This window comes from Mytilus californianus, unplaced genomic scaffold (assembly GCF_021869535.1).
Source record: "Mytilus californianus isolate M0D057914Y unplaced genomic scaffold, xbMytCali1.0.p SCAF_1, whole genome shotgun sequence".
In the NCBI taxonomy this organism is placed as follows: Eukaryota; Metazoa; Mollusca; class Bivalvia; order Mytilida; family Mytilidae; genus Mytilus; species Mytilus californianus.
In genome coordinates this window covers 52686174-52830352 of record NW_026262581.1, presented here as the reverse complement: position 1 = coordinate 52830352, position 144179 = coordinate 52686174, and the positions used below count along the sequence as shown (strand labels likewise).

The window sequence follows — 144179 nt, the reverse complement described above, 5'->3', positions numbered from 1 at the left end:
CGTTTTAAGTTAAACGGTTGTTTTCTCAAGCGGATAGAAAACACTTATATATTACTATATCAATCAGTATATTCCATTCGACTCTAATTCTTTTTTTTTGTAATATAGAATAAACGTAATCGAATGCTATATATTTCAGAATCGAAACAATTTCCTTTTAAATCTTAAGTGATTTCCATACAGTGTACATTAATCGATGACTGATTTGACACTCTATCAGAGACAATTTTCTCTTTATCTCCAAACCCAGCTTACACATCAATTAAAAAGTTACAACAAGAAATAACAATAAGACACAAGAATCTTCCACTATACGTTGCGTAAGGTTTTCTTGCAAGAGAATGTTCTGTGCTGGTGATTTGGTACTGACCGGTGCCGATGGGTTCTGATTCTGTCCTAGTGGGTTTGTTTACATTATATCAGAACGGCAATAAAACAACAGTTTTGTTGGTAAATGTTTCACTCATACGTCATAATACAATGAGAGGTCTATCACAACGATTTTTTAGTGCAAAAGTCGTAAAAATTCGCCAAACGAAGTTTTTCTGTTGATGGATGATTAGAAAATCGGTCCTGATTCTATGCCTTTATATTTCAGTAAAAAGTGGCAATTGTCCAAGATCATGAGGCAGAAAGAATGTGTAATTGATAGAAAATTTACCTAGCATATAATTGGTGTATGAAATATTTCATATGAGCAAAGTAAAGTCTATTTTGTTCATTTTAATATTTAGATTAGAAAATATGCATATTATTTGCATGATTTTAATCCCTTTCAAAGACTATCAAAACACGGTGCAAATCATCCATTACCTATATAAAAAAGAAAATGTGACATGATTGCCAACGGGACAACTATCCATCGGAAACCAAATGACGTTGGTGATTTTTCAAAATATATTTCAAGAATAAAATGATTAATATGTTTAAATTTTAATTTAAAATAAGTAAAAAATGAGAGAACGGGAAAAAAAAGAAATACCCTTTTAGTTAAACATTTGTAGTAGCGAAGCTTTTACGTTTTTGTAATCTCTATAGCTATGACTCATTACAAAGGTATTTCTTATTGATCCATTTATTTCATTTTTGAATTACTGTTAGTTCATTTACAACTACTAAATCGATGCTCCTGCTGTTGGGGGGTTTCCTCCCCGAGGGTATCAACAGCCCAGTAGTCAACACTTCTGTGACATGATTTATCATTAATATGGTCATACTTATACATTTACTGATTACAAAACTTAGAATTTTTGGAAATTCTAAAGATTTAAAACCCAGATATAGATTACCTTAGCTGTATATTGCAAAACTGATTGAAATATTGAGTACTCAATGCTCTTCAACGTAGTTCTTTATTTTGACTACAATTATGTTTTTATTCGAGCGTCACTGAATAGTCTTAAGTTTGTTTTAAGCCTGGTATCTATAATGAGTTTAATTATAAAAAAATTAAAAAAATTATAAAACAAATACCGAACTCCAAGTAAACTCAAAAAGGAGATCCAGTAGCCAAAACTGTAAAAATGCATAACATAAATACAATACAACTGACTAAACATTCAATCAAACTTACAAAGAAATCTAACAAAAAAGCCAACATAAAAGGTGTTGTAGTTGATATCAAATTTGACAAAGACGCCAACAAAAAATGTTTTTGTCAACACGTATCCTTAATATGTAAAAAAAAAATTATCAAATCTGAACTGAGATATATCAAATATTTTTGTATTGAACGTTTTCTGGACAATTCAGTCAACTCAAACACACATGCACTAAATAGGTCTACTCGCTTGTCTCTTTGTGATAAGATAATTTGCCATTTAAAAAAAAATTAAAACTGACCATCGAAATAAGCTCTTCATATAAGTTCAAATGACCGAAATTAAAAATAGACTCCTTATTAGAGTAGCTATTCTTGAATGGTGATTGTTAACCCTTTTCATATGATTTATTCGAAACTATAATAGCAGAAAGAGAGAAATTGTAAAAAACAGAATGGTCAGCAAATTATGACCCACAATCAAAATGGCAGACTCGTTAGCTGACTCCTTATTGGAGTTATTGTTCTTGAACATAAAAAAGGATATGAGGTATAATTGCTAATGAGAAAACTATTTTTTTACCCTTTTGTATTCTGGCTATAATCTTGAAAAGTATGATAGTTAGAGAGATACTTTGAACTTGCAGCAAAAACTATCATTCAGTCAAAGATCTACAAATACTAGTAAGTCAATATAGCCAAAAGTATCAGTCTACTCCTCATAGGTGTCAATGATCTTGATTTTTTTAACAGAAAATATAGTATTTGGTAAGAACAGAGCTGCAAATATCAAAATGGTTGACATAGTTTTATTTTTACATTTTTGTGAAAGCGTCAGTCGACTCATTATAGCGTCATTGTCCATAAATGACATAAAACATATCCCCAACTAGGAACTTTCAATTTCTATTTAGAAACATTCCAGCAGCACCTGCTCATGGAGTATATATCTTCCAGTTGATACGATTTCCTATCATGATTTCCTTGATAAAGGGTTGCTGCTCACAAAAAAGCTGTTAAACCAAGAGTTCCAAGTGGTGAAAAAGGTATAACAAAAATACCGAACTACTAGGAAAATTCAAAATGGGGAATTCCATAAAAACTGACAAAATCAAACGCTATCGATTAAGTGAAATACAACTGCCATATTCCTTCCGAAGAAAATTGTTGGTGAATAGATAAAGGCAACAGTAGTATACCGCTGTTCAAAAGTCATAAATCGATTAAGAAACAAATCCGGGTTACAAACTAGAACCGAGGGAAACATATCAACTATAAGAGGAAAACAACGGAACAACAGAAACACTGAACTGCAACAAAAACAAACGCAAACATACATATAAACGGACTATTTGATAACAACTGCCATAATGACTTGGTACAGGACATTTTAAGAAAAAATGGTGGGTTGACCATGGTTTTATGGCTAGCCAAACCTCCCGCTTATATGGTAATGTTAAAAAATATATCGCTAAAATGACAACACTACGTGACAGGGATACAGTACGAAAACACGCAAGAACACTCAGCACAGAAAAATGCATAAATAAATAATATGATAGTACATTACAACATGTAAACCGCAGAATAACAACGGACATCTCCCATTAACGACAGCACAGGACAACACAAACAGTGACGTATTTTTGTAACGTATGTATACCTGGTTTTATAGCTAGCTATTGGCATTAAACCTGCTACTTGTATGACAGTTGTTTATAGTTCCGTTATATTGACAAAATTGGGAAAGCAACCCAAACAGACAAAACATATGCAAATAGTGAAATTAACTATTTTAGGAGTGAAAAAATTCTTTGGATATTCAAGATAAATTACGTGCTTTTGATTTGCCCTTTTGTTTCGGTTGACAGTTTTAATTTTGTCCACCCTTTATACTACACTTCTACACAATCTTATAAAAAAAAATTTTCCTATTTAATTTAAAAATGGTCGTTTGATAAACTTGATTGCAAAATTATTTGCTGTAACTCATATTAAGCCTTTTTCTGTAATGAGAAAGTTAATATGCTAGATAACTGTCCTTTCCTAGATTGAAATATTTCAGTTTTACAGGAGGATCTCTACACAAAAATTTACGACAAAAGGGACAATTTTTCTTTCCCTATTGTTAATTTTCCTTTTTTGGACGGTGATGTTCCTTTGACGCCGTCTTAAGAGTGTTTATATATCATAACTCGTTCACTATGCCCGTGTCTGTAGTGACGTTTTTTATTTCAATGATCGTAATATATGCATCACTGGCAAATTATTAAGTAAAAGATTTCGTTACCACAAATTCCTCAAAATACTTACGAAATTCTCCATGGATACAAAGATTTGGTTTGCGATTTTGGCTGTACATGTACCTTTAGAACTTATTTCAAATGGAATAGCACATCCTAATTTTTAGGGTGATGTTGTTTACCGAGCCCGGAAATTCAGATACGATCCGGGCAAAATTATCAATCCTTTAAATACACTTATTCTAAAAGGTTACAAATTCGACACTTAATTAAATTTTTGAATATTTTTTTTTATTGGTATAAATATTGATTTTGTTATCAGTAAAATAAAACCGTACTAAATATTATTGTCATACACATATGCACTTTCACGGTACTACAACCTGACGATACCAATACTTTGGCATTGCACAATGTTATGTTTTTCAATGACTGTTAATGACGTCTTACATTAAATCTATTGGATGTTGGATGTGTATTGATTGATATTTTAGTCTTAGATACATAATTCATTTAAGTTATTATTGGCTTTGAACTAGCTGTCAGTAACTGCGAGTACTCCAAGATCTGTACTTTGTGTCTTTCTTTGTTGTTAGGGATTTATAAATACTCTGCCACGTCTGGTCTGTGTTTTTGTGAGATGTTTTTCTGCTTTTTATCGATCTGATGAGTTAGGCCCTTTTCAACCGATTTTTATTGTGTATTCTTATGTTGTGCTTTAATACCACTGTCCCAAGTTAGGGGAGGGTTGAGCGCTCATAAAAATGTTTAACCCTGACATATTCTCTATTTACCTGTCCCAAGTCAGGAGCCTGTAGTTCAGTGGTTGTCGTTGGTTCATATCTGCCATGTTTGTTTTTCGTAAATTGTTTTGATATAAATTAGGCCGTTAGTTTTCTCAATTGAATTGTTTCATAATTTTCATGTTGGTGCCTTTTGTAGCCGACTATACGGTATGGTTTTTTTTCATTGTCGAAGGCCGTAAGGTTGCCTATAATTGCTTACATCCACTTCATTTGAACTTTTTTGGATAGTTGTCTCATTGGCATTCATACCACATCTTCTTATTTCATGATAATAGGTTAATGTGACAATGATTGGTATCCAGCAGTCAAAACTATGTAAAAATACATCACAGACATACAACACAACTGACTAAAAAATTCAAACAAACGTACAAATTAATCGTAAGTTTAAATCATCCCATCGAAAACTTTACGGACGCCATCACAAGTTGTTGACCGTTATTGAATATCTGTTCTACAGAAATTGAAAGTATTATGAACTTTTTTCATTTAAACTGTTCGACTCGTTGGTAAGGACCGTTACTAGGATAATAATCCTGTCAAGCATGAATTGTATAAAAGGTTTCAGAAAACAAGATGCCGTCAGGTAAAGATGGAAGCTAAAAAGTGGCTCAAAGTCCACAAAAAACTGATTTTAAACCTTTTAATTTCAAAGAGATTTTGTTGAGGATTTTATCGCTTACTGCAACAGGAAAACTTGAAGACATTTAATGCCAAGACAGTTTAAAGTCTTCCGCCAAAAAATGTATTAAATTTCTTCTATCTATGAATGCTTGCATGCAAGCATCCCTTTATGATACTAGTAAATAATACGACTGAGTATATTCCATGTGACTTTATAATATCTGATCTATACATATGTATGACAATGACTGTTGTGATCACAAGATTCCCTACTCAATTTAAAAAGTTCTGCTAAAAAAAATTGTTAACTTAAGTTTCAAGGTAGTGCGCAATTTATTGGATGTGTACCGATTAATCTTTTAGTTAAAATGCGGCTTTGAAATAGCTTTCAGTAGCTTCGAGTACTTCAAGTTCAATAATTTGCGTCTTTTTGTGATTTTTAGTACCGATGTGTCGAGTAGGCCTTATTCAACTGCCTGGTTTTTTCAGTTTGTTCTAATGTTGTGTTGTTACACCACTGTACCAAATTAAAGGGAAAAAGGAGAGGCGTTTAGGTTAGAGAGTTTTGTTGAGCGCAAATAAACATGTTAAGCCAAATTAAACAAATGCCCGAAACCAGTGGATATCGCGGGTTGCTATCTGTCATATTTGTTTTTCATTCATTTTTGATTTTTAATCAGGTCAAACGAAGGTTATACAGTGATATGAAATTGAACACATCTTGTTCCATTCTAGTTAGTTTTTATCAGTCGTGTATAAAAATTAAGTCTAGGTCGTTTTTGATCTTGTCGAAATGGATTGGAACAATGTATATATTAAGGAAGAAATTAGAGACAAGAAAAGTTAGATTATCTAACTTTGTATATTTAAAAGAAATGGATCAGTCAAACGTTTATAGTCGTGAAACATGTCGCTAGACCTTATGCGCCTTTAAAAACTGTTTTAGTAAGTGTATTATGATGAGAATTAGCCCTTAAATTATCTTGAATAAATCCATTCTAATTATATATACTTTCATTTAATATCGAACTGAAGATGTTGCCCTTTTAATTAAGAAAAGTTACGATTATTTGAAAACGCTTATTAAACAGACAAATGGATGTCCAAAAGTAAAAATAGTAGTCACAAATCCGATTGAATACAATTTGCCCAATTTTATTGATTCTGTATTATTTGCTTTAAATAGGACCAGCCTCTTACAAAAAATCACCAGCACCGTATCAGGACCCACAAGCACAGAATTAGAATTAGAGAGGAAGGTCTGGCTTGCATTCATAGACGCTACGATGGCCGTTCGTACGTTTGTGAAATGGCTGTTCTGACTCGCCAACATACTGTTTACCACATTTACACTGTAGAAGATACACAGCATTTGTAGTCTTGTAATTAACATTGCAAAATATGATGTATTCCGTACCAGTGGATTGACTGTTAAAAGTCTGGGTATTCAGTATTTGCTTGCAAGTCAGACAGCGTTTGTTTCCGCATCCCTTTCAAGAGCCCACAGACGAAGAGCCTGATCTAGAGGATAAATCAGCTCTCACCAGGAAGTCTTTTAGGCGTTTGGCCCTACGGAAAGTCAGTACAGGTGACTCGGGAAAGATCTTGGATAGTTTAGGATGTTTTTCGATTTCTTTCCAATTTCCGCGGATACCGTGTGATAACTTGTCAAATGGTAAGTCAGCACAAACGGCACTCTTTTGTTGACCTTTTTGTCTTTATATTGTTAATGTTCATCTCGTTTGATGTTGTTAGCACGAGAGAGACCTTTATCAATGTCTTTTCTTCTGTAGCCCCGATTTTTAAGGGTGACCGCGGAGTTCTTGTAGTCGCCTTTTTGCAGTATCATTGGTGAAGCAAGCCCGTTTTATTCGTATGGCCGGGCTGTAAGGAATGCTCTTGGTGCAATGTTTAGGATGATAACTCAAACGAGAAAGATATTGATGTTTGCCTGTAAATATGATTCCATCCTTCACTTGCGTAGCAGTGTCGAGAAATGTGATCGGTCAGTGCTATTCATTGGGCGTGTATTTCTACGCAGTCTTTGTTGTAATAACTCAACTTGCGTCACCTGTGTAATTTTAGAAATGTACCAGTTCATATCGCACATTACTATTTTTGTTAGAAGCATATCTATGCAGTCTCTGTTGTAAATACCTAACCTAAGTCATTTTTGAAATTTTAGAATTGTACACGCGTTGTTCGGTTTGAATTGTATAAATTTAAAGATTGTTATAGTTAAACCAGAATAGATTGATATGATTCATTTTACATCATAATCATACTGATGAAGGATATTTGTTATCCGAAATATTTATAGATACCTACATTTAATGTTTCCTTTTTTGAATTTTGGTGTTGTTTTGTACACTTTTTAGGCGTTTATATAATTTATTTATTGTGTACAAGTATCGTTACTCGTAACGATCCAGTGCCCTCGTAAGAAAGATCGTTGACTAGTCTAATATCTAGACGTTTTATATATATAAATATATATCTTATAAAATATAATATTGTCATGTGAAAGTCCCGTATCAAACCTTCTTTGAATGTTAATCTCTGAAATGTAACGTAAATGCCATTATATATATCTTGTTCACACAATGGAACACGTACTGTCAAATTAAGGCATCTTACATTTCGGATCAAACTTGTTAGCTAATGGATATGAGAAAAACTAAATCACATAATGAATGTGTCAAGATTCTCTGGCTTAGGTCTACCTGATTAATTATAGAACCTTAATTGAGCAAGCTCAATTCTTCACCTCCCCTATATGAAGGCTAAAAGCTAATTTACATAGTTTTTTTCTGTTTTAATACTTTAAGATAGAATTTTTTTCTGTTACAATTCAAATCAATGTTTAAGCATTTATTTTTTAGTAACTATGGTCTTTACCTTAGACCTAGTGACCTCAAAATCAATAGGGATCTTCCTCTTTATATTAAATGTGAACATATATCCAAGTATCTGGCAAAGTCATATGTAGTATTTGCTTTAGCATCCAGAAATAACTTCTCTGTCTATTTTAAAAGCTTTGACCTTAACCTTTGATGTAGTGACCTCATAATGAATACATATCTTATAATGAGAGACTAAATGTCTAAGTGAAGTTGCAATACCATGTAACACATGTGAAGTATTTGATTTAGCATTCAGGAATCACTTTTCTGCCTAATTGTCAGTCTATTATTTTAATTTACTATGACCTTGACCTTGAATGTAGTGACCTCAAAACTAAAAGAAATCGTCCTCTTATCTCATGTAAACATATATGCAAACTTATATGTTGTATTTGACTAATTAAGCATATATATGGAAATCACTTTTCTGCACAAATTTCAATATTAAAATAAGGGGATGAGGTATGATTGCCAATGAGACAACTATCCACCAAAGTTTGGATAAAGTGGATGTAAGCAATTATAGGCAACCGTACGGCCTTCAACAATGAGAAAACCCCATACCGTATAGTCAGCTATAAAGGGCCCCGACACGAAAATTATGAAACAATTCAATTGAGAAAACTAACGGCCTAACTTATAACAAAACAATTAACGAAGAACAAATATGACAGACATGAACCAACGACAACCACTGAACTACAGGCTCCTGACTTGGGACAGGAACATAAAGAATGTGGCAGGGTTAAACATGTTTGTGAGCACTTAATCCTCTTCCTAACCTGGGACAGTAGTGTTACAGCACAACATACCGGTAAGAACAAACTATAAAAATCAGTTGAAAATGGCTTAACTCATCAGATCGATACAAACCAGAAAAACATTTAACAAAAACACAGACTTGAATGCCGTACCTTGACCTATAATGGTTTACTTTTATAAATTGTAACTTGGATGGAGAGTTGTCTCATTGGCACTCATACCACATCTTCCTATATCTATTGACATGGAAGGGTATTAATACATCCCTAACAACAAAAGACACAAATTACAGATCTGAGAGTACTTGCAGTTACTGACAGCTAGTTCAAATCGAATTACAACTAATAAAAGAAATCATGTATTTAAGACTAGTATATCAATCAGTGTAAATATAAATCCTACTTTTTACTAGACCCACACACACTGAGCTGTATTTTCAACATGCTAGTTCAGAAGGTAACAGTTGAGTCTACAGGAAGACATATCACCCTACCCAGAAACATTCTCTGACTATGAGTTGACCAGTCTTTGCTCTTATTCCTTAATGCTGTATGGCTAGTGAGGAAGCAGCAAATACGAATTTTGAAGTCTTTGATATGACCTGCTGCAGCCTCACGACCTCTCACACTCGAGGGTACTGTTAACATGTTCGATGGGCAAGTAAAAAATAAAAATAAAATAACTTTGAAATAAAAGAAGAATGTGTCTGAGGACACAAATGCCCCTTCTCAAGCTTTGCAATTTTCAAAGTTAAAAAAGGACACAACTCTAGAAGAGTAAATGACTTACAACCCAAATTCAAACTCTGTCTGCGTGTGGTGGTTCTTAGAATTGTGTACGAGTTTAATTAAATTTGTATTAGAAAACTGAAGTTAGTAAGGAAACGAAAAAAAGTGCAATTTTCCAAGTTTTAAAGGGGCATAACTCTAGAACGGTAAGTTACTTACTGCTCAAATCCAGACTGTCTGCCAGTTTTAGTTTTTTGCATAGTGTATGAGTTTCATAAAATGTTGAAGAAGAAAAATTGAGTAAGAGTGCCAAAACAAAAATGGAATGGGCAAAGGACGAAAAGACAGACGGACGGAAGGACGGTCAAGAGTAACACTTAATGCTCTGGTTTCAGTTACCTATTTACGTGACAACTTGTACAGGGATAAAAAGAAAGACGAATTAAAAAGAAAAGGGCAAATGAGGAAAAAGAGAAATAGAGGCGAAATTTTGACACCATACTTCTTTTTGTCTCCCATTCGACACAAAGTAAACTTCTTAACCGTGAATTTTGTTGTCATTGACGTTGCTTCAATTGAAAAAAAAAACTTATGGCAGTCAATGGGCCCCCCCTTATAAAAAGTATTGAATCCGCCACTGGTACCACTGTGTGTGCATGTTTTTTTTCATTTAATTTTTTTTTTTTGGTGGGGGGTCTATTTGAGCAGTGCTCACATAATTCTAGTTGATCATATAAATTCATTTATAGCATAAAGACGAACTAAAAGGGCGACAGGCGTATCATGCTCTCATGGCGCAGCTCTGTATTCATTTATTTTTTCATGACAATTTGACAAACGACGCCTCGCCCTGATGACGTTACATTGGAGACCTATTGAAGAAAAATACTACACCACAGTCGTTTAAATTCTAGTGATAAAAATATGAAGAGACTGATTACACTATATAATCTTCGGTGTTTTATTTGAAAGAGATGCGGTAATGAACAAGTGCTTATAAATAAAATAAATGTATGGGCACATGTGTCCATCCAGCAGCAAGAGGGATAACATGTCCGACATACAGCGATCGTTCCCCTTCCGTATACACAGTACAGTACACTACACTAATAGGATACTACAACATATTCTGTGTAAGTACGGAGCGGATGTGAGCTCTGCGCCGGAGATTGGTCCGACATTGGCGTCTGCTGAAATTTCAAGTAAACTGGACCCCTGCTGTTGTTTAGCTCTGGCGGAGCGTCAATCAGCGGAAGGCCAGTTAAAATTTTCAAGCGGATAACAAGGGAGGAGTTGTGAAAACAGTCTCGAGATGTTCCAAAAGGGGTGCGATACAGGTTTAGCGATGCGATACAGGGTAGAAGATACAGCCTGATCCTCAGCACAATCCTAAACACCGTCTTCAATTTTAACATGTTATGAAATTTAACACGTATAAAAAGTGCGCAAACAATATTTTTTGGAATTGTGTTTAGGATAGAACACCAAAAATGTGCACTAGTTCAGTGAAAATGGACGTCACACTAAACTTCAAAACATATAAATGAACTAAAATAAAAAAAACATACAAGACTAACAAAGGCTCCTGACTTGGGACAGGCGCAAAAATGCGGCGGGGTTAAACATATATATTTTGTCTAATATCAAAATGTTTGAAGAACAATTAAAAATTTCGAAAGATGTCTCAAAAGTTTATTTTGACATTAAGCAGTTGGCTAAACACTGCTAACTTATGTAACATGTAACGTATAGTAACAATAAAAACATACTGCAACTATATTAAAAAAATATCGCTTTTACAAGAAAATAAATAGCATTTAATTATTTATTTACAAAGGAAAAACGTAGCAATACAATTTTTATGAGGACGTAATCTTTTGCTATTACTTTGACATTCTGCATATTCCAAGACTAAATTTTCGTTTATATTCAAATGATCGATTAACAGTTGATATGTCCATAAAGTAATCTTAGCTTGTTGCTCGTTTAACAATTCCTTAAAAACGACCATGAAAGACTGGTTATAATCGATTTCACACTTTATTGACGAATGGTAATACATCAAACTCTTGTTTTTCGCGTGAATTATTTCCGGACTGAAAGTATATATCGCAAAAAAAAACTTTTTCCTCGTGGAGTGTCTGCATATTTACAATTTCATATTAGAAAATATTGCGACTCCGCAGAAGAAACGTTTTTCTCGATTCGCACTTTTAATAGCCTGAGGGCTGATATGCATAAAACCACTAAAGTTAAGATATCCAATCGTAGTACTAATTTATCGTAGGACATGTAGAAAAATCCGTCCGTTCAGAACAAATCTGAACTTCAGTAGCTCTATTCATACGGGCCCTGATCTTCTACAGTTTTCATTGATTTCTATCTATATAACAAATGGCAGTAAAGTGAAATTAACTACGTACTGAATAGTCTCTACAAAAGCAAAATACAATATGAATAAAATACTATCATAAGCAAGCTGTTGTTGTCAAATCATATCATTCTATGAATGTTGATAGCTTTAATCTGATTTTAAGAAAAAGTGAAAATAATTATAATCTAGAGGAAAAAGAATAAATTGTAGCTCTATTGACAAGCTTTGTATTATCAAGGCATTGAACAAAAGTATGGATACTCATATTTCAAAAGTTTGGCAGGAAAATGTTGCACAACTTAATCATGCTGTACCATCAAAACAAAATATGTAAAACTATTCAACCAGCCAGAAAAAAGACGTCCCATGGTTAAGCGACAAAGACTTGAAACAGATAAAAAGGACTTTGAAAACGTCGCCTATAGTTGTAACAAAATACAAATTGATATTCTTTTGGAACGAAAAATCTGGATGCCCATATTGGAAAAAACTCCTTCAAGTTATGCAAGGACTGAAAAATAAGAAAGTACATCATCCTGATTTTAATGGTCTTAGTAAACTGATCAATTTATAAGATAATGAAATAACAGAGATGATGTTTGATGACTCCTTGACAAAAGCGGTATTTGTGAGAGAACCGAAAGAAAGAAATATTGTCAAGTTATCTAGAGAAAGGATTAGACAATTCTCATATGATGCTTAGTTGTAATCGCATCAAGAAGTCATGTAAAGGGTTTTTAAATATAGGAAAGACCTGCGAAGAGCCCCATTGGGCGTCGCAGGTAAGGGTTCCGAGGTATTTCTATAAGAATATGATGATTGGTAAAATGCCTGATATTTTAACCTTTATTGAAAAACTTCAAGTAAAAATTAGAGAATGGAATGAAAGTGTTAAAGCTTGGATATATTCAAGAAACCGTAAAAAGAAAACAAGGTACCATGCGAAAAAAGCTATAGATAAATTGTCTCAATATTACAATGATACCAAAATTCAAGATATATTTTTTGAAAAGTATGCAGATGATTATGAGGTGTTTAACTTTGAAAAGAAATACTTTAGATTTAACGAAAATCTTCAGAAACATTAAAACACTATCGAACATATGATGGACAATTATTTTTTTATTCTGTTGAAAAAATAAGTTGCATTTTTTCATGTAATTGAATTTCGTTTCTTATAGCCTTTTTGTTTTATCATGAAACGGACTGTCATAGATTCTCTTCTCAAGAAATTTTGCATAGATATATAAATAATAATATTAACAGTACGAATGGTACTGCCAGATGTCCATTTCGACAATTAATGTCTCTTCGGTGATGCCCGAGGCCGAAATATTTGATAATCCAAAACCTAATTCGAAAGAGAGACAAAAGATAACAAAGGGATATTAAAACTCAAAAGTCGAAGACAAACTTAGCTTTGGAAAAAAAACTCAGAAAAACGTCTAAAAGACAAATGAATTTTCCCGCGTTTCGGCTAGTAATAGCGGGAAAATATCTGTATTAACCGTTTGTAAAAAGGTATTGTCCAATCAGGATTTGTTTGTAATCAAAATTTATAACAGGTAAAAGGTATACATGTAAAGGTATCTCACTTTCTAGCCGCCCTTTGAAGCGTTCACCTCAAAATTACATTTTTGATAATAGATTTAATATCACAAAGCTGTAGGCGTAGAATATTTTTTTATTTCTGAATTTTTTAAAATGTTATACAGATTATAAGTGTATATTTTGATTGGGAATGAAAGTGCATTATCAACGCAAATTCTCGTGTTATCCCTATGAGACGGTCTGTCGAAAGGTATTTTTGCTAGAGAACACAGGTTTCCAGAGCTTTTATGACCATTACATATTATATGGTTTTATCTCTGGTTTTTCCTGAGCGTGCCTTGGCCGTTGGTACGGGGAGGAACTTGATTAGTTGTTTGTAAATGATCAGCGATTAATAAATGTATGGAAGTTTACTCAAATGACGTATGAAATATTTATTATATGTTGTATATTTAGAATAAATTACGGCGTCCAGCGTACTTGACGGGCTAGTCGGCAAATTTAATTTTGTATTTAATTTGTATATTAATTATTGAAAGCGTACATGGTGTACATGTTCGAAGGGTGTAGATCTGTCAGTCGTTAATAGAGTAAATACACAAAAAAAGTCTACAAAAACACAACATAGAAAACTAAATACCAAGGCGGGTAAGGTTGTCCTGCGAAAGAATGTTCTGTGCCGGTGTATTGGTCATGATATGTGATGGTGCATTGGTCCTGATATGTGCTAGCGATCATCGAAAATATGTAAACAAAGACTAAAATGATGATGTTTGACGTTTTGTTGAATAACATATGAAAAAAAAAAACAGTTGAGACGTTTGAATTTTTTTTTCATTGGTTCAAAGGGACGCAACTAAAACAACTGGCACTCTTGTGCTGCTTTAGTATGCGTGAACCAAAATTGCTAACGTTTAGAAATTATTGGACGAAAAAATAACAAAAAAAACTCCCGGAGTCCGCTTTCTATTCACAAATCCACACGACAAAACACTTCTGTGAAAAAAAGCAACAAATTGTGCATTAATACCGTTTAGACATGTCATGATAATGTGCTGGTAATTCCTGGCTTTCCGAAGGTGGGTTCCGATACGGTGTTGGTACTTTTTTTTATAAGAAATTAATTCTTATGAAGAATTCTTTTCGATCGGACTTGTGACACCTATTTTAACTGTGGACATTCATTTGACTGTATAATAAGTGTTTCAAATAATCGTAACTACTAGTGCATATTATAAAAAAGGGCAACATTTTCAGTTCAATATCAGATGAAAACATGCTTACTAAGAATTTCGGGTCCTCAGTGCTCTCCATCTTTGTACTATATTTGGCCTTTTTAACTTTTTTGATTCGAGCGTCACTGATAAGTCTTTTGTAGAGGAAACGCGAGTCTGGTGTATAAAATCTCAGTCTTGGTATCTATGATGAGTTTATTTATCAAAGCTATTTAAAACCCTTCAAATAGTTATTTTCGTCAACAAGGAGTGCTTAATAAAATATGCTTAAAAAAGATATCAAAGATCATAAGGTTAAGAGACATTTTAAACAACAATGTACTTTTGCTCTTCTTGCTTATAATCTGGGACTCATCTCACCGGAGACAGGTGCCCTTATCATTGGATTTTAACTTGCCATGTGTAACACGGTTGATGCCACTAGTGGAGTAGGGACTACAAACCCTTCTTCTGCATCTTTCTTCCACTGATTATTAGTGGGGATCGTGTTGCTTAGTCAATAGGTTTTTGTTTCTGTGTAGTGTTTTGTGGACTGTAACAGTTGTTTTTAATTTCGTATTTTTCCCTTTTTGGTCATGGTACTATCTGGTTTTCTTCGACAAAGGGTTCTTGTTCTTTCTTCATATCTTATTACCTTTTTATCAAAAACACTTTTAGAACGATAAAGTTTATCGAAATCATTTTATTCAGATGTTTGATTTTTATCACTACATATGTGTTTCAATTGGTGGACGCATTTTCAACAGTCGGTCAACATTCCTGTTGGAACCAACTGTGCTCCTCTCTCTCTAACTTTTTTCTTTATCTGTATACGGTAAAATCATCATGTGACAGTAGTTTACAAAAAACACTTCAAAACTAGCTGGTTAGCATTATCATTCAATTCATGTTCCGCAATATGGAAGATGTCTTTCAATGAGTAATTCAAATTCAAAGCATGATGGATTCGTCACAAGTGATCGCATTTATCTCATCGAAATAGAAATAAAGAATATTACAAATCGAAACAGTTAGTATAAAGTAAGGAAATGTGGTATTGATTACAAATAAGATAACTATATAGAAGAGACCAAAGGACGAGGAGGCGATAATAAGCAAATCCAATACCGTATAGTAATCCATAGAAAGCCACAGCATGTGAATTGTGAAACTATTCAAAAGAGAAAGCCGACGGCCTTATTTATGCTAAAACAACAAACGAAAATCAAATACGGGAGAGCATACAGAATGTAACGGGGTAGGGTTGTAAACATGTTTGTGAGACATCAGCCCTCTACTAACATGGGAGAGTGGTGTAACAGCACAACATAAGAACAATTATAAAAATCAGTTAGAAAAGGTTTTACTCATCAAATCGGCACGAAGCACACACACAAAAAATCAACAAAGGTGTCTGTTTCATACCTTGATATCGATGTACGGTCTAAATGGGGACATTAAATCTGATGGTCATTGTAAGATGAGTGCTACGCTCTTTGCACGTAAAAGAATACTATCTTGCAACAAAATTTTGTTAGTGGCCTGCTGCGAGGCAGAATATCTGCCACTATGAAACATAACCTCATTTTCAAGGGGCTGTCCAACATGAAATGTTCCGCTTGTGTTTTTTGTCTGATTTTTTTAAAGGGTTGCTGTTTACAACAAGGATACTAAGGTAATGTTTAAAGCAATCCTTTGTGGACGCCGCCATTACTTAGTTGTTGTTCCTAAATAATGATAATATCTATTCAAGATAAAAGGCATGAAATTGACAGACACGATAAAGTATAATGACATACAAATATAGCACATAAATAGGATTTAAGAGCTACAGACACTAAAATTATTGACAGTTATGAACACTAAAAATTATAATTTAAAAGATAAAATATTTTAATATTTGACTAGACTGTAATATAATTACATGGACTGGATTTTCACTGCAGTCTAATACATTAGGATGTCCCATAAAAGTTAATGAAGCTTATTTCCAGTGGGGTCCTTTTTAGAAGAGACTGCCAGTTCACACCAACAAATATCATATAAAATTATCACAGATAAAGGTTCAAAGCCTTATAAAATTAATTATTCATTATTTCTTGTACTTTAATATTATATTTGTTTGATCAAGTTTTAACTCTTTCTGGTAGCGAGTTCCAATCTTTTATTCCCACTATAGAAAAAAGTGGTACAGTCACACCCTTTAATTCCTGGTACATAAAAATTCATGTTACTAGATCTTGTGTTAAAAGATGTTTCATTTCTAATAAAATTAATATGCTTTGAGCAGTTTTCATGAAACTTTGATGGCTTTTTTTTTATATCTTTTGAAATACGTTCCCTTATGTTTTTTTAATATAAATTTCTGGTATGACATTGCAGATTTATTGAACTTTATTTGTTGAAAAATTTACTAAGTAAAATTAAAACACAGTTAAAAACAATATTTAGAAAAAATGGAATTCATCCCCAAAATTCCTGTGGCAAGCCTTTCTTAAATAATAGTTTTTAGTTTTGATACGCCTGTTTACCCGACGTATTATGGTTTACCGTTCTCCGTCCATCCGTCCGGCCGTCTATCCGTCCGTCGTCAACACTTCGAACAGTAACACAAAAAGGCGTTCACCAATTTTCATGAAACTTTGGTGAATTGTATAAATCTATTGACGTAAGCTTCCGTTCGATTTTTATAAATTTTAGAGTACACGTTTCCGAGGATTTAAACATAAAAATGGGCGATTTTCCAGTTTTCTGACTATAATTCAAAAATGCTTTGTACAATTTTTATTAAACTTTGAAAAATTGCTTATATATATTGACAGAAATTCCCTTTCGAATTTTTAATAATTTCTAATTTTACGTTTTTGAGTATTAGATTTATTCATACATTTTTTTTTCAAAATCGAGGCCTCAAACTAAGTTAAACTTGAGGTAGCCTTAATATTGTTTTGTGTCAATGGGTACCACTTTGTGTGCATGTTTTTTATTTATTTTTTTTGGGGAGGAGGAGGTCTATTTCAGCAGTGTTCACGTATTTTCTAGTTGATCATATAAATTCATTTATAGCATAAAGACGAGCTAAAAGGGCGACGGGCGTATCATGCGCCCATGGCGCAGCTATTTATTCGTTTATTTTTTCATGAAATTTTGATGCACCTTGGACTAACATGACTTTTACAATTTATATATTGGTTCCAAGTAGTCTGCTTCTTCGTTTCTTTTTTTTTATATATATATATCAAAGAAAACTAGCTAATTTATCTTTAAAAGATGCATGGAATTTATAAATAACATGTAGCGATATGCGTTTATTATGAAAAAAATTTCCAATGCGATATTTTTCTAACAGAAATGCGATACTTTTTTCATATGAAAAAAATATATATGATAATATGGCACAATACATCCTAACAAAGTAGAAACATCGACAGTTATTCATGACAGGTTCGATGGTACAGACAAAATATCACTGAAATTTCGTATAGATGATGTATGTACATAATAAACCGATTATACGACTATAAAGAAGTAGACACGATGTTCAATATCCCCTGCACCTCGATCAATTTTGGGTTTTCCAATCAATATTGCACAGTATTTACCACCTTCCAACTTCCTCTGAAAAAAAAATATATCTCGCTAGCGTCAGTGTAGAATAATAAAGTGTTGACACAGATATGTGAATCATCTGTAATGTCTATATGTAATTTTAATAGTTAAATTCAATTGTTGAAATTAAAATGACAATACTTTATCATGAAGACTATAAATATATACGCAAAATATTCGAAATCAATGAAACATGACTGAAGTTGCAGGGCAAAATAATTTCCCTGTAATTGAGATATGATAATGCAGTTACAACTGCATAGCGAATAACAGTGACCTATTGTTAATGATTCTCCTTAAACTGACCTAATCACAAACTCTAACTGTAAGCGATGCAAAACTTTCACAGTCAATGAACCATCGTTCAGAGGACGAGACCGTATAATCTCCATAAAAATTTACTAATACTAATACAAATAAAATTGAGAATGGAAACGGGGAATGTGTCAAAGAGACAACAACTCGGCCCAAAGAACAGCTCAAGGCCACCGATGAGTCTTCAACACAGAGAAAAAATCACGCACCCAGAGGCTGGCTTTAGCTGGCCCCTAAACAAAAATGTACAGAGAAAATGGACGTCACACTAAACTCCGAAACATATAAATGAACCAAAATTTAAAACAAATACAAAACTAACAAAGGCAAGAGGTTCCAGACTTGGGACAGGCGCAAAAATGCGGCGGGGTTAAACATGTTTTATGAGACCTCAACCCTCCACCTATACCTCTAGCTAATGTAAAATAAACAAACACACAGCAATACGCACAGTAAAACTCAGTTTAAAAGAAGTCCGAGTCCGATGTCAGAAAAATTTACAGAAGAAACTAAGCAAAATGACAATGATCAACATACATTAACAAAGAACTACTAGCAGTTACTGACATGCCAGCTCCAGACCTCAATTAAACTGATTGAAAGATTATGTCTTCATCATATGAAAATCAAGCACAATCCCTCCCGTTAGGGGTTTAGTATCATACCATCATAAAATATACGAGAAGAACATAACCCGTAAAATGTAACATGCATACCAAATACCCATTGACTTATCGTTAGGGGTCCCTCTTTTAAAGAACTTACCTTATCACAAATTAAACCAAAAATGATGACGCCGCAGACGCCACCGGAAACAGCACGCTTCCATTACTTCGTGGAGGCGAGACAAAAAAATATTTATACTCACCTTTTTTCGCCCTCTTTTATCTGGAAATTTAAATCTATATTTAATGCAATGTTATTGTAATTTTATCGAACTATGCAAGAAGATTTTAAAAGGCCAAGAACTGTATTCGAAAGGTTAAAAAGTGGAAAGAACATAATTTTGTAGCTGTCAACTAGGAATCGGGTTTTTTCCCATTACTTTAAGTAAGTTTTATTTTCCAGCGATCATCTATTTAACAATGTTGACTGCTGTACCCCTATTTTTGACATTTTTACCTATTAAGTCTGTTGTTTTGTTCACACATTGTTGTCAATATGGAATTGTATGCGAATGTCAATTGAATATCGAGATTACCGAAAATTTAATGAGTCAACAAATTGTCTCCCTTGAAAGCATGCGGTTTAATGTATCCCTTCAAAATTTTACCTGTAAGTATAAGTAAGGTACACCGATAAGGTTATATAACACAATTTATGTATGTTTATATTTTTCACCGAACTATGGTTTTTGTGAAGCTGAACGTGCACTGTGGGTACAATAAGAACGTACCCTGTGTACGCTGGGTACCTTTTATGTAAGAAAAAGTACCTATGATAAAATTATAGCTGCTAAAGGTATCCAGGTTAAGTTTACCTCAATCTTAAAAGCGCAGAGATGCAGATAATTTTTTTTCCTGCCAGACATTGGGTCCTCCATGTAAGACAGTTTTGCCAGTCCTATCAACTATTTCTAGACTACATTTTTTTAAAAATAATAGCTAGTTCCCAGTTGGATTAAGATACGCCTTAAAACCTTGACTAGAACGACCAGGTTAAATAAGGATACAACCATATAGTGGTTTAATGACTGAAACCACAGTCAATTAAAATTACCCTGCAACATCAAATAAATAAATGAGAATGTTGTACTACATTTGCCAATAAGACAGCTATCCATTAACTTTATGGATAGTTGTCTTATTAATTGGAATAAGAACAATTAGATCAAAAACAAAGACAGTATCAAGCTACATTTACGTCAAAACGAATTTGTGTGTTCACCCATTCACTAAAATGAAAAAAATACTTTTTAGAAAACTAAAATAATACTTGTATGTCAATAAAGAAATCTTAACTTGTTGCTCGTTTAACTTGTAGACTTGATTTTTTTCCTTTAAAAAGACCCTGAAAGACTGTTAATAATCGATTTCACACTCTATTGATTAATTGTGATACATAAAACTCTTCTGTTCGCCGCGTGAATTAATTCCGGACTGAACGTATTTATATATTTTAATATTAAACACTTTTTTATTGCAAAAAAACATCTTTTTCCATGGAGTGTCTGCATATTTACAATTTCATATTAGAAAATATCGCGACTCCACATAAGAAACGTTTTTCTCCATTCGCACTTTCCATAGGCTGATCTTCTACAGTGAAAGAATGTCAATTTCATTGATTTCTAGCTATATAGCAAAGGACAGTAAAGTGAAATTAACTACGTACTGAATAGTCTCTAGAAAAGCAAAATATGATATGAATAATATACTATCATAAGCAAGCTGTTGGTGTCAAATTCATTTTATTTATATATTACTGAATATTATCAATATGGGGAGACATATGAAAAATATAATCTGCATACTTGCTTCGTTCTTTGCCATCATACTTTGGCTCAAATCATATTATTCTGTGAATGTTGATTATTTTAATCTGACTTTGAGAAAAAGTGAGAATAAATCTGGAGGAAAAAGAATAAATTGTAGCTCTATTGACAAGCTTTGTATTATCAAGGCATCGAACAAAAGTATGGATAATCATATTTTAGAAGTTTGGAAGGAAAGTGTTGCACAACTAACTCATGATGTACCATCAAATTCAAATACGAAAAACGATTCAACAAGGCAGAAAAAAGACATCCCACGGTTAAGCGACAAAGACTTGAAACAGATAAAAAGGAGTTCGTATACGTCGCCAATAGTTGTAACAAAATACAAATTGATATTCTTTTGGAACGAAAAGTCTGGATGCACTTACTGGAAAAAACTCCTTCAGGTTATACAAGGACTGAAAAATAAGGAAGTACATCATCCTGATTTTAATGGTCTTACTTATCTTATCAATTTCAAAGATAATGAAATAACAGAGATGATGTTTGATGACTCCTGGACAAAAGCGGTTTTTGTTAGAGAACCGAGAGAGCGAATATTGTCAAGTTATCTAGAGAAAGGCCTAAACACTTTTCATATGATGAATAATTGTAAACGCACCGTGAAATCATTTATTGAGTTTTTAAATCTAGGAAAGACCTGCAAAGATCCCCATTGGGCGTCGCAGGTAAGGGTCCCCAAGTATTTCTATAAGAATATGATGATTGGTAAAATGCCTGATATTTTAACCTTTACTGAAAAACTTCTAGTAAAAATTGGAGCATGGAATGAAAGTGTTAAATTTTGGATATATTCAAAAGACCGTAAAAAGAAAACAAGGTATCATGCGAAAAAAGCTATAGATAAATTGTCTCAATATTACAATGATACCAAAATTCAAGATATAATTTTTGAAAGGTATGCAGATGATTATGAGGTGTTTACCTTTGAAAAGAAATACTTTAAATTTGACGAAAATCTTCAGAAACATTAAATCTCTATCGAAGATTAACATTTGATGGACAATTATTTTTTATTCGGTTAAAAAAATAAGTTGTATATTTCTTATGTAATTGAATTGAAATTATTATTGCATTTTTTTATCATGAAACGGACTGTCACAGATTCTCTTCTCAAGAAATTTTGCATCAATATATAAACAATAACATTAACCGTACGAATGGTACTGCGCCAGATGTCCATTTCAACAATTAATGAATCTTCGATGATGCCCGAGGCCAAAATATTTGAAAAGTCAAAACTTTTTCGAAAGAAAGTCATAAGATACAAAAGGGATATTAAAAGTCGAAGAAATAAATAAAGGCAACAGTAGTATACCGCTGTTCGAAACTCATAAATCGATAGAGATAAAAACAAATCCGGGTAACAAACTAAAACTGAGGGAAACGCATCAAATATAAGAGAACAACGACACAACAAAAACACAACATTAAAATGTTACACACACAGAAACGAACTATAATAAAAAAATTGCCATTTTCCTGACTTGGTACAGGACATTTTAAGAAAAAAAATGGTGGGTTGAACCTGGTTTTGTGGCATGCCAAACCTCCCGCTTTTATGGCAACGTCAAACACAACACCAAAACGACAACATCACATGACAGGACCACAATACAAATAAATGGGAGAACAAAGAAACACACGAATAATAGCTAACAAAAGGTACTAGGCTTAAAATTCAATACGCCAGACGTGCGTCTCATCCACACAAGACCAACCAGTGACGCTCAGATGAAAAAAAGTTTGAAAGCCAAAACAAGTACAAAGCTGAAGAGCACCGAGGACCAAAACTTCCAAAAAGTTGCGCCTAACACGGCCAGGGTTTTCTGCCTGGGACAAGAACATCCTTATTATTTAGAAAAATTTATAATTTTGCAAACAGTAAAATTTTATAAAATGACTATATAATAGATATACATGATAAAACCGAAGTGGGGACTAACTACATAATAAAAACGGATACATTACATAAAACAACTTAATCCAACACATACAAATACACAGCCGAGTTAGCCAAAGCCTCAACGCACAAAGTGACGTCACATTTGAAATTCTAAAAAAACACACAAAGTGACGTCACATTTGAATTTGTAAAAATATTTCCCAAAAATAAGATAGGATTAGGATTGATTCAAGATTAGATTTGTAATACTGACATTACATTTATTAATAACAATGAAAATTACAATACTTATTAATATCAAATTGTGGTAGTAATTAGATAATTAATTGTATTATCTAGCTATGTCGGTGTTTCTTCTGAATCAAACTGTAAACCAAATATATCGTATAAATTTCGTTGAACCAAACTAAAATCTAATAAATGAAGGGGGTGATTATTTATCTTTACCATAACACACGAATATAACAGAAAAGACGTTAAGACATTTGACAAAATCCGACGAGAATAATAAATAAAACATCAAAATCAAATACATGAATTTGGGATAGTAAGGTACCGTGACACGTCTTATAGCAATGCGGTTTCACACTCAGCAAAACAGTCACAATCGGGAATAAGTCACGTTGGGTAATTAAAAGATCAGACGACGTAATGACAAACCACAATCTAACACGTGGTAAAAATGTCCTTAGTTAGTTTGGACAAAGACAGATCGTATGGATTAACCAATTCGTGATGGTGTCCGTAAAATTTACGGAGTGTCATTTTTAATCTGTCCTCCTCATAACTTGTCGGAGCAGTTTCTGCGTAAGGAGCACACTCCTGTATATGAAGTCCGTATAGTGTGAACAAGCACGAGAATAACGTATCAATTGAGATATGTAAACACCATACGAAGGGGCAGAGGGTATGTTACTGCTGAGAAATGGGAAATTAATAATTGGGAAGTTGAAATCGTCCCGTTTATCATATATTTTCGTGTGAAGTCGTCCATCTGTGTCAATATTGAGGAAAAGATCAAAGTATGAAGCAGTCCTTCTAGTATCAGTAGTATCCTTAATTTCAAGTTCGCTGGGATATATGAGATGTAAGTATTGGCTGAAATATGGGTTATTCAATGATAGAACATCATCAATATATCGGAAAGTAAAATTAAAGAATTTCGCAAGGTGCTTTTTCTTTTTGTCTTTTAGAAGGTTCTGAAAGAATTCTGCTTCATACGAGTACAAAAACAAATCGGCCAGTAGGGTGCACAATTAGTTCTCATTGGAATACCGACTGTCTGTTGAAATTTAAATCCTCCAAACTCAACAAATATATTGTCGTTCAAAAAGTCCAGCATTTTGATAATATCATCTTCAGTATATTCAGTGTGGTATTCACAAAATATGAATTATTGTAACTCAAAACAAGAAATTTGTATCTACGATTCCCATTTTTATAGAAAAAGCTCTGTTTAATGAGATGGTGAAGTCGATCTTTCAACTGAGCATGGGGAATAATAGTGTAAAGCGTAGAAAAATCAAAAGTCTTTATGTTGCTGCAAAATTGCAAAGATTGTGATCGAAGATTAAGCAGTAGATCTTTCGAATTTTTGAGAATTCACATCTGGTTAACACCACTGGTAGAATATATCTCATCACAATATTTTTGAAGCCCATCTTTAACTGTAGAAAGAATAGTAGTCAGTACTTTAGAAAGATGTTTAGTCGAACATTTTGATGACCCAGCTATGTATCGTTCTTTATATGGAGTTTTGTGTAGTTTTGGTATCCAGTATAATGATGGTAAATTTTCTTCGTTTTCTTTGATGTTGATACCAAAAGAAAGAAGGATAGATTTGTGATTTTGTAAAATTTCGTCCTTGGTAAATGATGTTAAGGAATATGTAGGGTTACCAGTAGTTCTATTTATTCCAAGCTCTGTTGTGAGACATTGCAAATAATGGTTTTTACATATGAAGACAATATTATTGGAGGCTTTATCTGCTGGAACAACGACATATTTGTCATGCAAAGAGGATAAAGCATCCACAACATCCTGATTTTTGAAAGGGTTAGTAACTCTTGTGCTCATATTGCATCGTAGTTTTTGAATGCGCTTCTGAATGCATGATCGAATAGCTTTGATCCATTCAGACAAAGTGTCCAGTTCTGGTTCGTCTGGTTTGCGCTTTACCCATTTTCTTGCATAGTCCTCAACTGCATCCATCAGTAACTTGAAATTCTTGGCGAGGAAAAAAAACCTCTGAAAATGTCAAAAAGACAAAAAAAGTTTACAAAACCCAACAAAAAAAACTAAATACTGAGCAACACCAAGTTGGTTAAGGTTGTCCTGCGAAAGAATGTTCTTTGCCGATGTGTTGGTCATGATATGTGATGGTGCATTGGCCCTGATATGTGCTAGCGATCGTCGAAAATATGTAAACAAAGACTAAAATGATGATGTTTGACGTTTTGTAGAATAAATATGAAAAACAACAGTAGAGATGTTTAATTTTTTATTTCATTATTCACGCAGCTAAAACAATTGGCCCTCTGTGCTGCTTCAGTATGCATGAACTAAAGACACACCCACGTTTGTTTTGATCTATAAAGAGGTTAAACTCCTAACTATCCTACTGTCTGTCGATACATTTATTTTTGGCATTGCACTAGTCATGTCTTCTTTGACTGTCCATGACGTTAAAATACTAAATCCCTGGGATGTGTTTTAGTTGATTTTAGTCTCTGATGCATGATTTTTTATTATTAATTGTTTTGGCTTTTAACTAGCTGTCAGTAACTGCGAGTACTCTCAAATCGTACTTTCTTGTTTATTTGATCTTTTGATACTAATTGTATTGCTTTTTTGTTATTTAATGTTATTCAGGGTTATATCTGGTCTATATACCAGCTTTGATAAGTGTTTGGTATAACTATAAATTTTCACTTCGTACTATGAACATCAAAATTATTTATTTTGTAAAAATATTTCCTTTCTCTATTGGTAGTGTACACGTATACCTAACAACAAAATTATTTTCATTTACCTGTGTTAAAGTTATTGCAAATGGCTTATATTTTTGTTCGAGCATATTGTTTTTCTTTAATTGTTTAACATTTCTTACCGATATAACAAGTTACTTTTATTATTCTTCCCTTAGTTTATTTATTTTGTATTTACATTGTGTCATAGGTCAAATTTATTTGTTCAGTGTATGTTCAATGGTGTTAATATGTCCTTCGATTGAGTTAAGCTATTTCAGTTGATATTTTATAGTGTGTTTTTCTATGTTGTGATGTTACACTATTGTTTCAGAAAAAGGGTGAAGGTTTGGTACCATTAAAACGTTTAAACCCGCTGCATTTGTTTGCACCTGTCCTAAGTCAGGAATCTGATGTTCAGTAGTTATCGTTTGTTGATGTGGTTCATAAGTGTTCTCCTTTCTCGTTTTTTATATAGATTAGACCGTTGGTTTTCCGGTTTGAATGGTTTTACACTAGTAATTTTTGGGGCCCTTTATAGCTTACTGTTCGGTGTGAGCCAAGGCTCCGTGTTGAAGACCGTACTGTGGCCTATAATGGTTTACTTTTATAAATTTTGACTTGGATGGAGAGTTGTCTCATTGGCACTCATACAACATCTTCTTATATCTAATTTAAAAAAAATTTGGAACGAAAATTAAGCAAAAAAGCTCCTGGAGTCCGCTATTCTATACACAAATCCACACGACAAAACACTTCTGTGAAAAACAGCAACAAATTGTGAATTAATACCGTTTAGACATGTCATGATTATGTGCTGGTGAGTCCTGGCTTTTTATGTGGGTCCCGATACGGTGCTGGTAATTTTTGATAAGAAGTTAATTTTATTGAATAAACGTTGAAGAAACATAAATAATTGGTCACCGAATTCTTTTTTCAATCGAACTTGTGACACCTATTTTAACTTTGGACATCCATTTGACTGTATAATTAGTGTTTTAAATAATCGTAACTTCTAGTACATATTATTTAAAATGGCAACATTTTCAGTTTAATATCAGATGAAAACATGATTACTTAGAATTTTGGGTCCTCAATGTTCTCCAACTTCGTACTTTATTTGACCTTTTTAACGTTTTTGATTCGATTGTCACTGATGAGTCATTTGTAGACGAAACGCGCGTCTGGCGTATTAAATGTCAATCCTGGTATCTATAATGTGTTTTTTATATCAAAGCTATTCAAAACCCTTCAAGTAGTTATTTTCATCAACAAGGTTTTTTTCTGTTGTATAAATGTTATTTGAGTAAAGATATCAAGATTCATGATTCAATTATGATTTCTATAATTTACAAATGAAGTATCCTAACAATATTTTAAACAAACAAAACTTTAAGCAAATTCAATTTCGTTTTTTTAACAAAACAAAATGTGTTTAACTGTATAAAAGATAATATATAAAAAGATTTCAAAACTTAGAAAAAAACGAAATCTCACCTAATAAAGACTATAACAACAAACGAAAACTTTAAGAGAGTTCTATAAAATGTATTAGTTTTACAAAAAAAAAAACACTTTTAAAGATATGCATGACTTAGAGATATTTGGCTATTTCGTCTAGGTCCTTTTTGGTCATAATTATATAGTTACTAACATTTCTATTTATTTAGACATTCATGTCTTTCAAATGTTTAGCGCTTCGAATACACAAAATGTATATGTTTATTTGAAATGTTAAGATGAGAACATTTATTTATCTCAACATACAATTTTCAAGCTAAGAATTTTTATTCATTTCAAAATTATGATTATTTTTTTATGAAAAGATCAGCAATTATGTTGTATCTATTGAAAATATTAGTGCGAAACATCAAAAGAAGACAATAAAATGGCTACAAATTATATAGTGGAGATTTGAAAAGAGCCAGATCCATATCCCTCAAATATAGATTTTATGACCTGATTCATAAAGATGACAGTTATCGAAAACACTAGATAAGGTCGTCCAGCAATTTGATGGAGGCACGGGCCAAGATAACGCAAAGATTAACAAACTGTACTAGCTGCTAAGAAGAAAGATTTACTTTTTACTTAGGGTTTTATTCCAAGACAGTACCTTAGCTTTTACAGAGGATTACTATCTGACAACAAAACACCAGACTTACTGCCTGATCCAGATTTTGTGGATGATGAAATTGACCCCGAAAAAGTAAAATGATTAAGGCAGAACACTGCATCAGTTGACATTGAAAAACAAAATCTAATTATGTTCATGCATATGAGGATTATCAGATATAATAAAACCTTAAGTTAATATGAGAAAGGCTCTTTTTATAGCATATACCGAAATACTGCATTATATCTATTTGTATTTTATTATCCTTTTTGGGGAAATTGAAAAATTTTCTGCAACGGTATATTTAGTGCGATGTGATAAATAGTGCAGTATATAAGTCTTTTCTAATTGCTAATCACATAAAAGGATAATGATCAAGAGAAATTGGTTAATTTTTGGGGAAAAGAAACATTCTAAAAGGCAAACTAAATCAGTCATTTTTCTTACAGGCGAACAAAATGATATTAATTAAACAAAAAACAAACACTAAACATGCTAGATTATGATTTAAATCTTATTTTGGATTACTGTATTTCCTTTTGTGAAACACGGCATCAACACACAATTTTTTTTGGGACATTTTTTATTGACATTGTTTTGTCTTTAAGATTCAATCAATATTACTTCACACAATAAATTCATCAACCAAGGTCTTTGTGTGATAGTCGGATTCAGTCACATCAAAGAAATGTGTTATTCAGGTCAAACAAGTATTATAAATTCAGACAATGAAAGATCTTGCATTTCTAAAATAGTGTAAACATTTCTTGAGGAAATTGTGAATTGAATAATAATTTTTTTCAGTGTGACAAAAAATAAATTATAAGAGTTTTCAAATGTGTGTATGTATTTCTGTATTCTAAATTCATAATTCCTTTATGTACTGTATTGCTTTACATCATATTTATTTCACTAAACAATGTTTTATTACATTATGTCTATGTTTATAGTTGTTAAATTAATTAATCATTCAAAGTAAATAAAATGCATTCAGTTATATCTGGGACATAGTCCAAGGTGATATTTATTCTTTTTTTCAAATTCCACAATCTGTTATCGCTTGCAAATGATGCTTATCAAACAAAATTAAATGTTGCTTATCAAACAAAATTAAAAGATGTGATATACCTCAGAGCGTAAAGATACGACCTTATGGCAAAAACATCTGCATTACATTTAACCTTTATGGAATGCCTTTAATTAAAGAATCAAGTTTAATTAATCAAAGCATAAAAAACAAATAATCTATGTGGAAAATAGCGGCCACAGTCCACTTCGAATGACGAGGTCTGACATGATAGCAGAATGCCGACGTAATTGATTTGATTGACAAGTCTGTGCACCATTGGTGACAATGGATACTCAAACTCAAGTTTGTCAAGGTTAAATACTAAAGAGAACGAGGGCCATGATCCCCAAATACGTCGGCTCATATTTGCATCAACCCCTGGTTGCCAGGGGAGTAAGATTAACAATTTCTAGATCATAAAACAGTTAAGCTTGAACTGGTTCCAATTCAGAACCGGCCACTCATGGTAGACACTAGATGGTATCAACAGAACTTCCTGCGGTAACGCAGGAAAGTAAACACCTAATTTGATCCGACGTACAATACAGGAAAGGATCATAACCCCTTAATCTTGCCAGATCCCGCCAAACAGTTTTGACTGTGACAAATCATTTATTACAATATAACGAACAAATTAACTCCAAGATAAATGCTGATCGTTAACAAAGAAAAACTAAAGTTTAATGCATTCCTGATGGACAATCTAATAACGCATATTGATAGTTCCATTTTCACTTTGCTGGTATCTGAATATTCTGGTAAAAATACAAGCCACTCAATAAAATTAGCAATACCCTATAGTCTTCGAAAGTGTGATTCAGCAAGCCAATCCATTGTCTCAGTTTGTCCTTTCTATCTAGTCCAATAACATTATGAATCCGGCTTTTCTCTGGTCAGCCTGAAAAATAAATAAAACAGCAGCAGACAAACGAAATTGTTGATAGATTGCAAGGGGAGGTGGGAGGGTTTTTGAAACTTTCACTTATCTAAATGAGTGGCTAGTTCAATGTAAGGCTGAAGAGTCACGTGGTGTTGATTAGCGGGAAACAAAATATAATCCGAATGATGCAATAGTTCTTTTACGAAAAATAAAGAATTTAATTAAATCTCTTTTATTAAATTGGTTTATCTTATGAATGAGATAAAACGTACTAATTAAAGAATCAAGTTAAATCAAAGCATAACAAACAAATAATCTATGTGGAAAATAGCGGCCACAGTCCACTTCGAATGACAAGGTCTGACATGATAGCATAATGCCCACGTAATTTTGATTGACAAGTCTGTGCACCATTGGTGACAATGGATGCTCCAGTTCCCCAAGGTTAAATACTAAAGAGAACGAGGGCTATGATCCTTAAAAACGTCGGCTTATACTCGCATCACCTCCTGGTATCCAGGAGAGTGAAGATTAACAATTTCTAGATCACAAAACAGTTAAGCTCGAACAGGTACCAATTCAGAACCGGCCACTCATGGTACACACGAGATGGTCTTAACAGAACTTCCTGCGATAACGCAGGAAAGTAAAAACCTAATATGATCCGACGTTTAAGTAGGTCCTTTTATTTTTTTTGTGTCTTTTGTATGCTATAATTGGAGGTTTTGGAAACATAGTTTTTGTTGTTTCATTTGTTCAATTAGGTGCCAATGTTTTTTTTATAGCTTTATATACTAGTAGTCCATTAAATGAAGGATTAAATTTGGTGGCTAACACTAATGGAGGTATTGCTCTTTGTTTTATCATAGACACACTTTTCTTTTCTAATGTATTGCCTTTGTTATAATGGGGTTAATATCCTTTTCAGAATATCCCCTCTGAAAAAAGTTTTGTTTTGAAGGTTTCAACTTCTTTTGTAGTATCATCCTTGTTATTTGATAACCACATTAAACGCAATATTTCAGCAGTAATGAATCCATTGAACACCGATGGTGGGTGAGCTGATATTTGTTCAAGATACTGGAAATTATCAGTAGGTTTGCGGTATAGTTTTACATGTAATATATTTTGGTTTAGAAATCTGTTTCCACTAAAAATTGTGACGTCAAGGAACTGAATGCTAGTGTGTGATATTTCAAGTATGAATTTTTTTAACGGGTAAAATTGAGAATGGAAATGGAGAATATGTCAAAGAGACAACAACCCGACCAAAGAGCAGACAACAGCCGAAGGCCACCAATGGGTCTTCAATGCAGCGAGAAAATTCCGCACCCGGAGGTGGTCCTCAGTTGGCCCCTAACTAAAATTGTGTGCTAGTTCAGTGAAAATGGACGTCACATTAAACTCCAAAACATATAAATGAACTAAAATTAAAAAAACATACTAGACTAACAAAGGCCAGAGGCTCCTGACTTGGGACAGGCGCAAAAATGCGGCGGGGTTAAACATGTTTTGTGAGATCTCAACCCTCCCCCTATACCTCTAGCCAATGTAGAATAAAGAAACACATAGCAATACGTACAGTAAAACTCAGTTTAAAAGAAGTCCAAGTCCGATGTCAGAATAGGTAACAAAAGAAACTAAGCAAAATGATACATAAATGAACAAAGGACTACTAGCAGTTACTGACATGCCAGATCCAGACCTCAATTAAACTGATTGAAAGATTATGTCTTCATCATATGAAAATCAAATACAATCTCTCCCGTTAGGGGTTTAGTATCATACCATCATAAAATATATGAGAAGAACATAATCCGGGTGTATATTATTTGCAATATTGAACAATTATTAAGATTATCCATCATCTCTGTATATAGATAATAGTTCTAAATGTTCCTTAAAATGAAATAAATAAAGAATATTTGTTATTATTTCAAACATTCTTAAATCAACCAGAGATGGGCTCATTGGGGCTCCCATTGGGATTCCACATGTTTGTCTGAATATTAAGTTATTCAATTCAAATTGATTATTGGACAGAATGTATTGAAGGATTCCAAAGAAGTCCTTTTTGGTGGTAGAGGTTTTTCATATGTATTACGGCATATTTGGTACCATGCTCTATCTTCTGCTTCCAGTATATCTTCTCGAGTTAAGGAATTGTACATACTAGTAATATCAAAAGTGCACATAATTATGTCGTCCGGTGCCCTTATTTGTTCTATTTTGTTTATAAATGAAGTTGTGACCTGTGAATAAGTCCAGAATTGGCTAAATACAGGTTTAAGGAAGTAGTCTATAAATTGAGGAATATCTATATTTTAAAGGAAATCTTTGTTAGTTCTGATTTTTTCTCTTGCTTCATGATTGATTTTGTGAATTTTTGGCAACATATAGAGTCGTCAAACTCGTACAATGGCATTATTGGTTAGGTATTTGTATGTTATGTCGTCGATAAATTCTTTCTTGTGTAGTTGTTTTATCATTTCTTGAATAGTGTCTGATATTTTGTTCGTATTAAAGTCATGAATTTGTTCATAGCATTTGCTGTTGTTCATGAAGTTAAGTGTTTGTTTGATATATATACTTTTATTCAGAACAACGGTAAATGAATTTTTGTCAGCTTTCTTAATAATTATATTATTATTTGAACGTTACGGTAAGGTTTTGAGTGCTGTTCTTTCATGTTTAGAAAGATTATTTTTAACTTTGTTTATTTTCAGTCTGCATTTTTCCATCTTTGTGGCAAAAAGATAAATTTTCTATTGGTGTTGTTTGCTCCAGCGAGTTTGAATCCCGATTTAATTCTGAAAGTATGATTGCTATTAACATTAAATTTATCAATAAAGTGATATTTGCATCGCATTTTTCTACTAAGTTCGCCACAGTCTGGTATGAGTTTGTGTTTAATGTATTTTACACCAGGATTGGGAATAAGTTTTAATCCCTTTGCAAGAACTAGTATTTCATAGTTTGTGAGATTTTCCTGTGAAAATACTTCTATGTAGTTCAAAGCTTTATTCACATTTTCATGAAAGTGTTTGGTGCGCTTAAGATGGCCTTTGTTATTATTATATATACGGAGATTACTTTTGTAGTAATCGTTTTTTCATTCCTTTTCCTTATGGATCTTTTTCTCTCATCCATACGGTAATATATCAGGTAAAGTCTCTTTTGTAGAGATGGTCAACTTTGTTTTGCTTATATAATTATATCAACTCTATTTGAGAGACGAAATTTATGTATAAAATTCAACTCTATTCGAGAGATGAAATGTATGTTATTAATTCTACTCTTTTTGAGTGATAAATTGACTTGTATTTAATTCAATTATATTCCAAAATTAAAATGTATACGCAAACTCTGTTGAAGTGTTGCTTTTAATTTTACTTTTGATAATTCAAAGTGTACTGGAAATATATAAGAATTATCAGTGGTACAAAGAATTGGCACGTGTATACATACGTGTAAGCCCTTGATTCTGATTGGAGATTCTAATGCCACAAAGTCATCCGCAACAAAATTCGTCATTCGTATTCTCAATTTGATAGAATATTCCGTGAATTAGTGTATTTCATTTACTACTTCATCCAAACCATCTAACTTTTTTTTTATGTTAGTATTTTATTAAATAGTAATTTATAGTTTAATTGTTGGTAACCTAGCAAGATAAATTTACTGCTATTACTAAATAATTAGAGGTAATTGTGTGATAGATATAATCTATTTAAGCAGATAAGGGTTGTTGATGAAATTTGCACATGCGTATTATGTATAATCTTCTGATAACAATCGCGCTACGTGTGTATTACGAGAATTTGGAATATGTTGTAGAAGATAAATATACTAGAACGACCTATAATTTATAGAATACTTGTACATAAATAGACAATGATAATGCCCATTGCTAAAGCCATAGTAAATTAAATGAGCGATATTATATAAATAATTGTTTTACTATCTTTTTCATGAGATTTATTATGAGCTGTCAATTGATGAATACCAATTTTTGAAATATGCTTATATACAAATCGAAATAGCTCATCATATTGAACCCAGCCTCCAGATTAACCCATTGAGGCTGCCATTTTGACTGTTTTCTTGTATTTGAAACCCTCGAGACCTTTGATAGTTTGTTTTTCTAACCCGACACTTCCATAAATCATGAAGCCCGAGGTCCATACAGGACTTCTCTTTTGATTATTCATGGACAAAGCACACCTTTTATTGCTAGTCCACCCTCTAAATTTTGCTTGTTTACAAGGACCCGAGTAGATTTTAAAAGTATATTCAGGTCAATGAACCCACCGTTACATATTTTTTCTATAATTTTGACCGGAATGCAAGATGAGATAGGATCGAAAACACTTGAAATATATAAAAGGGATTGGTCCATGCACTTGTAAACTAGTATCAAAGGAACTAGAAAAAGCTCCCGATCCTTGTGAATCAAATGATTGATTAGATACATTCAACATACCAAGATTATTGTTTGACGAAATCTGCTAGCCGCTAGGACCAGATTGAAAGTCATTGGATCAGAAATTCCCTATGAACTGTCAGGGATGTTTTCCTCGTTGCGTCATTGGCTTTCTTGTGGTGTCTCTTGTTGGATCCTGAATGGAATGAATGAGGGCCCTGATGATTTGAGTCTGCCATGATGTTGATCACCGGTCCATGAGCCACTGACAAATTTGAAACTGTCGCTGTCCTTGAAACTGGTGCATTGTGTACAGTTCTTGGCGAAGATACTTGAATTGCATTGTTCTGTGATCTTCGCACATCCATGTCTGGTGAAGCTGGAAGTGCTCCTCGTGTTGATGGCACAGGATCGAGTGGTTTCTGTTTGCTTTTTTTGTTGGTTTCTTGGCTGGTCCTGGCTGATGCAAATCCTTTCTTGGAGGGTTACGATTAAATATTAGAATATGAAATGCGGATGTCGTAGATTGTTTGACGATTGTCTTTTTGAAACTTTCACTTATCTACAAGAGTGGTTAGTTTAATGTAAGGCTGAAGAGTCACGTGATGTTGATTAGCGGGAAACAAGATACGGATCCGAATGATGCAATAGTTCTTTTACGAAAAATAAAGAATTTAATCAAATATCTTTCATTAAATTGCTTTATCTTATAAATGAGAAACCGTAATATCTGTTAAACATTTTCAAGTGCAAGTAATAGCTTTTCTAAAAAGCTAGCCGTCTCGTAGCTGATAAAATTTGAAAATGTTTTTCCATGCAGAATATCATTGTATAGTGAATTACAAAAAAAAAAAACGGCAAATTCTAATTTTGAGATTTTTCTATTTCTTTTTGTGGGGAATCACAGGCACTTGTCTCTGATTTTTTCTATATATACATTAAAGGGGCATAAGCTGTCAAATTCATTTTCATCGATTTGACTCAAATTCTCATATTTGATTTATAACATACTAAAACGTTTATCCAAATTATAAAAAGTCTAAAATAAACAATTTACAAGGCATAGGCCCGATAATATGTATCAGCATTTCGTGTGTATTTTAGTCTAGACGCCATCTAATTAACCATCGAACTGACCTCCGAAGACTACCGACGGTCATATAACCCGATATAAACATAAATATAGATATAAATAGATAGCGAATTCGTGCAATTAGATTTTTCTAGGTCCGTTTGATTTCATATTATAGGTTTAAAATATATTTTAATCGTCGTTTTTACCTGTATAAGAATGAGTTTTTATGGATCTAATCAGTCAATCAAATGGTTTACCCTTGTTTTAATTTCAATGTTGACATTCTTTTCCTTTTAATAACTGAACACGCATAATTCATGCGTAACCAATCTCTAGCTAAGGGGTTAAATTGAAGGTCATATGAATACGGATTCAATGAGGTCGAATTATTCACTTTGAAGTGAATAATTCATCAGCGATGTTTCTTAGCATATTTTGACAAAATTGAACCAAACTGGCTGCTAAAACCATTTGTTATTTCAATATTTCACTTTCATTAATGATTGAAGAAAACAAATCATATTGTATTATTATTTTATTTTTTTTCTCGTAGCTAATGTCCATTTAATATAACTTTAAGGTATGCATGACATTTTTTCAGAGACAAATGGCTGTGGGGGAATGTATAAACACCGAAAAAGGGGGTAACTTACTGCGTTTGTATCTGCTTATCGATTAGTTTTTTTTCAAAAAGATATGTTTTTCATTTACTTCTTCCCAGATCAGAGGTTAATTTCATTGTGTTAGAAAAGTATGGCCACTTCCGCCTGTATCTGTAGCATTCATAGTAGGTCACGAAAAGTGTATAAAGTGTGAAACGTAGTAAAATTTAAATATTAAAGAACACAAAAATGAATTTCAAAAGATTTCTCACATCTTTTAAAAATGATCCTTAAGATTTATATTAAAGAATCTTTTATCTGCCTTTCGTCATTCAAAAATAATTAAAACCAGAATTATTGAGTTCTAGAAAAACCTAGCTTAAGAATTGACCTAATAAAGTTAATTAATGTACTGGTCCCTGGTCACGATAGTCTCGATAAATCAACTCATAGGAAGAGGAGTAAGTTAGACAAGGCCAAAATATTACTAGTATATCAAGCTTAAAATTCAACAATTCAAATGAAACATTTTAAAAACAATAATTAGACTAGATATCATTCTTTGGCGACACAGTTAGCATCATTTTCTATTTCCCAACAAACACAAAGAAAGCAGGTCGCGAATTTCCATTCGTTTTCAGAACCGGAAACAGCGTTAGTGCACACGTCGATAAAATGATCTTGCAGCATAATGCTTATAAAACATGTTATAATGAATAAAATATTCTGACTAAAATAGTTACTTTGTCGAATACAGCGCTTTATAACATCCATGCCTAATCTTCGTTGAAATCCATAAGATTTGGATTCATCAAAATCTGTTTTGATGCCTTTTTCGGGTATACATTCCAACGTTACTTTCAAAGCGTTCGACAAAATTCGTTCTATTTAACTTTGTCGTATGATCGACTTGATATTGAGAGAAAAATAAGGCCTTTATCGTACTTACCCTTCAAAGCTAAACATAAATATTTTCGTCTTGTAGATGTATAGCATGTTTAGTATAAATAGTCAATCAATCTCAAAAAACAGTATAAGACGTTTGATTCTGACTCTGTTCATTGTTTTTAGTTATATATATTAATTCATTTTTGCCTTGATTTTTTTTTATTATTAATTCACATTTATTCTATATCTAGCTAGACTTCGGAGGATTAAAAGCTACAAAAAAATATTGTATGACATATTTGTCCATTGTAGAAGACTTTATAACTTGTAAGAGGCATGCGCTGCCGGTTGAACTTCAGAAGTAAGGAGTTTTGTGTGTCCATTAACTGGGTTGCCTGTCTTAATTATTTTTGTATACTTCACATCTACTTTAAATCATATTTAGAAATTAAAATATGTCTACATGCATAAATAATTGCTTTTATAGTCTGGGAGTAGTTCTTTATTCTTAGTCTTATGTTCTTCACATTCTCCTATCTTGAATGAAGATAGCTAGGCATTGTCTAGCCCAGCGCAAACCCTCTAAATTATTTCCATATTAATCAATATTAACCGAAAATATATCCGTTTTTCAATTAGATTGTTACCTTTGAATTATATTACTAAGTATCAACAGAGACATATTAGGTGTAATACCACCATTGATTTTCCCCTATTAGTCTTTGTTAAATTTGCACTTTTCAAAAAATTGTGCAGAATTTATCTTTGTTTCAAATAAAGAAATACTTGGCATGAGTAAAGTTTTATCCTGTTCAGTACTATAGAAAAAAATTCACATAACATTTCATTGCATATAAGAAAATAGCCATCACTGGAAGTTAACCAATCAAATTTTCCCCCTTTTTTAACCTGTGTACAAGCTTTAGTAACCATGTAACCTCAAGTTTCCAAAATATTCTATAGAAACCCCAAATAAAAAAATTATGGTGCTTTGAAATACCCAAGATATATGTTTATGACCCAGAAATGTTTTACTGCAATGAAATGTAGGATCAATTACCTACAATTGTCAAATTCAAGGGAATATTTTTTTTCGACCTATTTTCGTATGCAACCGGATGTGACGTACTATGATTTGGTGGTATTACACCTATCTATACACATATGTGTATATATGTCTCTGGTATCAATATGTATAGCTGAGGAAAAAAATCATATGCGGTGTGTCCCTAGGTATTCATATACGTTTCAACTATAATGACTCTAAACATTTATAACAACGAGCGACTGGATAAAATAAACGTGTGCGTATTTATACATTACAAAATTGTATGAGTTTCGGTTATATATAGAATAATGTTCCTGCGTACCGATATGCATGATTGATCACGATGAAACTTTAATAACCAAAAGTAAAGAGTTCAAACCCGACACTCTGCGGAATTGAAGGACATTTACTAGGTTTCAAATTGCCCCAACCAATCAACAGACTTTTACTATGAAAGAGTCAGTAATATCTTCCAATCAGGTAGCAAGAAAGGATTCAGTCCGAAGACTGTCCATCGTTCAACTTATAAGATCGTCTCCGAGGAGACAGTAATCATCTGTCATCCAATTAGCATCAATTTTTAAAATTATAATAATCATTCAAACTTTAAATCTCAATTTCTGAAAAGTGACAAAGTGGTGGCATTAACCCATAATTATTATTTACGTTGTCTCCAATTTTGACAGGATAAAATAACCGAATGTACTCCCTTTACATACATGAATCATCCGGGTCCGGTCGGATAAAAACTGCCTCGTATAGGACAAAGTTTTGAACAATTACACGTCAGCGTATGTCCTTCAAAAATGAGCAACATCCATATCGTATAATAAGCTATAAAAGGCCCCGGTATTACAAAAATGGGAAACAATTCAAAAGAGAAGACAAATGGCCTGACTAATACTACAAAAATAAAAATAAAAAATATGTCAGGAAGCCGCGTAGTAACGAGAACCATTGGTTTTTGACAGCCACGTGTGTTCAATATTTTTGTGTGCGCCCATCCTTCCCTAATCTGGGACATTGATATACAAACACAACATTAGATAAAAAAGTAATAATCAGTTGAAAAGGGCTGAACCCATCAGATCGATACTTAGCACATACACAAATAAAAAAAATGACTGCAAATAACCGATCTAAGAGTATTGGCAGTTACTGAAGGCTAGATGAAAGCCTATTTTCAAACAAAAGAAACCATATTATCCAAGACTAAAATGTCAATCGGTACATATCCAACGTATTTTCATATTTTTTTTAAATTTTGTGCGGAGACGTTTAAAATAGTGCAGAAAACACACAACGTTCAATCATGTGCCTGCAGTTTTCAATGCCATATGTACACATCAGACATATAAAGTTGTGTGGAAAATAGTATTTAACAGTTCATCCTATTTGTCAAAAAAGGATGGAGAATGCATGGAGACATACATAGCCTTCGAAGAAATGAATATATTTTTGGCGGATGATATTAAACAGTCTGTATCAAATATTTTTAACTGTTACAGTAAGTGGTGAGTACCTCACGAAATCTCATTGGAATAATTGATGAATGAATTTTTAAAATCGATTTTCTCGAACTCCCATCCACGTTTTAATCTTCCACCTGGTCTATGGGACTATTTGCAGCATATGGAATACATCGTCCGTAAACTTACACAATTCCATCTTCTTCTCTGAAGCCTTTTGTCTAATTCATACTTGACTAAATTTCCAATTTTATATGGTTGGTACAAATGCATTCAAATTTTAAGGTAGAACAATGTATGACTTATTTAATTGCTGCCAATTTGTTTGGACAAAAACAAAACTGCGAATATTTTTGTAATAAACGCAAAGTTGTTGTTACTTAAATTGTCATTCTGAGATTAGAATTATTTGCTTAAATTGTGTTTGGAATGTCATGGAATTTACACCTAGCTAATCCTACATATATTCGCTCGACAGAAACAAACTAGATGTTCCAATTTTGCACTAAAATGAATCTTTTAGCAACATGAATATTTGTGTTGAATTGAAACTCTGTGACAACCTTACCCACTGTGAACACGAAATCACAAAAATAATTTAACAGGACTTACTTTTTTTACTTCTTTGTTTACAATTCTAATAGTGAACTTTTTGAACTTGTCGCCAGCAGAACTTTGGGCTGTCTGCCATTACTACTACTGGAAGTGTTTAACGACCTTGACTGGCTGTTCAGCCCTCGCACGGTCGGCTCGGTGCCCGAAGGCGTTTTGGTGAGCGTTTAAATATTTTTGCAGTCGGACATTAACAGTTGGAATTCGCCATTTTGGTAGGGCGGCCATCTTGGATTTGGTGAGTTGTTTTGTTTTTGTTTGTTGACTATTTTGTTGTTTACTTCACAACGGCTGCTTTCAGGGCCAGGTTGGTCAGCTTGGCAGCCCGCTAACCACGATGATGGAGTACTGGTCGATGAGTCTCGGACATAGTAATAACGATGACAGGAAGCATTATCAGGACCAAAGTTGTGAGACAGTGAAATGGTGGTCCATCATCTAACACCTAGGATACAGCCCTCGGACGTCACTCGGCATACCACTCCCCCATCCATAATGGGTTTTGGAGTGCATGTTGACGCGGGAATTAGCCCTAAGCGGATTATAGCCTAACATAGTCTGTACAGCGTTGGATTGGTTTCTGTCATCGAAAGTAGTAAGTCGTTGATCCATCTAACAGTAAACTCTCATCGAAGATAGCGGGTAAAGGAGAGCTGACCCAGCACGTCCGTTCAGTTGTAATGACTGAGACGTGACTGGAATGGATTGTCTGCCATTACTGAATGCTCGCACGTTTATATACAAAAGTCATAAGTGTCACGTGACATACTAATCCAATAGTTACTTGTCCTTTCCGGGAAGCCGGAACTATACAAAATTACAATATTGAAAAACATAGAATTGGAATCATCTTGAGTTGTCCTATGATTGTCCTTTAACATAAAGCATTAAAACTAAACAATAGAGCTCATAATATCAATAGAATAACTTCAAATATGCAATCGGACACCACTGCGTGCGTATTAATTTAGCAGACGATATTCGCAAGTACATAGAAGTTAATAACATAAAACATAGCTCATCACAACCATCTAAATATTAAAATATATTTGTGTCCGGCAGGGTATAACCATAAGATATTAAATATATGGTATTAAAAATACAATAATAGATCAATTTTCAAGGGGACGAAATGGTATTAAGAGAGATAGAAATCAACGTTTCATTCCCCACAAAATGGCAGGCGACAATCGCCGGTCAGTGAAAAGATGTATTTATGTGTTTACCCGTTGTTTATAAAGCACAAAAGTCATGAAAAGTAGACATTTGGTTTCAAGAAATACTTCTTAATACGAAAATTAATTGTTAATTCATACAGCAAAGGTAAACTATGAGAAATTACACACATTACCTGCCGTTACACCTCAGGGTACAACAAATGTAAACAAATGAAAAACTCATTTCACTTCCAGTGTTTTACACATTAAAAATTAAAAATTTGATTTACTGGATAATTATCATCATCATCTCGCACCTATGTACAACAATGACCTAGAAATTTATATATTAGCTGATGAAATGCCTCCCCCCCCCCCCCCCTTATACCGTATAGCGGGTTATTTTCGTGGGTGTAAAATTTCGCGATTTAGGGGCAACTAAGTATACGAAAAATTTTGGCGGTTTTTATTTTGGTGGATTCTTAAATCCCAATTAAATATTTTGGTGGATACTGAAATTCATGCAGTTAAAAAGTTGTAAAACTTGACAAACAAGTGTCTACTGTTATGGTTAATTGATATTTTTTTTACCGGAACGACCTCTTATTTATTGATTAGATTCTGATACAGTTTATAATCATTAGAATACCGCCAACTTAGATATTTGTTAAAGGTATTCAAACGTCTTGTAAATTTTACGATTTATTAGTTACGAAATTGACCGGGCATTGATGTACTTACTAATTAGGTTACAAAATTATCAGAGTGTTTACAACTCTTATATAGTTTGACACTAATTAATAAGGGAAAATTACCTGATAAGAGTACCTTACACGTTTATTCTAATTGACACTTATTAATAAGGGTATACACACCTGACAGTGATTTTATAAAATACATTTATGTACATTGCCTTTTGACATTTATCTTGTTAAAACTACCATATACCGTTATTGACCTGCCGACAAGAAAAAATAGATCGTTTACAAAATCCTTTACCCATGTTAACTTCGAAACTACCAAAATTTTCGCAGAATTTATTTTCGCGATTTTCGTTTATCCGCCAAAATAAGCAGTATTTGGTAAAACTTGAATTTTGACTGGTGACAGTTATAAGAATAGTGGATTACTGCCACAATTGTAAAAATCAGTATAAAATATTTGTCAAACATGCTACGAATAATGTATGTACTTATTAAAAATTACCCCGCACAATTTAACTCCTATTTGTTTCAATATACATTCCCCAGTACCTTAAGTAGTTTATTCTTAAAATTTAAGTGTGACAATAAGGGATTTCTTATTGTAATAAAAAGAGGTAATATGCTGTCAACGGTATATAGGTTAATTAACGTCCAAGCATTTTTGTCAGCCGTTTCAATAAACACACGAAGCATGGTATTGTTTTCTATTTCTTGGATTGCGCCTTGACATAATTGGACGAAGGAATAAATTTACATCCTTAATTTTGTGACAATAATTTAATTTGAATATGGACAATTTATTAATTGTTCACATGGAAAACTATAGAAGAAACACAGAGACTTGAATTGTAAAAGTTTACTTTATGTTTCGTCCTGAATATGCATGAAATATTTGTCACTGTAGGCACATATCAATCAATAAATCTTCCCATGAATGTTGAAATAAAATGAGACGTTTTTAAACATTTCTGTATTCTTTAATTTATATATATCTAAGCCATTTCATTTCTAATTCTTAATTGTTGACCATCATTATTTTCTATTCTTTATATTTTAGCACCTCAATATTCCCTATATATTTTGTTATATTTTGTTATATTCTTTATCTGTTTGGCTTATAGACGACTTTCGAATTCCTGCATTTTTACCGCGTATTTCCTTTGTCACAATGCTTATGTAAATACGTCACAGTAAGAACCGATTTACGTCAATTACGCCAATTGAGCTCGTGTCAACCCGTGTATCTCGTTCATAAAAACGACAGCCCGAGATTGGATTTATTAAGAAGGTTTAGTTGGGTAAATGAAATGCTTGTTGCTGCTTCAATTTTTTTTTCCGTGGATTACAAATCGCATTCCTTGTTTAGCAAACGTGTGCTATATAGAAACTATTGTGTACAGTATACTAACTTCACGTCCCGCTATATATAGAGATATCCCAAAGAAAATGACTGTTAGGGTCAGATTAATAATTTTCCAATTATGAACTTTCCATTTTTATGTAGCATAATTCCAGTAGCACCTGTATATGGAGCATATATCTCCCAGTTGGTACGATATTCCAAGGCTTGCGTTTCCTATAATAAGTTCATTGATAAACAGCTGCTGCTTATACAAAGAAGATAACGAAACAAAGATTCTTTCGAACGCTTTACAGACGCCATAATGATTTGATAAAAAGTTGTTGGATGTTCTCCACTTATTGTAGCAACAACCTATCTTCCCTTTAACCAATACGCAAATGAAACTTATCATTGGATTTTAACTTGCCATGTGTAACACTGTTGATGCCACTATTGCATGAGTAGGGACTACAAACCCTTCTTCTGCATCTTTGTTCTCCCTGATGTTTAGTGGGGATCGTGTTGTTTAGTCTTTAGGTTTTTTTTTCTGTGTAATGTTTTGTGGACTGTAACAGTTGTTTTTCCTTTTTGGTCACGGTACTATCTGGTTTCTTTGGCTAAGGGTATTTGCTCTTCCTTCATATCTTATTACCTTTTTATCAAAAACACTTTTAGAACGAAAAAGTTTATCGAAATCACATTATTACAATGTTTGAATTTTATCACAACATATGCGATCTACAATTGGTGGACGCATTTTCAACAGTCGGTCAACATTCCTATTGAAATCAACTGTGCTCCTGTGTCCCGAACCTTTTTTCCTTTATTTGTATATGGTATACTTCATCATGTGACAGTGTTTTATAAAAAAAAACACTTCAAAACTAGCTGGTTAGCATTATCATTTAACTTCATGATCCACAATGTGATAGATGTCTTTCAATGAATAATTCAAAACATGATGAATTCGTTGATCGCATCTATCTCATCGAAATAGAATTGAGGAATATTACAGAGCGAAACAGTTAGTATAAAGTAAGGAAATGTGGTATTGATTACAAATAAGACAACTATATACAAAATTAAGAGACCAAAGGACGAGGATGCGGTAATAAACAAATCCAATACCGTATAGTAATCCATAGAAAGCCACAGCATGTGAATTGTGAAACTGTTCAATAGAGAAAGCCGACGGCCTACTTTATGCTAAAAACAACAAACGAAAATCAAATACGGGAGAGCATACAGAATGTAGCGGGATAGGGTTATAAACATGTTTGTGAGAACTCAGCCCTCTACTAACATGGGAGAGTGGTGTAACAGCACAACATGAGAACAATTATAAAAATCAGTTAGAAACGATTTTACTTATCAAATCAGCACTAAGCATACACAAAAATAAACAACAAAGAAGGTCTGCTTCATACCTTGATATTGACAGAAGTAGGATGAGTGCTACGCTCTGTGCACGTAAAAAGAATCCTATCTTACAACAACTTTTTGTTTGTGGCCTGTGTCGAGAGGCAGAATTTCTGCCACTATCAAACATAACCTCATTTTCAAGGGGCTGTCCAAAATGAAACGCCCCGCTTGTGTTTTTGTCAGATTATCTTTAATAAAGGGTTGCTGTTTACAAGAATACAAGAATGTTACTAAGGTAAGATTCGAAAGTTTTATGGACACCGCCATGACTTAGTTGTTGTTCCTAACTGATAATCATTGCAATAGGTGACTCGAAGTGAGTATCATTTGTTGTAGTCACACTCGCCCTCCTTTCTCTTGTGATTGTCGACGAATATTACTGATTATCGGATTTTCCTAGTTAAAGCAACATGACAAGTGCCACGATTAATGAGGTAATTGGGGTAATTGGTTATCCTGCTGTACAAGAGTCTGCATTGTTGCCCCGCCCCCCCCCTCCTTTTCCCCATTTTTTGGCTTAAAAAAATATGAAATGCGGCCGGAAAGAGGACATTGACTAACTTCTAGACTTGTGTTTTTTCTTGTCACTCCCGGAAGTTTGCCCCCCCCCCGCCCTTTTTCAGTCTACTCTTTTGCCACTGTCATGATATATTTATTAACCCTCACTTTATAAAATACCAAAACTGTTGACCTTTTTGTCGATGTATCGGTTTAAAATAAGCTAATAGTATAGGTGTTTAAGTTACTGTCACAAATTATAGGTACTTGGGGACAGGACAATTTTTTTAGCCCTCCCCCTTTTTTCCAAAATCCGTTATTTTTTTTTCAATTAAGTTCAATTGTTTTCGCTTTTTATTGTCTAATATGAACATAAATATATTTCCTGCAATATATTAAATATATTTATGTTCATATTATACAGTAAAAAGCGAAAATAATTGAACTTAATTAAAAAAAAAATAACGGATTTTCGAAAAAGGGGGGAGGGCTAAAAAATTGTTTTGTCCCCAAGTATCAATGTCACAAATAGATATATCTGCATAACATTATGACACTGGCTACGATTACCCGCAAAAAGTAACAATACAATAGTAATTGTTACTTCTGATACTAATTACCGAAATGTGTCTGCGGACAGGAACCCGATATCATATACGGAAATTGCAGGTAACAACAATTTCATTTTTTATTGTTAACTGCAAAATTCTACTTTTCCAAATTATGTCTTTTCCGTGAGCAGCAGCGGGTTAGTTTGTACTCTCTCCTTGTCATTGTATACGTGTTTTTACATATTTGAACAAATTGATATGACTGATTAGAAAACTATTTATTGAACAAAGTAAATAAATGATAAATTGAAAGCACATTTATACATATTCACAATTCTATTAGCTATTTATTTTGGTAGCACTTTGGCCTTGACCGGTGGCATTTTGAGACCAACACACTTCATATTATAATGATTAAAAGAATTTGGTTAATTCTTTGGGGAAAAGAAATATTCTGAAAGGCAAGTCTAAATCAGTCATTTTTCCTACAGGCGAACAAAATGATATTAATGATTTAAAAAAAAAAAAAAAACACTAAACATGATTTCAATCTTATTTTGGATTACTGTCTTTTCTTTTGTGAAACACAGCTCCAAACCGCAATGGTTTTTTTTACATGTTGGAACTTTGATGAATTTCATTGACATTGTTTTGTCTTTAAGATTCAATCAATATTACTTCACACAATAAATTCATCAACCAAGGTCTTTGTGTGATAGTCGGATTCAATCACATCAAAGAAATGTGTTATTCAGGTCAAACAAGTATTATAAATTCAGACAATGAAAGATTTTGAATTTCTAAAATAGTGTAACCATCTCTTGAGGAAATTGTGAATTGAATGATATTTTTCAGTTCGACAAAAAAAAAATAATTGTAAGAGTTTTCAAATATGTGTATGTATTTCTGTATTCTAAATTCACAATTCCCTTGTGTACTGTATTGCTTTACATCATTATTTCACTAAACAATGTTTTATTACAAATGTTACATTATGTGTATGTATATAGTTGTTAAATCATTAAATCATTCAAATTCAATAAAATGCATTCAGTTATATCTGGGGCATAGTCCCAGGTTATATTTATTCTTATTTCAAATTCCACAATCTGTTATCGGTTGCAAATGCAATGATGCTTATCAAACTAAAATAACATGACATTAAAAATTAAAAATGTGATATACCACTTAGGCCACACCAAATTAATTTCTAGTTCTTCGGACTCTTTCCTTTGAAAAGGGTAGCGAGAGAGCGAATTTTTTTAATTTTTCTTTTCAAATTTTGATTTTTGGCAGGCGAAAGAATGTTTTACTAGCAAGCAATATTATTTTTGAAATATTTAAGAAAAAATCTATGAAAAGAATTTTAAGACAGCAAGCGATTAGAGATTAACATAGTTTCGGTTCTTGATATTTCATATATCTCATATTCTAGTTTTTATATTACTTGTCTTCCCAATTTGTTCTATGAAACCCAGTTTAATCATTTCACAACACTTCCAAGTATAAAATGGTAAACTTTTTGCAAAACATACAACTTTGTGTAGTCTGATCAAATAAATATGATCCTGCTGAACATGAAAAAATGCAACAGCTTTGAACAGGCATGCATCCATGTTTAATGACAGTTATAATTAATGCATTGTTTGTTGTTTCAAATAAACGTATGCAAACATTAAATATTTGTGTATACAACAAGCTGAAAATTAATACAGGATTGTCCTTCAAAAAACCACACCAATTTATACCATTCAAATGATCCCGTCAGATACATTTTACTAACTTAACAAAAGGAAAATTTCAACGCATTCCACTTAGTCATTGCTTTGATGTAGAATCTAATGACAATCAAGTTTATATATATACATATATACAAGTGTTATTTCGCAATCTCCAATGGCAGTCAGCAGGGTTTAAGAACATCCGGTTGTTCGACCTGCTAGTCAAATGCGTTTTGTTAAAATATACTTTTTCACTTTTTTTTGTCTTTTGGAAAATGTTGTTTGTGCTGTATTTAGACCCCTCTACCAAAAAATTTGGTTTGCATGCACACGTATAAAAATTGCGGTTTTTATCCAACGCAATCATAGGTTTGAACGTTGTTTTTAATTTAGACTTGTTTATATTTTTTCGTTTGGGCTTGTATTATATTTGCCTTCGGGTTTATATGATCCGTTCATCCTATTTCGACTCTTCAAAATTCAAGAGTCTATCCTAAATTGAGGTAAATTATATGGCCTTCCAAATACCGTTTCGATTCCTAACATCACTGAAGAGACATTAATTGTCGAAATCCGGATATGGTGTACTAATTTTTGCACCTTTTGTTTGCGGTATACCATCTTTTCCGCAAGTTTATTGTTTTCTGTTTGGTATTAAATTAATAGTTAAGATCCATTTTGTTACATCTGGTGATCCGTTTATTTGGCAATCGCCAATGGCAGTCAGCAGGATTTAAGAACATCCGTTGTCGACCTGCTAGTCAAATGCGTTTTGTTAAAATATACTTTTTCACTTTTTTAGGGAAAAATTTGGATGACTATATAGGGAATCACTGAAGCATGACTGTAGCGGGCCCCGGGCCCCTCTTATGGCAGTCAGTGGGCCTCCCTTATAAAAGGTTCTGGATCCGCCACTGACACTACATCTTCTTATTTTCATATAGTTGTTAACATCTATGTCACTTAGTCTATTGCGGAGAGTTGTCTCATTGGCAGTCATACCACATCTTCTTATTTTTACAATTAGTACCCATTGGAATACAGATTGTCAGTAGAAATGCCAATCATATCCAAATTTAATTCTTCATTAATATCTAAAGTAATTCCAAATCTATCCTTAATATGATACATGCAAATCTACGTACTTTAATAAAAATAATATAAGTAATCATTTTCAATTTTGATCAATTATTTAGACAATGAAAGAAAAATAAAAGAAAACCTAGTTTATGACACAAAACCCCTCTTTGATAACAATTCATGCTTTGTGCAATCCAATTATTGTTATCAAAAACACAACAATGTTCAACACAGCAACAATTGTAGCTATTATATTGATGATTCTGTCTAAAGCTCTTGCTACGTCTCGCCATGCAATATTATCATAGTAACTGTGAAGCTCTGCCGTGTCATCCTTATCATCGTTGTCTTTCAAGTCTCCCTTTGTATGATTTATTTTATCGTCAACATTGTTCTTACATGCGCTAAAAGATGAACGGTCTTCTTTGGATGTTTTTGACGTAGTCGTCGTTTTTGGGGAAATCTTGGCTTTGCAGTGGCAACGAAGTAAAAATCTAACAATGTTTTTGTATGCCACTGGAACGACTTTGTTGCCTTCATAATGATAGTATCCAAGTGTTTTTATTATTCCCAAAACAGTCAAACTACTATAAATGAGTTGAACAAACACAAATAGATTAAACAAAGACACTGTGTCCGTAGATGGAAGTTTGTCCAAAACAGTTGTCAAGAAAACAATGTATGTTAAAAGAAGACTGACACAGAAAGACAATCGTTCACCTGATGCTACTGGTATCAAGAATGATAAACTATTTACTGTACATATAATAATAGATGGACAAACTAAATTAAGAACAAGAAAGTACGGTTTCCGAGTTAAATTTAAAACATATATGACGTTAAAAATAGGACCATTATAAACTGAAGATGATATGTTCCATTCAGAATTTTCAATAGTGAAAATATTTGACATTGTAGTCAATGACGTACTAAGAATAACGGTGCTGTACAAGTTGTGTGTCATGACCGAAAGATCGCATGTGTGTTTATCGAACGGATAATAGGTAATATCCGTAGTACAACTTGTCTGAAGGACTGTTCGCAGCATTATCCTGGCTGTTCCATTTTGCGAAAATGATACAAATGCTGAATCACTATCAAACGAACTGCTGAACTGAAAGATCGAAGTGTGTTCCGCCATATTTCGAATATAAATCTTTGGAACCCATACTTCATGTACATTTAGTTGTGTCATAGTAATATCATTGAATTCAGAATTATTCCACTTCATAGCAATTTGTTCATCGTCCCATTTTAATGAAAATGTTCCAGCAAACGTCAAAATTCCAGTTAATACATCAAAATCGATTACTGAGTTCAACAAAAGATCAACATTTACTGTAACTGGTTCATTAAGGTTGATTCTAGGGTGTAAACGTCTTGAGTAATTCGCCAATAGATATTCATTCAAACGTCTCGCGTCAGAATATAAAACAGCGTCAACAGGGATAATGATGAGCAGAAGTAGCAGTGCCTTCATATTTCTTGTTAGATGACCCAACTGTCCAGATTTGTTATGTATGGTTTCCTATATGACAGATTGGAAAATCATTTAATGATAATAATAAATCGATTTACTTTAGATAATGGATATCCACTGTAACGGGATAAAATAAAATCAATTTACAATTGTCTATCTTGTGAATGCAAATATCTGTGCAGAAATACATTTTTTTTTAATTTTAAAAGTCCAAATTGATTTATGTCCCTACTATTATTTAAATTCATATTAATGCTAATTCCCTAGTGTCAAAAAGGAAAATATTCAATAACGGAACAATTTTACAGATAAATAATTGATTTGAAATTGAAAGAAATATTGCAAAATTATGAAATATTAAGAACTATTAATGCAGTATAATAAACAAACATAATTATTTTGAAAGGGATGACACAGAGTATAAAATTAATAGGTTTGCAGCTAAATGTTAGATAATTTGTATAAAACATTGATAAATACCCGATATTGCAGTGGAATAAATTTTACATGAAAAAGGCTTAAAATTGTGTCAGGCAATATGTATGTGTGGCATTTAAAAGAATGTAAGAAAGGGAAAACCTGTATAATAGTATAATAATAATAATAATAATAATAATAATAATAATAATAATAATTTATTCCTATTCAATTGCAGTAAAATAGAACTAAAATGTAATTATTAGATGAGCACGAAATGGACGTAATTACCACTAATTTTTATGGTCACATATACTCATCTCTTTACGTGAACATAATAAACTGTCGAAATATTTTCTGATTTGATTTTACACATTACTAAAATAAAGTTGTATGATATAACTAAAACACACCCGCGACACCGCGGATCCATGACTGAATTAAGTACCTCAGTATGCCTTTTTTTATATATAAAATTGAGAACGGAAACGGGAAATGTTTCTAAGAGACAACAACCCGACCAAAGAGCAGAAAACAGCCCAAGATTTTCAGTATTTGTATTGTCATCTGATCATGATTAAGTCATGCTGATTGTAAGGTGCACAGTTTTCTACTTTCAAAATCTTTCTGTTTGAACCCGTCCTGTTCTTCTTTATACTAAAGTAAACTTAGTGTTAAATAAATTTTATTTTTTATCTAATTAACCAAAATTGATAGTGGTATTGAGATGGAAGAAAACAGATTTGTTAAATAGTGTACTATAGTGCAACATAGAGATAAAACAACTACTGGAAGAATCCTAGGTTCTCCTGATAAAGGAGGGATTTACAGAAGTAACAGGCAAGTTAAACTACAACCGGAAACTACATTTAACATATGCTATTAGTATCGGTATCGGATTCGAACCGGAACTTGTTAGTTATTGTAATATTAATTATGTGGAAAACAAAAGGGCCTGGAATGGTGTAATTTTTAAACCCTTCCGGAGCACCTGATATCACCCCCAGTTTTTGGTGGGGTTCGTGTTGCTTAGTCTTTAGTTTTCTATGTTGTGTCATCTGTACTATTATTTGTCTGTTTGTCTTTTTATTTTTGGCCATGGCGTTGTCAGTTTGTTTTCGATCTATGAGTTTGACTGTCCCTCTGGTATCTTTCGTCCCTCTTTTAAACAACACCATTGTCCTATATTAATTATATATAAAGTTGAATTCTTTTATTCGTCGTTTTTAAGCCATGTCGGCTAACAAATTGGACCTCGTTATTTTAGTAGTGTAGATATATGCATGTGGATATTGCTCTGTGTTGAAGGCCATACCGTGAACTAAGTTGCAAACCTCAACAAATTTGGTCTCTGCTGAAAGGTTGTCTTATTGACTATTATAAAAATTCTTATTTTTAGGTCACACCAAATCAATTTTTAGTTCGTCAGAAATTTTCCTTCGAAAAAAAGGTAGCGAGAGAGCGAAATTTTTTTTTTTTTTTTTTTCTTCAAGTTTGATTTTTGGTACGCGAAAGAGTGTTACTAGCGAGCAATATTATTTTTGAAATATTTAAAAAAAAATCTTTGAAAAGAATTTTAAGCGAGCAAGCGATTAGAAATTAACATTTCGGTTCTTGATATTTTATATATCTCATATTCTAGTTCTTATATTACCCTACTTTGCTTCCCAATTTGTTCTCTGACAGCCAGTTTAATCTTTTCACAACACTTCCAAGTATAAAATGGTTAACTTTTGCAAAACTTCGTGTAGTCTGATTAAATAAATATGATTCAGCTGACCATTAAAAAATGCAACAGATTTGAACAGGCATGCATCCATGTTAAATGTGAGTTAAAATTGATGCATCCAATCTTTTATGGTAATATTCTATAAAAAACACAAAAATGTCGGCATTCACCTCAAAAGCTAACCAAACCTTTGAACAGACTTATTCAGAAGGGATATAGTTATGATAGATCATGATACTGTTGTCAGGTCATTAAAGATGGCAAATTTTGTATAAATATTGATTCGCTCATAGGGTCTTTGCGTCGGAAATAAACACATTTATTCTAAAACCAGTTGTTGGCATGATAGGGTTATGCTCTTCTCGTATATTGTATGATGGTATGATACTAAACCCCTAACGAGAGGGATTTGCTTGATTTTCGTATGATGGAGACATAATCTTTCAGTCAGTTTAATTGAGGTCTGGAGATGGCATGTCAGTAACTGCTGGTAGTCCTTTGTTAATTTATGTATCATTGTCATTTTGCTTAGTTTCTTTTGTTACCTATTCTGACATCGGACTCGGACTTCTTTTAAAATGAGTTTTACTGTGCGTATTGCTGTGTGTTTGTTTATTCTACATTGGCTAGAGGATATAGGGGAGGGTTGAGATCTCACAAAACATGTTTAACCCTGCCGCATTTTTGCGCCTGTCCTAAGTCAGGAGCCTCTGGCCTTTGTTAATCTTGAATGTTTTTAAATTTTAGTTCATTTATAATATGTTTTGGAGTTTAGTGTGACGTCCATTTTAACTGAACTAGTACACATTTCTGTTTAGGGGCCAGCTGAAGCCCGTCTCCGGGTGCGGGATTTTCTCGCTGTGTTGAAGACCCATTAGTGGCCTTCGGCTGTTTTCTGCTTTGGTCGGGTTGTTGTCTCTTTGACACATTCCCCATTTCCATTCTCAATTTTATTGTATATTGTTTCAAATAAGCGTACATGTATGCAAACCATTCATGCATGTATAAAGCTTGTATATACAACCATAAATATTTGTGTATACAACAAGCTGAAAATTAATACAGTACTGTCCTTCAAAAACCACACCAATTTATATCATTCAAATGATCCCGTCAGATGCTATATACATTTTACTAACTTAACAAAAGGAACATGTCAACGCATTCCACTCAGTCATTGATTTGCTGTAGAATTTAATGACAATCGAATTTATATATATATATATATACATAAATGCATGTGGATATTACTCTGTGTTGAAGGCCATACAGTGAACTAGTTGCAAACCTCTACAAATTTGGTCTCTGGTGGAAGGTTGTCTAATTAACAATCATACAAATTCTTATTTTTAGAAGATTTTGTAAATTGTTAAGTTGGATTAATGTGTTAAATTCAATTACCACAACAACTTTCTTGTCAAATTCTATGCTTTTAAATAGTATACATTATTGTGTTGGGGCCAGCTGAAGCCCACTCCTGGGTGCGGCATTATCTCGCTGTGTTGAAGAACCATTGCTGGCCTTGGGCTGTTTTCTGCTCTTTTGTCGGGTTATTACATTCCCTATTTTTTTCCTCAATTTTATTTTAATATAACTTTGTAATGATAGCAAATATAAATAAAAAATTTAAAAATTTCAAAGAAAAATCTTTAATATTATAAAACAGATAAAAAAAAGGTAAACAATATAATAATTTCATTTGCGGTGCCATTTCAATTCATGTACCATCAGCTTTGGGATTCTCTTTTATTCTTATGCATGTTATATTGTCATAATTTAAATCTTTCAATTGGGTGGTGTCGTTGCTTTGTCATTTGATCTTGATCTTGATCTTGATCTTGATAGGTATATGGTGAAACATTCAAGAATATTACTACACCGCGCGTGAGTCAAGTAATTTACTTAAGCTGTTTAATCAAAGATCAAAACTGTTTTCATTTTATATACATGTCTCATGGGCTATCAACCAATTTTGCTTTCGTTTTAAATATGTCTCATGTGCGATCAAACCCTTTCTCGAACCATAATAGTATGTGTGAAATGTATAAATTCGGCTCCTTTTGTTTTTCAAGGATAAATATAATCAACAAAGATCTAGAATTTGGAATGATATGGCTACAGTATTAATTTTTTGCGCAGACAAGATAAGGCCAGATGAACGTACAAACCGCCGAACCATTATTTTTGGCAAGCCTGTGCTTCACTGGTAGGCAATGAAAGCTACAATCCTCTACGTTAAATGCTAAATAGAGAGATCGTATGAAAAATGAGCCCCGATACGTAGCAAATATTCCCCCCAAGAACTCTTTGGTTTCCATTGCAGCTTATTAATTATAAAATTCAAAGAGAACACCCTAAGTTCCAAACTGGGACCAATTCAGGAACCGGTCTCTTTGGTACATTCAAAGAAGACCCAATTTAATCTCTGTGGGAACACAGAAGAATATAACCCCAAATATAAGCTAGCGTACAATGTGGGGACATGTTCCATTTTCATCTTGCCATATCCCGCTGTCTATACTGTAACGACTTATTTATTTTTAATTTACAACAAATTTGAAATGATAAAATACTGAATTAAAAGTCATACAGATATATATTGAAAATATGAACTGTTAATAATTTTGAAAATATGTCAATTAAACAAGAATTCGATTCGATTAACTGGTGTCTCATTCACTGGCAATATGGCACGTTCTTGTCATGCTGTCAGAGCTGTTAATTCCAGTGGCGGAATATCCATATCTATTTTACATCTCTCCATAACTGCATCCGATCACTTTAAAACCTGAAAAATTTGAACACAGCAGCAGAATTTTTCTTATCTTTATTTTTGGGGGGTGGATGGGAAGGTGGGTGGGATTTTTAGCTAACTATGTTGGCAGCTTTTGCACTCGCCACTTGTTTAACAACGCATGAATGACGTCACGATATGACGTATTTTAGAATGTAACTAAATTCGGAAACAATTAGGATTGATTCCGGAAAAAGCGGAGTTCTACTTTTATTAAACCAGTTTATCCTAATATGATAAACTTAATTAGTGGGACCCACCTTACAATATCACTGAGTTTTAGCTGGTCCTTCTGCTGTTTGAGTCCTGGTGAAAATATCTGGTGGAAGTAGGTTCCAATCTTTAATTGAGTTTGGTATGAAGCGGAATTCTAATGTGTCTGGTTTTGTTTGCAGTCTCAGGAAATGTTGGCCGTAATGCATGTTCTTGGTTGTCCGCGATGTTTTTTTTCAGTTGATCAGATGGTAAGTTGTCTTGACTGTGTATGCCTTTGCAAAGAGGCTAAGTCTGTTTTTGGCGATCTTTTAGGGATAGTACTTGCAGCTGGTCTAAAAATTGCTGTCATACTGCCTGGGTCGTAATTGTAGTTTAGTGTCACATGTGTTATGAACGTTTGTGGTCTTCGACGGAGCACTTCCAACAAATCGGTAATAGAATCGCCCAAATCATATGCTACTGATGTGTTTTCCTGCGTTACCACTGTAACTACAAATACTAGTATTCCACTCATGTCTAAGTTTAAGAATATTTATCATACTAAATTTGGCAATAATATTGTAACAACAGCGTTGTGAATGTAGTTAAAAAATTGTTGTGACGTCATTCTATACTATTGTACCCGTTCTTTATTTCAGTAATTCACGGTAGGTATAGTGTCCGACTGGGATCGTGGTTTTTCGAGTGATTTGATCGGGTTTTTTTCGAGTGTGACCACTTTTTGTTCGAGTGAATATGATAAAAAATGTAAACAAACAGACTTCCTTTCTGGTAAAACGTGAACAAAGATGCTAGAACCTTACATACAAGATCATAGAAGGTTAATTAGTATTTTTGATAAAAAGATATATTTAACCCTATATTATTCTGTTTTAAAAACGTTTAATTTAGCCTTACAATGCTTTATTCCAAAATATAGAATAAAGCCATTTGTAAACACATACCAATGCAAATATCAACGGAAATGTGCACATGGGATCTACATATACTTGGATATACAGACACTTTACAAAATTTCTCGTTTTTGCATTGAAACGGACATTTGGAGAGTAAATTCAGTTTTATGTGTCCGTGTTTTTTCGAGAGCAGTCCGGTTTTTTTCGAGTGTGTCCTTGTTTTATCGAGTGAAAAAAAAATCCTGTGGCTTAAAATGTAACTATGTCAGTGCATTTTCGTTAAAAAAACAATGAAAAGATTCAAATAAAGTACTTAAACCAGTTTGATAATGCTACGTTAACACGTACTTTTCATAAAAAGTCATCGTTCATTTGCATTCAGAAATCTTTATGTTAGTGTACCGATATGTATTCCATACAGTAAATATTTCGTGATGTAAACAATCTTTATGTGAGCTCAGACATGTTGGACTGAGACGTACATACACATAGTGTGTAAAGCGGGTAAAAGTGTTTTTACAGAAAATATATCCTTAATGTTTCGTTTGCTGTTGTCTTGATGGAAATATTAGCTATCTTGATGTAATCAGGAGTGTACAGAATTTACACAGATGTTGAAAATTTATACACCATGAAGCGCAGCCGGAGGTCGTATGCATGTTCAACACCGGTGCAAAATTTCGTACACCCCTGGTTGCACCAAGATTTTATTGTTTTTTATTTGTGGAAAATTTGATTATTTCAATTATAATAATTAAAAGTTTGGAAAAATAATAATAAAAAATTAAAAGAAATGAAAGATTTTTTACAAAAAAAAAAAAAATCCAAGTGAAGAAAATAAATACTCTCAATATTAAAATATATTTTTTGGAAATTTTGGCATATTCTTTTATCCCCTGGTGAACTAGGTTGGGTGTTATTTACTTACTGGTAATTAACCAATCAGATTGCAAGATTCTTGCTTCATAAGAAATAATGTTTTATCGTTCTAGAAATGGAAATCAAGAACAAAGTTCAATTGCTCCTACTGTGAAGAGAAGTCTGATCAAGCGTGTGCTATGCTTAGTCATACAGTAACAAAGCACCAGCATAGCTTCATTTCAGAATAAAAATTGACAATGTATATTTGTGAGGTGTACGTATATTATCTGTCTTAGATATTTTGCAGGTAACAATTTCCGTATGAAGTCGGTTATCTGTCCAGAAATACATTTCGGCAATTAGTCTGGGAAGTAATAATAATTATTTCTTATTATTACTTTTTGCGGGTAATCGTAGCCAGTGCCTAAATGAATAAATGATTATTTTATACATCCGTTAAGTTTTAAACTTCTCCGTTTTTTTTTATTTACGCTGGAGTTCGGTATTTTTTTTTATACTTTTTTATCCTCTTATTTTAATCTAAACTGATGAATAAATTCATTAATATTGCATATTCACACCGCCAGCTAAAGTGTCCCTTCGGAGGAGGATTTTTTATAGTAGATCGAAATTGAGATTGAAATAGTAGTGTCGTTCCCCATGACATTTTTGTCTTTTCAATTTTTGGACATTGCAATATTTGTTGTTGTACGATCGATGAAATGGACGAAGAATCAGACGAGGATGTTTATTTTGCGGTATTTATAATTTACGGTGGTTTAGAAATCAGTGACTGAAACACTAATATCAAATAATTTGCCATAAATTTTAAAGATTAAGAAGTCAAAAATAGGTAAATTCATACTGAGTATCATCAGAGACATTGTATTATGTCTCTGGTATCATTACGGATACATGTTTGTAGACTGGGACATCGGAAAAAAAATCTTCAGTGCTAGGGGGTATTTGGATCTCTTTGTAGTATATGTCAACAAGAAATATACTAGTACTCAATCCTAAAAATATATTAAAAAAAAGTTATTCAGGTCTGTACAACTCAGCTGTGTACAAGGGGAGATCATAGAGCTACATTGGTCTTCATGGTCGTGTAACATTACCATCAAAATTTCTCAGTCTTTCATTTATTGTCGAGCCTTCGACTTTTGTCGAAAAAGCGAGACATAGCGATCCTACATTCCGTCGGCGTCGTCGTCGTCGTCGTCGTCGGCGGCGTCCACAAATATTCACTCTGTGGTTAAAGTTTTTGAAATTTTAATAACTTTCTTAAACTATCCTGGATTTCTACCAAACTTTGACAGAAGCTTGTTTATGATCATAAGATAATATTCAAAAGTAAATTTTGTAAAAAAAAAATTCCATTTTTTCCGTATTTTACTTATAAATGGACTTAGTTTTTCTGCCAAGAAACATTACATTCACTCTGTGGTTAAAGTTTTTGAAATTTTAATAACTTTCTTAAACTATCCTGGATTTCTACCAAACTTGGAAAGAAGCTTGTTTATGATCATAAGATAGTATCCAGAAGTAAATTTTGTAAAAAAAAAAATCCATTTTTTCCGTATTTTACTTATAAATGGACTTAGTTTTTCTGCCAAGAAACATTACATTCACTCTGTGGTTGAAGTTTTTGAAATTTTAATAACTTTCTTAAACTATCCTGGATTTCTACCAAACATGGAAAGAAGCTTGTTTATGATCAAATGCTAATATCTAGAAGGAAATTTTGTTTTCTTCCAGTTAACATTACATTCAGTCTGCAGTTAATTTAGTTATTAACATTTATTAAATTCATAAACTATCCTGGATTTTTACCAAACTTGGACAGAAGCTTCTTACAATCAAAAGATAGTATCAAGAGGAATATTTTTATTGATTTACTTCCTCATTTTTGTTGAGCCTGCGATTAACAGAAAAAGTAGGCGAGACACTAGGTTCCGCGGAACTCTTACGAATTTTTTAGTAACAACAGACAAAAGAAGTATGTCAATTGGACCTGCTTTGATACGATAACTGCCCAGGAATTTTTACTAGATAACATTTTTGTTCGCTATGGAGATTCCGTATATCGTCAAGTTATTGGAATTCCAATGGGGACTAACTGTGCACCACTTATTGCGGACCCATCGAAACAACATCTGATACAAAAATTTAATTACACTTTTAGATATTTGGATGATATATTGGCTCTCAAAAATGACGACTTCAGTATGTACACTAAAGAGATTTATCCTGCTGAACTGACTATAAATAAAGCTAATACTAACAATAAACACTGCCCTTTCCTGGATCATTATATCTATATATTTCAGGGATGGGGTAATCGTAATCTGTAATCGTAATCGATTGTAATTGATTACATTTTTTCCAGTAATCGACAGTAATCTGTAATCGAAGACATTTTCGATTACATGTAATCGTAATTTAATCGATTACATCAAAAATCATGATGTAATCATCGATTACTTTCGATTACATTTCGATTACTTTAGTAAAATAGTTTGATGAAATATAACCTATTTTAAATGAAAACATGTGTATGTATTCATCACTTTGAAGTACTGATATGACTTAAGAGTTTATCAACTGCCTTTATATTTCTATCTATTGTCTCAAGCTGCATTATGGTCAACCAGATCCCCTACCATAATTTACTTTATTTCTAGCTTTTGAAACAAAATGTACTTGTCAATAAGTCAACACCTTTTATATTAAAATAAGAAAATAGATTTGAAATAAGAAAATAGATTTGAAATAAGAAAATAGATTTAAAATAAGGAATGTGTCTTAAGTTAAGTTCTGTACTTCCTTAAAGTAGTAAGCTTATTTGTATTAAATTTCCTAAAAGCATAATTTTCAATAAGATTTAAGCTTAGAAAAGATAAACAGTTGATTTCTTATAATGTTATGATATACATGTATATAAAAAATAAGTACACAAAATCCTTTTATCAATGAACCAATGCCTATGCATTGAAATTCTTTTCAGAAAAAGATACATGTATCCCTCGTTGACACTATAAATATATACTGTTTATAATTTTATTATAGAATAAAAAAATCTTAACAAACTTCTTGTCTTTACTAATCAGATGATCAAAGTCTTCTAATCACTATATAAGACACATACTTTGTTTTTATTTCAATTACTGTTTGTCTAATTAAGATGGAGATTTACATTATTTTGCCCCAGGTAATAAATTGTACTCCATTGGCAGTTTTATAACCTATAATTAAGGTGGTTTTCCAACAAAAGGATTAAATCATGTCTGTCATTATAATTATAAATTTTGATCCTTAAAATTAGCTGAACTAATTAATAATTCTACTTTTTTATATTTTCTTCAGAGAAAACTTCCAACATTGAAAATAACTATGCTAAAATATACCTGCTTTAAATGAATAAAAACAAAAAAGCTAACTTAAGTCAGTACGAAAGTAAAATTATTGAAAAAAACCTTAAACATATATATAAGTGATTGATGGAATGCAATGTCATCTCTAATTCATGTTGAAAGTCAAATTTCAAGATTTTTTTAATAATTCTGATCCTCAGTAAGAGATTCCATCTAGATAACAACTGTCAACTTATAATTTGGAAACAATGATTTAAATGCTGTTTTTTTGGTAAAGTTCTAGATATCTACTATACAAACGTTGATCAACATAATAGTGTTTAACTTACTTTATTTTTTTTTTAAATTTTGAAGCATGTAATTGACAGTAATCGAAAAGTAATGTAATCACTTTTGATAAAGTAATCGATTGCAATCGATTACATACAAAAATCTGAATAATCGATTATTAATCGATTGCACAAAATACCTTCATGTAATCGATTATTAATCGATTACATTTGTCAGTAATCGTGCCCATCCCTGATATATTTAACAGAAAGCTTAATTCCAAAATTTTTGATAAAAGAGATGATTTTTCATTTCCTATTGTTAATTATCCATTTTTTGATGGTGACGTTCCCTTGTCACCATCTTATGGTGTTTATATATCTCAACTTGTTTGGTTCACTCCTGTATGTAACAACGTATTTGATTTTAACGAAAGAAACCTCTGTATAACTGAAAAATTATTACACGAGGGTTTTCGATATCACAAACTAGTCAAAACATTTACTAAATTTTATCATCGGTACAAGGACATTATTCCTAAATATAAATCAACATGCAGACATCTTATTCGTTATGGTATTTCACATCCAATCTTTTATGGTAATATCCTATACAAAGCACAAAAATGTGGACATTCACCTCAAAAGCTAACCAAACCTTTAAACAGACTTATTCAGAAGGGATATAGTTACGATACTGTTGTCAGGTCATTAAAGATGGCATATTTTAAAAGTATTAATATTGATTCACTCATAGGGTCTTTGCATCAGAAATAAACACATTTATTCTAAAACCAGTAGTTGGCATGATACGGGTTATGTTCTTCTCATATATTTTATGATGGTATGATACTAAACCCCTAACAGGAGGGATTGTGCTTGATTTTCATATGATGAAGACATAATCTTTCAGTCAGTTTACATTTTTTTGTAATTGAGGTCTGGAGCTGGCATGTCAGTAACTGCTAGTAGTCCTTTGATAATTTATGTATCATTGTCATTTTGCTTAGTTTCTTTTGTTACCTATTCTGACATCGGACTTGGACTTCTTTTGAACTGAGTTTTACTGTGCATATTGCTGTGTGTTTGTTTATTCTACATTGTTTAGAGGTATAGGGGGAGGATTGAGATCTCACTAAACATGTTTAACCCCACCACATTCATGCGCCTGTCCCAAGTCAGGAGCCTCTGGCCTTTGTTAATCTTGTATGGTTTTAAATTTTAGTTCATTTATATGTTTTGGAGTTTAGTGTGACGTCCATTTTCATTGAACTAGTACACATTTTTGTTAAGGGGCAAGCTGAAGCCCGACTCTGGGTGTGGGATTTTCAAGCTGTGTTGAAGACCCATTGGTAGCCTTTAGGTATAAAACCACTAATTCATAGCCCCATTGCTTTCTATGTTAAATTCTGCAATTTCAAGCATACATGGCTACTTTATCTTAAGTTCAAATAAAGTGGCAGTTATTTCATGTCAAAACTGTACCTTATGCTGACTTGTGCTGAAAAAATCAACATACCTTTAATTGCATATTAGGGCGTACTGGTTCCCGGAAGTTTGATAGTACAAAAACAGGAACTTCTGATCTGAACAACAGGCCAAATGAGCCCTCCTATTAAAATTTCCTATACTTCTTTATTATTCAAATAAAACTTTCAACAAGGGTTCTACAGTGACCCCAAGTCCCCAAGCTTTCATTTGATACTAAAACTACCCAAATATTCCCACTATTGACAAAGATACAGCTATGCGTAGGAACTATTTTGTTTAAAATATGTACTACTTTCTTGTATGTTCCTTTTGACCGGGCCTGAATTAGTGGTTCTATACCTATAACAGCACCAAACTTGTTATATTGACTTCTACTTGACTTAATTTCCTTTTATGATCTATTTCTAGCATAGAAAAACACATAAAGCTTTTGTCAAAACACTATATCACTGAATTCAAGCTCAAATTGGACTGGTAGTAACATATGCGTTAAACAAAGAAAACTACATATGGATACTAATAGTGACAGATATGACACTTTTTCAATTTTTACCAGTTCTGATTTGTTAATATCTACTCAAATAACAGTGTTCTTACCTATATGTCTTATTTTTATCAGAGATTCTTCCTTGAATATAAATACAGTGGTCCAAATATAAAATATAATTGATAATTTTGTCCCCCCCCTTTTTTCTACATGTTGGAAAAGGAGAGTGATTTGGTAAAAAAAAAATACTTTTATGTATAAACATGAATCAACAAGAGCAATTTATGTATCTCCAAGCTAGACAACTTGCTAAAATGGTTATAAAATGCATTTCAAGTGAGATTTTGGAATTCCTATATAAGTATACACCAATTTTCCTTGAAATAAATAATTCACCAAGAAACACAATAAAACATGAACACTCACTAGATAATTTGACCAAAAACAATATTTATACTATAAACTAGTCATAATATACAAATTTCATTGGTTTCAGTGTTAGATAATCCAAAAATTTAAATTTCAGGTAAAATCTCATGCTAAATGACCAAAAAGGCTAAAATACCTTATTGTAGCAATTTGAGGGCTGTAATTTGACACTAACATAACTGTTACATAAAAAAAATAATGTAACATGATTTCTGACAACAAATGTGACCAATTTTCACTGTAAAGGGTATGATTTCTAAAAATAGAATTTCCCATTCCTGTCAGTAATAGGTATAAAACCACTAATTCATAGCCCCATTGCTTTCTATGTTAAATTCTGCAATTTCAAGCATACATGGCTACTTTATCTTAAGTTCAAATAAAGTGGCAGTTATTTCATGTCAAAACTGTACCTTATGCTGACTTGTGCTGAAAAAATCAACATACCTTTAATTGCATATTAGGGCGTACTGGTTCCAGGAAGTTTGATAGTACAAAAACAGGAACTTCTGATCTGAACAACAGGCCAAATGAGCCCTCCTATTAAAATTTCCTATACTTCTTTATTATTCAAATAAAACTTTCAACAAGGGTTCTACAGTGACCCCAAGTCCCCAAGCTTTCATTTGATACTAAAACTACCCAAATATTCCCACTATTGACAAAGATACAGCTATGCGTAGGAACCATTTTGTTTAAAATATGTACTACTTTCTTGTATGTTCCTTTTGACCGGGCCTGAATTAGTGGTTCTATACATTTAGCTGTTTTCTACTATTTGGTTGGGTTGTTGTCTCTTTGACACATTCCCCATTTCCATTCTCTATTTTATTGTAACATTTTTACAAGAGCTATCAATACATGTAGTTTGGCTTTGTACCACAGGTACATGTTCTTGGCTCTAAAAAAAAATTACCTCTTCATCTTTTTCCATATAAGAGTTGGGTTCCTAAATGAACCTTTTAAACTCTGCAGGACAATGCATGGTGACATTACAAATCTAGTCCCTTAAGGCTATATACAGTATTTTTTACAATAAAGTCAGATTGATATGGTTAAAATTATTTACAATCATTGATACCTATACCTACATATGTACATGTACATGTATATTTTATAAAGGTATAGAGGTAATTTTTTTTCAGAGACAAGTGTGTGTGCTTTGCGCCATAAACTTGGACCTGCCATCCATTTATTAGCAACATAAAATGTGGTACAGTGTACTAGTGTAGCATTAAAGTACAAATGAAATGTAAAAATTATTAGTCTGAAGATACCTAGATTCAAACCGCTGTATGGGAAGATAGGGTTTTTAGCAACATGTCTGAGATTGCATACACCTTATCGCTATTTGTCCGCCATTACTGGACATCACAAAGGTTCCTGTAAAATTTTAACGTCATAATAGAAAACATCTGACGCCACAATGGAAAAGTGATTGTTCTATGATGTCAATAGTTCAAGAGGCGCAGATTCTCGGGTCAAGCAATGCAGATTTCCAAATAGCGATAAGGTCTATTATAATTAATTGCCAGGTGTTTACTTTTCAATAACTGGTCCTTGACCAGTACAAAGACAAATTCTGCTCCATTCAAACATGATAACTTAATTCAATGATCTAATTATAGTGATAGAGTGATGAAAAAAATTGACAAATACATGTGTTAGATTGATTAATTATTTTTGACATGCATGCATCAATATTTATAAACATTTGATTGGTTATAAACTATGATGACGAAAAACATGAAACTATTTTATTTTGCATTCTGATATGATGTTCTTCCTCTGCTTTGTAAACACACTTATGTTCTTATTAAAAAGAGGAACATGTGTAGGGCATGTGCTTTACATCACAATTAAATTTCAACGTCACTTGTATTTTAAACAATGTAGGAGATCAAAATGGACATTTTTGTTGGAGTTGCTTGATAGACATGATGCTATACCCATGAATGCAGTATTCATAATATGATTATGATTATATAAAAGAAATAAGTTAAAAGAGGGGCGTAAAGGGGGATATCTGCACGGAAGAACGCGAAATAAAATTGCCATTTCACGATGAACGAACAATTAAAAATTTCTTGCACGTTGATCTTTTACCGATTTCACAAAACACGGCGAATAATGAACCTTTTTCACGGCTGCACGTAAAATAAAAATGGCAAAACGCGTTGCACGAAAATAACCCTTTACCACCCTCTTAAAAGAGAGAGGTTATCACAAAAAAGACTCTTACAATGTATTTTATAAGTTCATGTATGAAGATCTGGAATGGATTTTTTGTACATCAGTGAACAATAATGACTTACTCATCACTGACTTAAAGATAAAGTTTGTGTTTGGTTCTGGTTGACCAATTTTTGTATAAAGTTGTAGGTTAGAGCATTGGTATCGTGATGACACTTCTAATTTTAAATTAAGTACATGTATTGTCTTTATGTAGAATTCTCCATTGATGAAACATCTGGAAGAAGCTGGGATTGATATTAAGGATGAAACTGTTATTCAATCCAACAAACTGGATACTGTCAAAAAAGAGGCTACTTCTAACATTCACTTCATCACACAAGTAAGTACATGTACATGTAAAATTGTCATCTAATATGTAATTTATTAATGATGTTACTTAGCTGTGCTACATTTTAACATGACTTAGGTACATGTATTATTGATTAGAAGCAGGCAGCTGCTGATTCAGGGGGCATAGATGATAGAGGGCTCTTTGATTTGAAAATATTTCATTTTTAGAATGAAAGTGTTTATCACTTTTTATTTCTGTTTTATGAAATTACTAAGGCCCCCCTTTCTTTCAAAAATTCAGCATCATCCCTCATTACAGGGTTTGACAGACATTTTTTACCTACAAAAATGACTTAGTAGTTAAATAGAATGAAATAGTTTGAAATTAAGTTATTCTTCATATGTTTTAATGTAAGTGACAATTAGAAACAAAAGGAAGAAATTTTAAGTCCAGTTTAGATTAAATTCTAGAGTTTTTGGTCAATATTTTGAAGGCACATTATTGGTAGATTACCACGTACATGTACATGTGTACATCAATGATTAAGTGTATGCTTGGAAGGATTTCTGAATTTCAAGAAAATTAGGGAAGACCAAGTGCAGACCTATTTCCTGTCTCATTTTGGTTCTCTTTTGGAAAGAAAAAGTGGATATGTTTTTGCTATTACACATCGGGATGCTAAGGGTTTCTTTACTTCTCATTTAATTGTTCTGATGGATAAAACATAATTAAGAATGATCAAATATACTTCAAAACCCAGGTAGAAAGTTAGTAACTTAGTAGTAAAAGTACCTGAATTTTATGAATTTATTGAATTTAAAAATAAAAAAGTATGTATTCCTGAATCTCAGTCTGTTATCATGTCCTTTTATGGTCATGTAGACAATGATGTAGTTGCAGTTGCTAATTAAATAAACACATACATGATAAAAGTTGCTCTTAAACAACTAGCAATTATAAATACGAAAGATTCTTAACCAGTAAGCCCAACTTTTGCAACAGTAATTAGTAATGCTAAATCTGTATACTTTCATTTGTCACAAATTTTCACAAAGCTTACCATATTGTTTCCATAAAAAATGAAGAATTTGATTTAAATGAGATTAAAGCAAAAACCAATATGCAATAGGTTGGAATTATATGGAATGCATGAAATATTTATGTTTAGGAAAAATGTTATGACATACCCTTTTTTGTAATTTAAGATTATTATTTTATATTTTAGTTGCAGTACTGGTACTCTTTCATGTATTGTTTAATCATTAGCGTTTTGGGAATAAATATCTTAAAAGAAGAGAAAAGTAACTTGGTAAGTTTTTGTTTTCATTATTTGTTACTAAAGATGTTTGGTACCAATGTTTTTATTGCTGTTCACATATTAGGTAAACAGTATAGAATTTATTTTTAGTGAGAAAAGTTTGTACAAAATAACAAAAATTAGAGATGAGCAACTGAATTTAGTTTGCAGTTTAGCTCAAATGTATGGGACATATATGTACAAATATAAATTGTTTCCATGCATCTGGCCATATGTTTTTGCACAAATATTTACTTAAGTTATTGTGTTGAAAATTTTATTTCCCAGAAACATATTATGGTATTATTTACAACTTATACATGTACATGTATATGTAGTGATTATTGATAAAACTAAATTTCAGTGAATTTGACCTAAATTTCATGCTTTAGTTTCTTTGATACTATTATTCACCTCATTTCTCAAAGACATGATGTTTATATGTCAATGAAATTCAACACTATATCCCCTTAAGACATTCCAGCATGAATTTCATGGTCATGGTGACTTCTATGTCATGTTTGATTTACATGTAGGTCAATATAGCATAAACATATGGTACTACAACATGTACATGTAATATCAATGATATTTCGTGGCTAGAGTACACATATATAGGACCAAAAACAATTCTGAAACATCTAAGTAACAAATTGTTCTCACGTAGGGCCTTGTAACATAATGGTAACGAGATGCAATATTGCTTGAGTGTGATGCTACAATGTATCTGAAACGATTTTAGTTATAAAATTGTTATGTTATGGATGTGATGCTATAATTTCTAGAAACAGAATGTTATTTCAAAATTCCATTTTTATAACCAGGATGCTATATCAAATTTATGGGGAGAAAACTGTAACCATGGTAACCATTACCTGCAGTAACAAAAATAATTTCAAATTAAATTCAACTTTCAACGTTTTTTTTTTCTTCACAGTAATAGATACATTGCTGTAGTTTCTAAATTTATTCTATTTATTTCTCCAATGATTTTAAGTCTTAATCATTCAGATGTTTTATGACTCAGTTTAAAAACAACAAAACTATTTATGGAAAAGAAAGAAGGTAAACATGGTCATCTTTAATTCATATTATTACATTTCAGGAGAATTTATACAAAGAAAAACTACTTTTGTTGGCTGAAAAGTCAAAAGCATTTGAACAAGATGACCAACAGTTTTTAGAAAATTTTAAAGAAAAATATGAAGAACAGAAACAACCAAACATGGATCCTTTTATAAAATCAAAGATGTAAGTATGTAGATATATTTGAATTATGAGATATGACTTGGCAGTTTCATTGCAGATTTTCCAGTATTACCTGCAAAGGAGGAAAAAATCTTTGTAATTATCTTTTTGAAAGTTGTGAATATTATCCATTCCAACAGTTCTCTTGCCTTGTGGTCAAAGATGATAAAGAGTCAAATTCTTTCATGTGTTTTAAAGGGTAAACCTGCGTTAAGGGGGATAAATTTGTAAATCAGAAATATGATAGTAATAGTCAGTTTTCATGTGAAATAGAATTAAAATAATCTTTTTTACTTTGAAGCTTAAAATGTAATTATGAAAAGGGTTAAAGAAAACCTACCATTGATTTTGTTAAGGTTTTTCCCTTCACCTAGATCTACCTCCTTAGAAGAAGATTAATGCATTTTTTATAATTTACAGGCTAACAATGATTGCTCTTCCATGTCTGCTGGCCTATCTGTTTACTAGAATTGTCTACCCTGAGCTTCCTTGGAAGTACAAGACATTAACAGATTTGTCAGCCACTTGTTCTTTACTGTATATCGTTGCCAATATAGTGAAATATCTTGTATTAATATATCAAAGATGGAAGCTTGAACATATTTATGATATAGTAGTGAATTGTATTCAGACTGGAGAAACTATTGTGAAATACACTCAGAAATCACTGAGATTGATTCAGGAATCAGAACTGGTTTCCAGGGGATTTACTTTGTAAGTGGAAATCTGTTTTATCGGCACTTTGTGCATTTTCCCTTTGATTTTACTGCCTTATATTTTTTACATCATGGAAATGACTTGATACTTGAAAATATTAGGCAATGACGTCATGTATCAGTGCAGCAACATCACATGCTCAAGTCGATCTGTATCAATTTATCAATGAAATGCACGCGACTCCATTCATACAACCGAACAACTATCCCAACTTTTTGTACGCATAAAAGTAGTTTTACTATTTTATTTTACTTCATATTCTCAACCCAAAAAACATACAGTTAAGACAAATTGCTGATAAAATGAATAATGGGATTTTGTTTTTAGATACTGACTTCATCAGATCGAATATCAGCTCACCCTAGCGGGCTCTCTTGATATTCTTGCTGATGAAGTCAGTATCAAAAACAAAAATGCCATTATTCTATATGTAACAGTAATATCTAACTAAACTTCTCCCTTATCAAGCTAAAGAAAAACTAGCATATTTTTATGTTGGCTATAAACTGTTACATTCAAATCTATATACTGTAACTTTAGAAATTATTGCTAGGTGTTTATTATTGTGAATAATGGGACTGGGTGAGTATCACACTAATAAGACCACACATTCTGAAATCTGACACATATATACCGGTATTTGTGCAGCTTTTCCTGCAATAATTATTTTCACATTTTGGTCTGTCATATCGAAATCACAGTAATTTCTGAATTTACAGTATTCAAACTAAAAAAATGTTTTCATACAATGAAATATCTCTTGAATATTGAACAACTTTCAATTCTTTATACATTTTGAACTGCTTCAATGGTCTTGTACCATGATTATCTTTGGTAAAGAAGGCGATGGGTTTTATCATTTAATTCTAATACTTATTTGTCTAAACTAAATGCTCTGTACAACTGAAGATAAAATTTAATTAAAAATGATTTATAGAATAACTAATCGAAGAATTCAAATAGAGAAAAATATTCAACGAGTGACCGAACAACACATTAATTCACGAATGCGCGTAGCGCATGAGTTAATTATCAGTGTTGTTCGGTCACGAGTTGAATATTTTTCGATATTTGAATTCTTTGATTAGTTATTCTTTTTATTACATTGGCAAATGGCTTTTTTTAATGAAATTAATGTAGAAAATGTAAGGAACTATATCTTTTTTCTACGCATTCACAATTTGTTTTGATCCGACGTTATCGAAGTCTTGACAACGCCTATTGTTGTATGACGTCAGAGAGTGAAATAACCACGTTTATTTCACATGTGAAATTATCGGTTTTTATTTGACTGGGAAATCAATGTAATTCAATGCTACCAATGTAATAAAACAAATTATCATGGTCATTTTGTGAAACACATTCTATATTCTGATATTCAACTGATTTAAATGAATGATAGGTACTCAAATAACTTTTTAGAAAGAAATAAATCAGAATGAGAAATACATTTGACAATATAGATCCCTTCAAGTTCTGACACTATCACAACCCCAAACCAACAATCAATTCCTCATATTTGTTTTCTAGAATAATCAAGACCTCAGTCACCACTACTGCAATCCACCATCTCTTCCTCATTAAGTTTTTTTTTTCCATATTTCAGAGTGAGTCAGAAGAGTCCTATATCTAGATTAGAACAAAATTCTTTACATCATACACAAAGACAGTGCTCACAGTTAAGATCAGAATTGTTTCACTCTGCCAGAAATAGTTTCTTGGTTCTCAAGTCAGCAGCTACAAATCTTGTCACTAGGTAAGTGTCTAAACTAATAAATACTAGCAGGGTATCAAAGAAATGAGGATAATCAGCAATCTGTAATACTATGGATTCATTTTTTTCGTGGGTACCAATTTTTGTGGATTGAGAAAAACTTGCATTTTCGTGGATATTTGATTTCATGGTTTTGTCAACGTCTGCATATAACCTTATAGAAAATTTGTAATTCGTTGAATATTTAATTTCGTGGTTCACCTGTACCCATGAAATCCACAAAAGTTGGTATGATCCAATGAATAATAATGAATCCACAGTACCAGATCTACACATGATTGAGGCAATTAATTTGTCTCATCATTTGCTGTATGTTCACTAAAAATTTGTATTTTGTTGAATCTTCAAATTCATGGTTTCTTCCCATCAAGGGTTACCCATGAATATTGGATATCCAAATATATAAATGAATCTATAGTAATACAGTTACCACAAGTAGGTCATCATCAATAACACTTTAGTAATGTGGATTCATTTATTTTCGTTGGAATCAATGTTTGTTGTTTTAGACAAATTTGCTCTTTTTGTTGTGTTTTTATCATAAGCTCCTATCAAAGTAACTAAATATTTGTAATTCATTGAGTATTTTTTTTAATTTGGCGATTTCCCCTGCCGACAAAATCTACAAAAATAGGAATCTCATGAATATAAATGAATCCACAGTAAATCAAAAGCTGAGACCTCCTTGTTACTTCAGTTTAAAAAAGTAAGATCAAGTGCTTAGATGTGTAGGCAAATTCTGATCTATACAATATACAATTCATATATAGTCAATGGTTAGATATGCTGAGATGAATTGCAATGAAGAGGCAACTGAACAACAAAAGTTCCCATGGCAATAAACAAAGGGTAAGACGTTCAGATCTCCATCACTCTGATTCTAGATAAGCTTCAAACAACTTAAAAGAACAAAAATTACCCTGAACATTTAATTTTATAATTGTGCAAAATACCTGAATAGACTAATATTGTGCCTGATTGTGTGATGACCTTTTTTTCTTTCATACAGCTACCCTTTAGATGCCAGCATAGATAATGTAATGAACTACTTATGCCATATACCTATAGAAGAGTTTGGTCAGTGTTTACAGATCACTGGTGAGACAGAGGATTCTACAAAACAACTGTATACTTTAACTGATGGATTTTCTGTGGCATCACTCAAGGTAAAAACATCTGTATACTTTAACTGATGGATTTTTTGTTGCACTACTTAAGGTAAAACAACTATACTTTAACTGATGGATTTTCTGTTGCATCACTCAAGGCAAAAACAACTATATTTTAACTGATGGATTTTCTGTGGCATTACTTCAGATAAAAACAACTATATTTTAACTGATGGATTTTCTGTGGCATCACTTAAGGTAAAAACAACTATATTTTAACTGATGGATTTTCTTTGGCATCACTTAAGGTAAAAACAACTATATTTTAATTGATGGATTTTCTGTGGCATCATTTAAGGTAAAAACAAACTATACTTTAACTGATGGATTTTCTGTGGCATCACTCAAGGTAAAAACAAACTGTATACTTTAACTGATGGATTTTCTGTGGCATCACTTAAGGTTAAGACGACTGTATACTTTAACTGATGGATTTTCTGTGGCATCACACAAGGTAAACATAACTGTATAATTTAACTGATGGATTTTCTGTGGCATCACTCGAGGTAGATTTAACTGATGGATTTTCTGTTGCATCACTCTTGGTTAAAACAACTGTATACTTTAACTTATGGATTTTCTGTGGCATCATTCAAGGTAAAAACAAACTGTATACTTTAACTGATGGATTTTCTGTGGCATCACCTAAGGTAAAAACAACTGTATCCTTTAACTGAAGGAAGGATTTTCTGTGGCATCTCTTAAGGTAAAAACAAACTGTATAATTTAACTGATGGATTTTCTGTGGAATCACTCAAGGTAAAAATAACTGTAAACTTTTACTGATGGATTTTCTGTGGCATCATTCAAGGTAAAAAAAAACTGTATACTTTAACCAATGGATTTTCTGTGGCATCACTTAAGGTAAAAACAACTGTATACTTTAACTGATGGATTTTCTATGGCATCACTTAAGGTAAAAACAAACTGTATACTTTAACTGGTGGATTTTCTGTGGCATCACTTAAGGTTTGGCTAGCCATAAAACCAGGTTCAACCCACCATTTTTTCTTAAATGTCCTGTACCAAGTCAGGAATATGGCAGTTGTTATCAAATAGTCCGTTTCTATGTATGTTGGCATTTGTTTTTGTTGCAGTTAAGTGTTTCTTTTGTTCTGTTGGTTTCCTCTTATAGTTGATGTGTTTCCCTCGGTTTTAGTTTGTAACCCGGATTTGTTTTCTCTTAATTGATTTATGACTTTTGAACAGCGGTATACTACTATTGCCTTTATCTAAGGTAAAAACAACTGTATACCGGTACTTTAACTGATGGATTTTCTGTGGCATCATTCAATGTAAAAACAACTGTTTCCTCTATCTGATGGATTTTCTGTGGCATCAATCAAGGTAAAAACAAACTGTAAACTTTATCTGCTGGATTTTCTGTTGCATGACTTAAGGTCAACACAAACTTTATACTTTAACTGATGGATTTTCTGTGGCAGCTCCTAAAGTAAAAACAAACTATAATTTAACTGATGGATTTTCTGTGGCATCACTCAAGGTAAAAACAACTGTAAACATTAACTGGTGGATTTTCTGTGGCATCACCTAAAGTAAAAACAAACTGTATAATTTCAACTGATGGATTTTCTGTAGCATCACTCAAGGTAAAAACAACTGTATACTTTAACTGATGGGTTTTATGTGGCATCACTCAAGGTAAAAACAACTATATTTTAACTTATGGGTTTTATGTGGCATCACTCAAGGTAAAAACAACTGTAAATTTTAACTGATGGATTTTCTGTGGCATCACTCAAGGTAAAAACAACTGTTTACTTTAATTGAAAGTTTTTTCTGTGGCATCACTTGAGGTTAAGACAATTGTATAGTCTTGCTGGTGGATTTTCTGTGGCATCACTTGAGGTTAAGACAATTGTATAGTCTTTGTGGTGGTTTTTCTATTGTATCACTTAAGGTTAAGACAACTGTATAGTCTTGGTGGTGGTTTTTCTGTGGCATCACTCATGGAAAACCAACTGAATTGCCTTGCTGGTGATTTTTTTGTTAAATCATTTTAGGTAAGCAAACTGTATTGTCTCAATGATTGATTTTCTATTACATCACTTAACCCTTTTCTCCATTGATAATTTTTTTCATATGTTTTTATTTTGCATAGGATATTTCAATAGAATGTTGAAAGAAAGTGTACTTTAATGAATAAAAACTTCTAAAAAAATGTTGACAGTGATTTAAAAAAGAAATTATCACATTAAAATAATACAGCATGGTTGAAAAAAATTATTTCATAAAAAAAAATCACATCAAATATTACTGAGGCATCAACAGGAGTCATTATAAGGTAAAGCAGGAAGACTTAAAAGGGTCATAATGGAGAAAAGGGGAGAGGTCAACAAGATTTAGTATAGAGAAAAGAGGGAGACGTCAAAAGGTGTCATTATGGAATAACATGGAGGTGTAAAAAGGCATCATAAAGAAGGAAAGGGTTTTGTGTAGAACTTTATGGTCCTACCAGTGAATTTAAACATTTGTTTCTGTTAACCTTACTGATGGTTTGCATTTTACAATCATCAAACAATTAACCGTACTGAAGGAGTTACTTTAGTTTTAAACAACTATTAAATTTTATAAACTTGAAGTTTACAGACAAACTGTATCATTTAAATCATGCTAATAATGAAACACTGTTTTAGTTTTCAAGTTAAATGGGTCTAAAACAAAATGGTTAAGATCTGCATAATGAAAAATTAAATAGTTTTCTATAATTAATTTTTATTTTTTTTTTTTAGCTTAAATGATCTGTATTATATTTACAGGGATTAAAGCATTTGTTCCATTTACAACAATCTGAATTTCTGAGAAGACTAATACTGACCTTTATTGAGAGTGGTAAGATTGTTGTTATGTCGTCGGACAGTGTCCAGTTTTTCCTAGTAACCTCAAAAGGATCACTTTTGTCATCTTGCTTCATCTATGTTGTCCAGATCACACTTTATGAACAATCACCTTGGAAAGGGCTGAACAGAATTCAGTCAAACTTGCACAGATTCTTCTACAAGAATGGAAGTTTTCTTTTTTTTTTTTATCTGAGTGATTTTGGGGTTTTTGCATACCAACACAAGTTCACAATTTCTGCATATACCAGTTTGTTTATCTGCAACTCGTCTCCTTGAAAATGGCTTGATAGAATTCAAGGGAGGGACTTTTGTACTTTCCCCCAGAACATGGACTTAGTTTTTCTGCTTGTTTTTTACTTTGCAGTTTTGTGTACCGGTATGTACGAATTGGTGTATAATTTTTGAACATGTAAAGCGCTTAGAGTAATTGTATTGTTATATAATGCGCTTTAAAAATGCCTTGTAATGATAATAATAATGATTTTACAGTGTTCTTCCCAGTATTTTTTAATACCCTGGTAGTACCATTGAATTTGAACAATGCATTGTTTCCTTTAAATTATATATATAGCACCCCTATTATAATACATCCTATATATTATATATTTAGATAGCATCATGTTAAAAAATATAGCACTGTGATACCATAATAGGCCTTAGGAAGAACACTGAACATTATATTATTTCAATACAACACACAAGATTCACACAATTTTAATAGTTGGTAATTATTAGTGAGTGCAAAAGAGAGAAACAAAATAAATCATACAATAGAACTCTAAATGCAATGTCTCAAATAGAATAACATTTTCATATGTGCTGCCATACAATTTTTCTTTGTTTTTCGTTATGCCCCTGCTGCTAGGCAAAGGGGGCATTAAGTGTTACCCTTGTCAGTCTCTCTGTCGGTCTGTACGTACATCCCAAAATTGGTTTCTGTTCTCTAACTTTAGTTTGCCTCAACCAAATGTTATGAAACTTATACCATGTATACACAATGCATATTACCATAAAACACAGATCAAGATTGACTTTTACAGTTCTTTAGTTATGTCCCTTTATAACGCTATCTGCAAGCGACGGCATCATTTGTGTCCCATGGACACATTCTCCATTTTAATTGTTTTTTTATGTTAATGAGAATTTTTTTTCATTTGAATGATGATTTTGGTATCAGTATTACAGCTCAATATTAGGGGGAGTCTGTGAAATGCATTACACTGCTAATCTTGCTTTTGAGGCAATATCTCGTTCATATTATATGCATGTTCAGTATGAAAACAACTTCCACAATAAGACAATTTGATAAGTTAAGAAGACAAAAAAATCTTTTCATCCAAACCTTGCGAACAGTTATTGAAAGATTTCCTTTGCTTGTAAACAGTAAGCTGCTTTCCCAACACATTATTTCAAATTTAATGTCATAAGTAGAACCTGAATTTGGAAATCGTAAAATAGATCATTTTTATTCATTGAATACATTTGGAGTATTTTAAATGTTCCATGTCTTGATCTTTGATGCCAGACTTCTGCAAGGTCAGTTAATACTGTGTCATCTATTTTTTTCTTTTCACCTGTCACATTTTTTTTCAATTTTGAAGGTACACATAGAAATAAGGAGATATAGTATGATTACCAATGAAAAAACTATTCACCAAAGACCAAAAGACACAGATGTAAACAACTACAAGACACTTCAACAATGAGCAAAAACTCCTGCTGTATAATATGCTAAAGCTATGAAAGGAGCCAGGATGACAAAATGTGAAACAATTCAAAAGAGAAAACCAACAGCCTTAATACAAAAAGAATTCATAGAAAAACAATTATTGTATTTTGACTTTTATTGAATCTTAACATTTTGGTAAACATGAATTTATATATATATATTTTTATTTTAGACACTTCCAGTCTCAACACAAGACCTGAAATAAGTAATATAATCAGTCATGTGACTAGTACACTACAAAACAATACTGATCAATTACAAAGATCATACAACATCCATTCTTGTTGTGCAATCAGCCAGGAAACCCAGTCTGTTAGAACTTCAGCATCACAAACATCTGCCACCAGTGATGTATACATAGCAGTTCACAGTCTGGATCTTCATCTGCAGGCAGCATTACTCAGGTTTGTTTGATAATTTACCCCCACTCTATATTGCATTCACTTTGTCCATCTGTCCAATTTTCTTTTACCGTGGCAGATTTAGCAAATGGAATAATTTTAACACACTTTTCTAGTATTGCATCTAAACAAATTGAGAATACATAGAAAAAAGATATAGTTCTTTGAATTTTCTTCTTTATTTCCATTAAAAAGTCCATGTAATAAAAATATTAACTACGAATTCTTGGATTAGTTATCAAAGGTACCAGGCTTAGTTATTCTAAAAATCTTATCCACAGACAATAATGAGAGATTACTGTATACATAATATTGATAGAAAAAGGTTAAAAATTGAATCACTTGTTTCAACATCTGTTCTGTGCCATTTTTAGCATTAAAAAAAATGTTTCATTAATTTCTGAATTCACAGGTATTTATTAAAAAAGCAAATAACAGTGGGTGTTAACTTTGAGTGATAAAAGTTCTAAACAAGGCAATTCAATGTAAGGGGGTGTATATCCACAAAAAGCAACCCAACAACACAAATATCAAAAAGACATTATTTCTTATGGGTTTTTTTCAGGATAAGATCTTTATCAACCATAATGGAACATCAGATAGAAAGAGCAGAAGATTCATCAAATGTATTTGACCAATCAGGTGACAGCTTATTACAACAGATCAAACAGGAACTACTAGCTTGCAAAGGATGCTGGGAAGAGGGGTTAAGCAGAGTTGAAAATTTATTAAAATGTAAAGAAGAACCTGGTAAGTTATACAATATTCAGACCATTTGGTGAAAGGCAATTTAATTTTTATTGTCATCACTTGGTTTCTGTATCCAATTGTTTCCATTACCATTGAGTTCTTAAGAAGAAGTCTTTCTTCAGTGTTTAGCAGTTGATGAAGGTCTTACCATTTTTTAGATTTTTGGAAAACTTTTCAGCACAATATTGTGTCTAGGATATTATTCTTTCCAGGTCAACGCTGTGCCTATATATGCTCTGTGTCAGTAAATATTTTTTTTCAAAATGCTGTTGTATGATGTTGGACTCCACTAGGTGGTGTATTGATTTACACAATACATGTACTAAGGACACAAAAAAGACTCAAAATGTTTTACAGTTATATTGGGGACTTTAAAGGGGCTCAATATGTGTTAGAGTTAAATTGGGGACTTAAAAGGGGCTAAATATGTTTTAGAGTTATATTGGGGACTTGAATTTAGTCTGAATGAGCCAAAATCCCATAAAGATATGGTTTATTTGTGTTTTTTGTTTTTGTTTTTGAACATGAATAGTTTTTGTTGTAATTGGAACAAGTTGATTTCAGTGTTTCATTGAATCTCATGAGGGACAACAATGGGAATGATAAGTGATGTTTTATAGCTAGTAAATAACAAATTAAAAAATCACATCTTTGATGATGCTTCATCAAAATAACAGAGGGGCCGCGGTGGCCGAGTGGTCTAAGTAGTCCAACTACTGTATCGCTAGCCTGTCAACACTGAGGTTGTGAGGTCCAACCCCGCATGTGGAAGGTGCATTCGACTTCAATCTTAATTGACTCGGATTGTCAGTTTTCCTACCAATGGTCAGTGGTTCTCTCCGGGCACTGCGGCTTCCTCCACCAATAAAAACTGACCACCACGAAAAAGCCAATAGTGCTGAAAGTGGCATAAAACACCAATCAATCAATCAAAATAACAGTCAAATGCATAGGTTTTAATTCAAAACAATGGTACTTACTTATCTAGATATAACTTCTTTGTAAAGATTTTTTATAATGTAATTCATTTAAATTATACCAAAAAATATATGCACTCGTTTCATGCCTCCTGGTAGAGAAAAATAGGGTAGGTTGGTAGGTAAAATAATTTTATTATGAAAAATATTTTACATAGACTATAAAGGAAAATATTCTTGATTTCAACATTGCTAACCGTTACTCTTCATAAAATGTGTTAGGGTAGGCATAAAAATGTAGGGTAGGTAGGGAGGCAGGGAACAGAACTATTTTGCTTTTGCCTTAGAGTGGTTACTATAAATTAGAAGATGTGGAATGAGTGCCAATGTAACTGCATTTTGTAGTTTAATAGAATTGTAAATGTGTTCATAAAATGTACTATTAAATATAAACACCTTGTGATCTTATGCTAACATGAGAATCTCACATAGTAAACATTTTAAACAAATATATTTATTGGCAACAATTTATTGATTTCATGTAATATGACTCCAGTATTGATAATAATGTGAAAAGTGAAGGAATGTCTCAGTATAATTTTTGAGAATTATTGTCAGTATATTGAATAATGAATAATTAACATCCAGTGTGCACATGTTTATAGTTAATTGTCATGATGTGGTGTAATGTTGCATCCTATATGGAAGACCACAGGACCAAGAAACTGTCAGACTTGTTGAAATGTTCAATTTTTATAAATCAAATTATTAAGTTGAGATTTAATCCAATCAGAAGACTTCTACAATTTCTATTCTTCTCAATTTTCTTCCAATATATTATTCATCTTTGTCATTGCCAGAACTTAAACTTTGTTTTAAAAGTTTCTCTAAGATTTTGACTCATAACTATATAGATAAAAAAGTTTGAGGCGCAGCCAACAATCATAGATAGTTTTAAAATTTCGATAAGGACTTTCAGATTTTTCAAACTGAAGTCACTTTGTCCCCAAATGATATTCAGTATGTAATTCATTGGTTCACTGTAGGGTGTAGACCCTAGTACCATGATGGCTAAACGTTCAACCAAGTCTACATCTTCATAACAGTCCAAATGTTTAAGAAAGTAATCTAACAGATCTTGTAACATGGGTTTATTAAATCCATTGCAGTATAAAATGATGGATTTTCTTAAAAACAATTGTCTGTTATTATGAAGAGCTTTCTCTGAAATCAGGATCTTCCCATATACATCTGACAATACCTCACTGTAATAGCTTGGCTTGATTTTGTCTCTCAGGGGATCCAAAAGAAAACACTTCTCTGTCATAGACATGAATTCATGTGTTAACTCTCTCCAGTATTGTGGTAAATCCATCAATCCAGTAACACAGGATTCGTCACTTTCGATACTCATATTCTGTCTTACCTTTGCTTTCTCAACAAGTCTTTTAGCGATGCCTGCCAGGCATGAGAAGGATTTTACCTCTACTTCTTTACCAACTCTGTACAAAGCCATATTATCCTTATCCACATCTGATCTAAAAGTGTGGAACACGGAAGCATTAAGGTAAAGTCGTGGAATTTCTGACAGCAGAAAAACAGTCATCACACATACAATCAGTGTGCACGATTTCTTTTCAGATTTTGAAGCAGTAGCATGTCCACGAATATATTTTCTACGGCATAGTATTACTATAATGTAACATGTAGATGCTAGCATAGCCATTACTGCAATGGTTAAAATAATCGTGAAGAGGATAGGATAATATGTTAGTACATACTTTTGAATCGTTTCTTTGGGTTTCGACATCAAACAGGTGCCTTCGGTCCCCTCACTTAGGCTGACAACCAGTATCCTAGGAATATTTATAACAAAGGAAAACATAAAGCACATGCCACACACTATCATTGATCCTATTACAGTCATCTTTGTCCTGCTCCATATTGGACATGCCACTGCAAGAAGTTTCTGTACTCCAAGGGACATGGTTAGCAATATAGATACGAGATGGAATGTATCTGCAAGATTGGTGAGGTAGTAATGTAACAGACAGTATGGAAACTGAAGATAAACAAGCTCTTTGGTTTCCACTATTGAAATTGATGGCCCATATATATCTATTAAGTTTGCTGTTCCAGGTATGCCTATCTGTTCATACTTTGTTGCAAACAAAGGCTCTAATCCATAAATGCATAATGCTGTGAAGCCGTCTGCCAGAGCAAGTCCCTGCATGATAACTGTTGAAGGTGTTTGTATTTTCTTATCAAATAAAGCCACAAAAACAATAATGTTCATCAAAATAGATAGGTATGCACTTGTTGGTCCTGCCACCATGTTCATCCAAAATGGACTTCTAGCATATAGTGTGAACAACATTTTGATTAGAAGTTCCTGTTCCTTAGATTTTTAGCAAAATGACACAAGCTATATATATATATATATATATGCTGTTTATTTCATAAATGTAAAGCATCTTGGGGATTTTTACATTTAAATAATTAATGTAATATTGAAGTGTAGGCAAAAGTGCTGTGATGATTTAAAAAAAAATATGTTTCAACGAGGATGTTGGTAAATAATTGATACATCTCCGATTAAGTTAATGAAAATTATGCAAATTTTCCATTATAATTCTGTGTTATTCATATTGTGGAATTAGTTTGATCTGAAATCAGACGCCAACATATAGGTTCATGATATAACATTCAGCATTAACAATTTGAGTAGGTGTACTCCATTTGATGAGTAAGAAAACATTAAAATCAAGTCATTAAAGGTCAGGTGTATAGAAAATCTTTTATTTTTTGACTTGTGCATAATATTGAGACAAAATATACGTAATAAATTAATCCAAACATATCTCTTTTAGCCCCCCCCCTCTTACCCATGGTAAGTATTTTCATGAACTGTGCTTGCCTTCACCATTACCTCTCATACCTCATGGAATCTCAACCAGACTCAGAACTGAATGTACCACAACCTGAGGAGTTGTGACTCTGGTGAAGAAGCCAATGTGCATAAAAGTGTTTAAAGTTCCATGTAATCATATGATGTACTCTTACAGGATACTTTAATTTGTTTTCAATATTTATGTGTGAGTTTGTGACTTCTAAACAAAGGAATTTCAACGAGGTCCTGAACTGTCTTGAGTTAATAGTTCAGAGCCTAGTAAGGAAACCTTGGAAATGTATTCAAGGCTTGAATAAATAACCTAAGACTGGTTTGAGCCAAGTAATCCACAGTTTAATTATAAATTCCAATTAGATGCAAATATATAATTGGCAAAATATAGGCCAAAGACAAAAAGATCAGCAAAACTGTGGTACTTTAACTTGTGCATAATATTGAGACAAAATATTATACGTAAAAGTAACAAGTAACGTAATAGAATAAAAAGTTTTTAACAAAATGTACCAAAAGGAAATAATTATTCACATGACTTATTATAGTTGATTTCTATTTCTATCAGACACCAGCCTATTAAATAATACCTGTTAATTTGTACATTGTTACAGAGACTAGCCTATTAAATTATTTCTGCTTATTTTAACATTGTTATTTCATTTTAATGTACCTCCAATAGATTATTTACAGTAGATGTTCAATTCATACAGAAATTTATTTTTATTGGCTGCAAGTAATCAACCTGATTCTGTTATATGCTTCAAATTTATGTATTAGCAACCCAAGAAAGAAACTATTAGCTTCGCCCACAGAATTAACCCTATTTTTTTTACATATTGCTTTTGTAAAAAAATGTGCAACGCGGGGGACACTAGAACTCTGTTCTTTTATTTTATTATTTGAAAAAGAAGTTTACATTTTGTTTGTAAGTATGAATAATTAAAAGAAATATGAAACAATAAATTATTATTCTAAAATATATGAATATATGATAATTATTGAATTTGAAAAATATTTTATGAGCTATTTACTTAGAAATTTGACATTTACAATATGTAAATTTCACCTATGACATGTATGAATGATTTTACATGGGATAATACTGCTTTCATACCACTAAACAATGTTTGCTGATGTTTTGTGTTAAAAATTTTACTTTCAGATTTCAAATTTTATGGTTATCAAAGATCTGTAAATGTAAGAATTGAATGCAAAAAGTGATTCATCGCTTGCTTTAATTTTCAAATAAGTTTTCAAAAACCAACATTCAATTCTTAAGGTGAATCTTGTTTTCTTTCTGTAGAGGGTTTTATGAACAAGTTCTGTCATACAATGTAAAGATTTAAACACATCATTTTTATGTCAGCAGAAGTACATGCAAGTTGTTGTATTTTTATATGCCCGTTTACGGGACGTATTATGGTATACCTCTGTCCGTCCGTCCGTCCGTCTGTCCGTCGTCAACATGTCGGACATTAACTCAAAAATGCTTTGACCAATTTGCATAAAACTTTGGTGAATTGTTTATATCTATTGACGTTTTATAAAATTTAGATTTTACGTTTCCGAGTTATGGGATTTTATTCATTAAAAAAAGGGGGGATTTTCCAGTTTCGGACAATAAGTTAAGAATGCTTTCACCAACTTGTAAGAAATTATGGTGAATTGTTTATGTCTATTGACATGAGCTCCCTTTCGATTTTTATAAATTTTAGATTATACGTTTCTGGGTTGCAGGGTTTTATTCATAAAAAAAGGGGTGATTTTCCAGTTTTCAGACAAAAACTCAAAAATGCTTTCAGCAATTCTTATGAAACTTTGGTGAATTGTTTGTATGTATTGATGTAAGCTCCCTTTATAATTTTATAAATTTTACATTTTACATTTCTGAGTTATGGGGTTTTATTCATTACAAAAAGGGGTGATTTTCCAGTTTTCGGACAATAACTCAAAAATGCTGTCACCAATTCTCATGAAACTTTGGTGAATTGTTTATATCTATTGATGTAAGCTCCCTTTTTATTTTCATAAATTTCTTATATAATATTGAGAATTAATTGAACTTTATTTGTTTATAGTCTGACAACAGATTTACTAAGTATTGTACAACAGCAAGAAATCTTCAATTGAACATAAATTCAATTCATATAACCAATTTCAAGTTTTTTTAATACATTTATTCAGAAACCTATAATATGTCAAATATTTAATTACAATCCAAATTCAGACCTGAATCAAGCTTGAATATTGTGTCCATTTTTGCCCCAACTGTTCAGGGTTGGACCTCTGCGGGCGTATCTAGCTGCGCTCAGCGAAGCAGTTTATTTATTTTAGCTTACCTGGTCCTAAGGTCAATGTGACCTTTTCTGATCACTTACATCCGTCGTCTGTTATTGGCTGTCAGTTAACTTTTACAAAAATCTTCTTCTCTGAAACTACTAGGCAAATTGGAACCACAGTTGACCACAATCATCCTAGAGGTATTTTGTTAAAATTTGTCCTATGATCCCACATGCCAGCCCCAAATTTATAAAAAAAAAACAGAGGGATAAAATGTAATGACATGAATTGTCTGTTATCTTGTCAACTGTTTTATAGATTGAGAAAATCTGACAGGACAGAGATGTTCAGAATATGAAGATCTACATTTTGTCTATTTGACCAAAACTGTCAGATGACTCCTTATATGAGTTGTTCCCCTTAGATAACAATTTTTTTTTTGTACCAATTTTTTAGGCAATTTTGGCTATCTGAAAACTACAATAGATAGAGAGCAATCGTAAAATAGAAAAATGATCAGCAGGAGAAGATCAACTAATGCCTAAATCATTAGTGGAATCTTTATAGGAGTTAAAAGAAAAGACAAATTACACCCATTTTTATGTTTAAGTGGAAACTTCTAAAGATACAGAGAAACTGAATACACAGAAATATTAAGTGAAATAAGATCTTCAAATATCAGGATTGCCAAAATCATGATTAGTTGAGTGCCTACAAGAGATATTGTGCTTGAATGAAACTTTTTACCTATTTTTGTATATTTTGCAGAAACTATAGAAGATAGAGAGAACTGGCAATAGAAAAATTGATCTAGAAGACATGATCTACAAATAAGTCAGTTTTACTCCTTATAGGAGTTATTTCCCATAATTGATATTTTTTGTGTTTTTGTCTCGCCTTGACGGAGTCAACAGTATGCTGTTTCCGGCGTCGGCGGCGGCGTCAACAATGTATTAGTTTGTGATTAGGTCTAGTTTATGGTGAACCACAAGTGGTAGGTCAATGATAATTTGTATTCAGTTGTATAAGCATTGGCACATCTCGTTTCCATGGACATTATTTGGCCCTGCCCCCTCAGTCATGGTCTATTGACTTTGAAACTTTTGCTTAGTTTACATGTATTAGTTTGTGATTAGGTCAGTTTATGGGGAACCACTAGTGGTAGATCAATGATATTTGGTATGCAGTTGTATGCATTGGCATATCTCATTTCCATGGAGATTATTTGACTACGCCCCCTTAGTCATGGTCTATTGACTTTGAAAATTTTGCTTAGTTTACATGTATTAGTTTGTGATTAGGTCAGTTCAAGGGGAACATTAGTGGTAGGCCAATGTTAATTGGTATTCAGTTGTATAAGCATTAGCACATCTCATTTCCATGGAGAATATTTGGCGCGCCCCCTCAGTCACGGTCTATTGACTTTGAAACATTTGCTTAGTTTATATATATTAGTTTGTAATAAGGTCAGTTTAAGATGAACTGCTAATGTTAAGTCAATGATATTTGGTATGCAAATTTATTGGCATTTGCAAGTCTTATTTCCATGGAGATTATAAAGCCCCACCCCCTCATCATGGTTCATTGACTTTGAAACTTTTACAGAGTTTACAAGTTAATGTTTGTGTTTAGGTTTGTTTAAAGGGAACGACTTATGATAAGTCAATGGTATTTGGTATGCATTTGTATTAACATTGGCACATCTCATTTCATGGAGATTGTTTAGCCATGTACCTTCAATCATGGTTCATCGACTTTGAATATTTGCATAACTTACATGTTAAAGTATTGCTATTTTAATACAACATTTGCATTATCAAAACTACAAAAAGGCGAGACATATCTCTGTGATAACAGTTTATTTACAGAAGCTATAGTATAGAAACAGATGGGGAGAAACTGTCAACAAAAAATCAGCAGGACAAGATATAAAAATAATTCAACATGTCCAAAATTGTTACTCTACACCTTATAGGAGTTATAACTATCTTTGAATGACAATTTTTACGGATATCCATTTTTGTGTTTTACATGGAAACTTTAGTAGATAGAGAGAAACTAAAAGTTTGTTAAATGATGCTTTTAGACTAGAGGAAACATTTGTAATGTAATATACAACTTTAAAGAAGGGATCGTAACGATTTAATGTGAATACATTTATCAGTTTTCAGAAGCTAAACTGACAGCATGTCATCTCTACAATGGCTTCTATTTTCATGACTGAAAAAATCAAAATGTATAATGGGGAAATAATTTTGACGAAGTAGTTATCTGCCTTTTCAGTTTTTGTTATTGAATGATATTTACTTTCAATCATCAGTTGTGTTTTGAACCAGATGTTGAAGTTTATTACTGTTGAAAAATTATTGTTACTTTATCAAAGAATATATATTCGGAAACATCCAATAAATATTTCCAACTGTTCTATTCAATCTTTATTATAGAGGAGCTTGTATCAGACATTTGCAATCAATCTCTTTGCAAAATAATAAGTGTGAATAAGGTAACATATGGCATAAACTTCTACTTTCTTTAACCTATCTTATACTTTAATTGGTTGCAAATCAGGTAGTAATGACTTCTTTTCATTATAGTTAATTGACATTTGTAACAGAATGTCAGAATGATAGAGTAATATTAATCCTGTGACATATACTCATAGAAAAATATTTCAGTTGTTTAGATCATAAATTGTACATGTATTTGGGTTTTTATTACCACAAATCACTGGTAAAAGATAATCATAATGTATTTTCTATTACAGTTGGAAATCTAGTGACAAAATACTAGCTCCCCTGTTAACACTGAAAACTACATCTTTTCAATGTTTGTTTCTTTTTAGCAAGGACGCTATCAATTATAAATTCACGGGAAATTGTTCTGGTAAATAGTAAAAATAAAAATAAGTTGAAATAAAAGCAAAACTTCCATATAATGTTATCATTTCCCTCCTTAAATAGCAAATGACGAGTACAGCAGGCTATAGAAGCTTGATGTAAAATAGTACCAACTTCAATTTATTTTTCTACTGGATGTATACCTCTCTGGAACATGCTAATTATCCGTGTATATATGCAGGTAGACTAGAGAAGTTCAGGGGAAAAAAATTCCAGAGGAATCAATTGATATGCGGCAAAGATTAACACTTTTGAAATTAAGTTACTAAGTAAATTGAAATGGACATTATCCGGATGTAAACATTGATATATTTCACAGTTTAACAAATAAATTCTTTTAAATGTACAATTGTTGTTTAGAAAAAACTTTTGATCAGTATCATTACCGGCATTGTTTTATTATTGATTTTCTCAACTTTTTCATAAGAATTTTCTATTGTTCTCGTTCACTAGATTAACCACTGTATCAGAGGTTTCTGGACTAGGTGCATTATTTAATTAAAGAGTCATTATGTTTGATACTCAAATGATTGTGATGATATTAAGGGCACAGATATTTCAAATTTGTGTAATAAAGTCACACGCGGATCCACAATTTGAGGTTAGATGGAGTGTAGCCCTAAAAAAAATTGCCAGGCTACACAAGGTGTAAATTTGTTGAACTGTTTTACAATTTTAGAGGGTGGCCCCAATCTGAATCAATCCCTGAAATGATATATATCCTATGTCCCTGAACAAAGCTCTGAACAGCACAGATTTTATAAATCAGGTTAAATTTCACTGTGTATTAATTTTTTCTGATTGGTAAATTATACCAGAAAAAATGCAAATGTATGAAGATTTAAAGAGAACTTAAACTATATAAACTTTATTGACTGACATAGATAAAACCAATAGGTATGCAATGAAGACTGCATGTTTTAGTGTTTCCATTTAAACTTCAACAATTGCTTTAATACTATCAAATTTTCATACAAAGGTGACATATCTATTTGTCAAAAACAGTTTATTCTGATATTTTGAGAAGAAAACAGAATGTTCAAATTTTTCACATTAACAAATCCTTAAAATGAATGAAGACTTTACAGACTCAGCTTATCAGTTTTCACAACAACAAAATTACAAAAAACATAACTTTTAATCATGAATAGTTCAGAAAAATTCTTTAAATGATTTGCATATCTTCAAATACTTAAATAGGATATGGTCTGTTAGAATTTTTTCCCTTGGTTTACCCTTTGAAAGACGATGTTGCCGAAACTTCTTTCGTAAACTATTCTTGTGCAATATACATGCATGGGATCCTGGGGTTCTATGAAAATTGAATATTGAAAAAAAACACTACAGAATTGTTATTCCTGTTCTAATGCATCACAAATATAAATAATGTATTAGAGCTAAAAAAAAATGTATAAAATTACAATAAAATAAAATTCTGTGAAATTTCATGAATGATTTAGGGCATTGATGTAATGGCAAAACATGACATCATACAAATGAAAATGCTCAAGTTTAAGGTGTTTTTGTTGCTTCAAATTTGGATGATATCTCATGAGAATGGAATTTTTGAGGTAGGTGTTGTTTCATTTTCAATTTTAATCGAACATTTATGGATTCCAGCCAGTCAATATGGCGTCTTACTCCTCAATTACGACATGTCAACTGTGGATTAGACTGTAAATAGATGCCTATGAAAAATGAAATGTTAATTAAAAGTTGCAATTGATTGGGTTAAGAATATAAGGATTAAACACATTTTTTTAGAGTTATTGATATAAACTGGGCAGCTGACTGACAAACTTTTTTTTTTTGTGTTTGATAATAGCATAGGTTTGCTATATGTTTTCATTCACACTTTGTGTTTGGAAACAGATGATGTTTCATAATTGATGAAAAAAAAATCGATTTGTTATTTTTTTAAAATAATTCACAGACACGTAATAGATATTGAAAACATGCTGTTTATTTAATCTATGTAATCAAGAAGTTTGTATCAATGATAATGGAAACATCTTCAAATAATCAACAGTGTGAATAAGATCATGTAACATGTGTCATTAAACTCATATTTCCTCTTTTCAATACTGCTAATTGAAATTTGCAACAGAAAGTTATTGGAAGATACTTAGTCCTTTACAACATAAACCATACAAGAGTTAACCAATTTTCATGTCATTGATCAGTTCAACTTGTATTTTATTTTTATTTAATCTATAGTTATGTAAGCAATTGTTATGTATGAAGACAATTCTGCTAAGGTTAAATTTGAATTCATGTCTTTGGTTGCTGTCTGCCTTCTGTTGGATATAACGTCTGTCAGTCTGTCAGTCCTGTTCTTGTCATCGCAACTCCTCTGAAATCATAAAACAGAATTCCATGAAACTTTGCAGATACCGGTAGTAAGAACATACTATGTAGATATACATATCGACAGGAAATTATGATTCATTTTTTTTCTAGGAGAAATGCCCCTTTGAACTTAGAAATTTTGGCCTTAATATACTACTGCAACAGTTTGTCATAGCAACTCCTTTAAAATCATACAAATTGATGTTCATGAAACTTTGTAGATAGTTAGGACACACTGTGTAGATATGCATATCAACAGGAATCATGATTCAATTTTTATACGACCGCAAAAAATTTTTGTGGTCGTATATTGGTATCACGTTGTCGTCGTCGGCCTCAGCGTCGTCCGAAGACATTTGGTTTCCCGACAATAACTTTAGTTTAAGTATATGGATCGCTATGAAATTAAATCAAAAGGTTCCATACCACAAAAGGAAGGTTGGGATTGTTTTTGGGGGTGATAGTTCCAACTGTTTAGGAATTAGGGGCCAAAACAAGCATTTTTCTAGTTTCAGGACAATAACTTGTGTATAAGTATTTTGATTGCTCTGAAATTGTACCACAAGGTTCGATACCACAAGTAGAAGGTTGGGATTCTTTTTGGGGGTAATTGCCCATACCGTTCAGGAATTAGGGGCCAAAAGGGTCTAAAAGAAGCATTTTTCTAGTTTTCAGACAATAACTTGTGTTTAAGTGTATGGATGTCTCTAAATTTGTACCACATTTTACAAAAAGAAAATTTCTTCAAAATATTCTTTGTATATAGTCTGAAAACAGATTTACTAAGTATTGCGCAACAGCACAGTGTATTGCACAACAGCAAGAAATCTGCAATTGAATATAAATTCAAATCATACAACCAATTTCAAGTTCTTTGACACATTTATTTTGTGTTAGAAACCTAGAATGTGTCAAATATTCAATTACAATCCAAATTCAGACCTGTATCAAGCTGGAATATTGTGTCCATTTTTGCCCCAACTGTTCAGGGTTGGACCTCTGCGGTCGTATCCAGCTGCGCTCGGCGAAGCAGTTTATTTTTTCTAGGAGTTATCCCCCTTTGAACTTAGGCCTAAACTTTACAGATAATAAGGAAATAATGTGTGGATGTGGGGCCATGGGGTATGTGAGCATGCTCACAAAGGTTCTTTAAATTTGTTTTTGTTCACTGTTGTTTTCTTCTGTACTATTTCACATTTTGTCATACCGCGGCATTTTACTGTTTACTACTGTGGATTCATTTATTTCTGTGGATTGAAGAAAAATCATACTTTTCGTGGAAACTTGATTTTGTGGATTTGTCAAAATTTCGTACAAGCCTATAGGAAAGTCATACTTTATTGAACATTTAAATTCCAGGTTTGTTTCTACTAATGAAATCCACGAAAATTGGTATCCAAGGAATAATATTTAATCCACAGTATAAGGAATGGGTTTTCCTCATTGTTGAAGGCCATACAGTGACCTGTAATTGATCACATTTTTATCTTTTGTTCTTTATAGATGGTGTTCTCATTTACAATTATACCTAATGTCCTTTTCTAATTGCATAGGATCTTCTAGTAATCATCAAAATCTGTAATAAATTTTCTTAATGAAGAAATGCCAGATAGTTAGATTATAAAAATAAGACATCAGAATTCATATTGCCTTTTATTCAAGAGAAAATGGGTATTGAACTATTTAGTCTGAGAGAACATGATTTATTTACCGGTATTAGTTGTAATTAGCTTTTAACTAGCTTTCAGTAATTAGGAGTTCTATTATATTGATGCTTTGTGTCTATTGTTTTTCTGTTAATTTTGATTCTTAGCACTGATCTTTTGAGTTAAACCATTTGCAGCTGATTTTTATTTGCTTTCTAAGACGGGATGTATTATGGTATATCATTGTCCATCTGTCGTCAACACTTCGGACAATAAGTCAAAAATGTTTTCACCAATTTTCATGAAACTTTGGTGAATTTGGTGAATAATAGTTTGAAGTTGTGGTCACATTAACTCAAAACTTTGTACACATTATCATAATGATGTGATTTTTCTTTTATATGACCAATTATGGTTTTGATGCAGCTTTCACAGTTCTCTGAACAAGGAAATTTAAAATTGTGATTGGGGAATGGTGTCCTATTGAAACATATTTTTGTTTATTTTTATTTTTTATTGCTTTAATTTCATTTTATTGTTTTCTTTATTTCTCTATTTTTGTATGATCTTGTATTGTTTAAGCAGATACTAAAAGTAAATAGTAAGCCAAAACATGTTTTCCGAGATTAAAATAATTATCAATTGGTTGGGTGCAATTGACAATATATATACTATTTTCAGTTCAGAAAGACAGTGTAAAGACTGAAACAACAAAACCATTAGAACCAAAACCTCTTAAACAGTGTGGGCTTGAGGATCCTGTTATAGAAGATGAGGTATTTGAAATGACTAATAAATAAATTCTAAACAAGATTTCTATGCTGTAATGCAATGTCCCCCAGCATGCGATGAATGAGATATTATATTGTGTGTCACAATATGTGTCATTGTGGTACGATATATAGTCAAAATATGGTTAAAGTCATATAACTCTGATAAAAATGGTCAAATCATAATGACAGTATAATGTGGTCAACTACACAGGAAGTCAAACAATACTAACTAGTGTGAGAGATTTTTGTAAAACAGTCTCAGAGGAGTTGCACAAGCAGTTATTTTTACAATACTCCGTCAAATGGTCAAAGTCCCATAACTCCAGTAAATTGGTCATGTCAAAATGGTGGTACAATATGGTCAACTACACATGATAGCAAACAATAGAAATAAGTATGAGAGCTTTCTGTCAAATGATCTCAAAGGAGTTGCTTTCACAAAGTGTTATTGTCACAATATTCCAAAAAATCGTCATGGTCCCATTAACTCCTGTAAAAATGTTAGAATCAAAATGAAGGTATGATATGGTCAACTTCACATGATAGCAAACAAGAGTACCAAGAATGAGAACTTTCAGTCAAATTGTCTTAGAGGTGTAATTGTCCCAATACTCCAAAAGATAGTCATAATCCCATAACTCCTGTATAATTGGTCAAATCAAAATGGCAGTACAATTGGGTCAACTTCAAATATTGATGTTATTGTCACAATTAAAAAACAATTTCAAAGTCACATAACTTCTGTAAAAATGGTTGAATCAAAATGGTGGTATAATATGATCAATCAGACATTACGGCAAACAATTCAACCAATTATGAGAGGTTTCTGTAGAACAGACTCAGAGGAGTTGTGTTCACAAGGTGTATGTCATGTAACAATACTTAAAAAAATTGTTAATAATATATTTATGGATGCTTTAAATTGATAGTAGCATAATTTTGGAAATGATGAAAATTTCAAAGGAATTATCTCATTTTTAGGGGCTGTTTAATCTAAGTGTCAAATTTTTAAACCTTGTGTAATTTAAAAAGTATGGGGTTATAAACTAAAAATTACAGATTAAAAAAAGTTATAGGTCACCAAGAGCTTGTTTTCAAGCTACAGGTTTTGAAAAATTGACACATTTTGCAATGATTATACAGTGAAAAAACTTTTTTTCCCACAAATTATAAATGCACTGCCTCAAATATTAAATCTGTCTTATCAAGTTCTCATATATAAATACACAACTTTATGTATTACAGGTGTTTGAAGCATACAATGATGAGGATGATGAAGACTTGATAGAGAATACATGGGATGAATTCCTTAGTCCAGAAGAGAAGGTATAAAGTTAATTATTTTTATTTAAGAACCAGCAGTCAATAGACTGTTTCATAATAATTGCCTTAAGTTCAGATAGAACTTGATAACTGCATAATCTCAAAATTAACTTAATATATGATTAAAAGAAATTAAAACTTCTTGTGTTCTTTTTATTCTTCATCTAATATTTTGCTATGAAAATTGATTGTCATTGAAATGTTTATCTTATAAATCAGTAAGAAAAATTACCCAATGTAGCACTCTTCTAGCTCAGTGCATCAGATATTATTCTAACCCGATCTGATGGCATATATATATATATATACACATGTATTTGTAAATTTTTATGAATCTTATTGCTAGACAGGGGAAATTCAAGCTACCACGTTTCCCTTTCTCCCTCACCTTTGTAGTGTCCTTCCTTAGAAAGTTTTAAGCCTTATTTGTTTATATTTGTAGGCAAAGAAAAAGAGAGAAAAAGAAGAAGCATTAAGAGTTTTGACAGAATTAAAATCTGTGATATCATTCAGAGCTCAGGATACTGCCAAGCGAGAACAGGTTGCTCTTGAAAAGTCAAAAGGAACCCAAAGTCACAATAATATAGAAAATGATAAAGTTGAAAGTTCTTCACAGGAATCCAAATCAGATAATCAATATAAGGATTTAAATCAAAAGGAGAAATTAAAAGAGAAAGAAAGAACAAATATAGAATTTACACAGAAAGACGATAGTGAAATACAGGTTCAAGATTATGAAAATCTAAATGCTGAAAGAGTAGTCATACCTAGTAATAAGAATAAAGAGAATTTGAATTCTGAAGTCACTGTAAATTCATTTGATTCAATAAATACAATTGACAGTCAAAGTCAGTACGAAAGGAATCAAATTTCTGAAAGTATTATCAGACCTAAAAAACAGAAGTATGTTTATTGTCCTCCAGAAGATGAGATGAACAATAGTACAGAAACTATTACTGGCCCACAATTCATTGCACTTCCTGTTCTTGGGAGACAGGATGATGTGCAAGATAGGTTAGAAAGGTTATCAGGAGCTAATCTGTCGTTCAGTGCCATGTTAGCAGCTCAAGCAGTGGCTCAGTCTCAAAAGATTGGTTTAAATGAACAGACTTTTGGAGATGATGATGACGATGAACTTATCTATGATGATGATTCTTTTGATAAAGAAGACAAAAGTGAGGATAGTCTAGATCATGATAATAATGATAATGACAGTCTTAATCTTGACGAAAGTGATAATGATAGTCTCAAAGATAATCAGGGTCATGATCATAATGATAGTCTTAGAAAGGACAAAGTATTCAATGATAGTTTACAAAATGATTATGATGATAATGATAGTCTTAAAGGTGATCATGTTAACAGTGATACCAATCATGATAAACATGATGATCATGATAGTGATGATAGTCTTGAATCAAATGATGTTGAGAAACATCAGTATGGTGAGGACAGTGATCTCAAAAATGATTGATGAGAGTTTTTAAACTCATTATGTGACAAGGGTAGTGATCTCATTGGTATCGTAATAATGTTTGTGAGTGTGTTGTAATGAATACCTATGACAGGATTTGTCAAAAATATGTTTAGTTTGGGAGTGTGCAATAATAAATTTTTATTCTTAAGTTTTATATACATATATCTTGGCATTTGATCAGTGATAGACATCAAAAAGTTACAAGGCAGAGGCTCTTTTCACAAAAACAAAAAAATTACTCTTTTAAGTCATACACATTTCAGTATAACTTATGATCAATTTTTATTGTAAGAGTTTTTTTGTGAAAAGAGTAGCATGAAAATAAAATCATGCCTGTTGAAAACAAAAAATGTGGAATGGTCTGATACAAACATAAATGATTCATTTCAAGGATACATATAACTATTGAAGTTTTTATTCTTATGGCATTTTGTATATGGAAACACCCATGTCAAGGAGTACATTTACCCCGGAGTGACCTTGGTTAATTTTCATAGGATACCTGCAAAATAATTGTTTTAAGGCTGGAGCATCTATGACCAACAAACATTTTTTAGTTGTTTTTTTTTAATATATATGTCGTGCTCATATAGATAACATTGAGTAATTTGATAGTACAATATATGAATAACACATAGCTGAGAGGGTGATAAAGAAAATTGCTACTCCAAGGAAACGTCAAACGATGCAAAGCCAAGGTTGACAATGTTCTTTCCAGGGATACTAATCTGCTCTATCATCTTCTCAGCTATGTGTTATTGTCTCCCATGTGACACACTGCAGGGGACATAGAAATACCGTTCGTCCGTCTGTAAGTGTGTCAGTCTGTCCATTTTTAAGGTCTTGTAAGCGCTCACACGTGTACATACTTTCCAGATTATTATCAAACTTATATCAGAGGTTTATATCAGCAATATCTTGGACAAATTTAAAAATGAGTGCTGATCAACTATTTTTAAAAGAATGACGCCCCTTTGAAATATTTATGATGTTGAAAATTGCAATGTAAACACTCTCACATGTACAATTTTTGACAGTTTTTTATCAAACTTATAACAAAGGTTTATATCAGCAATGTCTATGGCTAGTTGGAAATCTAAGCCGATCAACTATTTTTTTTTTAAAAGAGGTATGCCCCTTGAATTTATTAACAATAAGGAAAATTGCATTGTTAGTGAATGCAAGCATACATTTCTTTAAAATATTTATAACAAAATTAAAAGAACAAAAAATGTCTTTTTCAAGTTATTGCCCTTGGTTGGATAAATATGTAAAGACCTTTTGGAATCTGTTCTTTTATTTTATGGTATCCCATGAATAATAATGATACCCCAATACTCCATCAGATGGTTCCTCATGTTCTATGTATGCAATTCATTTAGTATTTTACAACAAAATCAAGTCAACTTGAACTTATGGTATATGTATCAAGGAAAATAAACCTTTGCATGAATTTGATCTTTAAGGAGGAGCAGGATCAAGGATAACAAAAACTAATTTATAAAACCTACAGACAAATTTTGACCTTGAAAAAAACTATAAATTTTAATTCTGTGAAAATAAACCATTTTACAGTATAAAGTAAAGCAAAAATAGTTAACATAAAATCCAAATTTCATATGTGGCAGCTAATTCTATACCCCATGTTTCTTATTGTTATATAAACACTGGCAATTTTACAAGATTTTTTTCAATCATTGAAAAAGTTGCACATTGGTTCTACAGTAGATATTATTTCACAATCCATCCTCAGAGGCTCAGTTAAGGAGGTATATAATATGATCACACAAAGTCATTCAATGTCATTGTACACTTGACCAAGATGAACTCTTTACTGTTTAAATGATATTGTATATAGTTGTGATTCTTTTGAATAGAACACCTGAATATCAAGTAATAAAAACAAAATTCAAGATATTTCAAATAACAAACATCCTTCATCAGTATAATCTGCCGAATGTAAAATGGTGTCTCAATATTTTCTGTTAGCCTGAATTCAGATTCTGAAGTTATATAAGATATATCTTGACATGCTCTGTGGTTGTCTAAATGTTTGGTGATATTGTCAGGCTATTTATTATATTTCTTTGCCAAATATAATGTATGATTTGTCGATATTTCCCCACAGCTGTGTTCTTTAATGAACAGATGTTTGGTGATTTTTAGTGGTCCATAATATCTTGGAAAGAATTCTGCATAAACCATTACTAGTGGGTGGTTTGAAATTGTAGTGAAGTGATTTTTTGCTTTATGTTGATGGCATCACCCACTATGACTTTGAGATGAAGAACAGCAATAAATATAATTACTGAAACACTCAATGAACAATAAACTAGTTTTTTAAGCAGTTGCTGAACCATGAAAAAGATGCCAAGGACAACAGACATGCCAGAAATAATAATTCAGAACAGACATCAGAATACAAAATATGAAGGTCTTCCACCATCTACATTTAAATAGCTTTACGCTACGAGTTAACCCTGATTCTGGCGGATTCGCATTTCTTTGTCTTGCATTCTCATTTTCCCATTAACAAACCCATAATAAACTGTTGCAAAAAAATGAGTCTTCCTTGTATGTAATTTTGAAGTACAATGATGAAATGAAAATGGAATCACTTCAACATGTAAACTATGAATTTTTTTGTCAAGGCATCATGACTGAGGGTGTAGGGTCAGATAATTTATGTGGAAACTGACCTAAATCCAAACTTTTAACATGTCAACTATTCAAAAGTTTCAAGGAGGGGGCCAAATACTTTCAAATGAGATGTGCCAATGATAATGCAACAGCATACCAAATATCATTGACTGACCATTTATGTTCCCCTTAAAATGAAATAATCACAAAGTTCAACAAGTTTTTTTATGCTGATGCAGCCAAAAACATCAGAAACTGATCTACTTTTTATGCCTCATCTTAAAACATGGCAAAATAGGGAAAACACCATCTAATATTTATATTTGTTATTTATTGGATATTTTATATGCAAATATATAATTTAATAAGTTAATATACAAATCATAAAATAGCAAATACATTTTAAAATGCTGACTTAGAATGCACATAGAATTAATTTAAGGAATAGCACAACTGATTAGACAATGTGGAATTAACAGTAAGAAAATATAATGAAATACGATGAAACTATACAAAAATATTTATATTACATCAGGAATTAACTTATGAGGATAAGTATTGGTTAGAGTGCAACAGAGAAAGTGAGTGATATGACACTATGATCTTAAAGTAACATTATTTTATGTTTCCTATTTTCCTATATTTACTTGGATAAATTAATTATGGAGTCATCACAGTTAAAATAATGTATTGTTTTGAGGAAGTTTCTATTTAACCCATAGATGTAATTTAAATCAAGATTGTTGTTTGCCAAATTTCATTTTCATGTATATATATATGTATATTTCATGCATAGTATGGAAGAGACAAGTTTTCAACAATTAAACAATTAATCCAATAGTATGTTCTACATTGTGGCACAAACAGGATGAAAGGAAACAGGAACTAAAAAACACATTAAAACAACAATGACGAGATAAAAGTTGTGTAGATGTATATGAATATACATGTATGACATTATACACCCTAACAATGAGGTAAAATCAATACACAGGTACATGTATCTATGTTGAGTATAACATACAACCTAAGAAGTAAAATATCAAAAATATCACAGGTAAATACAGACGTGTTATGGTGTAGTATGATGGAAAAGTTACTAGGTAGGTTTCAAAGCTTCATGAAATAAATCTTTATGCTTCTTTATGAGTTGAAAGTTCATTTACAAGTATTCTTTGATTTGGTGATTTTGTAAGCAACATAATTTAATAACCAGTGAAATACAAATATTAAGTCACTGTCCAAGATCCAATGAAATCATCATCTTCAATACACGAAGCACTAAACAGAGCATCCAATTATAAACGTACAGTACTTTCAAGATATCAATAAATTGTAGATTGAATTGTTTCCTTGTCATAAAGATATGCTTTACTTTCACCATTCAGAATACCAAATCAATTAACATTTACTGAAAGTCATGGTATATTCATGATTACAAAGAATTAACTTTTAAATGTTGTCTTGAAAATTACCTCCAGAAAAACATTGAGCTCAGTTCAGTATTGACTATTAGCTATGTTGAAGAAAAGAACCCATACCCAACTAAACATCAACATTGGTGCGTTGTCTTGAAATACAATTAGTACAACTGTCAATCAGTATGGTACTTTTTCATCATTCTATCAAAATTCTGAACAATAAATAGGCATGTATCAGCTAGACTTATCAATGTCATTTTTCTCTTTGCTGTTTTCTAATGTTCCATCATGATCATCTAAACCAGGTAAAGATCCTTTAAAGGTACTGTGAGCAATTTCCTGGAGTTCTTCAATTTGATGTTGTTGATTATTTTCAACCATTTCTAGTCTCTGTTTTAGAATTCTCAAATCATCTTGATGTTTTCTTTCCTGAAATAAGAAATATACAAATATGTACTAACGAAATTGCAATACTTGACAACAAATTTGTTAAATCTGGTTTGTTCATTTAATTTTAACAAATATACCAGTATTGTATTTATATTTATTGAATAATTGATTTTCAATATAAAATTCAACCTGTATAGTGTCTGATAAGAGTAATGGCTCAGAATACAGTCACATGTTTCTCATTTTAAGGAGGTATCCTGTGGCATTTTTTTTTCTAAATATAAGGAAGGTATACTTTAGCATTTTTATCATTTAAGGGAAATATTACTAATGCAAATTTTCTTGGAATACTTTGTCATGGATACCACCATTTCTAAAAACGAAACTAGTTTTGAAGACACAAAATTTTCAAATTTTGACTGTTCTTGTGAACAAATTAAACCAATCAACTGCATTTGAAAAAAAGTCCAACAGATGCTTTGCTTATTCCTACAAATTCCATGTTAAATGGTAAAAGATAAAAAATACCGCCTCAACAACCTATTGTATAGTACACAGGAATGAATTGTTGCATTGATTTGACTCTTTTCACAGATTCATGGAAAAAATTAATCCATTATATAGAAAACAGTTTGACAAATTTTTGATAGCTGTTTTAGCACGAACTATGGAGGTAAATGGAGAGAATTTATTATACATGAAATATGGAGGTAACTGGGGAGAATTTATTATACATAAAATATGGAGGTAACTGGGGAGAATTTATTATACATGAAATATGGAGAGAATTTATTATACATGAAATATGGAGGTAACCGGGGAGAATTTATTATACATAAAATATGGAGGTAACTGGGGAGAATTTATTATACATGAAATATGGAGGTTAATGGAGAGAATTTATTATACATGAAATATGGAGGTAACTGGGGAGAATTTATTATACATAAAATATGGAGGTAACTGGGGAGAATTTATTATACATGAAATATGGAGAGAATTTATTATACATGAAATATGGAGGTAACTGGGGAGAATTTATTATACATAAGATATGGAGGTAACTGGGGAGAATTTATTATACATGAAATATGGAGGTAAATGGAGAGAATTTATTATACATGAAATATGGAGGTAACTGGGGAGAATTTATTATACATAAAATATGGAGGTAACTGGGGAGAATTTATTATACATAAAATATGGAGGTAAATGGAGAGAATTTATTATATATGAAATATGGAGATAAATGGAGAGAATTTATTATACACGAAAAGCAAGAATGGTATCATTTTAGAAGTGTCTGTATCATGCAAAGAACCTTGAACATGTATCTAACAAGAATATGTTTCCATAGGACACCATGCCCTGCTAATTCTCAAATTTAATGTTCAATGTATAATCTAGGTAAAAGCCCAAATATGGTATACATTTCATAAAGTTAACATCATAATGAATATGTGTACAAAATTTTAAGTTGATGTGACCATAACATCAAGGTACACTTAAACTTAAACATCATACAGACTGAAAACATTATGTCCCAGTGCATAAATTTTGATATTACTCTATTGTCTCGACTCTAGTGTTATTTCAAATTTATTTTGGCTCTTCACAACCCTATGTGTAAAAATTTTTTAAAATGATTTATAACAGAAAATCTTTTTAATATCTAGATTCCTTTGGAAGAGAGTCAACAGCATGTATTAAAAATTCATTAGTGGCTGCTATATTTAATCATTTGAAGTAGTGAATACTGAACCATATTTGCAAATAAAAGCAGCGCAGGATTTTAAATAAATGATTATAATAAGAGTGGATATTTAATACTACACTCAAAAGCGTTAATTAAAAATTTGCCTTCCAACATGCCTCAATAAAAAAGATCATCTTACTAAAATTGTCAGAATTAACGTTCATCAATCAAAAGCAGACCTACAAATTAAATCCTCAACATATTATATACTGTAAATCACTTGGATATTTTCAGAACAAGTGATAGGACTGAGTTAGCTATCATTTCTCTATGTTGCTACAGAATTTTAGGAAACAAAACCACCAGCAAAAGAACAGCAATTCCTTTTTTTTTCAATGATTTCAATTTTAATGGACAGTAGAACAGAAAAATGTGAATTTCATCAGTTTGACAGCCTAATATCCCAACTATAATTCCTGAAAAGAGTTTTATAGTTCAATGGTATTCAAGTTATACCACAGAATTGACATAGAGCCCCATTTTTCAATCAATCAAGGATGTTACTCTTGAACAGTAAATGTGGACACTATAAAACTTGACCTCCGTTTTGTCATTGGATACAAAATAATCAAACTCAGAAAATGATTTCTTGAACAGTTCTCAAGTTGTTGCACGGAAACAGTGGCAACATCTAACCACCATACCGTCCCATATTAATAACTGAATTTGTTTTGTAATAAAACTTGGTTAAAGAGCATCTTTGGTGGGGATTTTTCACAGGGAACGCTAGTGACTGTTGGTGAATCTTTTGATTATCTATGTATATTCAACAGACATCACATGATAGGGTTATAAATCAGAGCGTTATCAATTAAAATCACAAGCAATCATATGTCTAAGTGATACACTCAAACAAGTCTATTTCTCTAGTTGTACATAATTTTTGTATCTCATCAGGGTCTGTATGGGAAAGACTTTCTGTATAATATAATGTCAAGGATAAGCAGAATATTAAGTGAAAAGTTTAACAAAGTGATATGAAAATGCAGTGGTAACAACATGCTATTATAAACTGAGTTTCCTCTTGGACAGGTTTACATTTTCTTGCAAGCAACAGTATTTTCTATCTTTTATAAAATGATGAATTAATGAATGAATGAATGGATGGTTGATTGTGATGTTCAGCGAGTCTATTTCAACCATATCAAGGACAAATTACCATATTGTTTTAGGAAAATGTAAAAAGGATTTCAAACAAACAGCTCTATCTAGACATCCCCCCAAACGAAAGAAATATTAAGTATAAATTAAAAAAAAAATTAAAAGAAGCAGAAAGTTTAAAATCAAAGACCATTAATTAAAACAGATCTGAATATTAAAATCCAATTTCCAAGTCACTGATAAGTCTATTCTTTACCACAACTAATAAAAAAAAATTCCCAGCTTAAAAGAAACTATTCAAGATAAAACATGAACTTGCTAACCTAATTTATACAGATTTATACAGAAAAAAACGCTGAAAATCTACAACACACAACTTGATACAAATACTGGAACTTAAAAATTGGTAACATTAATTATAATTAGCCAATAGAAAAAATGATAAATAATTTGTAGAAGACATTTTTATCTAAAGTCTTGAGTAATATTATATTAAATAAATTTAATCAGAATAAACAACTTTCTTAAATCAAAATCAATTCATCAGTGTATTTATTTTTTTAACTGCATAATAATTGAAAGACTACTGTTACATGTCCATTTGTATAAAGTCCAAGAAAAATCCCCTTTAAAAGAAAGAACATTTATAAATATGTAAAGCAGCAATCCTACCTTGAAAAAGAGATGCTATACTATCTACTTTTTAAACTGTAAAAGTATATATGATTTTTGAATTAAGTGTGTATAATTTGATTTATCAAGTATTAATTCATTGTTGATAAGTGTAAATTTTAAAATATCGGCACCCTTATATCTGTATTTATTTTACTTTTTTTCAAAACTATGCATACAAATGTTCCTTTCAACTTTGAAAGCAGCATTGGGTAGATCATTGGGACCCTTCAATAAATTTTAATAGGTTTAAAGAGTTAACTTTCTAAATTTTGGTTGTGAATTCTGCTTGAAAGGAGAAAACTTCTAATACTTTTAGAATAAAAGAAAGATCTACATAGGGAATTGAAAATCAACATCTTGTATTTACTTAAAAAAAAATTAAAATTATGGACCATTTCGGATATACTTTGATCCATAAAAACAAGTTGATTGAGTTGCTACACAAACCCTTAAACAAATCTCTCACCTCTTCAGAAAAACTATAATTAGGTAAGAATGTAGCATCATGTGTAACATTAAAGGACGTAAACATCATATCCCCAATGGGTACATTAGATACAGTACCGCCACCAATCAGACATTTCCTGTACTCTGCATGGCGTCGGTATAAATCTTTCCATTGCTTTTTCAGTTTGTTGTAATTCTCTTGAGGCACACATTTTCTGGAGAAAAAAAGGTAAAATGTATATGAAAACAGGAGTAACTGGCATTTGAAGAAAAAAATTCCAATAACTTTTCATTTCCCTATGCAGCTAATATAATCTCATTTGAAACCTTAAATATTGAAGCATAATTATAATAGGCAAACTGAAGAATAAAGATTGATTGATTTTTGGTGTTTAATGCCACTTTCAGTACTATTAGTTGTTTTCTGATGGCCAGTTTTTATTGGTGAAGAATAATCAACTTTTATTAGTTACTTAAAAAACAAAATAATAATTGCTATAAGTTTACTATGATTCTTACTCTAAAGCTTTCTTTTCCAGATCTAACTGTTCATATTTAGCTTCTGTCAGTTGCAGTTTATCTTTTAAATTTTCTACTACACGATGACTTTTACTGCGTAACTGAAACAAAAATTTTACATGTTATTGTAGTTATTCATTTCATTTGCATACAGTATACGACAAAAACAAAGATTCCTTAAAAGTAGTCCACTCTTAAAATGTCTAAATGTTTACACACTTATAAATCCAAACCTATCAAATAATAATTTATATATAGTAGTCATGCTCAGACACAAGTTATCTGCATAATAAATGGAAAATATGGAAGTGAATATAAATAAAGCAATATCTTTCATCTTTGAAGTTTAATAAAATTTAAATTAACAAGTAGGTGAAAGTTAGCTCTTCACAAATTCGAAGAAAAATAGCTATGTGATATCAAAGGGAAGGCTATTTCAAACTTATAAAATAACCCTTAAAAGTGAATGTAAAACAACTGTGGTTAGAAAATTATACCCTTTTTATTTCAGCTATCAATGGTGTTATCTATCAGCAAAACTGTTATTCCTTTGAGAAGAATAATTTTAATATTTTGTTTAGTCTTTAGGAATTATCTTCCTATTTTATCTGAAAGCATACATCAGTTTGTTCAATGTTGCTAACAAGTAAATTATATCGTTCAAACTTGTAGGTGCTTAAGAGAAAAAAATATGCCTACTTTTCAAAATATTTTCACTTTTAACTCTAAAAATCACAAATAAATGATGAGACATTTTAACAATGACATACCTTTTTGTAAAGTGTCAAAGCTTTTTGGTACTTTTTCTGCACTTGAGATAATTTATCGTGAAGTTCTCGTACTCTGTTATCAAGCTCTGTCCTCTCGTCTGTATAAGATGATCGTTGCTGTGACAAAATTAAGTCATGATTGTCTTGTAATTTTCTTAGCTGATCTTTAGCTAACTTAGTCTCCTCTTTAAGTAATTCTACTTGATTTCTAAGTCTGATATTATCATCAGTCATATCATGTTCATTATTCAAGTATGAGCTGAGTTCAGTCTCTAACTTATTAATTTTATTTTTTAAATCTGAATTTTCACTTCTTTCTCTTTCCAACTGATCATTCAATGATTGCTGATGACTAACTTTGGTCCTGTGATAAATAAAATATAGGAACATGAAATATGGGTAGTTATTTTAAACATAGGTTATCTTTCATTATATACCAGGAGGCAAACTTGTTTGTATATTTGTTTGGTTTAAACAATTTGAATTTCAACAAGAATCCTTCACAATCTATTTTTACTGTATCTGATATCATTCCTAGATTAAATGTATGCTACTACCCTTTTTCCTGCAATCGACCTTTCTACTATACTAATACAGGTGTACAGATAAAACAAAGCGATATATGTATACTAGACGTATATAGTCTCCTGGTATCCTGCTTCTGTTGCGAGCAAATGGTTAGGTCAAATTACTGTTTACGTCACAGTTCAATTTTGGGTCCTCATTGCGTTCCGCGTTTAAGTCATGTCGATTTTTTTCAAAAACAAATTTAACGATTGGGATGGAAAAAAAATGTACAAAATTAATTGTAGGATAGTTGCTTTAAATTTCAGATGTATTTGTACTCGGCTCGAAACAGGAGTAATAGCTCGCTCAAGCTCGCATTACACCTGTTTTTTAGCCTCTTACAAATACAGCTGATATTTAAAGACACTAAACAGTTATTGTCTATTTATCCTTTTAAGTTTAATTAATTTTTCTAAGAGGATTTCTCAGCCTTGTATTTTTTATATTTCGATTTTCCTAATAAAAGTCACTTTAGTCCTTTTCTTTTTTCATTACATTCTAATTTTTTTTTCACCCAACTATCTTAAAGTTGCACATTGAGTAACTTTACTAATTAATTCATTATACACAAGGTATCAAATGCTTTAATAACAAACTAGATTTCATACTTGTAGTGCAGTTAATGCAATGTCTTATTCTAAATCCATATAGTTTTTTACGGCTCAATTCTTTTTTGTTGTTTGGTTGCTATCTCATTGACATATAAGAATATAGATCAAGATGTAAAATGCTACCCCTCCCTTTTCCCCCTTAATAAATTGTTCAATTTGAAACATTGAAACAAACATTTAGATGTTTTCAAGACAATGGTCACCCTAATAAAAAGACTGACATTAAGCATACACATTTATACATGTTTTGCCTTATGTCTGTCTATACTAACTTTAATACTAAAACTTCTCTCTCTGCAACATTCTTAGCATCATTAGCAGCACTTATCCTATCCTCCATCTTTTCTCTTTCAGCATGTCTATGTGCTTCTTCATCAATTTTCCGCCTGTCATTTTCTTGTAATTTGGCCTCTAAGGCTAATCTAAATAAATGAATTATAAAATAAAAATAAGTAAGAAGAAAGTATGTTTTCCCTTTCATATATTTCATAAATATCAGCTGTGAATCACAATTTGTAGCTTTTTTTGGTGACCAAGGTGTGTGAATTGAGAGCGCCAAAATAAATTTCATATTGTGTAAACCAGCTGATTTTTTACAATATCTGTATGCTGTCAAATTATACACCTGTGTATCCTTCTGATTCAATTGTGTTTTCTTGAACAAAACATTTTAATCAGTAGGATAAACAGGTGGATAAGGCCTTTAAAGTTTGCCATAATAATGTGGGTCCATTCTTTATATCACTGAGTCAAAACATAATATAATAAATATTAATGTCGCAAAAGATTTTTTTATGATATGCTATTTTCTGTCCAAGCCACAAATGCACTATAAAAAGATGTCAAAACTGTTTATAACTTTATATTACATATATTTTACTAAATGAATAATTTCAGTATAAAAAAAGGATTATATAAAAAAATAAATAAAAGAAGAATAATGGCTCAAGCATCAAACAAAGAAAATGGAACAGACGGACAGACAGAAGGACGGTCAAGGGTGACACTTTAATGCCCCCGTCGCCTATGGCGGGGGCATAAAAATTTTGGAAGAGCTACAGAAGCAGCATTTTTAGTAGTAATTAACCCTTGCATCATTAACAAAGAAAATAGTAATAATATTTTTTTTAATTTTTCCATCTTTATCTATTTCATGTTTTGATAATGCGCTACATGGACAACACCACTTTATCTAGAAGGAGAAATTGGTGATGATGATTTGGTGCTTAACATCCAGTGGCAAAAATTACAAGCATATGTGGATGAGAACATGTTTAATAATGAATAGGAACCCTGCTTTGTACTAAACCAACACATTGAGTCAGATTTTTTAAGGTAGTCCGCAGGAAGACATGTCAACCTACCCAGTCATATGTTTTGACTCTGAGCCAACAAGTCTTTGCTCTCACTCCTAAATTCTGTGTGTTTATCAGAAAAGCAGCAAATACTGATTTTCAAAACTTTGTTTCGATCAGCCAGGTATCAAACACATGACCACCAACATTTAAGACCAGCATGTCACTCACAGATCACAGAGGCAGTTGGGAGAAATAAACACATAAATTCTCATTTTGCTTCTCTATTCTGCTATTGTTAGATAAGATGACATATTCTTACTTTTCACTTTCCAACTTTGCATATTTGACAAATTCTTCTTCTCTTGATGCCTGTACTCTTCTTACTGCATCTCTTTCTTTGTCTTGTAAAGATCTTGATTGCTGGTCTGCAGTATGCTTGTAAATTTCTATCTTGGTCTGCAAATCTGAAATATATATATATAAAAAATTTCTAAAATTTATTTACTAAAAAAATTGACACTTGACATTAAGCCATAGAGAAATATGTATCTTGATTTAGATTTTCTATTTTGTAGGACGATTAAATAAGACTTCAAAGATTTATTTAATACATACTTTTAAATAAATTCTCAGTTTATGAATAAAGTAATTATTATTATATATGTTCAGATCAATATAACAGTTTCAGATCAAAATTTGTTTACTAGTTTCATTTTGAAAAATAAATTACTTTGAATTACTAAATAAGTAATTTAATTACTCAAATTAAGTAATTGAATTTGTCAAAATTATTGATCATTGCTATAGACAAACAACCCACAACCCATGTCCAAAAGTAAAAATCTCTTTTTTACCCACCCACAAGAGTTAAAATTATTACTGTTATACCTACCCTCTATGATGTTTGCTAATCTGTCACGATCTCTCTCAAGTTCACCTCTCAGTTTCAACCCGTCCATCTTTTGATTGGTAAGTTCCACTTTATTTTTATGGATAGCCTCATCCACTTTATTTTTTAAAATGACATTGTCTTTTTCCAGTTCATGTATTCTTCCTGTCAATTTGTTATGTGTGTCACCTGTAAGTGCCAAGTCTCTCTGTAATTGTTCAACTTGTTTCTTCAATGACTCCCTCTCAGCCTGAAAGTGGAATTCATTATAATTGATAAGGTTGTTGGAAGGCTAAGTAATAAAACACATCAGGATATAAGTAAAATTTAAAAAAAACTGATTTGAATGTGGTCCAATTCTTAAATAGTATAGATCTCAAGGTCAACATGTTCCAATTTTCAATATTTTCAAGGAACCTTACAGCTTGGTTTTTCTAATAATGACTCACAATTTATAGAAAAAAACAAAGAAAAAACAATATTTAAAGGTATAAGGACTCAATGACAGAACTTTGGTTTCTAATGTCAAGTTTTTCATGCCTATGTAATGAAGGGCTTTGTTTAATCCATTTTGTATGTTTATATTTTTTTCATCTGTAATCTCACTGAACAAATTCATTTAAATTAAGAAATCATCTAAACAAATTAAACCCTGCATTATGATGATGTATCTTCTTCTATGCCAGAAGGCCATATGAATAATATCCTTTGCATTGTCCATTTTTTTCTCTTTATAGAATGCAAATTCTGAAAGCCCTGCGACAACTTATAATTCTATATATGTGCATACTCTCATTATCAGAGACCTTACATTAAATCCACACATTCAATTTTAAAATATATTCATTAAATTTCCTTTAGCTTATGAGTGTCTGTTTCATTGATGTTTGCCTATATCACTTATTTATATTTAATTCTTCCTGAATTAATGAATACAACAAATTAATCCATTTTAAACAAGACGTACATTTTTAGAAAGTTATATAACATGATATAAAAATATACCTCAAGAGATTTAACAGTGGCTACATGCTCTGTTATTTGTTTTTGCTGAACTCGAGTAAGACTTTCAGTCTCAAACCCTTGTTTCTCTCTATGTGCTCTTATTTCTTCTAACTCTCCATTTAAAGTTTTTAATTTCATATGTAGCTGTGCATTTTCTCTCTGAACAATTCTTACTCGCTCAGAATCATCAATAGTTTCCTTTTTTATTTTTGAAACTGTTGCTTCTCTTTCTTTTCTTAAATTCGAAACCTGAAAAAAAGAATTTAGTTTTCAATTTTTAGCGAGCATACACCTGTGCAAAAAATACCTTTAGAGGACTGGATCAAAATTACAAGGCTGAAATATTCGAAATCTAGTGTCACGTGTTAGACAGGTAAAAGTTACACTGAAAAAGTGCAACAGATTTTGAATTCCATGAACACTGTTGCCTTTTTTCAATGTTTTTATAATTACTTGCTTATACAGTATTACAAAAATTCTCGCATGAACAAAACATGCAGATATTTAAACATGTATTCAAATTTATTTAAAGGTCTGAGAGATTTCTTGATACTGAATAATGTATTTGCGGTACATTACCAATTTTTCCGTTATTATTGTTTCATCTTTTTTCAATAGCTAGACTTGTAAAGTATTGTATATTTTGATTATTGCATGCTCATATTAATGTTGTATTGTTATATATTGTTATTCGGATGCAGACTTCATAAGTATGGTTTACTTGTGTCCAATCCATTTTACTTTGAGTAAATAAAATATGTTTAAACTAAACTACAAAAATAAAAAGAAAGTTAGACATTCTTGCATATTCAGTTCATCTAAAAAGTAACCACATGAATAGCATACATTGCATTTTAATCATCCCTTTTCATTAAGCAAGCTAAGAAAGATAACTAATATAACATTTTTTCCCAATATTGATTGTATGTTTTTGTATGTCAAAAGGAAAGAATATGAAGGGGCTTCTTTCTAATTTATCTCTCTCAATTTTTTCTAATGATTTCTCTTGAATGAGGGTGCACAAGTATCTTGAGTATATTAGGATAACAGTACCAATACACATACAAAAGTATGCATTGGTAAACAAATTCAGCTGTTCCATCCTCTGATTGACTACCAATGCAGTTGCATATATGTATTATTATTGTATACAAGTACCTCAGCTTCATGTTTTAGTCTACATTCCTCTAAAATTCTCTGACATTCTATCCTTTCATGCTCATACTCTGATTTAAGAAAAGACAGTTCATATTTAAATTTATTGCATGCTGTACGTAATTCTTCTATTTCCTCTTCCTGTTTCATATAACGTTCTTTGTATGTTTTCTCCACTTCTTCAACAACTTGCATGCGAATGATCTCTAATCTCTGTGGAGTCACCACCTGCAATTCACAAATACAGTTAACAAAAATATTATTCTTGTGATAATTTAATTTTATGTATATAAAAAAAAAATTTCAGGAAATTTTTAAACTAAAATAATGCCTTGTAGTACTTTTAATTGTCATAACTACAATCTATAGGTAAACCAAAAAGAAAAACAAATGATAATAGCAATAACTGCTTTCTGCAAGTTATGGCTTTTAGACTCTGTACATTTGACTACTTAACTAGTATTTGAAAAGTTGAAATAACTATAGATCACAAGTTTACTAAAGTATAGGTAATACTGTTTAAATGTAAAAATGTTTCTTCAGACAAACAACACTCCTTACTAAAATAAACATACTTTGCTCTTGGCCTCTTCAAATTCACCATGCAATTCGGCTACTTCTTTTTTGCCTTGTTCGTACATTGATTTGTATTTTTCTTGTACAATCCTGCTTTCTTCAATAGTCTTTTTAATTTCTTCCTCAAGTTTTCCATATTCATCCTGAAGTCTGTAAGAAAAGAAAACTTATTTTATGATTCAGATTTAAATACAATAAATCTCCGCAAAATATAGCTGGGTATTTTTTTTTTACTCTAATAATATGACATATAGAAATATTGAATGATTATTTTTTGCTTAACAGCTGGGCAAATACTTAAGCCAGCAAACCATTTATTATTTCTGTATGAAAATGTACCTATAATGATACATACAAGCTTATGTATTGTATGATGTAAAAATTACAATGTATCAAAACCCAAAAGTGATTTCTTTTCAAATGTCTCAGAAACAAGGGTATTAATTTTTCTTGTGAGTTTTCATACATGAAAGTTTATCTTTTTATTGAATATAATATATATATATCGTAATATGAACAACTATTACCTATGATGTTCTGTTTTAAGTTGCTCATAATGAGTTCTATGCATCTGACTTCGCATTCGTTCATCAGCCAACAACTTTTGCAGCTCGGTTTCTGTGGCGAGCTGTGGTAACTGTTGAGCAAGTCCTGGATAACTCCCCGAAAACTTGTCAGGACTTTGTAGAAAGCTGTTAGCTGTGGCCATTGTAATGCTGAAAAAGTAATTGAAACTCCAATAACCCTCACTTATTTACATTTATAAACTTTCAAAACATAACAACAGACAAAATGTACTACACTATCAATGAAGTTGATTCAAATCATCATCTTTTCATCAACATATTCTGCTAAAGACTGCATTATATTAGATTATTTGTGCATATTTTTAGACATAAAGAATTGTACATTGACACTTTGTTTATTGACAAATTGCCTGTAATGTGGTACATGTAAGATTGATAACAGAAGCAGACTCTGTGAAAATTTGTGATATATGTATTTTGAATTGACATTCTTTATTTCAGAAGTATAATATTTTGTACTTTTTGAGATTATTTTTATGCCTTGAAAGTTTTAGACTGCACTTGCAAATACACAAAGTTCATAATTAGATATATTTATAGCACTCAAGTATGTGCGTAATGTTTTCCTTCTTGTAGCATATATATCTTTTATCGTTGTTTTTTGTTCAACTCCATAATTTCCACCAATCAGGGTAAAATTTGTGACATCATGCATGCCGTTACCATAGTAAAGTGTCCTTTAAAAATAGGTCACAAACTGAAATTGTTACTGACTGTGTTACTGTTAGTAAAAAAGAAGGCTATAAATCAAATACACCTTATCGCTATTTGTCCGCCATTACTGGACATCACAAAAGGTTCCCTTAAAATTTTGACGTCACAATAGAAAATATCTGACACCACAATGGAAAAGTGATTGTTGTATGACGTCAAAAGTTTCCAGCGGGGCAGCTTCTCGGGTCAACCAAGGCAGATTTCTAAATAGTGATAAGGTGTATTGTTTTTCGTTTTTTGAAGGAAGAAACTAAAATACATGTATGTTTACACTGAATACCTCCAACCAGATCGTTTAAAATATACCTTCAATATATCAACATAAAACCTGGTTGATGATGTTGTACATATTTCTGTATAATTTTTACTTATGCCGCAATTTCGTCTGGCAAGTTTAGACACATGCATTTCGTTCAACAGAATACAGCATTTTCGTCCAGAAAAACAATTTGTTGTTAATTCTTAAATATGTTAAATGGTGATCTATCAAAAATTTTAAGTGCAGTTACCTGTTTCGTTCGCGGGGAGGTATAAAAGATCTGGGAATGACTATTTTCACATATTTCTTGTTGATGTTCAAACTTGACAACAAATAATTCCGCATGCGCACATATTCTTTCCGGTGTGTATTTGCTGAAACATAATCGGAGAAACTTAATTATCCGTATTCTTTCACCTCCGTCATTAGGAATGCAATAATTTAATTAACACTAATTAGGACATTCTAATACCCATATTGAAGAAATAAATTAAAAAAGGGGTATTGTTTAATACCTAATTAACGAATATGGACTTAATTAGATTAATGTGAATAATCCGTTTTTTTCAAGTAATATTGGATCATGCTGGGACCAATTTATAATATTCATGCATTAGTCCCAGGATCTTTGCATAGTTTAAATCACCAAAACACCACAACCTATGTGTATATACAAAAAAAAAATGATAAGATGTTAAACAAAAAAATTCCACTTGATTGGTACTGGAACATAATATATACTGTACCGACTCTTGCCAGATTCGTATAAAATAATTATTAGGTCCGGGCCAGCTTAACTCATTCCCGAGGTATTAAACGGTTTTACCAAACTGTTACCTAGCTAGTAGAGGAAAAAGCTTTGAAAAACGACGCTTTAATATATGGGACAACAACATACTGATTCTTACGTTTCTAGATAATATGGAACGTTTTTGATAAAATTTAATGCACATTTTATACAAATGTTGACCGACTATTATAATGATATCCATTTAGTAAAAGCAAAAAAGCCAGGTTTTGATACTGTATTGTTTTAATTGATTTTAACAATCAGAATAACAGTGGTTGGGATTAATCATTATGATTTTTCAAGTTCTCATGTGTATATTAATTTTATTGGAGGAGTTTGTGATAATCAAAAATGAATGTATTCAATGCAAGAATAAAAAAAAAAACACAGTGACCGATGCATTCACTGTTTAAACCGTTCTTTGACAAACTAGCACGTTGAAGTCTTCTTAGGTGATTCCATGCACGTGTTCCACATTTTAACATTAACATACAGAATATTCAACACAACTGTTGACAATCATAATCTTATTTAAGTTTCCAGATCGCAATCCATCGAAATTAAAGCATTCAACTTCTTTCATATCTCCACTTACTACATCTTTACCGTATACGTTTTTCCTTTTTACCTCAAATAAAATATGATTTTTTTTTGTTTAATCATTAATGAAAGTGAAATAGTGAAATAATAATTCGCTTTTAGCAGCCAGTTTGGTTCAATTTTGTCAAAATAAGCTAAGAAAAATCGCTGATGAATTATTCACTCGCAAGTGAATAATTCGACCTCATTTAATCTGTAGTTTTCATGTGATCTTCAGTTTAACCCCTTAGCTAGCGATGGGGTATGCATAAATAAGGCGCGTTCAGTTGTTAAAAAGAAAAGAATATCAACATTAAAAGTGAAACAAGGATAAGCCATTTGGTTGACTGATTCAATCCACATAAAAACTAATTCTTATACAGGTAAAACCGACGATTAACATATTTTTTAGCCTATAATATCAAATCCAATTGCACGCGTTCGCTATCTATTTATACTAGTATCTATATTTATGTTTATATCGGGTTATATGACGGTCGGCAGTCTTCGGAGGTCAACTCGATAGTTAATTTGATGGTGTCTAGACTGAAATACACGAAACGCTGATACTTATTATCGAGCCCATGCATCGTAAATTGTTTATTTTAGACTTTTTATGATTTGGATATATATACGTTTTAGTATGTTATAAATTAAATATGAGAATTTGAGTCAAATCGGTGAACATGAATTTTACAGCTAATGCCCTTTTAAAGCAGTATGTAAAAAAGAACACAATCTTATCAACTATTGTAATTAAGCATATGAAAATAATGGATTAAAATATGTTTTGAGTGTATAAAACACTTTGGCTGTTACTTATTTTTGATGTTCCCTTCAATTCGCTTGATAGTTATTACTTTTCGACACTCTGCACTATATTTCAACACAATCTAATCAAACCCAATTATTTAATTGAATTGTTCTTTGAAAAATCTGATTGTCGATTTGTTTGCTGCAATTAACCCATTTGAAGGCTTCTTATGCAATGAAAAAGGTTAATATGTTAGATACGCTTACTGGAACTATGATAAGATGATTAAAGCTGTAAATTTTCTCCATTATAACATATATTTATGTTCCTTTCTGCAATAAAGTTTATCGACAGGATGTAAGTTTTAATATGTGCAAACATTGTGGACTTGTTCCTGTGTTGTTATGTACATAGTTTATGGCCAAACTCATTAAAGATACGTCTAAATGCTATTCAATTGACGAATCTAATACCATTAACCCTTACCTTGGTAATATTCTTGCTTTAAATGTATCATGACATCTGCTTACTTTACTTCGGAAATCCAAGGGTTTCTACTTTAAATAAATCTAATATTAACCGCAATACTTGTCCTTTTTAAGATTTAGATATTTTAGTTTCGCACGGGAAATCAAACAAAAAGTTATGACAAAAGAGAAGGCTTTTTATTCCTTTTTGTTCATTTTCCCTTTTTGAACGGTGATATTTCGTTGGCCCCTTCTGACGGAGTGTGTTTTTCCGAACTCGTTCGCTTTTCCTGTGTCTCGGTTTATCGATACTATAGCATTGATCTTGTTTTTGAGAAATTAAAACATAACTAAAAAAAATTTATGGACCTACATCCTGTCGATATTATGTACTTATATTTTGTACATGGTCGTGCTTTTTACATCCTATTAATGAAGCCTTTGCACCAAACCCGTTGGATGTGTACTGATTGATACTTAAGTTTGGGGGAACATGATTAACTTGTTAGTTGTTATTGGTTTTGAACTAGCGCCCAGTAACTGCGAATACTCTTAGATTGGTACTTCATATATTTTGAATTAATGTTATTTGCTTTTTGTGCTTCGTGTCAATCTGATGAATCATTAGCAACTGATTTTTATAGTTTGTTCTTATGTTATGCTGTTACACCACTGTCCAAGGTTAGTGATGGGTGGAGTGCTCATAAACATGTTTAACCTCACAACATTCTGTATGTGCATGCCCTAAGTCAAGAGCCTCGATTCGTCTTCATAAGACTCATCAACGAATCAAAACAGTTGGAAGGCCAAATGAAGTACGAAGAAGAAGAGCATTGAAAACCAAAAACATCAGAAAAGTTGTAACAAATGCGGCTAAGGCTATCTATGTCTGGGTTAGAGTAACCTTAGTGTTTACAAACGTACTGACTACTGGGGTCATTTTTAATTCATTTCTTTATATCTGACTGCTTTTTTCTTAATCTTAAAAAATAACGCTTCTTCTGTAAAAATTCTCATTATTAGTTTATCTTATTCGTTTATTTACCACATTTATTCGTTATACATTTGAACCCCATTATTCTCTATTCTTTATACATTTGAACCCCATTATTCTCTATTCTTTATACATTTGAACCCCATTATTCTCTATTCTTTATACATTTGAACCCCATTATTCTCTATTCTTTATTTGTTTGCTCATTTTTCTCTTTTCTATAAACGACATCCAGACGCTCATAATTTTGTTTAAGATAAATCACAACATATCTTCTGCATGCATGTATATAGCTATACAGTTATGAAAGCGTATGGTCCTACATATTTAGTCGATACTATGTATCAATTATTTTTGGCATTGTACAAGATCCCGCCTTTCATAGATTGTTTATGAAGTCTTTAAACACACCCGTTTCATTTGTACTCATCAATACGTAAGTCTTGGAGATTATCTAAATTGGCTTTGAACTACAGCTTTCAGATGGGACATACTATATAGTATAATAGTCTCAGCTTTCAGTAACTGAGAGTATTCTTAGATCAGTACTTTGTGTCTATTGACTCTATGTTAGTTGTTTTCGTGATTTGATAAGTTAAGCCAATCCTGGCCGATTTTAATAGTTTGTTCTTATGTTGTGCTGTTACACCACTTTATTAAGTTAGGGGAGAGTTGAGCGCTCACAAACATGTTAAACCCTGCCACGTTCTTTATGTGGTTGTCCCATGTCTTGGGCCTGTAATTTAATAGTTGTTGTTGATTGTTGTCTGTCATATTTTGCATTTGTTTATTTATTTTATCATATATATTACCAGGTCTTGCTTAAATTGTTTCACGATTTGTCAAGTCGAGCCTTTTATAGTTGTACTGTTATGAATCACCTGACCAAACTCAGTAAAGACCCATCTAAACTGCATTTAAACGGGACGAGTTTTCGTTCCCTATTGTTAATTTTCCTTTTTTGGACGGTGATGTTCCTTTGTCACCATCTTACGGTGTTTATATATCACAACTCGTTCGCTATGCCCGTGTCTGTTGTGACGTTTTGGATTTTAATGAACGTAATCTGTGTATTACTGGTTGATTATTAAGTCAGGGATTTTGTTACCACAAATTACTTAAAACCTTTACTAAATTCTTCCATAGATATAAAGATTTGGTTTGGAAGTTTGGTTGTACCTGTAGAAAACTTATTTTTAACGGGATAGCACATCCTAATTTTTACGGAGATGTTGTTAACCGAGCACGGAAATTTAGAAACGATTCGGGTAAACATCGATCCTTTAAATAAACTTTTTCTAAAAGGTTACCAATTCAACACCATAATTAGATCTTTGAATATTGTTTTTATTGGTATTAATATTGATTTTGTTATCAGTAAATTAAAATCAAACTAAATACTATTTTTATATACATATGCACATTCATGGCTCTACAATCTGTCGATACCTGTATCTTGGCATTGCGCAAGGTCGTGTTTTTCTCTGACTGTTAATGACGTCTTTATACTAAATCCATTGGATGTTGGATGTGTACTGATTGATATTTTAGCCTAAGGTGTATGATTTTTTTTATTAGTTGTTAATTTTTGTGTCATTTGGTCTCTTGTGGAGAGTTGTCTCATTGGCAATCATACCACATCTTCTTATTTTTATTAGTCCATGTCATTTGAACTCTATTGGATATTTGTCTCGATCTTGGCAATCACATCACAGCTCCTTATCCTATGAGGTTTATATAGGTGACTTGAATAGCAAATTTTACATGAATTTAAACTAGACGTCCTATAGTGGTAATGGTGATCAAGATTATTTCCAATTGTCTTGTTGGTTATAGAAAATTAGTTGTTATCTAAACCAAATAACTGTTGTAGTGGACTGAAACACAAAAAGCACATAGTAATGGAAATGTACAAATTAGAATATTGATGGTAAATGGGTTTGAATTAGAAAATTATGATGTGATGGTACGACACGCCTGACCAAAAAATATGGTGCAGTAGAGAGATCTTAGAATATATACCGGTAAGGGACTGGTCATTTGTAACCTGAAAGGGAGGTGGTGGGGGAGGAAATTAAGGGGGCCTTGAAAATATTTGGGAATGGAAAGTTTTTTTTTTTATTTTCAATACTTCAGATTGGAGGGCATCGAATTTTTATAACAAGATTTGATCGATTCTATATTTCAGACATGCAGACATATTAGCTAATTTGATGAATACTATAAATCAGTATCTGATTATTCAGCAGAAGCGTCTAACGCTTGATTCAGATGTCATATCTATATCCCTTGCGTCATACTTTTTTGGTTTCAAACTGCATTTAATTTTTTTTATTCATATGAGTCATGACCATCTTCTGGTTGTTTGTTGGCATGAAGTATGACAATAATAGGGAATAAGGGTTTGATGTCTTATACTATCAACAGTTGTTTCCTTGCATGATTAATCGTAAAACTCGTGATTGAGCCTATATTTCAATGGTTCAAGATGATATCTAGGAGTCAATTGTGGAAATTAGAAATCGCTTTATATGAATAATTTTCCTTTATGACCTGGAGATGTGGCGTATATGACCGGACTATTTGTACTGTGGAATGTGAAATTAGTTTTCAAACAACATTTTTTTTTGTATTTCAAGTGTTTTTCTATCTTTTCGTATTTTATATATATTCAATTCATATTTTATTATTCTGGACTTTGTCCTAAATTTGGACGTAAGTGTTTTACACATCATAATCTTGGACAAAGGAATGAATTTCATTTAGTCTATTCATTTAATTATTTATTCTCTGTGACAGTTTGGACAATAATTTACAAATACGTGTCGGACTCTAATTACTTTTTTAATCTATTGTTATTTTTATTTGGCATCTGTTAATGTTTAATCATTTAATTGCTTGTGCTTCTATATATTGTAAGCATACATTTTTTGTTGTAAATAATAAAAATATTAAAAAGTTTTTTTTTGGGGGGTTGGATTTTTGTTTATGTCTTTGGAAGTGGGGTCTTGAATTTATTTTCTTTTTCAAGGTGGGAACTTAAACAAAATAAGAGAAATTCAGATCCCCACCCTTTCAAAGAAAGAAAACGACCAGTACTTATAGGGAAGGGAAGTAAATATGAACATTTGTTTAATTAACAAAATCAAATTATCTGAGTTATATCCCCTCGTAGGGATGAGTTGAAAATTACGACTATTTAAACAAAAACAGAATATTTTTGTTGTATTCATTTTTTTGTGGCTGTCATGTCTGTTTCTGTGGATTAATGCATTTTGTAGTAACTATGATATGTGATCAAAGATTTATTTTAATTATTCATTATTATCTTCAGATTTGGAAAGAATTCTTTTGTAACTTCCCTCTTCTGGCAAGAAATATTCAATGACGTAAATGCTTGAAGGAGTTTCAAAATGGAACCTTATTTTATTACTAAACATCAGTGTAGAGCACCAGACACGACTATTGAACAAGAACGGTGTATGATTATTCCTCTGTATGAGGGTCATTATGGGGGTCCTTCTTTTCTGTATTCTTTAATTTTTTAGGCCATTTTCTCTATTCTGTATAATTTTTGCCCATTATTCTCTATTCTTTATATTTTAGCACCTGATTATTCTCTATTCTTTATTTTTGTCCATTTTTCTCTATTCTTTATATTTTTTTGTCCATTATTCTATAGTCTTTAAACCCCCCATCCACACCTTCCTGCATGCCAATAAATATTTGTTTGAACTGTTTTTTGCCTTGAACTCAAATCCCGTATCCGTTCTCATTCTATCTCTGTTTTAGGGAGATTTAAAGATTTGTTCACTCTAGAAATGCCATAATTATCTCTAGCAATGACTACGGGAATTTTCTAGGCTAAATTTTCGATATGACCATCGAAAAACATAGTACACCATTTACCAATAAGTCTTCAAAGAAAAAAAAGAAAGAAAAAACAACACCAAATCATAGCCTAACTTGTTTGCTTTATAAATAGTATTGCTGCAAACAAGTTGGTAGTGAAATTGCTCTTTTAGTAGTAGAATCATAATGCATTATTTGTCAATAAATCCGAGGCTTTATATAGTTTTGACCAATTTATGATATCTTTATCTTACCCTGATCCAAAAGTTTATTTTCTACCATGCAAATAATACAAACATTGAAATCTTAGACCCAATGCTAACATGTCTAATAAACTAAGAAATGATGAGCTAAAGGATTAACATGAAGGGAAGGAAAAGTAACAATAGGAAAAGAAAAGTCATGAGAAATGCTGATATCAAAATTATAAATAGACAGCGGTCGGTTTTTTACGAAGATAAGGTTGGGATTGGTAAATTTCATTTGCATGTTTAGAAAAACATAGATTGTATATCTTTTTGTTATCATTTGTGATGCATATAATTTTGAGATGATACGAGCAAACAGGGACCCAAAGCCGTTTTGGATATGAAGTTTTATATTCGGAAATCCGTAAATTGTTATCTTCTCTTGTTTAATGTTATTGAGGATGATATCGGGCATCTTCTGGTTAATTTTCACCAAATTCCATTGTGCATGCATGTTAGGTAAATTCTCGCTATTTTTACATCCTGGAAAAAATGAAAACAACGCGTTATAAAAAATTTATGCGTCCGAAGCGGTGTTCTGGATTTACCTTCGTCGGGAACGCTCAAAGTCGAATATTTGAAAGCCAATGATGTACAAGAACCGAAACACAGTTGAAGAGCTATATTACCAAAAAGGACCTTAAAAAAATAGCCAAATCCATTTAAGGTCAACTTTGCTTGAGGGAGTTGAAACCTTAATTTCTTATCATTTCGAAATTTATCAACGGACAATTTTAGAAAGGTTTGTTATAATTCATGTCAGTACCGGAGTACTGACTATTTAGCTACCCTTGTGTACTGACAGTCCACCTGCAGAGGTATCGACCCATTGCTGTAAAAAATGAAAACAACACGTTCTAAATTTTATGCGTCCGAAGCGCTTTTCTGGATTTACCTTCATCGTAGCATTTATTCAGTAGAGGTGACAACATCGGCTCCGACCAGTCATCTTTTGCGGTTGATTCTAAATTTCTTGAACAAAATAATTTGTTTCAGAAGGGAAGTGAAGATAGTTTTTGTTCGTTAAAAATTAGGAAACTTGTCAATATTTTAAATAAACCTATCAATTCAACACTGTAATTAGATCTTTGAATATTGGTTTCATTGGTATAAATATTGATTTTGTTATCAGTAAATTAAAACCACAGTAAATACTTTTGTTATACACATGTGCACATTCACGATACTACAATTTGTCGATACCTGTATTTTGGCATTGCACAAAGTCATGATTTTCTCAGACTGTTATGAAGTTTCTACACTAAATGCATTAAATGTGGATGTGTACTGATTGATATATAGTCTTGGATACATGATTTTTAATTAGTTGTTAGCTTAGAACTAGATGTCAGTAACTGCGAGTACTCTCCGATCTGTACGTTGTGTCTTTTTTGTTGTGAGGGATGTATAAATTCCCTGCCACGTCCGGTCTGTGTTTTTGTTAGTTGTTTTTCTGCTTTGTATCGATCTAATGAGTTAAGCCCTTTTCAACTGATTTTTATAGTTTGTGCTTATGTTGTACTGTTACACCACTGTCCAAGGTTAGGGGAGGGTTGGCTCCTTGAAACATGTTTAACCCGCCACATTCTTTATGTGCCTGTCACAAGTCTTGAACCTGTAGTTCAGTGGTTGTCGTTGGTTCATGTCTGTCATATTCGTTTTTCGTACATTGTTTTGTTATAAATTAGGACATTAGTTTTCTTTATTGAATTGTTCCATATTTTTCATGTTGGGGCCTTTTAAAGCTGACTAAACAGTTTTTTTTCTCATTGCTGTTACACCACTGTCCCAGGTTAGGGGGGGGGGGGGTTGAGCGCTCACAAACATGTTTAGCCCGCCACATTCTTTATGTGCCTGTCCCAAGTCAGGAGCCTGTAGTTCAGTTGTTGTTGTTGGATTATGTCTGTCATATTTGTTTTTCGCTAATTGTTTTGTTATAAATTAGGCCGTTAGTTTTCTCAGTTGAATTGTTTCATATTTTTCATGTCGGGGCTTTTGATAGCCGACAATATGGTTTGGGTTTTTCTCAGTGTTGAAGTCCGTACGGTTGCCTATATTTGCTTACATCCATTTCATCTGAAGTTTGGTGGGTAGCTATCTCATTGGCAATCATATCTCTTTATTTTTATATAAATACAACGTTGACTCTAAAAAAAATCTTGTTACTGTATGGTGTTGAAAAAAATCAAAAGAAGATGAATGGTTGGTCCCTTACCACCGTTGTTTTATTCTTTGTTTCATCGGAATTCTATCTTAGATTAATCCATCCCATTTCACCTGAGTTAGTCTCTTAATATTCCTTAGGAACATGTCTGCTACAATCCAATAATGATATTGCGTTTAAGAACAGATCCTATGATTTGATTTGTCGTTTTGTCTGTATTCAGAGCATAAGCAGCAATACCTCTGTGTGAATCATAGGAAGCAAGAATTACCTCTATTGCTATAGTAAAGCCGCAAATAAAACTGGTATTACTTCTGTGACATCAACTTCCAGAACAGTGGCCTGGTTTTGTCATGTTATTCTATTAAACCGAGTTTTTCACTTCAAACTTTTAAATAGTCATGGGTTAGATAATTTATTTCTACCAAATTTTTATTAATTTTTGAATGACTAAGAGTTATACGAGATCCATTTTCCAATCCTACTTTCTATGGTGCCATTTTCGTCAATTGCATATGATTTGAAAGAAGTAACACTTGAAAGTTGATTGGAGAGGAGGAGTTATGGTACTTGATTGTTGGAAAAATTTTAACTTTTGTGCTATTTGGGTGATAAATGGAGAACCCCTTTCTGAAATTGACTGAAATGTTAATCGAGTGTTTTGAAGCATTAATTACAAGTAAAATTTAATTTTCGTTGTTTTCATTTTAACCGTTCTAGAGTTATGGTACTTGATTGTTGGAAAATTTCAAATTTTTGTAGTTTTTGGATGATAAATGGAGAACCCCTTTCTGAAATTGATTAAAATTTGAATGGAATGTCTTGGACCATTAAACATAGATTAAATTTAATTTTGTGTCGTTTTACTTTATCGTTCCTTTTGATTGATGGGAAAATTCAAAACTTTTTTGGTTTATGGATGATAGATGGAGAATATCTTTTTGAAATTGATTGAAATTTGCAAGGAATATTTTGGATTACTAAAGATAAACATTTTCCCCAAAACGTTACTTAAGACATTTAACTACAGTCAAACCCTTTATTACGCTGGCGTAGAAGCCGGACCCCATTTTTTGAAATAAAATAGAGAGAACTTTTGAAAATATAAAACTTAAATGAAAGAGGACACTGACTAACTTTTCTACCATAGACAAGTTGTTTTCAGAAGTTTGCTATGAGTGTATACAGAAAAATTTTATTCATCTACACTGCTTTAAACTATGTTAAAAATTATTACAAGATCTACAAATCTTACAGAATGCTACTACAGAAACAAAATCATGATCTCTCAGTTGCTTCGGGCAGGGTATCTGTTATCACTAGATATAGATTGTTTTTAATGTAGATGTGGTTTGTAAATTGCATATTGTTTATAAAAAAAAGAGGAAATGGTGCATTTATTCATGACCCAAAATCGCCACATGTACATGCAAAAAAAAAAGTAAACAAAAAACGAAGGAGTTACATCTATTTAAGGAATGACTGTAATATTTATTCTGTCTATAGAGAAATAACATAAAAAAGTGGTGCACACCGAATAACCCGCGTAGCGAGTTATTCAAAAGTGTGCACCACATTTTCGAGGTTATTTCGAATTGTACTAATAACGCAAAACTGCATCTAAGAAGGTTACGAGAAAGAACAACTGAAATCGACACTACACATAAGTTTTACTATCACCATCTAGAATTTAGTTGGCCGACCTGAAGATGTGTCTGTCTCAGCTCACGAAAGATATGTTACTCGGTCTTAAATCTGCGACTCTTTTCCCAAAAATCTTACGATTGAAATTGATCGTATAAGTTATACTGAAATGTTCATGACTTAAAGAGTAATTTTACTCGTCAAATTTTTTGTGAAAAGAGTCTATGGTTTCAAAATTTGCTGGTTGCATCCTATTCACAATCGTGACATTTCGACCGATATGTGATTCGTATGCTATATGCAGAGGGTGTTGTGTGCATAGCAGGAGACGTTTACCCTGTCGATGCACCAGGTCTCGTGTTCAGTTGTTTTCACTTTGAATATATAATCCAAATGGATTTAAGAGATAGATACTAAAGGGACAGTCAAACTCATAAGTCCATGCCAAACTGACAGCGCACAAAAGACAAAAACAGTATACAGAAGACATAATACAAACTAAAAACTTAGCAACACGAACCCCATCAAAAATGGGGAGATCTCAGGTGCTCCGGAAGGGCCAGCATCATGAGTAAACTAATTGCCTCTTATTTATCACTACCTTTTTTGATAGATCAAAGCATAGCTGATCACGCATGTCACGGTACTCGGAATTTTCTGCTATTCCGGTGCTATGAACCATTTTTTTGCATGCAGGTTAATAGAAAATGTAAAGTAAATAAGCAGTGAGACTTATATATTATAATTGTAAACAAATATTTGTGATAGTGTGTTACTGAACATAACAGCCATTAAAAATTCTGCAGCACATATTTCGAAATTAGGTTGTGGTTGGTAAAAGGATTACTTATATGTTATATTTCGGGATACTACTTTATATCAATAATTTTCTTTAAAAAGAAGAAAGAAATATTTAAATCTCTTTGTTTCTAAGACCTTCTTGCTGAAAAATCTTATCCCTGGCCGTGTTTCCCCACACACTGTTTGTTGCCGTCTGGTATTTGTACATAATATGGAAGCTATCATGTTATTCTAAACAATCCATTTCAGAGTTGATGTGTCTCGTCCTGAACATGCATGAAATATTTGCCACTGGACGTTAAGTAACCAACAATCAATCAATCAATCAGAGTTGGTGCCATTTGGCATAAAAGACAATCAAATAACAATCAGGTTATTTTACAGGAAATAACACACGATAAGGTTTCGAAAACTATATACAAAATGAATATATTAAAGAAGGCTGGTTAGGATGAAATACCAGCAAAACTTTATTGAGATAGTAAAACAAAGCAATTAAACATATAGTAGCTCCACAATTAACACCGCTTATACTATTGATGAGGGAGGTTTTAACGACCTTGACTACCCATGAGGGTCTTGCACGGTCGGTTAAACTTATCTATATTAAAACAAAGGGGTTTTCCAGATAAAAGGCCCTGTTTACTCCATTTACACAAGAAAATCCACCCTCTTGACAAACAGTATTACAGACCAATGAGCGCCCTACTAATTTTTTTTTTTCAACTCAAAAATTGATGAGAAATTAAATATTTTTACAGAATTTTTTATTCTTTCCGATATGGTCATGGTTGTTAGGCCACTCTCCACAGCCAGCTGCTCGAAGACTGGCGTAAAGCCCTCGATTGAAATCCAATCTATATCCGCTGTATTTATTGAGCTATCAAAGGCCTTTAAGTGCCTTCCCCGCGATATACTACTAGATAAAATTCAAAAGAATTCATAGCAGTTGGGCTGACTCCCAATAAAGTACCTCAGCGTTTTCACAATGCCATCAGTTTTTCATTGTAAAGGAAAGTTCCATGTACATTTATGCAGATGACAACACCTTCTCTTTTTGAAGTCCAGATATTGATTTACTGAAAACTTTTTCAGAATCTAACTCAAAAGGCTCATTGAATGGTCTAGATATAATAAGATGAGGCCGAAAATCCTGACAAATTTCAAGGTCTGGCCGTCGGAAAGAAAACGTTTTACAAGAATCCTTCTTTCAAAATTCAAATTGTAACTCTGAAATATGACTCCACTGAATAACTGCTATAGGTATAATATTGACAATTACTGGCAATTAGATTTTGATGAACACATGGCAAAACCATGTAATATCATTTGGCAAGGATTTTTACCGTTATTCGTCTTGAAGGTACCCCATTACGACCCTCATGTAAGAATGCATCACAGCAGCTGAATGTTCTCAAACGTTTATGTTCGTATTTGAATAAAATTAACTAATTAACCATATTCCATTCTTTTATTTTCATTAATTTCAATTTTTACCCATGCATTGCTATTACGTATATATGTCTGTCTTTCTGGTCTAGGTCACTTAAAAATACCCAATATTCTTTCAGGTACATCAATACCTTGGGTTAGGCCTCAGGTCATGGCTTTGTGTTATGGCAACAAATCATTTTCTTTTCCAGCATCTACTTTATGGGACATGGAACAGCCTCTCAGACCATTTCAGGACTGAATAGTTTTCCTCACATTCTCACTTCCTCACTTCTCCAGTCCTGGAATGGTATGATTTATCACTGTTCAACATGCAAGAGATTCTTCGTATGCTTTCCATGTGTGATATAAATCCTGGACTATGTTGCAGCCTTGCATGTATCAGTTCTTACCACCTAGCTGTGCCTTTTGGAACGTACATGTATTTTTCAGTTTCATTTAATTTAGTTGTCTTGCCATATAAAACTTTACCTGTTAACCTAAGTTGTTAATACAGACAATACGGAGTGGTCATATGATACAGCACTTGTATAGGGCCTATGAACATGCTCTATATACATCAAAATGTACATGCATGAGGGTCCTTCATTTCTGTATCCTTAAATTTTTGTTTCATTTTTATCTATAATACTTTTTATTTTTGGCCAATTATTCTCTATTCATTATATACATGTATTAGCACCCCATTGTTCTCTAGTCTTCATTTTTTCGTCCTACCTATCAAGCTACCAGATGAAGTTATACAAGTTCCATTCACAAAGGCTTTTAAGAATAGACTGGATAAGCACTGGGAATACGAAGAAATCTATTATTCTGATTATCGAGCTGAATTAACAGGAAGCAGCAACAGAAATAATACAGAGATCAAAACATAATATATGAGTCTGGTGAAGAGGAACCGTGAGGATCGTGTAACGGAAAAACAACATTAACAAATGCCAGAAAGTTAATTGTTGGAAGTTACTATCGACCCCCATCTGATAATGGCACATCCATAGAACAACTGAAAACCTCACTAGATCGTATCAACCAAAATGCAAAATCAACAATCATTCTTGGTGGCGACTTTGACCTTGGTCACATAAACTGGGATATCCCATGCACCATTCCCAGCAAACCAGATATCAAACTTCATGAACAACTTCTAAACATCATTAACGAACATTCACTTGAGCAGATTGTAAAAAAACCTACAAGGGGAGACAGAACACTTGATCTCATACTAACAAACATACCAAGCATAGTAAACAAAGTGGAAACTATGCACCCTATCGGAAATGCATACCACGATATCGTCTATGCAGAATGTGCACTATCTTTGAGACGAAATAAGAAAATAACCCGAAAAACAAACCAGTATAAAAAAGCTAACTGGGAAAACATCAAGGAAGACGTGAATAAACTAACACAAGATATTAAAGGTCATTACCATAGTTCATCCACTAATGACCTCTGGAAAACATTCACTGACAGACTACTTACATCAGTCAAGAAAAACATTTCCCAGAAGACAATCACAAACAAGAAAAAACTACCCTGGGTTGATAACAAATTAAAAACTATGATAAATAAAGTTAAAAGACTACATAAAAAGAGCAAAAATGGTCCAGAACAAATGAAAAAATATAAAAACCTAAAAAGAACATTACAACGAGAAATGCGTAATGCCTACTGGAACTACATTGAAAAAATGATATTTGACCTACCAGTAGAAGAACCAGATAACAACATCAGACTAAAACAACCAAAGAATTTGTATACATACATTAAAAGCATGAAAAATGACAACACAGGTATCTCTGCAGAAGAAAAGATGGCAAACTAACAGACATCACATCAGAAAAAGCTAACATCTTAAACAGTCAGTTTCAAAAGGTATTCTCCGAAGAAACATCAAGTGATCCCATACCGGATAAGGGGGAATCATCATATCCAAATATGAAAAACATCACTATTTCAAAAAACGGTGTCATAAAATTATTGAACAAGATTAACCCAAATAAAGCAACTGGCCAAGACCAAATCTGCGGAAAAGTACTAAAAGAGCTAAGTAATGACATCTCAACCGCAATAACATACATATTTCAGAAATCACTAGACACAGGAAAAATCCCAGACGATTGGAAACACGCAAATGTTTGTCCTGTATTCAAAAAAGGCGATAAACACAACGCAATAAATTACAGACCTATTTCACTCACCTGCATACTCTGTAAAATCATGGAACATATTATAGCCAGTAGTATGATGGACCATCTAGAAAATAATAACATCTTATACGACCTTCAACATGGATTTCGAGCATCAAGATCATGTGAAACTCAGTTGGTATCATTCATACAAGAACTTGCAAAAAACAACGACAATAACATCCAAACTGACATAATTGTGATAGACTTTGCCAAAGCATTTGACAAAGTTCCTCACAAAAGACTTCTCTCTAAACTAAAATATTATGGCATTGAATACAACACCTTAAAATGGATAGAAGATTTCCTTACATCCCGTACACAAACAGTCATTATTGATGGTGTCCAGTCTGACAAAATAAATGTAACATCTGGCGTTCCCCAAGGCACAGTTTTGGGTCCTATCCTGTTCCTTGTGTACATAAATGACTTCCATGAATATATGAAACACAGCACCTTACGATTATTTGCAGATAACAGCATAATTTATAAAACAATAAGAAACAAAGAAGACACTCAAAAACTGCAAGAAGATCTAACATCAGCAGCAAAATGGGAGAAGGACTGGCTCATGTCATTCCATCCAGACAAGTGCTCAATCCTTCAGATAACAACAAAGAAAACCCCAATAAATTTTGATTACACTCTCCACCATCATATACTGCAAAAAGAAAAATCCACAAAATATCTTGGCGTAACAATACAAACAGACTTAAAATGGAACAAACATATTAATAATATTACAGCTTCAGCCACACAAAAGCTAAACTTTGTCAAGAGAAATCTAAAGGTCAATTCCAAAACAGTAAAAGAAAGAGCATATATACATCACTGGTCAGACCTAAGCTTGAATACAGTAGCTGCGTCTGGGACCCTCATACCAAATCTCAAACACACCAACTTGAAATGGTCCAGCGCAGGGCAGCCGGCTAGGTACACTTGCAACAGATATCGTATCACCAGCTCCGTCAATGAAATGCTACAAACTCTAAACTGGACAACCCTAGAAAAAAGGCGAATAAGAACACGCATCATCGTTTTCTATAAAATAATACACCATCTTGTAGCTATTTATCCAACAGACTTGCTCATCCAATCTGACACAAGAACAAGACAAAATCCACACAATCATTCCTACAGACCAATACAATCATCTAAAGACTCATATAGGTACTCATTTTATCCTAGAACAATATTGCAATGGAACCTTCTACCTGTAGCTGCAGTAAAATGTACTACACTAGACTGTTTCCGTGAACAGATCCCATTGGCAATATCTGTTCTCAACAAACACCTACACATTTAAATTAATATTACACTGTATATAGTTTTAACCAAAATGTATAGTACAAAACAGAAGAAAAATAAAATTACTTTGAACTTTTATTTGTATATATTTAACTGTAAATATAGAAATTATATATCCCACGCACGCGCGGCATAGCGACATCAGTGCCCGGGACGTTATCATCAGTATGTTGATGGAGTGCTGAACTATAAAGAAGAAGAAGAAGTCCCATTTTTCTTTATTCTTTATTTTTTGGGGTCCATTTTTCTTGTATGATTGAGCCTATTATTATCTATTCTGTAAACCCCATCCAGACCCTCATTCATTATTTATATCTATTTTTATATTAATTTTTATTTTCGACGAAAAACTCGGCAGTGCTTATGTTTATATGTTTAAATGTTGTATTGTTACACCACTGTTACACCACTGTCACAACCTTTATGTGCCGGTCCCAAGTCTGGAGCCTGTAGCTCAGTGGTTGTCGTTCAGTGGTTCATGTCTGTCATATTTGTTTTTCGTAAATTGTTTTGTTATAAATTAGGCCGTTGATTTTCTCGTTTGAATTGTTTCACATTTATCACGACAGGGACTTTTATAGCCGACTATACGATATAGGCTTTCTCGTTGTTGAAGGTCGTTCCTATAATTGATCATCCACTTCGTTTGCACTGTGGGGGATAGTTGTCTTATATTGCCACATCTCCTTATTTTTAAAAAGTATGCTGAATTGTCTTTATAAAGTTATCAATGTCAATGTTTATGTATAATGGGTATATTCTGTGATAAATTGGAATTCGCTTGTATTTACGCTCCGCTTAACAAAATATAGTTGAGAACAGATAAGATAAGATAAGATAAGATATTTTTTATTTCCAATTATGGGCCCCAAAGGGCATAAACATTACAACATCAATAATTTTTTCATAATACAATACAAACAATGAGATAAAAAAAAAAAAAAGTTAAACGAGAACTATTTAAGTTCTTAAAGAATACGTAGATAAAGAATCTATAGTATGTTGTTTTTTTTTAATACTAATGCATTTTATTGCAAGTGTGGTTGATATAGATAACAAACAAGCAGCCCAAAAAGAAAAAAAGAAAAATAGATATCCACATATGTATAGTACACAAAAAGTTGGATCAATTAAATATATAATAATTAGCCAAAAAGAAAGTAGAAGTTGAGAACATATAAAACCGAATTTTCCCGCGGACCAACTTGAAGGTCACATGACCAACAACCGGAAATGGATTGAAGATTAGTCAAAATGGCGAATAATTTCTGTCAGAAATGTATTGGAATTTGATACTTTTATTGTGAGTAGTTTATAATTGAAATCATCGAAAAAATACCACTCTGCATATATTTAACCATAAATCTATTAAAGGGTTATAATTCGGAATATGAAGAAGTCCATTTACAGACGATCTGGTGTTCTAAAATGTACCGCCACTCTTATTTTGAGCTTTTAATTTTTTATGATTGTGCTACAAAAGTACTTCGACTCGAGCACGAATTTTGCGTTGTCTACGAGTGACACAGTTTAATCACAAGTCTGAACAAATACGTTTTACATGTTCTGTATTTCACAAAATATGAGACATGTTCAAACTCCAGTGGACGGAGGGTGCAGCAGGGACTCCATAAATTATTGATGGACCGGTACCTCTTATACAGTGTTCATAAGATACTAGTTCAGGTTATGGTGGTGCTAAGTTAAAAGGGACACTTGGACTTGGTGTCTCACTATAGTGATGAACAAGTTTGATACAACAATTTCTGTGAATTTCTTCAAACATATCTCGTTCACAAAATTGTGTTTCATAGCTTTTGTCAAGATTACTATTTTTCAATCGGGACAAGGGGTCAAAATCGTGTAGTTCATGCCTAAATAGGGAAAATTTGCAGGTCTGGTTGTTTATTATGAATAATTTACTTCTGTTGACCCGAGGTCAATCAGTGTAAATATTTAGTCATTGAACAATTGGTTCTTACTGTGACGTAATAACATAAGCATTGTGACATTAGAAATTGTATAGGAAAGTGCATGAATTTAAAAGTCGTCTTATTAGGTTGGAATGCAATGAAGTTTTTGCATATAATTCAATTTACATGAAACAGTGATCACGCCACATGTGGTTCTAAACAATTTGAAATGGAATATTTTTTTGGAACTGGGGACAAAAAATTTATGCTGGCAATTTTTATGTTCATGTATTACCAACTATGAAGAATCAATTACAGTCTAGTATAAGATATACAATGTATAATGTTCTCTGACATTTCCAAAAAAAATATTAAGGTCAGCTCTCTTTTGAAAAATCTGTTGAAAGATCAACACTGCTTCAGCTGATGTTGAACACCTTGTTATAGACATACAATGTAATATAGTAACTTAAATAAAACTTTCTTATCTGAAACTCATTACCAGAAAATGTTAACAAAATTAACATTTATTAATATTTTCTAATATATATACAGCTTGAGTATCCTGACTTTCTGTCAATCAATACTTCCAATTACAGTCCTTGGACTGAAAAAAAATATTCAATTTGACTTATAGTTTTTAATACACTGCATATTTATGTTCACGTTCACATGAAACTTATAAAGTGTTGTTTTCATTTATTATCTACATGTTGTTTTTTCTGTTCTGAATTTTATAAGGTTAATTCCTGTACATACAGACATTGCATTTGCAATATTTATATTTTATTACAGGTAAAAATGTGAGATGATGAGATCAGAGCTAAAATGAAGAGAAATTTTGTTTTCTTTCTCTGCATCCTGTGTCATGTATTTGGCAGTAAGTAAATAATATACTGTATATTTACCTAATTGAAAACTTGCCAGTGAAACTAAAATGACAAAGAGATCATGACTTATCATTGATTAATCAACATCTATCAGTGATAAACACAGACAAATTTTCTAGGGTGTAGCTTATAAAATAATTATTCAAATTCTTAAAAATATATTTCTGAATATACCGTTTTGCAATACTCTTAATTTATACATATTAAATGTATACATATCTTAATTTTTTAACAAACAAAAAAAACAAAACAATTTAATGATAGTCTTTCAAAATTATATTGCTGGAATTATTTTCTAAACATATCTATTTAATCCCAAGCCTCAAGCTGAAAATCCAAGTGTGACGTGTGGTGCTTAATATTCAAGGGTGGAGGAGTATCATCCTTAAATAGCCTGTGGTGATCTCTGTCTATATGCTACAAATAAACATAGCTGTTTTACAGGAAAATTTTCACCAAATAAATATTGTTTGTCAGTAGATTGGTTATTGAATTTAAAATTTCCCTTTGAAATTCACACAGATTAACTTGCATAAATTAGTAAGTACATGTATGTCTTAGATGCATGATGGAATTTTTTTTCTACATGTACCTGTCCACACTGTGACAGTTGGCTGTCAATTCAAGTTTTACTCTGATCTAGAAAAGTATTGAATATAAATGCTTAAATGGCTTATCTGATTTTTTCAGTAAATTTTATTACTAGAATATATACATGTACCATTTACATTTGCGTGCAACTCTACTTGCTCACTTTTCTGATTTGCTGTTAATAGCAAGATTCTATGGTGAAAAGTTATATTTACCTCACAAAGTGTAACATACAGAAAAATGTGTCATATAATCAATTATGATTGTCTTTGACAGCTTTTAATTAGCATGATGGCAGGTTAATTATCCCTCATGAAACATTATATTAACCTCAGCATATATCATTATGACCTTTGGAAGTCAGTGTTTCCTACAAATTTCATATACATATAGCATTGAGAAACAGGGAATTTTGAAAAACATGTACCATATATCTTATCTAGGAATTATAACATCACATCCATAACACAATCTATATAAGAAAATCGTATCAGATAACATCACGATTAAGCAATATACATTTGTACATTCATGATGATTGTACCTGCATCACACTAAAAAGGCCCTGGAAAGAACACTAGTTCAAGTATAATATGTTGAGTTAATGAATTAAACTAAACAGTTCGAAAGGATGAACAGTCTGAACAGGCTTAGACTTGTAAGTTATGACGATTCAAATTGTTCACCTTAGCTGAACATGTATGTCCATTAATGTTGTTTTGAAATTAGTTTGATGGTTCAAATTCAAGCTCAACACTTAAACTATTCTGATACTTCAATTCTATTGTCCTGAAAACGCATCAAATATTTGCCACCGAAAGTTAAGCAGACAGCAATCAATAACTCAAACCCAAACTACTCCTCTTACATCATTCATATGAAATCTGCTAGTTGCATGCTGATATTGATGTGGCATGTACTTCTAGTTCTAAGATTTAATATATATTATTATTGAAATTTCACCACATAATTAATTTTGAACACACTGCAGGAAAATAACTGGAAATGAAAAAAAAAAAAATTGTTGTTGCTAAAAATGATAAACTTATTTTTCTTGAGGTTTGAAAGCAAAGTTTATATCTGTGTCCTGTCTTCCTTATAAATGCAAATCCATGTTTTTATTTTTTCAGATTTGTAATGTTGCTCATATGTATTATATATATATTTATTAAGTTATTTTGGGCAAAAAATTTGCCTGCTAGTCTGACTGTGCGAAACCCTCGGCCTAGTGGGTAGTCAAGGTTGTTAAAAAAAACCCTAGAAGTAGTCCTAGTCCTATTTCCCTCCATAAGCAGTGTTTGATTTTGCATTGTTACATGTAGGTAATGATAATCTTTGCTCTGTAGTAAGTTTGCATTTAATCCATCTAGTGTTATAGTGAAAATTGTGGTTGATGATGTTGTGAAAACAGATATTTCCTCCCTGACCATCAGTGTATCCTATTAATGAAGAAGTTACTGGACATATGGCAGGATAATTAGAATCTGATTCATACATTGTATGCAGCTCTGGAGACTATTAATTAAACAGAATATAATGGCATTCATAGTTTTATTTTGAAACCTGTGAAAAATTTCATTTGGACAGGAAAATAATCCTGCCTTGAATGGCAAGCTTAAATTTAAAGCATTGAAATTTTAAATACAAATAATTATTTTATTGTCTGTTTAAACTATCTTATTCAGGTCGTTTTAATTTGCAAAAATGGTACTGTTAGATCTGAAAAATCAATAAAAAAAGTGTTCTAGTTGAGAAAATGAAAAATAGAGATTAGCAGTTGACAAAGATATCGGAAAAAATCAATTAGAAAAAGAAATGTCTTAGTTAAGAAAATGAAAAAATAGAGATAAGCAGTTGACAGAGATATCTATGCATATATAGATTTTGCATGCTCAAGGTTATGAATAGTCCTTAGAATATCGAGGGTTTTGAATCTAGTCATAGAAAACATTGCAGTAGAAGAAATTCTTGAATGATGTGACTTGCACTTAGAAATAGAATATACTTTTGAATATACATATATACAACCTATACTCTTGAATATACATGTATACAACCAAGCCCTCTTTATATTATATATAACAATTTTATAATAATCATTCATAGACTAATGGTAAATATCTGTCTTATAAACAAAAGCTATTGACCTACATAAATAAATATTTTTGATAATCCAAATTATGCATCTTTAAAAAATATAACTAGAATAATTAGAACATAATGGCACCCTGGGTCTTCAATTAAAATAATGTATGCTAAACAAAACCATGAATGTTCTGCTGGTAAAGATTTCTAAATGTTTCTTTGTGGATTACATAATACAATGTACCTCTGGATGATAAAGGGTCAGATGCTTCCAAATGGATATATTGTAATGATGAAAAATTCTGTCTGAAAAAAAAAATAATTGCAGACACCAGATATTGGTTTTATATATATTTTCTCTGTCTCAGTGGATAAAATGGTACACTTAAGACTTTAAATTCATTATTCCATACTGTGTGTTACAGGAATATTATATTGTATAAGTAAAGTCTGTTATAATTCAATTACCAAAATTTATAGTCGTCCTGCAGAGACTATGGCATACATCACTGCATCAACCACGTCAAACATCATATCTTTTACATAGTTTTATCAGTAATGCAGTATTTATAACAAAATTTGCATTGTCAATTGTTTCCTTGTTTTAACAGAAAGTGGTTGCAAGTATAGATTTGGCTTAATCGTCTTTCATTGTCAATGTCGATGTTGCTGGGTACAAACACCCAATACACAACTTGTCATTCTGAGTTTCATTTTCCTACTGGTATTTTCATTTAAAGAAGCCATGGAAAATCAATAGAGTTGACATTGAGGACAAACCTATATAAAAGCTCCCTCCAAGATTTTTATTGCAATTACTACTTTAGATATTATATCTGTAAGGCTCATGCTTTATTTTTTGTTTTCAGTTCAAATTGAGATTCTATGAGAAATCAATAAATGAAATTGATAGTTTTGAGGGCAAAGATGAAATGCTAATTTTAAGATGGGATCAATATACTGCTAAAACAATTCAATTATCATCTTGTCTAGATAATTGAGATGTGGTGATTTTATGGCTCAATAATTTCTCATTGACACATTAAAAACCTAATTCTTTTTGATATTATAATTTGAGTAATCAGGATAGTATTTCTGTTGTACTATAAAATGAAGGACATTCCTGAATCAATGGATTCTTTTCAAATCTGAAAAAAATAAAAAGAATAATCCGGATTAAAAGGGGGAGGGTTTAGATTTAAAACAACTACATGCAGTTTAATCCTTCCACATGTTCATGTGTCTGTTCCAAGTCAGAAACTTCGTCAGCAGTTTATTGAGTTATCGTTATATATCTTGAATTATCATATAGGGACTAATGTAGATGGCAGATTTTTGATAATCTCTGTCAGATTTATTCAGTACTGTTCTACACTCAGGACAATTAAAAGCTAGACATATTCGCACCCTATTACTGGCTATCAGTATGGCAGACACAATAGGTATTGTGTTACTCATTGCCATTAAAAACCATTGTTTTTGCTATTGTGGTACAGCAGATTTTATCACTGTTTCTGATTGTCATTTCAATACAATGAATTTTGCAATTGTGTTCAGCAGATTTTTATCTGGGTTACGTATTACACCTGCCGTTGATAGTCTGTAATAAATAGGGTGTATTATTGTATATATACACTTGTCTGTAGTTGCAGTATGTATGTTGACTTGTAAATGTCTTTGTTTTTATTGTGTTGTGTGGTTGGTGTCTCATTCATATATTCCTCTCTTCTCTTCTTATTCACAAGTACAGATCTGAATCTTATTCACTGATATATAGCATTGAGGCTTTGGTCCAAGAGTAGCTTTCAAACTTACTAAGTTTATTAGATACTTTTTCCAATTTATATACTGCACACCCTATTACCAGCTATCACTAATCCCTATGACAGAAACAATAGGATCTGTTATAGATAAAAAAAGTGAGATTGCCGTTCAAAACAATTGCTTTTGCTATCCTGTACAGCAGAATATTATCTGTCTTACCTATTGCATTTGCTGTACAGCATGTACAGATAGCTGGTAATAGGGTGTAAACACTGAAGATAGTTCATATGTGATCTGAAGATATCTTTATGTGTCCTTTTTACAACACCATAAAAGGTTGTATGTCCAATTGTCATGTTTTGATTTTTATCATGGTTATCTTATGTTCCTAGACCATTGTTTACAAGACATTTGTCCCCGAATACACTATCATGCTATTGATGTAAAAGATTGTGGTTGTATTGTAAACATTGAAATGTACAGCTTTTCATGTGTGATCAGCTGATAATTAGCTTACAACCATGTAAATTTCTCCCATATAAAGTATCTAATCTTGATGAAATAAGGGAAGGAAAAGAAGTTAGTGATGAATTATGACTCAGGCAATCTTTTGAACTTCAGTGATTAGGATTGGGGGTAATTACAAAATTATTGATTATTCATCACTCATTAAACGTTCCATCAGTTAAACAGTCCATCTGAGAAATTGTCTGTTAGCTTAACTTAGCTATAATAAAGTATAAATAGGTCACTGATGCGAAATGTCTAAGGTACTATTATACTCCAAGAAATTGTCAGTCATCTATGATAAAGTATAAATAGGTCACTGATGCGAAATGTCTAAGGTACTATTATACTCCGAGAAATTGTCAGTCATCTATGATAAAGTATAAATAGGTCACTGATGCGAAATGTCTAAGGTACTATTATACTCCGAGAAATTGTCAGTCATCTATGATAAAGTATAAATAGGTCACTGATGCGAAATGTCTAAGGTACTATTATACTCCGAGAAATTGTCAGTCATCTATGATAAAGTATAAATAGGTCACTGATGTGAAATGTCTAAGGTACTATTATACTCCGAGAAATTGTCAGTCATCTATGATAAAGTATAAATAGGTCACTGATGTGAAATGTCTAAGGTACTATTATACTCCGAGAAATTATCTGTTATCTATAATAAAGTATAAATAGGCTACTGTTCCAAAATGTGTTAGGTACTTTTGTACTCTGAGAAATTATATAATTATCTTGTTAGCTATGAAAATTATAGATAGGTCACTGATGCAAAAATAATAAGGTACTTTTATACTCTGAGCATTTTCTTGATAGCTATAAATAGTGTAAACAGGTCATTGATGCAAAATATATAAGGCACATTTATATATTGCTAAGGAAGAATAGATTTTTTATTCATGAGGGTTTTGAACAAAACAATTACCCGGTATTATTTGGCTCAGCATTCATGTGAGAAAATGAATTTTATTTCTTTTTTATTTGATTATATTCTTTTTATTCAAAGGAGATTTATTGTAACATCTCTGTAGGAAGTACACCACTAATTCATGGCCCCATTGCTTTCTATGTTAAATTCCTCAATTTGAAGCAGACACAGCTCTTTTGTTTCAAGTTCAAATAAAGTGACAATCATTGCATGTCAAAGCAACACTTTATGGTGTCTTGTACTGGAAAAATCAACATACCTTTAATGGCATATAAGAAAGAACTGGTTCCCGGAACTTCTGATGTACCAAAACAGGTACTTCAGATCTGACATACAGGCAAAAAGTACCCTCTTTATAAAATTTGGTGCAGTTTTTTTAATATTCAAAATTATAAGTCAAAAAGTAGTCTACAATGATCACCAGTCATTCAGCTTTCATTTGATATCAACAATACATAAATATTCTACATATTTTGAAAGTTACACTCATGCGTAGGAACTATTTTGTGTTAAATATGTACTACTTTCTGGTATGTGCTTTCTGGCCGGGCCGAATTAGTGGTGTTACACCTATAACAGAACCGAACTTGCTATACTGACTTCAGCATCACTTTATTTCATTCTATGATCTATTTCAAGCAATAAAAAACACATAAAGCTTAAGTCCAAATTTTTTTTTTACTAATTTTAAGCTCAAATTGGACTGGTAGTAACATATAGGTTATTCAAAGAAAACTGCATACGGATATTATAAATGGCCAATATACTTATTTTATTCTCAAAATCATTGTTGTATTTAATAATTTCTGTTAGGAAAACAATGTGCTTACCAATAGTCATATTTCACCAGAGTTTGTTTATTTGATAAAAATATATTAGACCAAACCTAAGACATAATTGAGAAAATTGTTCCCCCTTTTTTTCTTCAAATTGGAAAAGGACATTTTTGGTATAAACCATATTTCTGTGGTACAACATAGATTATAAAGAGCAATTTATATATTTTTCAGCTGGATAACTTGCTTAACTGGTTCAAAATTGCATGTACAGTGAGATTTTGGAATTCTTATATGAGTATATACCAATTGCCTAGATTGTAAAAGGCTATCATAAGAAAACCAATAAAACTTAAAAAATCATAGGATTATTTGACCAAGAGCTATTTTTTTACCATAAACAAGTCATTATATACATGTTTTATTGATTGCAATCCCAAATAATGCAAAAATAAGAATTTGGAGTCAAGTCTTAACTGCATGCATGTTGTGTGACCATAAAAGGTTAAAATACCTGATTATGTCAATTTAAGAGCTGAAATTTCCCATAAACAGAATTGTTCATCCAAAAAAGATGATTAAACATGTTTACTTACATCAAATATGACTTATTTTCATTGGAATAGGTACAACTTCTAAAAATTGAATTTCTGATGATTCTCTGTAATAGGAAGTACACCACTAATTCATGGCCCCATTGCTTTCTATGTTAAATTCCTCAATTTCAAGCAGACACAGCTCTTTTGTTTCAAGTTCAAATAAAGTGACAATCATTGCATGTCAAAGCAACACTTTATGGTGTCTTGTACTGGAAAAATCAACATACCTTTAATGGCATATAAGAAAGAACTGGTTCCCGGAACTTCTGATGTACCACAACAGGTACTTCAGATCTGACATACAGGCAAAAAGTACCCTCTTTATAAAATTTGGTGCAGTTTTTTTAATATTCAAAATTATAAGTCAAAAAGTAGTCTACAATGATCACCAGTCATTCAGCTTTCATTTGATATCAACAATACATAAATATTCTACATATTTTGAAAGTTACACTCATGCGTAGGAACTATTTTGTGTTAAATATGTACTACTTTCTGGTATGTGCTTTCTGGCCGGGCCGAATTAGTGGTGTTACACCTGTAAATCTTCATTTATTAAACACATGAATGTGAGTGGGTTCCTATTTCAAGTTATGATCTTTTTGTAAAGATAGAAGATATAAATTGTCATAGAATGTGATCAATATGCATCTTTATTTTATTTTTTTGTGTCTGGTTTTCGGATGTGATCGTGATCATTTCATAATAAATGGATGTCTGCAGTGATATGACTTAAAGTCTTTAACACAGAAATTTTATACGTCCATTTATTTTCCTTTTATTGTGGACATACTCCGATATAGGAATTTTTAGGGTGTTGTTTGTTAGAAATTCTACATAAATAGAAAAGTGTTTATGTAAATCTGAACTAGTATTTTGGATGGGGTGCTTAATAATTAAAAGGAGTTGCCCCTTTTATAATGAATGAAATTATTTGCTTTCCTGCATGAACATTTACATTGTTTTAGCAGAAAAAGCTATGGCTACCAGTATTCACGGAATTTCATGGTTTGAACCCCTGCCAAATAATCTATGGATCTCTAAAAAAAAAAAGAGTTTGGTTTCAAATTTTAATAACTTTCTTAAACTATCTGGATTTGTACCATACTTGGACAGAAGCTTGTTTATGATCATAAGATAGTATTCAAAAGTAAATTTTGTTAAAAAAAAATCCTGTTTATCCATATTTTACTTATAAATGGACTTAGTTTTTCTGCCAGTTAACATTACATTCACTCTGTGGTTAAAGTTTTCAAAATTTTAATAACTTTCTTAAACTATCCTGGATTTGTATCATGATCAAAAGCTAGTATCTAGAAGGAAATTTTGTAAAAAAAAATTTTGTGTTTTTCCGTATATTACTTATAAATGGACTTAGTTTTTCTTCCAGTTAACATTACATACAGTCTGCAGTTAAAGTTTTTAAAACATTTATTAGATTCATAAACCATCCTGGATTCTTACCAAACTTGAACAGAAGCTTCTTACATTCAAAAGATAGTATCTAGAGGAAAATTTTTAATAATTATCCCCATTTTTGTTGAGCCTGCGACTAACAGCAAAAGTAGGTGAGACACTGGGTTCCACGGAACCCTTACGAATTTTTTATAAATACATTGTCATATTCTACCTTTAGTGAAAACACTAGTAAATGTGGTGAATTGAAACCATTATTCAATATTTATTTTTCTTATATGTTTACATATATATATTCTATACTCCATTGGTAATGATATTTATCCACTTGTAATAGTTAAATATCATGATTAATAGTATGAAATAGTAATATCTGTTTCTCTAATTATCTATAATGATTTAATGAAAAAGTTCAAATATGATATACAGATTTGATGGGATTTTACTTGTTAACATGTGCAAAAAATAAGAGAAATGGTTTTCTTCTACTAAAAGTCTTTTTTATCAGATATAAATGTAGATGTTTATCTCCTCCAAATTTTATGCCAAATACAATTAAGCTCTTGTGGATTTGCTCTCCCCGTTCTTTATGATAGGCTGTCAACCCATGTCTAGTAAAGTACCAGTATTGACTTATACATGTACAAATGCATATCTGCTTATTATCAATGATTTGTACTTATTTGTTAATTCAATGATAAACAGAAAGAAATTACTCAATAAGGAAGGCAGGGCCCAAGGGGACTAAAATAGAAGTTTTTCCTGTCTTGTGCCTTCTCCAAATGTGGAAAGGTTGAAAAGTCAAAATATGCAGTTAAAAAGTTATAATAGTTTGCTATTCTATACATGCATCTGTCTGCAAGCCTATTATTTAGGCATAATAACTGAAATATAATATTTTCATTGAGTCATGTCAGGGATCAGAATTTAAATGCATGTTTAAATAAGGATTACAATTGTATAATTTTTCTTTGAAGTCATTTCCAACTATATAATGGAACAATTTCATAGCCATATTTAATTTTTAAAATCTATAACTTATGATTAATTTGTGGTGAATTAAGTTATGAGGTAATATTCTCAAAAGTTTCAAAAATTGACAATGTTTCAATTACCGAGGGTTTAATTCTATTGATTGGTTTGGGGCGTCACGCTACTTAAGTAGGTTAAACATACTCATAAATTTGAATAATCACATTTTAAAGTTTTCAATAATAGCAAGTTCAGTTTGTTTAAGGGCTTGCCTTAAATTTGAGATGAAAATGTTTAAAAGTCATGTTTTATTATGAATAATAAAGACCTTTAAATTTTGGTGTTTATTTTATACACTCTGAGCTCTAGATAGTATTGTGAAGGGGAAAAACATTAAGTGGTATAAATGTTTGTATGATACACATGTCAGAAAATCTGATTTGTTTAGCTAATAAATTAATCAGAGTTAGTAAATTCATCTGGCTTCAAAAGAGAATGATTAAGATGGATTTGTTTGAAGGAGATTATTTTCTGGTATCATTGAAGCCAAGCATGTCCCCCTTTTGTAAGGCTTAATCAGGGAATATAACTGTTTATACAAACCAGAGTGTAACTACTCTATTCTCAGGATGATGTGATATTTATTTATTGGTTCTATACATGTTAAAGTGTTTGAAAATAAGTTGCCTTGAAAATACATTTTGTATTAAGATTTCACTTCAATATTTTGTCAACAATTTATCTCTCTCTCTCTCTCAAATATGTATACATAAAAGAAAAAACAAAGAATTTATGGTATCCATCCATGACACAAAATCAATACATGCACAGCAAAAAAACACACAAAAAGCAAAGGAACAGCGCTACATGTATATATTTAATGTTCATATACATGTATTTATAATAGAATAAAATCATTTCAGATACAGTCTGTGTCAAAAACTACTAGCCTTAAGCCTGTGACTAGTAAACATTGGTTTGAGCTAGTGAAAATTTTGTTACACATTCTGAAGTATATTCTTGATATGAGCTTTGGGGCTAGGCGGTTAAAAAGTTTTTGGCACAGGCTGGAGATATGTGTACAATACAAACACATCTATAATGCATACAAGTTGTTTTCGGAGGAAAAGTAGAAATGTTATGCTAATTAAATTTCAAAACAATGTACATTTTTAGTTTCAATATAAATCAATATTTTATTTGAGTCCTGGGCAATATTTGATAAGTTTTAGAGCTAAAATGGATAAAATCCTCAATTCTGTAAAATTGGTCAATATATCTACTTGTCATTAATTCTGCATTATAACTCACTATGCAAAACACAGTCCTTTGAAAAAATCATTCTCCAAAAATCACTATTGCTTTGTTGATGTCTGCTCACGTGACATATCCATAACATGAGTATTGAAGAGTCACAAAAAAGTAAGGAAATTAAATTATACACTTTGTTCAACCATTGAAAATTGTAAGCCTTTCTGTCCAAAATTAAGAAATACCCACCAAACACAGATTATCTTTGTCTTCTTTAACAGGCTACAATTAAGCATGATTATAATGGTTGTGAATACCTTCTTTTACTACTAAAAATTCAGAAATTTTTAAGTGCAACGATAAACAATATTTGATATTTGAAATTAATGTGAGATTGATTATTGGGATTTCAGGAAATTCTGCATACTAATTTAGAATCAAAAATTAAAATGCACATATTTATTTTTCACAAAACTTATCTTGTCCTAATTTTTGCAATACATTTTTTTTATGTAACAAAAACATCTCAAAAAATTTCTGAATTTGAGGTACAACAAAAGAAACCTCATACTGTTGGCTTGATACCTTATGGTCCTTTGATGAACATATATAGATATTGTTGTTCAGACGGAGTACCATCAGGCTACTGTTGTTTTGTTTTGTTGGTGTTATTTTTATACGACCGCAAAAAAATTTTGAGGTCGTATATTGGTATGACGTTGGCGTCGTCGTCGTCGTCGTCGTCGTCGTCGTCGTCGTCGTCGTCCGGCGTCGTCGTCCGAATACATATTGGTTTTCGCACTCTAACTTTAGTTTAAGTGAATGGATCTTTTTGAAATTTGACCATAAGGTTAAATACCACAAAAGGAAGGTTGGGATTGATTTTGGGGGTTATGGTACCAACAGTTAAGGAATTAGGGGCAAAAAAGGGGCCAAAAATGAGCATTTTCTAGTTTCCAGACAATAACTGTGGAACGGTGTATGGATCTCTCTGAAATTATACTACAAGTTTCCATACCACAAAGGGATGGTTAGGATTTGCTTTGGGGGGTTATGGCTCAAACCGTTTAGGAATTAGGGGCAAAAAAGGGGGAAAAACAAGGTTGTCCTGGTTAATGGACAAATACTTTAGTACAAAACATAATTTAAAGCAGTGTAAGGGAGATAAATCAAATACATCATTGAAATTATCTCCCTTACACTGCTTTTAAATTATGTATAAAGTAATGGTTAATGAACAATAAAGATAATCTAAAACAGTGTAAGGGAGGTAATCTAAATACAACGTTTTGGTTACTTCCCTTACACTGCTTTTAAATTATGTTTAAAGAAATGCATATTTATAAAGGAAGACCAGTAAAAATATCTGCAAATGTTTTCATCTTTTTTTTTTACAAAAAAATCCATATGAAAGATTTGACACTATATTTTTATTAATTCTATTATAAAATATATTAAGTTAGCACTATGGTAAATTTAAATGGGTAATTATGGTTGCCAACTCCATTGGAAATTTGAATTGAGATTATGACCATATCTTGAGGGAAAGAATTTTTTTGGGGGAAAAAGGGGGGGGGGGATAAAAAGAAATTGTGGGGGGCCAATTTTTTCTCATTTCAGATTTCAGAAATTAAAAAGAATTATTCTTCAAATATTATTTTTTTTTCAAATTTCA

At 32.0% G+C, this 144179-nt stretch overlaps 3 protein-coding genes and 1 long non-coding RNA gene across 9 annotated transcripts in view; 3 read left to right on the top strand and 1 right to left on the bottom strand.

Annotated features, from left to right (window-relative positions):
• Nucleotides 1-57744: 57744 nt before the first annotated feature.
• LOC127721189 (vezatin-like) lies at nucleotides 57745-94332 on the top strand. The gene is made up of 13 exons (XM_052227866.1): nucleotides 57745-57846; nucleotides 65588-65713; nucleotides 66891-66974; nucleotides 68068-68213; nucleotides 68631-68924; nucleotides 70534-70683; nucleotides 71711-71867; nucleotides 74651-74723; nucleotides 76633-76864; nucleotides 77427-77611; nucleotides 91287-91381; nucleotides 92624-92704; nucleotides 93144-94332. The coding sequence occupies exons 1-13, from the start codon at nucleotides 57811-57813 to the stop codon at nucleotides 94173-94175; spliced, it is 2691 nt and encodes an 896-aa protein (XP_052083826.1). The 5' UTR covers nucleotides 57745-57810; the 3' UTR covers nucleotides 94176-94332.
• A 2797-nt stretch (nucleotides 94333-97129) lies between these two features.
• On the bottom strand, nucleotides 97130-111915 carry LOC127721203 (centrosomal protein of 83 kDa-like). 2 transcript variants are annotated; one of them, XM_052227895.1, is made up of 13 exons: nucleotides 111809-111915; nucleotides 110526-110714; nucleotides 109998-110148; nucleotides 109426-109650; nucleotides 108268-108516; nucleotides 107266-107512; nucleotides 106693-106837; nucleotides 105348-105497; nucleotides 103898-104261; nucleotides 103128-103228; nucleotides 102628-102823; nucleotides 102159-102194; nucleotides 98520-98668 (listed from the first exon to the last, which is right to left on the bottom strand). In XM_052227895.1, exons 1-12 carry the CDS (start codon nucleotides 111901-111903, stop codon nucleotides 102183-102185), a joined length of 2124 nt encoding a protein of 707 aa, XP_052083855.1. In that variant the 5' UTR covers nucleotides 111904-111915; the 3' UTR covers nucleotides 98520-98668; nucleotides 102159-102182. The 2 variants fall into 2 exon arrangements, with proteins under 2 accessions (XP_052083850.1, XP_052083855.1); XM_052227890.1 differs by lacking the exon at nucleotides 102159-102194 and having other exon boundaries at nucleotides 97130-98668.
• Nucleotides 98675-101907, top strand: LOC127721397 (uncharacterized). Of its 3 annotated transcripts, none has more exons than XR_007991231.1 (3): nucleotides 98675-99440; nucleotides 99552-99652; nucleotides 99690-101907. It is a non-coding gene; the product is annotated as an uncharacterized LOC127721397 (long non-coding RNA). The 3 variants fall into 3 exon arrangements; XR_007991222.1 differs by having other exon boundaries at nucleotides 99525-99588; XR_007991216.1 differs by having other exon boundaries at nucleotides 99525-99652.
• An 18128-nt stretch (nucleotides 111916-130043) lies between the features above and the next one.
• LOC127721168 (tyrosine-protein phosphatase 99A-like) overlaps nucleotides 130044-144179 on the top strand; it is a 59524-nt gene continuing 45388 nt past the window's right edge. For all 3 annotated transcript variants that reach the window (XM_052227852.1, XM_052227846.1, XM_052227842.1), the window contains exons 1-2: nucleotides 130044-130103; nucleotides 131509-131593. In XM_052227852.1, the coding sequence (XP_052083812.1) occupies nucleotides 131542-131593 (52 nt within the window). In that variant the 5' untranslated portion in view covers nucleotides 130044-130103; nucleotides 131509-131541. The remainder of the gene's footprint in view (nucleotides 130104-131508; nucleotides 131594-144179) is intronic.

What these genes read in the sequence shown, in the direction of transcription:
- LOC127721203 (XM_052227890.1), bottom strand. Translation starts at nt 111,903, where the DNA reads ATGCGGAATTATTTGTTGTCAAGTTTGAACATCAACAAGAAATATGTG. An exon ending in ATTAGCAAACATCATAGAGG is followed by an intron (nt 106,838 to 107,265) that starts GTAGGTATAACA and finishes TATATATTTCAG; the next exon opens with ATTTGCAGACCAAGATAGAA. An exon ending in ATTATAGTTTTTCTGAAGAG is followed by an intron (nt 98,669 to 102,627) that starts GTGAGAGATTTG and finishes TTCTTATTTCAG; the next exon opens with GAAAGAAAACATCAAGATGA.
- LOC127721189 (XM_052227866.1), top strand. Translation starts at nt 57,811, where the DNA reads ATGGACGAAGAATCAGACGAGGATGTTTATTTTGCG. An exon ending in ACGAGGATGTTTATTTTGCG is followed by an intron (nt 57,847 to 65,587) that starts GTATTTATAATT and finishes GTCTTTATGTAG; the next exon opens with AATTCTCCATTGATGAAACA. An exon ending in TTTCTGTGGCATCACTCAAG is followed by an intron (nt 71,868 to 74,650) that starts GTAAAAACATCT and finishes TTATATTTACAG; the next exon opens with GGATTAAAGCATTTGTTCCA.